We start from the raw sequence: 123,057 nt of genomic DNA, 5'->3' as shown, positions 1-123,057 counted from the left end.
TCAGACTCGGATTTCAGCGGCTTAAGCGATTCAACAGATTACGCATGTATTGAAACGGATGGTTGTAGTGTGGAGGCAGGTAGCGAAAACGAAATTGAAGAAGAAACTGAAGCTATTGAGCCATATCGGTTTGAACCGTATGCAAGCGAAACCGACAAACGACACGACAGCCAGTGACACGGGAGAAAGCGAGGACGAATTCGGCGCTCGCCTTCTAACCAACGATTGGTATGTGTTTGTTTGGCATTAAAGGAAACTAACAACTATGAACTAGGTTTACAGCATATGAAATACATTTGGCAACAACATGCACTTTGAGAGTGCAGACAGCCCAATTTTCATCAATTAATATATTCTGTAGACATACCCTCATCCGCGCTCTTTTCCTGAAAGCTGTTCTGTCCAGTTTTGGACTTGATGTCAGCATTCCAGGGAAGCTAGGGTCGATATTCTTCTCTTGATCATCTTCGGTGGCATAAGGGACGGTGTGAGCCAAGACATCCAGGGGGTTTAGCTCGCTTGTCTGCGGGAACAAACTGCCGCCATTGCTTGCCGTGCTACCGAGGTCCTTTGTCCCTGAATTGCTCACACACTCCGGCAGATTCAATGGGGGTCTGGCGGCTGATTTCTTTGACTTTATCGTTGGAAATGCATCTGCTTTGAGTGTCGCAGGATATCCACACATTCTTGCCATCTCTGTCGTAGCATAGCTTTCGTCGGTAAAGTGTGCGGAACAAACGTCCAATTTCTTGCCACTTTCGCATCTTTGGGCCACTGGTGCAACTTGAAACCGTCCCTGTTCGTGTTGTTACACCCTCCGACGAGGCATGATGTCTCCAAGGTACGGAAAACAGTCGAAAAAACGGAAAATAACAGCTGATTTGACTCTGTGTTTGAGAAAATGGCGGATTACTTCCCGATGTGACGTCACATTGTGACGTCATCGCTCCGAGAGCGAATAATAGAAAGGCGTTTAATTCGCCAAAATTCACCCATTTAGAGTTCGGAAATCGGTTAAAAAAATATATGGTCTTTTTTCTGCAACATCAAGGTATATATTGACGCTTACATAGGTCTGGTGATAATGTTCCCCTTTAAGCCTACATGAACTCCATGGTGTTCAGGGATGAATAGTATCTCCTATTGCTATTGTACCATTTTTTCAGCTATAGTTACATTACCGGTAATTATTAGTAATGCAGCAGCCTAGTTTTGAATGGCAGGGTCCCTGCTATCACATGTTGATAAAAATATAACATTTACATAATAAATCAACTACAGGCTTCCCAAATGCTGTAATAAATTAAGCATGATGAGTTGACTTGAAACTGTAATGTTGCACTTTTTATATGTAAAAGAAAAGTTTTGTCATTTTATTTAATCAGAGCAACAACCTGAGGCAGTTTAATGTTGATTAACGTGGGCAGAATTATTATAGTGTTCCAAATGTTAAAAGGATAAAGCCATTGTTTACAAATTTGGTAAATAAATAACCAAAAAACTTATATTTTGTTGTTTTCTTACTGTACCGAAAATGAACCGAACCGTAACCTCTAAACCGAGGTACGTACCGAACCGAAATTTTAGTGTACCGTTACACCTCTAATATATACAATTTGCTTCCGTCAGCAGCTACATGTTTGTTTGTTTTTAACATTTTAATAATATTTGCAACATTTAAAGAAAACCCTTTGCACGTTGTCATGGGGTATTGTCTGTAGAATTTTCAGGACAACATAAATTTCTTCCATTTTGGAATAAGGCTGTAACATAACATGTGAAGTGAAGTGAATTATATTTATATAGCGCTTTTCTCTAGTGACTCAAAGCGCTTTACATAGTAAACCCCAATATCTAAGTTACATTTAAACCAGTGTGGGGGTGGCACTGGGAGCAGGTGGGTAAAGTGTCTTGCCCAAGGACACAACGGCAGTAACTAGGATGGCTGATGCGGGGATCGAACCTGCAACCCTCAAGTTGCTGGCACAGCCGCTCTACCAACCGAACTATACCGCCCTTCAATGTGCAAACAGTGAAGGCATTATTTGGCACACATGCCTTACCTGTTCCATGTAGAGCCAGAGGGTGATGAAAATGGCCACGCAGGACAGCTGCTGCGCCACCAGGCCGGCCTCTCTCACCACGGCCCAGTATCGGTACTGACGGATGCCCTCGTTCCTTCGCAACTCCTCCAGGAACCTCCGATCCACGTAGTTGTCCGGGTAGGGCTGGCGCTCCCACAGCACCTTCCGCCAGGGCGCGGCCGGACTCTGGACGCTGTCTGGCCCCATCACCCTAAACCCCCCACACAAAGTTAGAATAATAGCGAAATACATTTTGCATGAAGAACATGTTGGAGCTTTGACTGTTATTATTCGCCATTTTAACCTACTGCTCACAGTGGTGATACATACACGACAATCACAGCCACTATCAAGTTTGACTCCCGGTTGAACAGATTTGACACGTTTTTCTGTCCATGTTAATATTTCATAAGCATAAGATAAATATTAATCGACTGACTAAACAATTTAAAAAAATCGTCTTACCGAAGGAGACCATTGATGTGCTTTTCAAAACACGGTAGCGACCCGGAAAAGAACCTCGTCGGTCGGTTTAGCTCACAGCGCCCTCTGGCGGTTGGCGTGCAGACAAACGCCAACTGCTGTATCCATAGACATATTATAAGTAGACGCAGCATGGAGCGCTACTGCCTACTGGCGCTGACGAGACGCGGGGTCGCCATCTTGGAGTGGTGATCCGCTCCACTCAGTGCAATTCATTTGGCAGGAGCAATGAACTGTCAGCGCATTTAGTTCATCTAACCTCACTGAATACCACTGATTTTCACGCGGTTTTTCGTCATACGTGTAGCTATGATAAAGGACACGTGTTTTGGCGTGTTTTATTATTCATAGTTTGCTTAACAGTAATATAATATTCTTATATGCCATAAATGACCAGACGTCCAACATCAAAACTGGGAATATAATCCCAGAGAAGGGGGGAAAAAATGGTCAGCTATTTTTAAGTTGAAGAAACAATATGATTAGGTTATATATACATTCGTATATCCTACATAAACAATGTATGAATACATTAGATATCTATATATCTTAGGTACCTACAGACTGTGTATCTCTGTTGCTGCAGCAGAGAGTTTATTCTGTCTGTTATTAATATTTCTGGTTCCTACATTATATATCAATATAGATCGATCAATACAGTCTGCAGGGATACAGTCCGTAAGCACGCGTTTTTATGACAAAAAAATTAAAAAAAATTAAAAACATGATTGTATTTCTTTATATATATATATATAAAAAGCACCCCCCCCCCTTTCTGTTATTAATATTTCTGGTTCCTACATTATATATCAATATAGATCGATCAATACAGTCTGCAGGGATACAGTCCGTAAGCACGCGTTTTTATGACAAAAAAATTAAAAACATGATTGTATTTCTTTATAAAAAATAAAAAATAAAAATTTTTTCAAGCGTTGACCGGTCCGCAGCTACAAAAAGGTTGGGGACCACTGCCTTAAATGATAATGTTTACAGTGATTGGGTGGATGGATGGATGGATGGGTTTTATATGTATTTTTTATGTATGCCCCCTGGCGGTTGGGGTGCAGACAAACGCCAACTACTGTATCATGGCAACGATGAGATTATTTAGAAAATCTCCTGTTAACTCTTGCACAATTAAACATTTCCTAAAAAAAATATTAGTAAACACACGTTTTTATATAATTTCACGCCTTCTCGTTTCTGATGGAGAGATAGACAAATGTAAATATTTGTCGGTCGGTTTAGCTCGCAGCGCCCCCCGGCGGTTGGCGTGCAGACAAACGCCAACTACTGTATCATGGCAACAATGAGATTATTTAGAAAATCTCATGTTAACTCTTGCACAATTAAAAAAAAAAACAGTCAATTTACCATATATGGCAGGATAGTAGTCCTGCACTGTACTTGACGTGTCACAGCAATCAATGGCCAGTGATGTGGATAACTGATGGTAAGGCATTGACTTTAAATGTACTTTTGTTTTGAATTATTGTGCCCTAGTTATTGTTTATACATGGATACAGGATAACAAGAAAAATATAATAACTCACTTTCGGTAAAATGTTTTAAAATGGTGGTCTTAACCTTAAACTGTCCTTTATTTCCCTTAGTTTCAGGAGTCCTCTTTGTAGAAAGATGCCCGCAACAAGGACCTGCCAGCTTTACGGTGAGCCAGAGTAGTGTGTTTAGCAAGAATTATTACATTACACAAAAGAAGTAACTTACAGAAAAGTGCTTGGACTGCACAAAGTCATGACGTGTAATAAATGTTTTTTCCCCATTCAGACAGTGGTGCTCTGCTGGCCTAACATAACCAGAAATCATGATCATAATTAAAGATACAATTATTTTTTTTATTTACTTTCCCTAAATATCTAAAAATATTCATATTCTCTTCATGTGTTATTATGCGATTTCCTGTGCTGTTGTTTTTAGGTTAGAGTTTGTATCCAATCAGAATTCAGCTAGCAAATATTGCCATGCTGTACCAAATCTGCCCGGGGCCTTTAGAATCAACAATGCAGGCGTTTGTGCACATACAGTTGATAGACAATTGCGATAGCCAATCCGATCACGAGTTTGTCAGTAAGGCCTTCTAGCTGGCCTTACGCTGTGATTGGATACTCACTTGGGAGTCCCAAGTGAGTATCCAATCACAAGTTGCGAAAACAAGAAGTGGCACTGTAGCCATACGAGCCACAGAAAACTCACCGGTACTCACAAAGAAGGAGAGCAACATGTTGATTAGATGGCAGACATATATTTGCAAGGCCATTTTCAAGAAGGATACTTAAGAGAAACTCCATCTTGTGAGACGAGGTCGGCGATGAAATGGGGAAACGCCCGCCATTTCCACTTGAATCAACAGACTACGAGGGGCTATACGGCGTCGAATAGATGCTACAAATATGTTATTTCTTTTTTTTTTTTTTCAAGTTGGGGAGGAGACCTTGCCCCAAGTGGAGGAGTTCAAGTACCTCGGAGTCTTGTTCACGAGTGAGGGAAGAGTGGATCGTGAGATTGACAGGCGGATCGGTGCGGCGTCTTCAGTAATGGGGACGCTGTATCGATCCGTTGTGGTGAAGAAGGAGCTGAGCCGGAAGGCAAAGCTCTCAACCCTGACACTCCTTCTCAACTGTCTATGCGACGTCAAGGCTTGGTTAGCCCAGAATTTTTTAATAATGAATGAGGGAAAAACGGAAATTTTAGTGTTTGGTCCGGCCCTCACTGACTTGGGACCATTGCAAAATTATGTGCGTCCCAAAGTCACCAGCCTTGGCGTCACTATAGACAGCGATTTTAAACTTGACAAACAAGTCAATGGCGTTTTAAAATCGTGTTTTTATCATCTTCGTCTTTTAGCAAAGGTAAAACCGTTTTTATCTTTTAACCTTTTTGAACAAGTCGTGCATGCTTTTATTTCAAGTCGCCTGGACTACTGCAATGCACTTTATGCTGGCATTAGCCAAAAAGCTCTCTCCCGGTTGCAGTTAGTCCAGAATGCGGCAGCACGACTTTTAACAGGGGCCAGGAGACGCCAGCATATAACCCCAATCCTTGAGAGTTTGCACTGGCTCCCTGTTCATTTTAGAATTGATTTTAAAACCTTGCTGTTTGTTTTTAAAGCTTTACATGGACTGGCACCTCAGTATATCTCGGACCTCATCCAAACTTACAATCCTGCGCGCGCTCTGAGGTCCGAGAGCCAGCTCCAGCTCGTGGTGTCCAAGACGAGACTTAAAACCAGGGGAGACAGGGCCTTCTCTGTGGTCGGCCCTAAGCTCTGGAACACTCTGCCCCTCCATGTTCGAACTGCTCCCACAGTGGAGTGTTTTAAGTCTCGTCTTAAGACCCACTTTTATTCTCTGGCTTTTAACACTACGTGAGTTGTGTGGTCCTCTGTTGTCCTCTGTGTTTTTAAAATTTTGCTTTTGCTTTCTATTTACTGTTTTAATTGGTTTTACCCTTTGAAATTGTTTTTAATCACATTTATTTTATATTGTTTTTAATTGTGTTTAATATTGTTGTGCAGCACTTTGGAAACATTTTGTTGTTTAAATGTGCTATATAAATAAAGTGGATTGGATTGGATTGGATTCAATTTACGTTCCCATCCTCACCTATGGTCATGAGCTTTGGGTTATGGCCGAAAGGACAAGATCACGGGTACAAGCGGCCGAAATGAGTTTCCTGCGCCGGGTGGCGGGGCTCTCCCTTAGAGATAGGGTGAGAAGCTCTGTCATCCGGTGGGAGCTCAAAGTAAAGCCGCTGCTCCTCCACATGGAGAGGAGCCAGATGAGGTGGTTCGGGCATCTGGTCAGGATGCCACCCGAACACCTCCCTAGGGAGGTGTTTAGGGAATCCGACCGGTAGGAGGCCACGGGGAAGACCCAGGACACGTTGGGAAGACTACGTCTCCCGGCTGGCCTGGGAACGCCTCGGGATCCCCCGGGAAGAGCTGGACGAAGTGCCTGGGGAGAGGGAAGTCTGGGCTTCTCTGCTTAGGCTACTGCCCCCGCGGCCCGACCTCAGATAAGCGGAAGAAAATGGATGGATGGATGGATATTTTTTCACGTTTAATGTGTTTTTTGCAATTTTAATTTTGACAAGATATGTTTTAATTGGGGCAGCACGGTGGAACAGGGGTTAGTGCATGTGCCTCACAATACGAAGGTCCTGAGTAGTCCTGAGTTCAATCCCGGGCTCAGGATCTTTCTGTGTGGAGTTTGCATGTTCTCCCTGTGACTGCGTGGGGATAGGTTGATTGGCAACACTAAATTGGCCCTCGTGTGTGAATATGAGTGTGAATGTTGTCTGTCTATCTGTGTTGGCCCTGCGATGAGGTGGTGACTTGTCCAGGGTGTAGCCCGCCTTCCGCCCGATTGTAGCCGAGACAGGCTCCAGCACCCCCCGCGACCCCAAAATGGACAAGCGGTAGAAAATGGATGGATGGATGGATGTTTTAATTGCTGATGCGGGTTTATTGATTTTTAAACGCGCCAGAAAATAATCCGTTTTGTACACTGTTGTAGCGCATAAATGTGTTCCTGTATAGTATTTCTCCAGCAATGGTCATGTAGGGACATAAATGATGGTATTTTGAGAGGTAATCATTGAAGTCGGACATCACTGAAGGCCGAGGTGGGAAACGCACTGCATCCAGAGAAGGCTCTGCGACTCACCCCCCCCCCCCCCCCCCCCTTTATTCAATCGGGAAATGTGCAAATTCAGAAGTGTTTACTCAAATAAAAGTAACAATTGGAATCATACATCAAATAACTTTATTGGACACATTTTCATTTTTGAGGTCCAAGTCACTGCATGACAGTAATAAGAATGACGGTTCCAACCATTAAGGTCAAAAACATTTTCTTTTAATTTACACATTTACAAGTAAAGGAATAAATATCTCAGTCACAGGTTTTTCTTTGCGGTTGTTCAGTAACGCAGGTGTAATCTTTGTTTCTGTGTCAGTCGACTTTACAAAATGAGGACGTACAGTGCTTTAGAACGGCGTCAGTCAGCTTCATGTTATACACTAAAGTGTTGACAGTGTAACAAATTCTAGTCTAAGACATGTTAAGGGTCTTATAAAAACGTTGTGTCCCATGATTGAAAAGACAAATCCAGTGCTTTGAAGACCTGAAAATGCTGTTTGTTGTGTTAATGTAAATATATATATATAAGCTCTGCGGAAATAAGTAAATATTCCCTTTTCTACCCACCAGGCCTCCCTGGGAGACGCTACGTGCGAATCTTCTTCTTGTCCTCGAAAAGCGAGCGCACCAAGTAGACCTGGACGCCCGACACCAGCATCATCACCACCAGGTTGACCACCGACCAGAAGTTGACCCTGTCGCAGTTGCTCTCCTGGATGTTCCTGTCGCGGGCCTCGAAAGCGCGCAGCACCGTCTGGATCTGGACGCTCTTGCCCAGGCGGGCCTTCACGCTGTTGATGGTGTCCTGGAGGGGGAGCAGCCAGACAAGATGACATGAGTAAAAAGGTACGCAAATTACAAAAACATCATTTGACCTCAACCCTTTTTCAACATCCAAATTTCTCCAATTTATTTTTATTTTTTTGAAAGACAACGGGAAAACACTCAAGGCAATACATGTCGATTTTGGAAATGAAACTGTCCTCATTTTTAACAAGAGTCCACCTTTGAGGACCAATAATAATATTAGCTGTAGAAGTGTGATTACATGATGTCACAATTTACTGGATGAATCCATAAAAATCCCCAAAATTGCATATTTTTGTAAACAAGTTCCTCTCAAAAAGTGGAGCGTGTGACCCCAGTGAACATGCTTTATCAGTATCATGCGGTATCATGCTTCCAACTCCCCTTTGAAAAGCTGTGCACTACAAAATGCTCACTGTGGCCATTAATTCCGACTTCCTGATTTTTATTGAACCTCTAAAGGCTCAGTGGCCACATGCGTGGACAGCACCTTTTAGCTCTTATTTCCAAAATTGTGTACACGACTGAATTGGGGTCTTATGGCCGCTTATGTGGACACTTATACTGCCATCTGGTGGTGTCAGAAGAGTATAATATACAATGGAATTTGGGGAAAAAAGTGTAAAAATAAGAATTAGCATGTCACTAAACATGAAGTACACGTTTGTGTACTTATGGACTAAGTACATCATATCGAAAGATGATTCTTAGTTTTTATTCTAATTAGGGTCCAATAAGCCAGCAAAGAGAAATAAAAAAAAGTATGTAAACAAACAGCTTGGGCCTTAAGAGGTTAAATCAGCACAAATGATTTTATCAAATTTTGTTGTGTTTTGTAGGTTTAAGTGTTTTATGTACAGTACAGGCCAAAAGTTTGGACACACCTTCTCATTCAATGCGTTTTCATTACCGGTATTTTCATGACTATTACATTGTAGATTGTCACTGAAGGCACCAAAACTATGAATGAACACATGTGGAGTTATGTACTTAACAAAAAAAAAAGACGAAATAACTGAAAACATGTTTTATATTCTAGTTTCTTCAAAATAGCCACCATTTGCTCTGATTACTGCTTTGCCCACTCTTGGCGTTCTCTCCATGAGCTTCAAGAGGTAGTCACCTGAAAGGGTTTTCACTTCACAGGTGTGCTTGAAGCTCATCAAGAGAATGCCAAGAGTGTGCAAAGCCGTAATCAGAGCAAAGGGGGGCTATTTTGAAGAAACTAGAATATAAAACATGTTTTCAGTTATTTCACCTGTGTTTTGTTAAGTACATAACTCCACATGTGTTCATTCAACGTGTTGATGCCTTCAGTGACAATCTACAATGTAAAGTCATGAAAATAAGGAAAACACATTGAATGAGAAGGTGTGTCCAAACGTTTGGCCTGTACTGCATATATATATATATATATATATATATATATATATATATATATATATATATATATAAATAACGGGGGGTGCTTACAAACATCAGTTGTCTACCAATCTAAGGTAACACGCAAGGACATTAACACATCCGACACATATGTAGGATTAACCGAGGGAGAGTTCAAAACCAGATGGAACAATCACAAGGCTTCTTTCAGGAACCAAAACCTGCGGAATACCACAGAACTCAGCAAACACATTTGGGACCTCAAAGACAATAATGTTGAATATTCAATAACATGGCAAATTCTTGCATCCAGAACACCTTACAATAGTGGTAATAAAAGATGCAACCTATGCTTGAAAGAGAAACTGTTTATTATTTACCGTCCAGACCTGTCATCCCTCAACAAGCGCAGCGAAATTGTAACAGCATGCCGCCACAGACGGAAACACCTCCTAGGTAACACATGAGCCAATCACCACGCCCCTACGCCAGCCTGTACCCACCCACTCTGTGCCCTATATAAACCATGGTATGTGAATGCTCCCATTAAAATCTCCTGATGATTGAGGGAACCCCCCTCATGAAACAGGCCTGTAGAGATGAAATAGTCTTGTGATTTTTTTTCCCACACATATATATATATATATATATGAAGATGGGGGTCAGCACCTCAACTTGGTCATTTGAAAAGTGCTGAAAAAGTGTGGGCACCCCTGCTCTAGTGTACGGTATGTGATTAGTGTATACATACTGTGTATATACACATACATTTATGTAAATGAAAGCTTTTTAGAGTAGCTGTAGCACACATTAGACGCTCACGTTATACTGCATTGGGTTGGAAATGTTGTAAACAAAAGCCATCTGTAAGATACCTTCCCTGCCTCTTCCTGTCTGTCATAGCAACGCCTGTCTGCCTTTAGACACACTTCCAGGGGTGGCGGCGTCTCCTGTGTCGCAAGCTACAACAATTGTGTTGGCCTCTTTTCAGCTAATAGGCGAGAGTTCATAACACGTCATGCTGTGCATGGCTGGGTCACTTTGCACCTAATGAGGCAAACAGTAGATGGACAAAGTCTATAACCTCTTGTATTGGCTGTTGCTACACCTTTTTCGCTGGCTTGCCCACTCACCATGATGTCCTCCAGCTTCATGTCCAACATGTCCGTCCCGTGCACGTACTCCTTCCAGTCGTCGGGCTCCTCGTCGGCATCCATGTTGTCCAGGATGAGCTCAAAAAAGATGAGCTTCTCCGAGAGGGCGCTGAACGTGTTGTCGAAGCAGAACATGTAGTCCCCGTCCTCGGTCTCAATGCTGGACGAGACGCAGAAGTTTTTTTTTTGTTTTTCTTTTACAGGTGATGTTTCCCGGCCACGGATGTTTGGGGATTCAACTTACGTGTGCATCCCGTCCGACTTGTGTTGGTCATTGTACAGAATCTGGCCAGAGGGAGACGAGATGTAGAAATCCACGTCCAGGCCTGCACCATCTAATACCTGTGAATGATAATCTCAGGGTTTCTACAGATATTAGCAAATCTAATTAATCGGGATTGACCGATTATCAGCCAGTTATGGGTTTTCTTTCATCGGTAGCGGACGATATTTTTTATTTTTTTACAACCACAATAAGAAAACATCAGCAGATACAATTCATACACATTTGATACAAGTATGTAGTATAAAAAAATTTGATAAGTAGAGACTAAGTTAGTAGTACTAATTAGTGCCCCTTTCTGCTGAGCGGCGGTGCTCAGAAAATCCCATATTTTTACAAATTTTTAGAAGTTTTCCCATTTTTTGACATGCAAATATTGATGCTCCTCTTGGACACATGTAATACGGGTGTTTGTGATATCCCCTGATGTATTTTCTTGCTAAATTAACCACAATATTGACGCCGCATAAAACATTATGTCGCACGTTTCATTAAAAACTAATGTTAAAAAAACAACTTAACATATACAATTCATGTTTCAATAACTTTTACTGCCAATGAAAGTTGCCTGCAAATTTCGGTTATCGGCCTCCTTGACCTTGACTACTACTACTAATCAGTATCGACCCGGGCTATACATATGTATGTATGTATGTATATATATATATATATATATATATATACACACACATATACATATATATATATACACACACACGTTAGGTCAGGAAAAAAACAAAGAGGCTATTTCATCCCTACAAGCCTGTTTCGCGGTTTATAAATATATATATATATATAGACAATATAATTTTCCTGAGCGGCTAGGAGACACCGAGAGTAACAAGCGGTAGAAAAAGATTTAAAAAAAAAAAAATAATTAAATAAAAAAAATATATATATATATATATTTTTTTTTACTTGGGACTTGCCGCGGGCTGGATTTTGTACGCTGACGGGCCATATCCGGCCCGTAGTTTGGGGACCCCCGGTCTAAAACATACGATTGTTGAGATCGGTAGGTTGTGAGTTCAAACCCCGGCCGAGTCATACCAAAGACTATAAAAAATGGGACCCATTACCTCCCTGCTTGGCACTCAGCATCAAGGGTTGGAATTGGGGGTTAAATCACCAAAAATGATTCCCGGGCGCGGCACCGCTGCTGCCCACTGCTCCCCTCACCTCCCAGGGGGTGATCAAGGGGATGGGTCAAATGCAGAGGACAAATTTCACCACACCTAGTGTGTGTGTGACAATCATTGGGACTTTAACTTTAATACACACATATGTAAGCGTTTGACAATAATAATGTTGAATAGTTGAAAAGAAACTGTGAAAAGTAATTGTGGCCAAATTAAGCACTGACGTAATCATAACTTATAACAATAGAAATGCAAGCAACCCTTTCAAACGCAATCAATGTATTTTCATTAATGTAGTATTTTGTACTATTGTAATTAGAATGTGAATAATTTAACTATCCTAAATAGGTAAATAAACATCAAAATAAAAGGGACTTTCAATATTTGCGAGCAAAAACTGCACTTCAGTAAATATTGCAATTGTATAGAATGTGGTTAATGCCTCTGGACATCGTATTTAATACTTTCTAATGCCAGTTAATGCTTTAAATTGAGCAAAATCAATTTACCCGGTACTGATTTTGGTATCACTCTAACTGTACGTATACAACTGTAGACATATCGATACCAGCGCATTGAGAGTGATGATTAACAATCCAGTTTATTTGCCTGAAATAATGATCCTGTGTTCTATTCTGATAATCATTATCGATACTATTAACATGTTTAAGTAAAACAGATTGGTATCAGCAATACTACAGTGGTATTTACTTTTGATCGATACTACGTTTCGCAGTATCGTTCACCCTATACAGAGGATTAAATCAAGGAAATCAAGACTCGTTATCACTTGGAACGATAGGTGTGCCATTCAGAACACATTTAACTTAACTCTGATGAATTATACTTGATTTCCAAGCCCTATAAGCAGAGTTTGTGACCTGATATTCTATTTCCAGTGAGGCGTCTTTCTTCATAGTCTGGTAGAAACATTCCTTGCGACCAGCGGGCAGAGTGAACGTGAAGTCGCTGTCCAGAGACTGGGAGAAGGAGGCCAGCGCCAAAAACTTCTCCGAAACTACGATAAACACGACAAGGACAGGCAAAAATGTCCGGACAGTGTCCATAGTCGCGCCTGGGACTATTTAAAAACACAAGAAGAAAAAGAGAGCGTTGGAGTATTCAGTCACTGATAAGTCGCCCTGAAAACTTTACCACAGTTAGCACGCTCTAAAGCTCAGGACCCCGCCTGATTTAAAATTGGCATATTGAATTTTAAACACAACTTAATACAGTCATAAATATTTATTTTAGTTCAAAACATACATTATTGTGTTTTTAAACGATAAATTCGACATTTCGCAAAAAACAGTTAATGTCCCGGACATTTGTCGCCCTGCTTTCGCACCAAAATATGGTCTTATATGTTATAAAAAAATTAATTTGTTTCATTAGGTTGAAAAGACAATTAGCAACACAAATACAACCAAAGTAAATCTAATGTTTTAGACACTCGCCGAACTGCTGTTCTGAGCGGTACAAAACAAAAATATAAAGTAATATTGACACGTAGGACTTATGGCAAATAATATTTCCGTAACACCTTATTGGGATTCAAAACCCTTGCGTTGAAGACCATTTGTACAAAACAGGCATTATTTCGTGCACATATTTGAGTTGCATTCTGGGAAATGTGGTTTTCACTAGAGGAATGGGAGCTTTAAGGGCTAATTTCCGGATGTTTACATTTTGGAGATGATAGAAACGGATTTTTGAGGTAAGTACAACGTTAAATAATTCAATAGTTGGATAATTTAATGTGCGTACATAATTTAAAAATGTTATACACCTACAGACTAGCTGTGTTTCACTTCATATACTCTTTACTTACATTTAAAAAAGTGTACTTAATTCCAGAGGGCGCGAATTTCGACATGTTTATATTGATTTTTAAACACAACTTAATACAATCATAAATATGTATTTCAGTTCAAAACATACTGTAGTGTGTTTTTAAACGACAAATTCGACATTTCGCAAAAAACAGGTAATGTCCCGAACACTCCTCGCCCTGCTTTCGCACCAAAATATGGTCTTATATTTTATAAAAATTAATTTGTTTCACCAGGTTGAAAAGACAATTAGCAACACAAATACAACCAAAGTAAATCTAATGTTTTAGACACTCGCCGAACTGCTGTTCTGAGCGGTACAAAACAAAAATATAAAGTAATATTGACACGTAGGATTTATAATCTTAATGGGATTCAAAAAGTTTGCGTTGAAGATGAGTATGTTGGACCATTGATACAAAACAGGCATTATTTCGTGCACATATTTGAGTTGCATTCTGGGAAATGTGGTTTTCACTAGAGGAATAGGAGCTTTTAGGGCTAATTTCCGGACGTTTACATTTTGGAGATGATAGAAACGTATTTTTGAGGTAAGTACAACGTTAAATAATTCAATAGTTGGATAATTTAATGTGTGTACATAATTTAAAAATATTATACACCTACAGACTGGCTGTGTTTCACTTCCTATACTTTAACTACATTTAAAAAAGTGTACCACGTGAACACTGCTTACTTAATTCCATAGGGCGCGAATTTGTACATGTGTTTTTTGATTTTGAAACACAACTTAATACAATCATAACTATTTATTTTAGTTCAAAACATACAGTAGTGTGTTTTTAAACGATAAATTCAACATTTCGCAAAAAACAGGTAATGTCCCGGACATTCGTCGCCCTGCTTTCGCACCAAAATATGGTCTTATATTTTATCAAAATTAATTTGTTTCATCAGGTTGAAAAGACAATTAGCAACACAAATACAACCAAAGTAAATCTAATGTTTTAGACACTCGCCGAACTGCTGTTCTGAGCGGTACAAAAGAAAAATATAAAGTAATATTGACACGTAGGAATTTATAATAAGTTTGCGTTGAAGATGAGTATGTTGGACCATTGATACAAAACAGGCATTATTTTGTGCACATATTTGAATGGCATTCTGGGAAATGTGGTTTTCAATAGAGGAATAGGAGCTTTAAGGGCTAATTTCCTGATGTTTACATTTTGGAGATGATAGAAACGGATTTTTGAGGTAAGTACAACGTTGAATCATTCAATAGTTAGATAATTTAATGTGTGTACATAATTTAAAAATGTTATACAGCTACAGACTGGCTGTGTTTCACTTCCTATACTCTTTACTTACATTTAAAAAAGTGTACCACGTGAACACTGCTTACTTAATTCCTGTGGGCGCGAATTTCGACATGTGTATATTGATTTTTAAACACAACTTAATACAATAATAAATATTTATTTTAGTTCAAAACATACAGTAGTGTGTTTTTAAACGATAAATTCGACATTTTGCAAAAAAACAGGTAATGTCCCGGACATTCGTCGCCCTGCTTTCGCGCCAAAATATGGTCTTATATTTTATGGAAATTAATTTGTTTCATCAGGTTGAAAAGACAATTAGCAACACAAACACAACCAAAGTAAATCTAATGTTTTAGACACTTGCCGAACTGCTGTTCTGAGCGGTACAAAACAAAAATATAAAGTAATATTGACACGTAGGGATTTATAATTTTAATGGGATTCAAAAAGTTTGCGTTGAAGATGAGTATGTTGGACCATTGACACAAAACAGGCATTATTTCGTGCACATATTTGAGTTGCATTCTGGGAAATGTGGTTTTCACTAGAGGAATAGGAGCTTTTAGGGCTAATTTCCGGACGTTTACATTTTGGAGATGATAGAAACGGATTTTTGAGGTAAGTACAACGTTAAATAATTCAATAGTTGGATAATTTAATGTGCGTACATAATTTAAAAATGTTATACACCTACAGACTGGCTGTGTTTCACTTCCTATACTCTTTACTTACATTGAAAAAAGTGTACCACGTGAACACTGCTTACTTAATTCCAGAGGGCGCGAATTTCGACATGTGTATATTAATTTTTAAACACAATTTAATGCAATCATTAATATTTATTTTAGTTAATAACATACAGTAGTGTGTTTTTAAACGATAAATTCGACATTTCGCAAAAAACAAGTAATGTCCCGAACACTCGTTGCCCTGCTTTCGCACCAAAATATGGTCTTATATTTTATGAAAATTAATTTGTTTCATCAGGTTGAAAAGACAATTAGCAACACAAATACAACCAAAGTAAATCTAATGTTTTAGACACTCGCCGAACTGCTGTTCTGAGCGGTACAAAACAAAAATATAAAGTAATATTGACACGTAGGGATTTATAATCTTAATGGGATTCAAAAAGTTTGCGTTGAAGATGAGTATGTTGGACCATTGATACAAAACAGGCATTATTTCGTGCACATATTTGAGTTGCATTCTGGGAAATGTGGTTTTCACTAGAGGAATAGGAGCTTTTAGGGCTAATTTCCGGACGTTTACATTTTGGAGATGATAGAAACGTATTTTTGAGGTAAGTACAACGTTAAATAATTCAATAGTTGGATAATTTAATGTGCGTACATAATTTAAAAATATTATACACCTACAGACTGGCTGTGTTTCACTTCCTATACTCTTTACTTACATTTAAAAAAGTGTACCACGTGAACACTGCTTACTTAAATTCCAGAGGGTGCGAATTTCGACATGTGTATATTGATTTTTAAACACAACTTAATACAATCATTAATATTTATTTTAGTTAAAAACATACAGTAGTGTGTTTTTAAACGATAAATTCGACATTTCGCAAAAAAACAGGTAATGTCCCGGACATTCGTCGCCCTGCTTTCGCACCAAAATATGGTCTTATATTTTATGAAAATTAATTTGTTTCATTAGGTTGAAAAGACAATTAACAACACAAATACAACCAAAGTAAATCTAATGTTTTAGACACTCGCCGAACTGCTGTTCTGAGCGGTACAAAACAAAAATATAAAGTAATATTGACACGTAGGGATTTATAATCTTAATGGGATTCAAAAAGTTTGCGTAGAAGATGAGTATGTTGGACCATTGATACAAAACAAGCATTATTTCGTACACATATTTGAGTTGCATTCTGGGAAATGTCGTTTTTACTAGAGAAATAGGAGCTTTAAGGGCTAATTTCCGGATGTTTGCATTTTGGAGATGATAGAAACGGATTTTTGAGGTAAGTACAACGTTAACTAATTCAATAGTTGGATAATTTAATGTGCGTACATAATTTAAAAATATTATACACCTACAGACTGGCTGTGTTTCACTTCCTATACTCTTTACTTACATTTAAAAAAGTGTACTTAATTCCAGAGGGCGCGAATTTCGACATGTGTTTATTGATTTTTAAACACAACTTAATACAATCATAAATATGTATTTCAGTTCAAAACATACAGTAGTGTGTTTTTAAACGATAAATTCGACATTTTGCAAAAAACAGGTAACGTCCCGAACACTCGTCGCCCTGCTTTCGCACCAAAATATGGTCTTATATGTTATAAAAAATCATTTGTTTCATTAGGTTGAAAAGACAATTAGCAACACAAACACAACCAAAGTAAATCTAATGTTTTAGACACTCGCCGAACTGCTGTTCTGAGCGGTACAAAACAAAAATATAAAGTAATATTGACACGTAGGACTTATAATCTTAATAGGATTCAAAAAGTTTGCGTTGAAGATGAGTATGTTGGACCATTGATACAAAACAGGCATTATTTCGTGCACATATTGGAGTTGCATTCTGGGAAATGTGGTTTTCACTAGAGAAGTAGGCGCTTTAAGGGCTAATTTCCGGATGTTTACATTTTGGAGAGGATAGAAACGGATTTTTGAGGTAAGTACAACGTTAAATCATTCAATAGTTGGATAATTTAATGTGCGTACATAATTTAAAAATATTATACACCTACAGACTGGCTGTGTTTCACTTCCTATACTCTTTACTTACATTTAAACAAGTGTACCACGTGAACACTGCTTACTTAATTCTAGAGGGCGCGAATTTCGACATGTTTATATTGATTTTTAAACACAAATTAATACAATAATAAATATGTATTTTAGTTCAAAACATACAGTAGTGTGTTTTTAAACGATAAATTCGACATTTCGCAAAAAAAACGGTAATGACCCGGACATTCGTCGCCCTACTTTCGCACCAAAATATGGTCTTATATTTTATGAAAATGCATTTGTTTCATTAGGTTGAAAAGACAATTAGCAACACAAATACAACCAAAGTAAATCTAATGTTTTAGACACTCGCCGAACTGCTGTTCTGAGCGGTACAAAACAAAAATATAAAGTAATATTGACACGTAGGGATTTATAATCTTAATGGGATTCAAAAGGTTAGCGTTGAAGATGAGTATGTTGGACCATTGATACAAAACAGGCATTATTTTGTGCACATATTTGAGTTGCATTCTGGGAAATGTGGTTTTTACTAGAGAAGTAGGAGCTTTAAGGGCTAATTTCCGGATTTTTATATTTTGGAGAGGATAGAACCGGGCTTTTGAGGTAAGTACAACGTTAAATAATTCAATAGTTGGATAATTTAATGTGCGTACATAATTTAAAAATGTTATACACTTACAGATTGGCTGTATTTCACTTCCTATACTTTTTACTTACATTTTAAAAAGTGTACCACGTGAACACTGCTTACTTAATTCCCGTGGGCGCGAATTTCGACATGTGTTTATTGATTTTTAAACAACTTAATACAATCATTAATATTTATTTTAGTTCAAAACATACAGTAGTGTGTTTTTAAACGATAAATTCGACATTTTGCAAAAAACAGGTAATGTCCCGAACAGTCGTCGTCCTGCTTTCGCACCAAAATATGGTCTTATATTTTATAAAAAATAATTTGTTTCATTAGGTTGAAAAGACAATTAGCAACACAAACACAACCAAAGTAAATCTAATGTTTTAGACACTCGCCGAACTGCTGTTCTGAGCGGTACAAAACAAAAATATAAAGTAATATTGACATGTAGGACTTATAATCTTATTGGGATTCAAAAAGTTTGCGTTGAAGATGAGTATGTTGGACCATTGATACAAAACAGGCATTATTTTGTGCACATATTTGAGTTGCATTCTGGGAAATGTGGTTTTCACTAAAGTAATAGGAGCTTTAAGGGATAATTTCCGGATTTTTACATTTTGGAGAGGATAGAAACGTATTTTTGAGGTAAATGCAACGTTTAATAATTCAATAGTTGGATAATTTAATGTGCGTACATAATTTAAAAATGTTATACACCTACAGACTGGCTGTGTTTCACTTCGTATACTCTTTACTTACATTTAAAAAAGTGTACCACGTGAACACTGCTTACTTAATTCCAGAGGGCGCGAATTTCGACATGTGTTTATTGATTTTTAAACACAACTTAATACAATCATTAATATTTATTTTAGTTAAAAACATACAGTAGTGTGTTTTTAAACGATAAATTCGACATTTCGCAAAACACAGGTAATGTCCCGGACATTCGTCGCCCTGCTTTCGCACCAATATATGGTCTTATATTTTATAAAAATTAATTTGTTTCATCAGGTTGAAAAGACAATTAGCAACACAAACACAACCAAAGTAAATCTAATGTTTTAGACACTCGCCGAACTGCTGTTCTGAGCGGTACAAAACATAAATATGAAGTAATATTGACACGTAGGGATTTATAATCTTAATGGGATTCAAAAAGTTAGCGTTGAAGATGAGTATGTTGGACCATTGATACAAAACAGGCATTATTTCGTGCACATATTTGAGTTGCATTCTGGGAAATGTGGTTTTCACTAGAGAAGTAGGAGCTTTAAGGGCTAATTTCCGGATTTTTACATTTTGGAGAGGATAGAAACGGGCTTTTGAGGTAAGTACAACGTTAAATAATTCAATAGTTGGATAATTTAATGTGCGTACATAATTTAAAAATGTTATACACTTACAGATTGGCTGTATTTCACTTCCTATACTTTTTACTTACATTTAAAAAAGTGTACCATGTGAACACTGCTTACTTAATTCCCGTGGGCGCGAATTTCGACATGTTTATATTGATTTTTAAACACAACTTAATACAATCATTAATATTTATTTTAGTTCAAAACATACAGTAGTGTGTTTTTAAACGACAAATTCGACATTTCGCAAAAAACAGGTAATGTCCCGGACATTCGTCGCCCTGCTTTCGCGCCAAAATATGGTCTTATATTTTATAAAAAATAATTTGTTTCATTAGGTTGAAAAGACAATTAGCAACACAAACACGACCAAAGTAAATCAAATGTTTTAGACACTCGCCGAACTGCTGTTCTGAGCGGTACAAAACAAACATATAAAGTAATATTGACACGCAGGGATTTATAATCTTAATGGGATTCAAAAAGTTTGCGTTGAAGATGAGTATGTTGGACCATTGATACAAAACAGGCATTATTTCGTACACATATTTGAGTTGCATTCTGGGAAATGTGGTTTCCACTACAGAAGTAGGAGCTTTAAGGGCTATTTTCTGGATTTTTACATTTTGGAGATGATAGAAACGGATTTCTGAGGTAAGTACAACGTAAATCATTCAATAGTTGGATAATTTCATGTTCGTACATAATTTAAAAAAAATTATACCCCTACAGACTGGCTGTGTTTCACTTCCTATACTCTTTACTTACATTTAAAAAAGTGTACCACGTGAACACTGCTTACTTAATTCCAGAGGGCGCGAATTTCGACATGTTTATATTGATTTTTAAACACAACTTAATACAATCATTAATATTTATTTTAGTTAAAAACATACAGTAGTGTGTTTTTATACGATAAATTCGACATTTCGCAAAAAACAGGTAATGTCCCGGACATTCTTCGCCCTGCTTTCACACCAAAATATGGTCTTATATTTTATGAAAATTAATTTGTTTCATTAGGTTGAAAAGACAATTAGCAACACAAATACAACCAAAGTAAATCTAATGTTTTAGACACTCGCCGAACTGCTGTTCTGAGCGGTACAAAACAAAAATATAAAGTAATATTGACACGTAGGGATTTATAATATTAATGGGATTCAAAAAGTTTGCGTTGAAGATGAGTATGTTGGACCTTTGATACAAAACAGGCATTATTTCGTGCACATATTTGAGTTGCATTCTGGGAAATGTGGTTTTCACTAGAGAAGTAGGAGCTTTAAGGGCTCATTTCCGGATTTTTACATTTTGGAGAGGATAGAAACGGACTTTTGAGGTAAGTACAACGTTAAATAATTCAACAGTTGGATAACTTAATGTGCGTACATAATTTAAAAATGTTATACACCTACAGACTGTCTGTGTTTCACTTCCTATACTCTTTACTTACATTTTAAAAAGTGTACCACGTGAACACTGCTTACTTAATTCCAGAGGGCGCGAATTTCGACATGTTTATATTGATTTTTAAACACAACTTAATACAATAATAAATATTTATTTTAGTTCAAAACATACAGTAGTGTGTTTTTAAACGATAAATTTGACATTTTGCAAAAAAACAGGTAATGTCCCGAACACTCGTCACCCTGCTTTCACACCAAAATATGGTCTTATATTTTATAAAAATTAATTTGTTTCATCAGGTTGAAAAGACAATTAGCAACACAAATACAACCGAAGTAAATCTAATGTTTTAGACACTCGCCGAACTGCTGTTCTGAGCGGTACAAAACAAAAATATAAAGTAATATTGACACGTAGGGATTTATAATCTTAATGGGATTCAAAAAGTTTGCGTTGAAGATGAGTATGTTGGACCATTTATACAAAACAGGCATTATTTCGTACACATATTTGAGTTGCATTCTGGGAAATGTGGTTTCCACTACAGAAGTAGGAGCTTTAAGGGCTATTTTCCGGATTTTTACATTTTGGAGATGATAGAAACGGATTTCTGAGGTAAGTACAACGTAAATCATTCAATAGTTGAATAATTTCATGTTCGTACATAATTAAAAAAAAAAAATACACCTACAGACTGGCTGTGTTTAAATTCCTACACGTCTTACTTACATTTTAAAAAGTGTTCCAGTGAACACTGCTTACTGAATTCCTGTGGGCGAGAATTTCGACATTGATTGATTGATTGAAACTTTGATTACTAGATTGCACAGTACAGTACATATTCCGTACAATTGACCACTAATGGTAACACCCGAATAAATTTTTCAACTTGTTTAAGTCGGGGTGTCCACGTTAATCAATTCATGGACAGTGTAGTTCTGTCCCAAATTGATGACTTGTTGCGCACTTAACCGGAAATGACGATGGCATTTCTCACCCGCTGTCTCTACTTCTCTCCTTTTTGATGGAATGTTATCTTTGCAACCTCATTATACTATTGGCTAAGTTTTTTATTCATAAATGTAAGTTTCCCAATACCCGACCTGTTTTTTGTGCCTTTTAAAAAATAATTAGAAATTTACTTTAAAACGCTTTCTACCTCTAACAACCAAAAAGCTGTGAAAACTATGAAGATGTGCTCCAAATTTGGATTATTTACAGAACTTGTGTGAGCCTATGGCTTTACACATATATATTTATTTTGCATTCTTCTTTAGTTGCTTTATTGAGTTTACAACCCATATGAACATATGAAATACAGTACAACTACATGGAGCCATGAAGGTGTGGCCATATAAAATACAGTATGAATATATTTTCTTCTGATCTTTAATCACGTCATGAAAAGTAAACAGTATTTTTGTCTTCTGCCTTTTTTAAACCTGTCGTATTTTTTTTCTTTACTTTTGGTCGGTCTCCATGGTAACCGAAACCGACCTGGATGAAATTGCAATCTCCACATGATTAAGTTAGGCAACTTTTACACAATTTCATCTTGTTTGTGTGCCTCAAATCCAAGCATGTAGTTTGAACAACAACATTATCTACAGTAGTGCCCCCAAAAGCCTCCAGTCCATCCTCTCTGCACCTCACACTAATTCAAGTACAGTCACATGATATCGTGGCTGGGAGTGCCCCCTGGTGGACGGGAGGGGAAGACAGTGGTACAAATGTTACTATGGAAAGAGTTATTTTATTATTCTATGACTAATACGTTGTGACCTGTGGAGTATCTTCCAATAAACCCCCCTGGCGCTGTTTTGTACTGTTTCTGTACTTGTTTTGGTCATTATTTAGTTTAGTTTAGTTTATTATTTTCTTTGGTCAGTGGTCAACAAAATAAACAGTTTTGGCGTGGCGAAGTTGGTAGAGTGGCCCTGCCAGCAATCGGAGTGTTGCTGGTTACTGGGGTTCAATCCCCACCTTGTACCATCCTAGTCATGTCCGTTGTGTCTAGGGCTGAAACGACGCGTCGACGTAGTCGACGTCATCGGTTACGTAAATACGTCGACGCCGTTTTTGTGCTTCGACGCGTCGCATATTTACGTCACACTACCGTCATGGCGAAGCGCAAAGCAGACGATGCGAGCGGTGCGAGCGAGGGGAAAAAAGCACGTCAAAAGTGTGGGAGTATTTCAATAAACGGCCTAAGAAGAAACGCTACTTTTACTCCGCTACTTTTATCTACATTCAGCTCGCTACTCGCTACTAATTTTTATCGATCTGTTAATGCACGCTTTGTTTGTTTTGGTCTGTCAGACAGACCTTCAAAGTGCCTGCCTTACTGGTGACGTTTCACTCCGTTCCACCAATCAGATGCAGTCACTGGTGACGTTGGACCAATCAAACAGAGCCAGGCGGTCACATGACCTGACTTAAACAAGTTGAAAAACGTATTGGGGTGTTGCCATTTAGTGGTCAATTGTACGGAATATGTACTGTATTGTGCAATCTACTAATAAAAGTTTCAATGAATCAATCAAAAGTGTGAAGGAAAAAAGACTACTTTTTATTTCAACCGTACATCCCGTCAAAAGCCTAAAGACTGACTGCACAGTTCCTGTCTTCACAATAAAAGTGCCGCTCCATCGCGCCGCGCTTTCAAAATAAGAGTCTCCGAAAGCCAGCGCAAACAAGTTAGCAAGCTACGGAGTTTGCCGCCAATTTATTTCTTGTAAAGTGTATAAAAACGAATATGGAAGATGGACAAATAAGATACCAAAAACCAACCACTTTCATGTGGTATTAGACAGGAAGGAGGAACTTTTTTTCTCCTCCATTTGAAAACGTGGACGTTATAAGCAATACTGTCTGTTTACAATCAATGCAAGTCATCAGAATCAGGTAATACACCAACTTATATTCTTGCCTTCATGAAAGAAAGGAATCTATATGTTAAACATGCATGTATATTCATTAAAACACCTTTAACATGTAAACAAAAACGGCAAAATAAATAAATATAAATTATATACTGTATATATCAATGTATGTATATATATGTGTATATATATATATATATATATGTGTGTGTGTGTGTATATATATATATATATATATATATATATATATATATATATATATATATATATATATATATATATATGTGTGTGTGTGTGTGTGTGTGTGTGTGTGTATATATATATATATATATATATATATATATATATGTGTGTGTGTGTATGTTACTCATCAGTTACTCAGTACTTGAGTAGTTTTTTCACAACATACTTTTTACTTTTACTCAAGTAAATATTTGGGTGACTACTCCTTACTTTTACTTGAGTAATAAATCTCTAAAGTAACAGTACTCTTACTTGAGTACAATTTCTGGCTACTCTACCCACCTCTGCTAATAATGTTGTTGTATGCACAACGGCTATAAATGAACATTTGAAAAGAAAACACCCGACACCGTTCTTGCCATCACCATCAACTAGTCAATCGTCCGCGTGAGTATACGTTGTCATCATTACACAAAAACATGAATGTGTCATTTGTATCTGCGTTGTAAATTCATAAACTAAAACACTGTTTCGCTCTGAGAGGCGCGTTTGGCGTGCCTGTTCAGTGTTTACAAAGATGCGCTCCTCTTTAACGCTAACGTTAATTAGTTGTGCAAATACCTTTTACAACATTAACAGTTACATATACTATGTACAAACCAACAATTAACTTTCACTTTAATCATACTATCATTGTTGTGTTATTAAGCAAAATAAGCAACACTTTTACTTTTGTTGAAATGTTTACACTGTTACAGAAAATTTTGTTTTGCACTTTTTTGTATTGGATGTTTATCTTTATTTTTGCACATTTTAGCAAATAAGCAATACTTTTACTTTTGAAATGCTTATACTATTGCAGAATATTAAGATTGCACTGGATGTTTACTTTTATATTTGCACATTAAAAAGCAAATAAGCTACTTTTAATTTTGTTAAATGTTAAAAGTTTTAAATATTTACATTGTTACAGAATATTTTGTCATGTTGTTGTCAATGCTGACTGAGTGGCCATACTTTTTTTTTTTTGTAAATAAAAGCCATGCCTTTTGAAAAAACTGGCCTACATATATTTTTTCATCTTCATTTTAAATAAAAAAATAATCGGTAAAAGGAAAAATAATCTATGGATTAATCGAAAAAATAATCTATAGATTAACCGATTAATCGATAAAAAAATAATAATCGATAGAAAAATAATCGTTAGCTGCAGCCTTAGTTGTGTCCTTGGGCAAGACACTTCACCCCTTGCTCCTGATGGCTGCTGGTTAGCGCCTTGCATGGCAGCTCCCGCCATCAGTGTGTGAATGTGTGTGTGAATGGGTGAATGTGGTAATACTGTCAAAGCGTTTTGAGTACCTTGAAGGTAGAAAAGCGCTATACAAGTATAACCCATTATCATTTATATACACAAACAGTTATACATTTATAAATTGACAACGTTACAGACCGAAAGGGTTTAGGCTAAAGTTGAGCACTTATTGCGCCTAACCCTATAAACAATCTCAAATGCAAGATGAGCTTCCTAAAAATATTAAATTTCCTTTACACAACATAAACACTTTTCAATTATATACACAGTAAAGACATGTATCCCTGTATCCCTGTACACGTGTTAGTTATACATTTGTACCGCTAATATACTATATACAAACAATCATACTTCCATTATTATTTATATCCCACATTTAGTTTTGTAATTAACATTGATCACAGTATTAATTACTGTGTTGATTCAAGAGTGATATATTTTTCCAAGACATTTAGTCTTAAAGTGTTTTTTAAATGTGTGAATGGAACATTTTAAAGAATCATCCAAGCTGTTCCACAGATGAAGCCCCTGACAGAAACACATCTACTTTTTAAGCTCGTTCTTATGTTTGCTTTCTGAAAGACAGATAAACCTCTGAGGTCATAGGGACTCGGGGTCGCGGGGGTTGCTGTAGCCTATCTCAGCTGCATTCGGGCAGAAGGCGGGGTACACCCTGGACAAGCCGCCACCCTTTCTATCTCCATATCATCAATTCTTATGTGACACTGTTATGTTATTTTTCCTATTTCCCAAAATTATATATTTTGTTTTATTATTATTATTTATTTGATTGTATATAAATGTTGATTGTTATAAATAAAGGTTTTGGGGAAAAAAGAAAAATATATAAACCGGAAAAAAAACAAAAAACAAAAAACTTCTCTACTTTTGATTGCAACCATCCATCCATTTTTCTACCGCTTGGCCCTAGTGTGTGAATGTGAGTGTGAATGTTGTCTGTCTATCTGTGTTGGCCCTGCGATGAGGTGGCGACTTGTCCAGGGTGTACTCCGCCTTCTGCCTGAATGCAGCTGAGATAGGCTCCAGCACCCCCCGCGACCCCAAAAGGGACAAGCGGTAGGAAATGGATGGATGGATAGATTCCCCAAAATTTTGTTGAATACACCCTTTCTATCTCCATCCATCCATCCATTTTCTACCGCTTGTCCCTTTCGGGGTCGCGGGGGGTGCTGGAGCCTATCTCAGCTGCATTCGGGCAGAAGGCGGGGTACACCTTGGACAAGCCGCCACCCTTTCTATCTCCATATCATCAATTCTTATGTGACACTGTATGTTGTTTTTCCTATTTCTCAAAATTATATATTTTGTTTTATTATTATTAAAAATAAAATATATAAACCGAAAAAAAAACCAAAAAAAAACCGTCTCTACTTTTGATTGCAACCATCCATCCATTTTTCTATCGCTTGTCCCTTTCGGATTGATTGGCAACACTAAATTGGCCCTAGTGTGTGAATGTGAGTGTGAATGTTGTCTGTCTATCTGTGTTGGCCCTGTGATGAGGTGGCGACTTGTCCAGGGTGTACCCCGCCCTCTGCCCGAATGCAGCTGAGATAGGCTCCAGCGACCCCCCGCAACCCCAAAAGGGACAAGTGGTAGAAAATGGATGGATTGATTCCCCAAAATGTTGTTGAATACACTCTTTCTATCTCCATATCATCAATTCTTATGTGACACTGTATGTTATTTTTCCTATTTCCCAAAATGTTATATTTTGTTTCATTATTATTATTATTATTAATATTATTATTTATTTGATTGTATGTAAGGGTGGAGTGCCATCTCCGGGTAGGGGAGGAGACCCTGCCACATGTGGAGGAGTTCAAGTATCTCAGAGTCTTGTTCATGAGTGGGGAAAGAGTGGATTGTGAGATCGACAGAGATCGGTGCGGCGTCTTCAGTAATGCGGACGCTGTATCGATCCGTTGTGGTGAAGAAGCAACTGAGCCGGAAGGCAAAGCTCTCAATTTACCGGTCGATCTACGTTCCCATCCTCACCTATGGTCATGAGCTTTGGGTTATGACCGAAAGGACAAGATCACGGGTACAAGCGGCCGAAATGAGTTTCCTCTGCCGGGTGGCGGGTCTCTCCCTTAGAGATTGGGTGAGAAGCTCTGTCATCCGGGAGGAGCTCAAAGTAAAGCCGCTGCTCCTCCACATGGAGAGGAGCCAGATGAGGTGGTTTGGGCATCTGGTCAGGATGCCACCCGAACGCCTCCCTAGGGAGGTGTTTAGGGCACGTCTGACCAGTAGGAGGCCACAGGGAAGACCCAGGACACGTTGGAAAGACTATGTCTCCCGGCTGGCCTGGGAACGCCTTGGGATCCCCTGGGAAGAGCTGGACGAAGTGGCTGGGGAGAGGGAAGTCTGGGCTTCTCTGCTTAGGCTGCTGCCCCCGCGACCCGACCTCAGATAAGCGGAAGAAGATGGATGAATGTATGTAAATGTTGAATATTATAAATAAAGGTTTTAAGGAAAAACAAAAACAAAACTAAACTACAAACCGGAAAAACTAAATAAAAAAACGTATCTCCTTTTGATTGCAACCATCCATCCATTTTTCTACCGCTTGTCCCTTTCGAGGTCGCGGGGGGTGCTAACCACTCAATTCGCAATAGATGTCATTGGTTACGGGTGGTTGAGCGTCATCGCTGTCAGTTTTTTTTTCTTTTAGGGCGTGTTGAGCACAACACCCAGCGACTGGCGACGTACTGCACTACCTTTATTGTGCTTCTCAAACGCCAACGCACTTATGCGCTCACAATGCACATTTTAAGTGTGGAAGTGCGCGAATTCAACCATCAACGTATTGCGTTGACTTTTTGTCAACGTATTGCGTTGACAAAAAGTCCACACTGTAAAAAAAAAAAAAGTAACGTCAGCCTGTTGCAATCTTTGTTACAACACGATCAATTTGTTATCAAGGTGGGGAAGATGACGCGTCCTGCTGCGTCCACCGTGGCCACCTCCAACTCACTCCAGTGGGCGGAGCTGTCGAAACAGTTGTTTTGCTTGGTCAACTCTGATAGGCTGGCGAATACACTTCTCGGCACCTGATTGGTCCTTTCGCCCAACGAGGAGGCGTTGAATCGACCACAGAGCCAACAGCTAGCCCGCAGCAGCAGTCTTCTTGCTAGCTAAAAGGGAACGGGGTCCTCACAATGGGAGCTAGCACACCTTAAATGACATTACTCCTTTTATACTCATGTAAACATTTATTCCATTTAATCGTGTTTTCGTGACGCCTTAGGAAGAAGCCCACAAAGAGCGAGGATGTTGGTCCCCGCGGGAAGATAATGAAGAGGTTGCGTGTTCTGTTGGTGTGCCTGATTGTAGCTCTCCTGTGCCGGTAAGTCACTGCTCATTTCCTTCTATATTCTTCCTTCATCGCACATTACTGACTCTTCAAACCATTAAAACACTGAAAAAACACCACTTCAACACCGCCAGGCGTTCTCTTGTGTCGTCAATGTTGGTTACAGCTAACGTTGTCGGCGACTTACATTAAAGTCAAATCAAATGTTTTTAGACTTATGTTTTTCAAGGACCATGTGAGCTGATAGAGAGGGTATTTTATTCCCAAGTTTAGTTTGATACCAGCCAAGGGTGCTAATATCACCGATAATGTAAATTTTTTTGAATCAGTAAATATAATTAACAAGCGCAACCTTTGACAAGTTGACTTCATGTCCGTCGCTGCCCATTAGGACGTTTCAAAGTGTAAACTACAATACTCCTTGAAAGCAGGAGTGTTTTATTTTGAAAGTAAACCGGATAATGATTTTTTGTTTGTGAATACACAAGCATCCATCCATTTCCTACCGCTTGTTCCTTTCGGGGTTGCGGAGGGTGCTGGAGCCTATCTCAGCTGCATTCGGGCGGAAGGCGGGGTACACCCTGAACAAGTCGCCACCTGCACACTCACATTCACGCAAGCATATTGTAGCTTAATTGAACAGATTTGTTGCGGCGACTGGCAAATATAAAAGGTATGTTTAGCATCGACATCCGCAGTGGTGGAAACTGAACACATTGACTTGAATATAAACGAAAAGAGTCCGCCGCCTTGGCGGCGCCGTTTGCTGCCATTACGTTTCCCGTGTATATCCGGAGTCAGCATCATGTTGACTTTGAGTTTATTTGGAACATGCATGCATACAACATGATACATCACAATTTCCAGTTTCTCTATTCAACATGTTTGAAAAGGAGTAGGAAGAAGCAGAGCTTATTTAATCCTATTGCTTAAACTTTTGTTCACTTCCTGTTCTCAATTTATTCACAATAAACTCCATAAGTAATCACAATAAAAATAGATAAATAATACTTGGGGAAGTAAGTTATATTTTATATGGTGAGATGAGTAAGATTATCTTGAAAATGAAAGGATGGATGAGATAAATTCAGAATGTTTATCATGGTTCTTCTTCTTTGGACTTTGTAAACACTTTAAGTTTGACGAGTTTCTTGAAGTGTACCATATTAGTACATTGTTCTGATTTCTTTGCTTAATCCATTCCATAATTTAATTCAGTATTCAGTATGTAGCAATATTGCTAAGTGCTAACCAAGAAATACAAATTACAAACATAATAAAACAATCACTTGCTGTACAATGTCTGCTCTCACTAGGATGTCGACTGATGGGATGTTTATATCTTTCAGCACAAGACTTGTGTTCCCCGTTTTTAGATGATGAATTCATGGGGGGGGGGGGGGATTGGGTGTAAACAAGTGCCTTTTCGTATCTTTGTTGCTATGTCTTCGGCTCTAAGTTGAATTTCACAGTTGACCCATCTCTTGGTCATGGCCACAACTTTCTATCATATAAGTGAGAGGTATGATTTAAAATCTAAAGTCAAATAAAATGTTTTTGACTTATGTTTTTCCAGTCGACAGAGGACCACGTGAGCTGATAGAGAGGGTATTTTATTCCCAAGTTTAGCTTGATACCAGCCAAGGGTGCTAATATCACCGATAGTGTACATTTTTGAATCAACAAATATAATTAACAAGCGCAACCTTTGACAAGTTGACTTCATGTCCGTCGCTGCCCATTAGGACGTTTCAAAGTGTAAACTACAATACTCCTTGAAAACGGGAGTGTTTTAGTTTGAAAGTAAACCGGATAATACACTTTTTGTTTGTGCATACACAAATGGTAAATGGTAAATGGTTTGTACTTGTATAGCGCTTTTCTACCTTTTTTAAGGAACTCCACATTCACCCATTCACACACACATTCACACACTGATGGCGGGAGCTGCCATGCACGGCGCTAACCAGGCCCATCAGGAGCAAGGGTGAAGTGTCTTGCTCAAGGACACAACAGACATGACTAGGATGGTAAAAGGTGGGGATTGAACCCGTAACCCTCAGATTGCTGGCACGGCCACTCTCCCAACTTCGCCACGCCGTCCCCAGCAAGCATATTGTAGCTAAATTGAACAGATTTTTTGTGACGACTGGCAAATATAAAAGGTATGTTTAGCATCGACATTTGCAGTGGTGGAAACTGAACACATTGACTTGAACAAAAGGGTTAGGGTTAACCCAACCCTAACCCCCCTAAGGGGTAGCGGGGGGGGGGGGGGGTATATTGTAGCGTCCCGGAAGAGTTAGCGCTGCAAGGGGTTCTGGGTATTTGTTCTGTTGTGTTTATGTTGTGTTACGGTGCGGATGTTCTCCCGAAATGTGTTTGTCATTCTTGTTTGGTGTGGGTTCACAGTGTGGCGCATATTTGTAACAGTGTTAAAGTTGTTTATACGGCCACCCTCAGTGTGACCTGTATGGCTGTTGATGCATTCACTTGTGTGTGTGTGTGTGTGTGTGAAAAGCCGTAGATATTATGTGACTGGGCCGGCACGCAAAGCCTTCAAGGTTTATTGGCGCTCTGTACTTCTTCCTACGTCTGTGTACACGGCGGCATTTTAAAAACTCATAAATTTTACTTTTTGAAACCGATACCGATAATTTTGAAACCGATACGATAATTTCCGATGTTACATTTTAAAGCATTTATTGGCCGATAATATCGGCAGTCCGATATTATCGGACATCCCTACTACAAACATGATAAAACAATGACTTGCTGTACAATGTCTGCTCTCACTAGGATGTCGACTGGTGGGATGTTTATATCTTTCAGCACAAGACTTGTGTTCCCCGTTTTAGATGATGAATTCATGGGGGGGGGGGGGGGGGGGAGTGGGTGTAAACAAGTGCATTTTTGTATCTTTGTTGCTATGTCTTCGGCTCTAAGTTAAATTTCACAGTTGACCCATCTCTTGGTCATGGCCACAACCTTCTATCATTTCAGTGAGAGGTATGATTTCAAATCTAAAGTCAAACAAATGTTTTTGACTTATGTTTTTCAAGTCGACAGAGGACCACGTGAGCTGATAGAGAGGGTATTTTATTCCCAAGTTTAGCTTGATACCAGCCAAGTGTGCTAATATCACCGATAATGTACATTTTTTGATTCAGCAAATATAATTAACAAGCGCAACCTTTGACAAGTTGACTTCATGTCCGTCGCTGCCCATTAGGACGTTTCAAAGTGTAAAATACAATACTCCTTGAAATGGGAGTGTTTTATTTTGAAGGTAAACCGGATAATGATTTTTTTGTTTGTGCATACACAAGCATCCATCCATCCTTCCATTTTCTACCGCGTGTTCCTTTTGGGGTTGCGGGGGGTGCTGGAGCCTATCTCAGCAGCATTCGGGCGGAAGGCGGGGTACACCCTGGACAAGTCGCCACCTGCACACTCACATTCACGCAAGCATATTGTAGCTTAATTGAACAGATTTGTTGCGGCGACTGGCAAATATAAAAGGTATCTTTAGCATCGCCATCCGCAGTGGTGGAAACTGAACACATTGACTTGAATAAAAACGAAAAGAGTCGGCCGCCATGGCGGCGCCGTTTTGCTGCCATTACGTTTCCCGTGTATATTCGGAGTCAGCATCATGTTGAGTTTGAGTTTATTTGGAACATGCATGCATACAACATGATACATCACAATTTCCAGTTTCTCTATTCAACATGTTTGAAAAGGAGTAGGAAGAAGCAGAGCTTATTTAATCCTATTGCTTAAACTTTTGTTCACTTCCTGTTCTCAATTTATTCACAATAAACTCCATAAGTAATCACAATAAAAATAGATAAATAATACTTGGGGAAGTAAGTTATATTTTGTATGGTGAGATGAGTAAGATTATCTTGAAAATGAAAAGATGGATGAGATAAATTCAGAATGTTTATCATGGTTCTTCTTCTTTGGACTTTGTAAACACTTTAAGTTTGACGAGTTTCTTTAAGTGGATCATATTAGTACATTGTTTGATTTCTTTCTTAGTAATAAAACAATGACTTGCTGTACAATGTCTGCTCTCACTAGGATGTCGACTGGTGGGATGTTTATATCTTTCAGCACAAGATTTGTGTTCCCCGTTTTAGATGATTAATTCATGGGGGGGGGGGGGGGGGGGGTGGGGGGGGTGTAAACAAGTACCTTTTCGTGTCTTTGTTGCTATGTCTTCCGCTCTAAGTTCTCTAGCATATTTTATTGGAGGCGATGCAGCAGCTCAATATGTCAATATAGCTGCAGTAGTTAGTTACCTCTCTGTGATGACTGTGTCGCTAAACATAGTTCCTGTGTTAGGACTCATAGTAACAATATTGTTAATACTTGGGTAAGATGCAGGTCATGGCATGTAAATGGAGTATTGTTGGAGGGTTTTAGAATGATTTTTTTAGAGAGCTTTATGGGCGCAATATAGTAGATGACTTCCATTAGCTGCATTTTTATTTATTTTTTTAAATTTATTTTAATTTTGCCTTTTATTTAACCAGGTAAAATCCCATTGAGATCAAAGATCTCTTTTCCAAGGGAGACCTGGCCAAGAGGGCAGCAGCAAGGTTACATTAAAAACAGTAAACAACACATTAAACATCAAATTTACAACATTAAAACTTGCTCACATAACACATGTGCATACAGACAAGGTAGACTGCAATCCTCAATCACAGAAGCTTTAAACTCATTTAATGTAACAAGGGTTTGAAGTTGAAGATTCGATTGTAGGTTATTCCAAGCCTTTGGTGCTGAAAACCTAAATGGTTTCTTGCCCAGTTCAGTTCTTACTTTGGGGACGACAAATTGCAGAACATTCATTGAACGAAGATTGTGACTTCCTTGTTTCATTGTTAAAAGACAAGATAGATAAGATGGGATAAAACCCAGAATGGTTTTCTAGATGAACACATGCCAATGATTGAGGCGTCGAGCACATAAAGATGTCCAGTTAACCATTGAGTATAACACACAATGGTGAGTAAGGGGAGCGCAGTTGGTGATTGCATTGTTAGCCATGTAGTAAAGGGCTGTCTAACTCGTTTTCATTGAGGGCCACATCACAGTTATGACTGCTTTCAGAGGGCCACTTGTAACAGTGACTGAATATTCATGGAAATGTATAATCCCCTCATTATATTATTTACACATTTGATTATTAAATCATTTTACCCTGCAAAATCATGGATAACTTGCTTTAAAATCATAAGTCAGGATGACAAGCATTAATTAGATTTTTTTACAAAAATAATTGACAGTAATACTGTATTATTAACTAGATCCACTCGACATCCATTGGGTTGAGTTTTTTCTTGCCCTGATGTGGGATCTGAGATGTCGGTGTGGCTTGTGCAGCCTTTTGAGACGTTTGTTTAAGGGCTATATAAAACTTTGATTGATTTATTTAGTATACTATTTGTAATGATAGGTGGTGGTCGGAGGGGCCGTTGGCGCAAATTGCAGCCACGCTTCCGTCAGTCTACCCCAGGGCAGCTGTGGCTATGAAAGTAGCTTACCACCACCAAGTGTGAATGAATGATGGGTTCTACATGTAAAGCGACTTTGGGTACTTAGAAAAGCGCTATATAAATCCCAGGTATTATTATTATTATTATTACTGTGATCAGTCAATATTAAAGTTTAAAAGTTTATTTTCATGTAGTAAATATTTTTTTCTATCAAAATTTAAAGAAGAAATATATAAAGTTCTTTATTATCGCACATTATTTCCAGGCTGTCGCGGTTCAATATGTGGCCCCCGGGCCTAGAGTTTGACACGTGGTGTAATACAAAGCACATTTTACAATTAAAACTGCACAAAAAAGAGAAAGTAATGTTTGCAGTCTCTCTTTAAGACAAACAGTTAGTCGGTTTGCTTATTTACAAACTCTGCCTTCACCTCCAGGGTATTTTTATCCCTATATGCTTTTTCTAAGATTGGAATGTTCTTGAAGTACCAGATAAGACTCCAAGGATAAGATGTACAGTACGCAGGCAAAGGTTTATGAGTGTTAAGATGCTCACCTTGACAGTTAGATCAATAACCAATCAGCCTCCGGTGCATGCAAACCACCACATGTGTGTTTCATTTCTGCTTACGTATTTTCCACTTTCACACAAGCAAGCGAATGAGCATGCAGTGAAACACACACTTCATTACCAATGCAGAACTGTTTATTTAAATTGTTTTACCTTCCCTGTGCTAACTTTCACACATCCCAGTGGTTTGAATGATTAATCAAAGTGCCTGTTGGATGGCATCTTTCTCTAGTATGTTGTCAGGATCCTGCTTCATTAAAGTGCATGCCTAATAACGCGTACGACTGCAAGAATTTTGCTGCTCCAATGCACTAATTTATGAGTTCACTATGCAAGATCAGGTTATGCACTGCCCTTTTTTTTATGGGCCTGTATATAAAAATAGAACCACAAAATACGACAAAAGTACTTAAAGAGCGCAGACCTTTGCCAGGGCCTTATCTTCCAATAGCAAAAACCATCCTTTTACAAGAGGTTGTGAATCCAGACGGAGATCTGGATCACCCCCCAAAATTTAATCGCTTGTTTCTTAACCCATTTTTGATCAGTCCTGAAAGTTTCATCAAAATTCCCTCATGGCATTTTTGAGCTAACTAACAAAGTCCACAAATTTATAAGATAATTACTTTAAGGAAAAATTACTAGCCATACCAGTTGTGTTAGTTTTGTTTATGTCGCTTCAAAACAGGCTGCAAGAAGGTTCCATCTTTGCATCGGCCTCAGCACCTGTACCAGAATGAAATTAACAGAGTGAACCCTCTTGTTGTTCATCCTCCATTTCTTTAGCCTGTTCCTAATGTAACGGCAATGTAAGGTAATGTTGTAGAAAAGATCCGGCTCACCCCCAAAATCTAATAGGGTAGGATAGGACTTTATTGTCATTGCACAAGTACCGTATTTTTCGGAGTATAAGTCGCTCCGGAGTATAAGTCGCACCGGCCGGAAATGTATAACAAAGAAGGAAAAAAAACATATAAGTCGCACTGGAGTATAAGTCGCATTTTTGGGGGAAATTTATTTGATTAAAGCCAACACCAAGAATAGACATTTGAAAGGCAATTTAAAATAAATAAAGAATAGTGAACAACAGGCTGAATAAGTGTACGTTATATGAGGCATAAATAACCAACTGGTATGTTAACGTAACATATTATGGTAAGAGTCATTCAAATAACTATAACATATAGAACATGCTATACGTTTACCAAACAATCTGTCACTCCTAATCGCTAAATCCCATGAAATCTTATATGTCTAGTCTCTTACGTGAATGAGATAAACAATATTATTTGATATTTTACGGTAATGTGTTAATAATTTCACACATAAGTCGCTCCTGAGTATAAGTCGCACCCCCGGCCAAACTATGAAAAAAAACCTGTGACTTATAGTCCGAAAAAATACGGTACAACGAAACTGTTTTCAGCACAAACCCGTTCAAGATTAGACAAACAAACAGTGTACAGGGTTACAGAACAGGAACGCTGATGGGTCGCCCTAGGCGCCCCGTAAAAGGTGGGAAAAAGGTAAAACGCTGGGGAAGAAGATGAGTAAAAAAAATACTTAGGAGCCTAGTCTGGAGTCGGAAAAAAAAACCTCCATGCCATGCACACAAACATGTTGCATATAATCATGACAACTAATCACTTGTTCCTTATCACATTTCTAACACATTCTGAAAGTTTGATTAGTATCCGCTAGGGTTGTGCGGTATACCGGTACTAGTATAGTATCGCGGTACTAACGAATCAAATACAATAATATACTCTGTTTGAAAAGTACCGGTTTGCAATTAAAAAAAAATTTTTTTAAAGGGCACGTCGTGTCATTGCTGGTTTTACGAGCAGAGAGGAGCATGTTCGGCAGCGCACAATCACGGAGTACTTACAAGCAGACACAGTGTGTAGACAGAAAAGGGAGAATGGACGCATTTTGGCTTAAAAACTGGCGATAAAGGTGAAGTTATAACACTGAAACGCCCTCAGGAAGAAGTGCTTTAGACATGGCCAGCTAGCTAGCGGCTAACGTCCTTCTGCAGTCTGCAGTGTTTTAGCTACTTCTAAATCATTAATCTTCGCCTTCATGGCGACAAATAAAGTATGTTTCTTGCAAGTATTATCCCTGCAGGACGGAGGAATAGCTAAACCTGCTTCACTACACACCGTAGCTCACCGGCGTCACCGCTAATGACGTCTATTACATCTACCGTATTTTTCGGAGTGTAAGTTGCACCGGCCGAAAATGGATAATAAAGAAGGGAAAAAACATATATAAGTCACACTGGAGTATAAGTCGCATTTTTGGGGGAAATGTATTTGATAAAAGCCAACACCAAGAATAGACATTTGAAAGGCAATTTAAAATTAAAAAAAAGAATAGTGAACAACAGGCTGAATAAGTGTACGTTATATGAGGCATAAATAACCAACTGGTATGTTAACGTAACATATTATGGTAAGAGTCATTCAAATAACTATAACATATAGAACATGCTATACGTTTACCAAACAATCTGTCACTCCTAATCGCTAAATCCTAAGAAATCTTATACGTCTAGTCTCTTACGTGAATGAGCTAAATAATATTATTTGATATTTTACGGTAATGTGTTAATAATTTCACACATAAGTCGCTCCTGAGTACAAGTCGCACCCCGGCCAAACTATGAAAAAAACTGCGACTTATAGTCCGAAAAATACGGTATATTTTTTATCGTCACAAAATCTATTTTCCTTTTTTAAAAATTCACGTTTATAAACTCAGGAAATACGTCCCTGGACACGAGAACTTTGAATATGACCAATGTGTGCACTTCCAACACTTCCATATTTAAGACAACAGAACATTACTTCACAAGATGTGATTATTTCTTTCGCATTTTAAGTGTAAAAGAAGGGTGCTGCATCTCCTAAACCGCCAGGATCGCTTCAGGAACTTTTATGAGCATATGTTATTTCTTGCTGTCGACAGATGAAGCCTCAAAGCAATGGCAGCGGGCTCGTTAAAAGAACTTTGCCTTCGGTCAACGTCGTAAAAACGCTCACTACTCGAGGAGGAAGCGGTTACGTAAGAAGCTGTCTTGCACCTGTGGCACTGACAGCGCTCTGTCACCTTTTCATTAGACAGCGGAAAGTGAATGGCAGTGAAACGGGAGACTCGGCTTACTCAGTGCTATCTGCTTACAACTGTGAGGTATGGCAATAATAATAACAAAGACCGCTTTAAGTAAGTTTTTTACCTTAGTGTAAGGATTTTGAACAATTTACATGTTTGCAAGACTTTTGGCAAATGAGCGAATGTTTCACTTTTGGACTTTTTGTGAAAATAAATGGTAGTTGTCTTGAAGCTAGATCGAGGAAAAGCCTGGATTAGCCTGTTGATACGTGCATCTTCTAATTTATAAACATTGTTAAAGTCACATACATACAGTATACTGTATATATGTACATATGCCTTGGTCCAATGCTAGTAAGTACATATTGCTTGGAGTAAATAAAAGTTAACAAAGTAAGAAGCTTCACTATGGTCCACGTCTGTTCTTTTTAATTAGCCCCATTGAGCCCAGTAAGTACCACTAGAACGATAGTGTATAATTTATACAGAATAGGATATAGATATAGTAGGTTATAAATGGCATATCTGTGTTAATTTGGCATACAAACCCATGTCAGAACAAGTTACAGGTGACTATACTCACCATTGGCTTGTTTAAAAAAAATATATATATATATATATTTATATATATATTTATTTATTTATTTATTTTTCCATTCATTTGATAGGGAAATCATAATACAGGTACTGAGAAAACAGACACTTTTTTTTGTTTTGTTACTGAATAAAAACAAAGAAAAAAGAGTTGAGGTAAGTGAAAAGGTTCATTGTCGACAGTGAGAGTCACAGTTATCCTACAGTGTCTTTAATTTAGCTATGTAACTAATTATGCAGGCGTGGGCCTGTTTGAGATGGTGACGTTATGTTAAGGGAAAATATCCTGAAATCACAGCTCAGTGTTAATTACAGCCCTAAAATATGTTATTTTGCAAAGTTCTTTTGAAAAGAAGAGCTTTAAAAGCTTGTAAAGGATGTAATTGAACATAGTGAAAAATATGTATTTTTAAAACAAATAACAAAAAATAAACTGATTTTTTTATTTCTAAATAAATAATAGGGAAATGCATTAGTCTCTTGTATTCATGTTAGCATTTAAGCTAGCGAGCCAGCCATTAGCGTGCGAGTAGGGATGTAATGATTTGAACATTTTATATCATGGTTATTGTCACCAAAACTATCATGCTATTATTATCACGGTATTGTTGAATGTGCTCAAAAAGTACTTATACACACTTCTAACCAAGTTTTACTTAAAAAAAATGTAATACAATAAATACATAGTGTGTGTGTGTGTGTGTATATATATATATACACACACATGTATACTGTATATATGTGTGTGTGTGTATATGTGAATGTATGTAAGTTTGTGTATACATGCGTATGTATACTATATGTATGTATGTATGTATGTATGTATGTATGTATGTATATATATATATATATATACAATCTCCCCAAAACCAGTGAAGTTGATACGTTGTGTGAATAAAAACAGAATACAATGATTTGCTAACCCTTTTCAGTCTATATTCAATTGAATAGACTGCAACGACAAAATACTTAATGTTCCAACTGGTAAACTTTATTTTTTGCAAATATTTGCTCATTTGTAATTTGATGCCTGCAACATGTTTCAAAACAGCTGGCACAAGTGCAAGAAAGACTGAGAAAGTTGATGAATGCTCATCAAACACTTATTTAGAACATCCCACAGGTGAACAGGCTAATTGGGAACAGGTGCGTGCAATCAGTGAGTTTATCATTATCAATCATGGTTTGTTTGGGACGGCGTGGCGCAGTGGAAGAGTGGCCGTGCGCAACCCGAGGGTCCCTGGTTCAATCCCCAACTAGTACCAACCTCGTCATGTCCGTTGTGTCCTGAGCAAGACACGTCACCCTTGCTCCTAATGGGTGCTGGTTAGCGCCTTGCATGGCAGCTCCCGCCATCATTGTGTGAATGTGTGTGTGAATGGGTAAATGTGGAAGTAGTGTCAAAGCGCTTTGAGTACCTTGAAGGTAGAAAAGCGCTATACAAGTACAACCCATTTATCATTTATTTATCATATGGTTTTACGATCATTTCGATTTAAAACAGTGTTTACCATTATACCGTTTATCGTTACATCCCTATGTGCGAGCTTCCTTTTCCAACACATGAGCAGTATCCCTGTCTATCAAAGTGCTGTAATCATGATGGTTTTATATTTTTTATCAAAAACAATATTACTAACTTTCAGGAGTTTTACTGCGGTATATCAATAACGCTGTTAATCATTACATCCCAAGGTGATAGACTAACAACCTCTTATTGTAGGCCAAATTCACATTGTGTATCATTTAAATTTGCACAATCGTACGACACCACATGTCTACATAAACCATCCATTTTCTACTGCTTGATCCTCTCCGGGTCGTGGGGGTGCTGGAGCCTATCCCAGCTTCACTCGGGCGGAAGGCTAGTTATACCCTGGACAAGTCGCCAATCAAATATAATTAGTTTAAAGTGATACTTTGTTTGTGGTGATTAACCAACTGCATTTATCACATTCTACAAGTTAGATTGTAATTACTACATAGCTGAGATAGGCTCCAGCGCCCCCCGCGACCCCAAAGGGAATAAGCAGTAGAAAATGGATGGATGGATGGATGGACATCCGTCTATTTTGGCTTTTTGCTGCACTTGTTTTCCCCCCTTTCTATAAGTTGCTAGCAAGACCAGAATGATCCAGTTCTGTATGTTGTGGCACCGGAGCTGGACTGGCACTCAATTGTTCCTGCCCACTGGCCATGGAGACTACTGAGCACATTGAGCTCTGCAGACTGTCCCTGTATTCCTCTTACTGTCCGCTACATAGCAAATAAAGCTGCGTACTTCTTTTCATTTCCTTACATACCTGACTCTTCAAGTTTGTAAAAACGATTTACTGTTCCCAGGGCGTCAACAAATTGTCTCACGTTGGTTTTATTGTATTTGCTTTTTAGCCTGTAAACAAACTCCTTAATAAGCGCTTGCTGCGTCCCTGACGCACAATTATCTAAAAGACTTAACTCTCCTTGCATCACAGAGACACTCCTTAATGATCCCATGAAAAACAATATACCGTATTTTCCGCACTATAAGGCGCACCGGATTATTAGCCGCACCTTCTATGAATTACATATTTCATAATTTTGTCCACCAATAAGCCGCCCCGGACTAAAAGCCGCGCCTACGCTGCGCTAAAGTGAATGTCAAAAAAACGCTGCGCTAAAGTGAATGTCAAAAAAACAGTCAGATAGTTCAGTCAAACTTTAATAATATATTGAAAACCAGCGTTCTAACAACTCTGTCCCAAAATGTACGCAAATGTGCAATCACAAACATAGTAAAATTCAAAATGGTGTAGAGCAATAGTAACATAATGTTGCTCGAACGTTAATGTCACAACACACAAAATAAACATAGCGCTCACCTTCTGAAGTTATTCTTCATTCGTAAATCCTTCGAATTCTTCGTCTTCGGTGTCCGAATTGAAAAGTTGCGCAAGCGTGGGATCCAAAATGGCCGGTTCCGTCTCGTAGAAGTCATCGGGAGTCAGTGTCGCTGTTGTTCTGTGAATCCTGCCTTCCGGAAAGCTCGGACCACAGTTGTGACCGAAATATCTGCCCAAGCATTTACGATCCACTGGCAAATGTTGGCGTATGTCGTCCGAGGCTGTCTGCCCGTCTTAGTGAAGGTGTGTTCGCCTTCGGAGCTGTGTGAAAAAAGCCACCCGGCCTCTTCGCGTAAACTTCCCTTAACCACTCGCTCATCTTTTCTTCATCCATCCATCCCTTCGAGTTAGCTTTTATGATGACGCCGGCTGGAAAGGTCTCTTTTGGCAAGGTCTTCCTTTTGAATATCACCATGAGTGGAAGTTAGCATGGCAAGCTAGAACCACAGTGAAGGATGACTTCTCATTCCCTGTGGAGCGAATATTCACCGTACGTGCTCCCGTTCCACAGTGCGGTTCAGTTGCTGTGAAATACGGTAGTAATCCGTGTGCGGATGGAGAGATTGCGTCTTTTTATGAACCGGATCGTTTAGTAGGAGCCATTTTGTGGTCTTTACAGATGTAAACAGGAAATGAAACGTACGGTGATATCCGCGCGTTTTTTCTTCTTCTTCCGGGGGCGGGTGAAGCGCTTCCTGTTCTATGGGGGCGGGTGAAGCGCTTCCTGTTCTATGGGGGCGGGTGCTTTCCTTGGCGGTTGCTTGCGTAGAAGAAGAAGCGCTTCCTGTTCTACCGGGAAAAAAGATGGCGGCTGTTTACCGAAGTTGCGAGACCGAAACTTTATGAAAATGAATCGTAATAAAGCGCACCGGGTTATTAGGCGCACTGTCAGCTTTTGAGAAAAATTGTGGTTTTTAGGTGCGCCTTATAGTGCGGAAAATACGGTACTGTATTTTCCTGACCATAGGGCGCACCGGATTATAAGGCGCACTGCCGATGAATGGTCTATTTTCCATCTTTTTTCATATGTAAGGTGCATTAAAGGAGTCATATTATTATATATTGTTTTCTAAATGTAAAACACTATCTTGTGGTCTACATAACATGTAATGGTGGTTCTTTGGTCAAAATGTTGCACAGATTGTTTTACAGATCATCTTCAAGCCGCTTTCTGACAGTTGCTTCAGGATGCGCCGTTTTGTGGGCGGTCTTATTTATGTGGCTCACCTTAGGCAGCGTCTTCTCCCCGTCATCTTTGTTGTAGCGGTGTAGCGTGCAAGGACGGGGGTGGAAGAAGTGTCAAAAGATGGAGCTAACTGTTTTAATGACATTCACACTTTACTTCAATCAATAACGGAGCAGCATCTCCTCATCCGGAAACAACCACACTGGAAATGTGCCCTGTGAAAAACCGTCCGACCGGAACTCTCTAATAACTAAAGTTCCTTGGGTGAATAATGTAAACTCACTACACCGGTATGTTTTAGTGCTTTAATGGCGAGTTTACTGACAGATATAAGTTAGAACTTTACACTACTTTATATTAGAAATGCTAACAGCGGAGGATGAATGTCCCGTAACAAGAAGATGGAGATAAAGCTTATCAACTACGGAGTCGGCGCGGACACGTGCTATTTTTCAGGATTTATGCAGATGTATATCAGCAGGTACCAGAAGGCAAGCAAAGTTGCTTTTGCATAATATTACGAAACAAAACGGCAGATAATATGTCTTACCTTACACACACACACACACACACACACACACACACACACACACACACACACACACACCATAATATAACTTGTGTAATGTTTTATATTTTCAATGGAACATTTTAAAATGTTGGTGTTTACTTGAGACCCATCGTAGTGCAGGCTACACTTATCTCTTATGTTTGACTGCCATCTACTGGTCACTTATCATTACACCATGTACCAAATAAAATAGCTTCGAGGTGGGTGAGCTCAACCAAACGTATTCCTTACATTAGGCGCACCGGGTTTTGATGTGCGCCTTTTATAGTCCGGAAAATACGGTAACTACCTCTGGCAGATGAAGAGTTGTCTCCTCACTCGCGCTTCAAGTAAGTGATTATTTAGGTACCGTATTTTTCGGACTATAAGTCGCAGTTTTTTTCATAGTTTGGCCGGGCTCCAGTGCGACTTATATATGTTTTTTTCCTTTTTTACTATGCATTTTCGGCAGGTGCAACTTATACTACGGTGCGACTTATACTCCGAAAAATACGGTATATAGGTATCGGTATCATTTTTGATGCGGCAGCAGCATAAATCGATTAGTTTTTTTTTTTGATAAAGCGGCTCATTTTGACAGAACACTGAATCCTGTAAAGGAAGTCGCTATTACGCGAGAAAAAATGGACGCCACAAATCAACGTGTTAGTGGGTTAGTGCTGTGGCTGTTATGTAGAGGAAGTAGTCAGATAACGGAAAACGACTGCAGGAGGAAGAGAAATAGAATTGCAAAAAGGAGAGTGATCGTGCTGCGCACAGAAATGACGTAGCTTGCCCAAAGATGATGTAAAAGTCCCATTCAGGTCACATTGCTGTTTGGACACATTTGAAAAGATCCGGTTCAGACTACCTCCTGATGCGGCTCAAATCTGATGCGAAAAGATCAGATTTGAAGCGCTTTGGAGCGTTTACACTGGCAAAACTTGAGGGCAAAAATATCAGATTTATTGTGCAACTTTCTAAACACATCATCATGTAATGTTCTTTTTTTGATGAAGCTTGTCTTGAACTGGGATGTAGAGTCCAACTTACTGTTGTTGCGTTTGAAGCAATTATCACTGTTAATTTTTGTATGTGTTGCAGTCACTGGGTTCTTTGTTTAAAAAAAAAATATATATATATATATATATACATTGCCATTTTGCAGAATTCCTGTCGCAAAAGTGGCAAAAGTCAATGATTTCTTCATTTTCTTTCTGCAGAACATGTTCTCCCCATCCCCCCTCGCTCGCTCTTCAGTGTTTACCTTTCTCTGCGAGCACTCTCTTACTTTGGGTCCTGCGTGAGTGTGCAAGCGTCTTCCCGCACCCCCAGCTGAGGGTCATTATCACAAAGCAACCCAGTCTATACTGCTGGAAGGGAACATTGTGTTCCAAAGCTGGCTAGGGTTTGACGGGCGTTTCCAACTCAAGACGTATAGGACTAAATTTACATGTGATGCAATGGAAGGCTGCCCTGTTGTCTTAGGTTTCAAAGTACAAGAAATATGTTTGTAATTAAAGTAAATTCAGTGTCCTGTATAAATGTTAATCAGAATATATTTTACCTTGAAACATATACCGTACATTCAGTACTCTGCAGCACATCATACAGTAGTAGTTAGGGATGTGAATCTTTGGGCACCTTATGATTAGATCCGATTCCTGGGGTGACTATTTGATTCAAAACTGATTCTCGCAATGTATTATTTGGTATAATAATTTTTAAAAACAGGTTAGAAAAGCTCCTTCTGGAGGCACAGAGTTGGCCGAAAAAACATTTTTTAAATGTATTCTTACACTAAAAACAAATAAAATATGCATATACAGTCGTGGTCAAAAGTTTACATACACTTGTAAATAACATGTCATGGCTGTCTTGAGTTTCCAATAATTTCTACAATTCTTATTTTTTGTGATAGAGTGATTGGAGCACATACTTGTTGGTCACAAAAAACATTCATGAAGTTTGGTTCTTTTATGAATTTATTATGGATCTACTGAAAATGTGACCAAATCTGCTGGGTCAAAAGTATACATACAGCAATGTTAATATTTGATTACATGTCCCTTGGCAAGTTTCACTGCAATAAGGTGCTTTTGGTAGCCATCCACAATCTTCTGGCAAGCTTCTGGTTGAATCTTTGACCACTCCTCTTGACAAAATTGGTGCAGTTCAGCTAAATTTGTTGGTTTTCTGACATTGACTTGTCTCTTCAGCGTTGTCGACACTTTTAAGTCAGGACGTTGGGAAGGCCATTCTAAAACCCTAATTCTAACCTGAATTCTAGCATATTTGGTCACATTTTCAGTAGACCCATAATAAATTCATAAAAGAACCAAATGTCATGAATGTTTTTTTGTGACCAACAAGTATGTGCTCCAATCTATCACAAAAAAAAATAAGAGTTGTAGAAATTATTGGAAACTCAAGACATACATGACATTATCTTTACAAGTGTATGTAAACCTTTGACCGCCACTGTATATTTTTAAATCGGGATGCATAAGATGGCGATAGAAATGGGAATCGATCTTTTTGTGCACCCCTAGTAGTAGTAAATATTGTACAGAGAGGATGTTTTAACTAGGTTATTTTTTTTACCCCCACTGTGCCTAAGAAAGCGCACAGACATTGTGTCCACACCCACCCCGCTGGCAAAGTGGCTCTTCCTATCAAATTGCATTAAACCACATGACTGCCTCCTTGATTCCCTATTCCGACGCACTGATCCTGATGCAACCGATGTCACTCTGGCAAGCCTCTTTGATCCCTATGGGATTGGGAGGACCAGGCCATCATTGGCGTCCCACCACCATGTGACTGACGGTCTTTATGACACTCAGTCGGGTGTGTTTTTTGCATTTGATATTTGTCAGCTGACTCCTGAACTGTTCACATATTGATGAAAATGTTTCAAAACATGGAACCTTACTGTGTTGGCTGTGTTATTGTTTTTCTGATGAATTTGACCTCATAAATCGGATTAACTTGTACTTTCTCAGATCAGTGTACAAAACAACCACTGTAACTTCAGGGTGTTTAGCAAAATCCTCACCCAATTTGGTCCATAACCAACATGCATGTGTGTGTAAAATTTGAGCAAGATTAAAACATGGCCGCCATCAAGCATACAGGTAAAAGCCAGTAAATTAGAATATTTTGAAAAACTTGATTTATTTCAGTAATTGCATTCAAAAGGTGTAACTTGTACATTATATTTATTCATTGCACACAGACTGATGCATTCAAATGTTTATTTCATTTAATTTTGATGATTTGAAGTGGCAACAAATGAAAATCCAAAATTCCGTGTGTCACAAAATTAGAATATTGTGTAAGGCTAATACAAAAAAGGGATTTTTAGAAATGTTGGCCAACTGAAAAGTATGAAAATGAAAAATATGAGCATGTACAATACTCAATACTTGGTTGGAGCTCCTTTTGCCTCAATTACTGCGTTAATGCGGCGTGGCATGGAGTCGATGAGTTTCTGGCACTGCTCAGGTGTTATGAGAGCCCAGGTTGCTCTGATAGTGGCCTTCAACTCTTCTGCGTTTTTGGGTCTGGCATTCTGCATCTTCCTTTTCACAATACCCCACAGATTTTCTATGGGGCTAAGGTCAGGGGAGTTGGCGGGCCAATTTAGAACAGAAATACCATGGTCCGTAAACCAGGCACGGGTAGATTTTGCGCTGTGTGCAGGCGCCAAGTCCTGTTGGAACTTGAAATCTCCATCTCTATAGAGCAGGTCAGCAGCAGGAAGCATGAAGTGCTCTAAAACTTGCTGGTAGACTGCTGCGTTGACCCTGGATCTCAGGAAACAGAGTGGACCGACACCAGCAGATGACATGGCACCCCAAACCATCACCCAACCATGCAAATTTTGCATTTCCTTTGGAAATCGAGGTCCCAGAGTCTGGAGGAAGACAGGAGAGGCACAGGATCCACGTTGCCTGAAGTCTAGTGTAAAGTTTCCACCATCAGTGATGGTTTGGGGTGCCATGTCATCTGCTGGTGTCGGTCCACTCTGTTTCCTGAGATCCAGGGTCAACGCAGCCGTCTACCAGCAAGTTTTAGAGCACTTCATGCTTCCTGCTGCTGACCTGCTCTATGGAGATGGAGATTTCAAGTTCCAACAGGACTTGGCGCCTGCACACAGCGCAAAATCTACCCGTGCCTGGTTTACGGACCATGGTATTTCTGTTCTAAATTGGCCCGCCAACTCCCCTGACCTTAGCCCCATAGAAAATCTGTGGGGTATTGTGAAAAGGAAGATGCAAAATGCCAGACCCAAAAACGCAGAAGAGTTGAAGGCCACTATCAGAGCAACCTGGGCTCTCATAACACCTGAGCAGTGCCAGAAACTCATCGACTCCATGCCACGCCGCATTAACGCAGTAATTGAGGCAAAAGGAGCTCCAACCAAGTATTGAGTATTGTACATGCTCATATTTTTCATTTTCATACTTTTCAGTTGGCCAACATTTCTAAAAATCCCTTTTTTGTATTAGCCTTAAGTAATATTCTAATTTTGTGACACACGGAATTTTGGATTTTCATTTGTTGCCACTTCAAATCATCAAAATTAAATGAAATAAACATTTGAATGCATCAGTCTGTGTGCAATGAATAAATATAATGTACAAGTTACACCTTTTGAATGCAATTACTGAAATAAATCAAGTTTTTCAAAATATTCTAATTTACTGGCTTTTACCTGTATTGTCTCAGCAGGGACACGGAGAGGACTTGGTGTCTAATTGTCCATAAGTCATTGACCATTTGTCTAATGATTATGAGAGGATATCAGTCTTACATGTAGAACTGCATGATTATGGCCAAACTATTAGTCACAATTATTTTTATCAGTCTTAAATAGGGTTGTACGGTATACGTACCACGATACTAATGAATCATTTTTGGTACAATACCGCCTCTGAAAAGTACCAGTATTTTTTTGGCATCACATCTTCTTTCGTTTTTTATTCATTTGTTTTTAAACTCAGGAAATATGACCCCAGACAAATGAGGACTTTCAATATGACCAATGTATGATCCTGTAACTACTTGGTATCGATTGATACCCAAATTCGTGGTATCATCCGAAACTAATGTAAAGTATCAAACAACAGAAGAATAAGTGGTTATTACATTTTAACAGAAGTGTAGATAGAACATGTTAAAAGAGAAATTAAGCAGATATTAACAGTAAATGAACAAGTAGATTAATAATCCATTTTCTACCACTTGTCCTTAATAATTTTGACAAAATAATAGAACTGCATACGTCAGTGTCAGAGTTTGTAGGTGCCGAACCCCAAGATGCAGAGAAGGCGGAAGGCATTGTGCGAGAAAACATGATTTAATTAAACACTATGGCAAAAAAACAAACAAAAGGGTAACAACAAAAGGCGCGCACAAGGCGGAGAACAAACTTGGCTATGAACTAAAATAGCACAGAGGCTGACTGTGGACAAGAAACAAAAACACTTACTGTGACACGAAGGAACTAGGACATGAGCAGAGTGAAACAAAAGTAGACAGAGCTACAACGACAAGTATTAAGACAGGTAGTAATGACAATGACAATAATCCAGCAGAGACTGGAGGGTAGGGCAGGTATAAATAGCAGCTGGCTGATTGACACCAGGTGTGGCCAGGTGCCAATCAGCCACAGCTGAGGGGACACAGCACTCAGGGAGACAAACAGGAAACAGAACCAAAACAAGAGCGCTGACAGGAAATACTACACACACGCATGAAAAATTAAAACACAACCAAACTGACAGTCAGCAGCTAAATTACCGGTAAGAGCCTTTGTTTGCCTACTTACTAATAAAAGACAAGTTGTCTTGTATGTTCACTATTTTATTTAAGGACAAACTTGCAATAAGAAACATGTTTAATGTACCGTAATATTTTGTGTTTAAAAAAAGCCAATAATGCAAATTTTTTGTGGTCCACTTTATTTAGAAAAGTACCGAAAAGTATCGAAATAATTTTGGTACCGGTACCAAAGTATTAGTATCGGGACAACACTAGTCTTAAACGTGATTATTAATCACAATTATTCATTATGCCAGGTAAAAGGTAGTGTTTCTCACAGGTCGGCCATCTGTGTAAACATGACGTCATCATGTAATTTGTAATGAAATAGTCTAATAAAAAGGCTAAACAAACACTTTACATATAATCAGCATTAAAAGTTCAGTTTTTCACATTACATGACGCCTTTAGCATTATTCGTAAATTTTTGGTAGGTTTTTTCGGGACTGTAGAAAGAACAGCCGTGTTCTGCGGGACAATTAGAGGTCAAAACCAACTTTTCTTACCAGTTTGCACCTGTGTTTGTGTATGTTGGATCTCCATAACTGCTAAAAATGTTAATTCCAACCATGGTTGCCTGACGGCGATAATTATAAAACACTTTTTTGCCTTTTGTACTTTAAGGCTTTAGTGACGTATTTTGCCTCAGTTACGTCAGCGGCTATCTCCATACAGTATGCGGTAGAGGTTTACTAAAAAAGCTTTGCCTGAGTCCGCCATTTTTATTCAGTTGTAGTCTCCAAAACAAAATCTATGTACAATTTGGACCAGAGCGTCACCATTACATGTCATGTAGACCACACGGAAGTGTTTTAAATTTAGTAAAAAAAAACTTAATTTGGTGGCTTTTTTTCAGACTCTAAGGCGCACTTAAAATCCTTTCATTTTCTCAAAAATCGACAGTGCGTCTTATAACACGGTGCACCTACACGGAATAATTCTGGTTGTGCTTACTGACCTCGAAGCAAATTTTTTTTGTACATGACTTAACAAGTGTGACCGGTAGATGGTAGTCACACATAAGAGATAAGTGTAGATTGCAATGTGATGCCAGTAAACAACACCAAAACTTTAAATGTTCCTGCCGTTACAGGCTGTAAAGGTGCTTGATTTACTATGCAGCAAATCCTCCTTTTTCAATGTTAATAACTTTTATAACAAATTTTACTTTACAATAAATTCACCTACAAAGTATTGCCAATAAAATATATTATTGTCAACACTTTTTGAGACCAAATCAACCACTGATGTGTAGAGATGTCCGATAGTATCGGACTGCCGATGTTATCAGCCGATAAATGCGTTAAAATGTAATATCGGAAATGATCGGTATCAGTTTCAAAAAGTGAAATGTATGATTTTTTTTTAAACGCCGCTGTATGTATGTTGTACACGGACGTAGGGAGAAGTACAGAGCACTTGCGTCTCCCAGTCATACTTGCCAACCCTCCCGATTTTCCTGGGAGACTCCCGAATTTCAGTGCCCCTCCCGACAATCTCCCGGGGCAACCATTCTCCCGAATTTCTCCCGATTTCCACCCAGACAACAATATTAGGGGCGTGCCTTTAAAGGCACTGCCTTTGCGTGCCGGCCCAATCACATAATATCTACGGCTTTTCACACACACAAGTGAATGAAATTCATACTTGGTCAACAGCCATACAGGTCACACTGAGGGTGGCCGTATAAACAACTTTAACACTGTTCCAAATATGCGCCACACTGTGAACCCACACCAAACAAGAATGACAAACACATTACAGGAGAACATCCGCACCGTAACACAACATAAACACAACAGAACAAATACCCAGAACCCCTTGCAGCACGGACTCTTCCGGGACGCTACAATATACACCCCCGCTACCCCCTCCCCCCAACCCCGCCCACCTCAACCTCCTCATGCCCTCTCAGGGAGAGCATGTCCCAAATTCCAAGCTGCTGTTTTGAGGCATGTTAAAAAAAAGAATGCACTTTGTGACTTCAATAATAAATATGGCAGTGCCATGTTGGCATTTTTTTCCATAACTTGAGTTGATTTATTTTGGAAAACCTTGTTACATTGTTTAATGCATCCAGTGGGGCATCACGACAAAATTAGGCATAATAATGTGTTAATTCCACAACTGTATATATCGGTATCGGTTGATATCGGAATCGGTAATTAAGAGTTGGACAATATCGAAATATTGGATATCGGCAAAAAAGCCATTATCGGACATCTCTACTGATGTCACTTCCTGTTTATGTGACGTCACGCGAGTTCACTTACTGTTGTTACTATTGTCAATAATTTTGTGAGACCAAATTAATCATTGTTGTCACTTTCGTTTTATGTGACGTTTACTTCCTGTTGAATGGACGAGTTTTGTCTGTTTTAACTCGACACTGTGGATTTTGGTGTATATTGTAGCGTCCCGGAAGAGTTAGTGCTGCAAGGGGTTCTGGGTATTTGTTCTGTTGTGTTTATGTTGTGTTACGGTGCAGATGTTCTCCCGAAATGTGTTCGTCATTCTTGTTTGGTGTGGGTTCACAGTGTGGCGCAAATTTGTAACAGTGTTAAAGATGTTTATACGGCCACCCTCAGTGTGACCTGTATGGCTGTTGACCAAGTATGGCTTGCATTCACTTGTGTGTGTGAAAAGCCGTAGATATTATGTGACTGGGCCGCAAAGGCAGTGCCTTTAAAGTTTATTGGCGCTCTGTACTTCTCCCTACGTCCGTGTACACAGCGGCATTTTAAAAAGTCATACATTTTACTTTTTGAAACCGATACCGATAATTTCCGATATTACATTTTAAAGCATTTATCGGCCTGCCGAGTTAATAACGTTAAAGATTCACTTTTTTTAATGGTGGCAGCCAAAATTGTAATCGTGATGAAAATGTAATTTTGTAAAGCATTTTGACCACAACCCATAGGTGGGACCACCAATGCTGTTTACATTTAGCACATGGCTGTAATCTACTTAACATGCTGGAATTTATGGTCTGCTCTTTGTCATTAATTATCAATTATCATGCTTAAATGTGAAATGTGTGCATGATGTTTTATATTCTAATAACATGTTTTTCAAAAAGTTTTGGTCGAATTCAAACTTCTATGGAAAATCCGACCCAGAATGTTGGCACATAGAGCCACAGTGTGCGCTCCTATGCATTCTGTGCCCCGGGAAAAAGACGCCTGTGTATTTTTTTTTTATGCAAGCGAGGGCCGTGCGTCACAGGACTGGCGTGGTCATGTTAGGATCCTTGTAAATGTGTGCCCGGTAGGTTTATTAGCTTGTGTGGAAGTCATTGCAATGATTATCGTCTTATCAAAATCGGGTTCTGTTGCCAAAATCATATAACTTGATAAGCAAAATATTTTTTGCTAATAATAAAACGCTACTGTTTGCTGATATAATATTAGATGTTTGTGTTATCATGCCTGAAATGCATCTGATGGGTTATGGATTTGAAGATTTTGACAGTTATGCGTGACAACACTGACAACATTTACAAGTCGACTCTGCAAAACAAGTTTTTATTGCTCATTAAATGGGGCTGTTGAAAGAGTGCAAATGCCTTTTTAATTTGAGGTTTTCTGCACCAGGAAGGCATGCAAAGGACTGGTTTTAAGGAGATCAGGCCCTTGGGTCAGTGAAATGTTTGAATGCAAATTTACAACATACTAAAATGGAAAGACATGGATTCTGAAGCTTCACTTCATGCCAAAATAGGCTTAATGGTGTAGATGCAAGCCTGTTTATCCCTCTGTACGTCATTGTGAGATTGAGCGTTAACATGCTTTGTGTCTCATGCGATACAGCAAGTCAGCACACAACGTTTCAAGCTCTCACGGGAATGAAAGAGAAATTAGAAAGGCATGCAAAGGCAAACCTTGTCATTAAAGCTCAGGTGTGATTTTTAAGGGAAAGGACATTAAAGTTAGCAACATTAGCATAGCTATATGGGCTACACTTTTTTTTAAAGTTACATTTTAACAACATAATGCTTGGTTAGCCTGTCCGTTGAAGAAAATGATCAAGCCTACAGCTTCCACGTCTTTATTTTACAGTGTGTAGCAAAGCCTGCTTTTTTACAACACTGTCTCTGTGAAGGTTTGTTAGATCTCTAATCCATGAGGAAGGATGTTTTTTCTTCATGATGCTATGAAAAGCAGTAGCTTTAAAAGCGAGCATTTTATATTTTGTTTACGCTAGGGTTGTACGGTATACCGGTATTAGTATAGTACCGCGATACTAATGAATCATATACGGTACTATACCGCCTCTGAAAAGTACCGGTCTGCCACCACTTGTCCTTAATAATTATGACAAAATAAGAGAATGGAAAATGACACAATATATTACTGCATATGTCAGCAGCTAAATTAGCAGCCTTTGTTTGCTTACTTACTACTAAAAAACAAGTTGTCTTGTGTGTTCACTATTTTATTGAAGGACAAACTTGCAATAAAAACATTTTGTTTAAATAAAGCCAATAATGCAATTTTTTGTGGTCCCCTTTATTTAGAAAAGTACCGAAAAGTATCAAAATAATTTTAGTACCGGTACCAAAATGTTGGTATCAGGACAACACTAGTTTACGCTCATAAACAGACTTTAGTGACCAGGGGTGTGGGAAAAAATCAATTTGAATTCGAATCGTGAGTCAGAATCAATTCTCATTTTTTTAAAAATCGATTTATTAAAAAAAACAAAAAACTATTTTTTTTTAATTATTTTTATTATTATATTTTTTTTTTTAATTAATCAATCCAACAAAACAATACACAGCAATACCCTAACAATGCAATCCAATTCCAAAACCATACCCGACCCAGCAACACTCAGAACTGCAATAAACAGAGCAATTGAGAGGAGACACAAACACGACACAGAACAAACCAAAAGTAGTGAAACAAAAATGAATATTATCAACAACAGTATCAATATTAGTTACAATTTCAACATAGCAGTGATTAAAAATCCCTCTGACATTATCATTAGACAGTTATAAAAAAAATAATTAAAAAAAGAACAATAGTGTCACAGTGGCTTACGCTTGCATCGCATCTCATAAGCTTGACAACACACTGTGTCCAATATTTTCACAAAGATAAAATAAATCATATTTTTGGTTCATTTAATAGTTAAAACAAATTTACATTATTGCAATCGGTTGATAAAACATTGTCCTTTACAATTATAAAAGCTTTTTACAAAAGTCTACTACTCTGCTTGCATGTCAGCAGACTGGGGTAGATCCTGCTGAAATCCTATGTATTGAATGAATAGAGAATCCTTTTGAATTGGGAAAAAAATTTGTTTTTGAATCGAGAATCGTGTTGAATTGAAAAAAAAATCGATTTTGAATCAAATCGTGACCCCAAGAATCGATATTGAATCGAATCGTGGGACACCGAAAGATTCACAGCCCTACTAGTGACACATTGCTGTTATTGCACATTATTGAACTCCATTAGGACATTTTAAAACAACTATAACTTTGGGAGCCTGCAACCATCTCTCTGGAGATGCAATGACTATGGACATTTTAAAGCCCCACTAAGAATTGACAGTTTTGGTTGATTTTGGTAGTGTTTTGCCAGAAGACCACATTTCCCATGAGGACTAGCGCATATAGCGTCAAACTGACATGATGTCCACTGTAATATTGGCACAAATATTGGTTCTCTAATGTCTACGTTGATGTTAAACAGCAGACACTATCAAGAAATGATCCTGGATTGTGCTACAAACATGACGCTACTACCAAGAATGTATTGAAGGGAGAGTTTTTTTCCAAAGGAAGTAGTGTGGAACTATCACGCAGGTGGCTATTAATTGTTACCACGCACATTTCCGACAGCTTTCATTAGCATTGTCATTTTGATTTGAGCATTGAAACTCACTCACTAGTTTAGAAGGAACAGAGTCAAGGCAGCATTGGTCTGAAATTCCTCGTCTTTGAGCTCACGCTAGCAAGTAAAAGCCGGGGCAATTTCAATCCTGATTGTCCTTTTGTCTTTTTATTTCTCCTCAGACAAAACTTTTTGTTTCTTTGGTTGTATTGGAGCTTCGACCATTATGGCAGTAATTGCACGTAAGCGTTTTTCTTCTTCTTTTAGTTTTCTGGTGGCACGTAGTTGTTCGCATTTACTTCCGTCTTTTTAACGAATGGGGAAAGTGAGTATGCCATATGCCGTAAAGCAAGTCAACACATTTGTAGTTTTTTGTGTGGCACGGTTCCTGACACCCTCCTCAAAGTTGCTATGTGCCAGTGAAAGTGATACAAACCCCCTCAGGCCATGACAGAGGTGTCTTTTAACGAGTTGTAAGTCCATGTATCTTCCCAAAAGTTCCGAAAATATTTTATGAAAGTTGAAAAGTTACTTAGTGCTGCTTTAATGATGATGTTGCTACATGTCCTCCCAAAGTCCCAATGATGTAGTTTTTGGATTCAGACACTCATGTCCTGTTAAAGGGGGGGGGGGGCTTTATCTTGAACGATATCCATTCCATCAGATGTTTAGACTTAGACTTAGACAAACTTTAATGATCCACAAGGGAAATTGTTCAACACAGTAGCTCAGTTACAATGATGGAACGTGTAAGGATGGAAAGGACAATGCAGGTATAAATAGACTAATATAGCGATAAAAAATTTAACGTATATACTAATATATACATAATATGTGTACAGAATAATATATATATACAGATATATTATATTATGTCTATAACATATATATATACTGCCATTTGTCACAAGTCTGCCTCCGCTCAGTAACACCTGTGCGTCCTGACTGTCCTGAGGATACAACAGTGGACTTGTGGATTATTCAGGAGATAATCTGCTGTTTCTCTCTCATATTTGAGGGAAAATGTTAAACATGTGTGCAAACTCTCAAACCCACATTCTCTTGTTTCTCTGGCAGATGTGACTGGCCTACTTTTTTTTGCTTTAACAATTCTTGGCACACATCCTTGGCCCACAATGTGCTTGTGCTGAAGTTGATAGTGGACTTTTGAACTCTCTAACCTCCTTCCTTTTCTTCTGTCTGGGCTTCTCATATTAAATTTGACCGTTTAAGAAACGGAAAATGATGAAAAACTATTTTGCTCATCTTATTTATTGGACTGGACTACTTTCAGTAACTGTTCCACATCAAAAACTATAGCTGTCCAATCACAAAGCTCAGAGTCAGCTGGGTGTCTTATTTAGTATCTGAGTATGAGTTGTAACGGTACATTTAAGCTACTTTCACACTGCAGGGTCGGATGTCTAAGTAGGATTTCTTTCATCAAATCCGTTCTATTTAGAAGCCGTTCACATCCCCCCAAAAAATATGATTTCTAATATGAATGCAATCGGACCTGCATGCTGACATGACGTCATGACGTGGCATGCACTGCAGTGATTAAGGAAGTAAACATGGCTTCCACACTAGTCTGTCTCAGTACAGGCACATTTGTGGCAGTTTCAAGGATTTTGTGCAATCAAACTAACATTTTCGGAACCGAATTATTGTGCATAAAGATTAAGAAGAATTATTATTATTAATTAATTAATTAATTAATTAATTAATTAATTATATATATATATATATATATATATATATATATATATATATTACATATATATATATATATATATATATATATATATATAATAATTAATTAATTAATTAATTATTATTATTAAGAAGAATTATTGTGCGTAAAGATTAAGAAGGAAGTGGACAAGTGTTTTTGCTCTGGCAGTTTCACGGGATATTTTGCTTCAATGTCGGCTTGAAGAGCGTGTCTGTGGGCGAGCAGTCAGAGACGAAAGTGGTGGAACTTTCCTGTGAAACCCCTAAAACATATTTTAACCTGTTTTTTGTTTAATTCCCAACTACCGTATTTTTCGGATTATAAGTCGCAGTTTTTTTCATAGTTTGTCCGGGGGTGTGATTTATACTCCGGAGCGATTTATGTGTGAAATTATTAACACATTACCGTAAAATATCAAATAATAATATTTATCTCATTCCTGTAAGAGACTAGGCGAATGTCAGCAATCGTCACACACACGTCAACCAATAAAAATTTGGCGGGGGCAGGTCATGGCAGAAGTGCATTGAAGGTCATAGGATGCTACCTGCTACTACATCCGTAGCTATAAAAATGGATCATTTCAACATTGGCGGTAACTTATAAAAACTGAGAAGGGCTGAACAAAAATGGCACCGAAAAGGAAATCATATACTGCCGATTACAAGCTGGACATAGTGAAATATGCAGCAGAAAACGGCAAGAGGAAGCGGCGCATACCTTTTGGAGTTGGCAGAGTTGTTTAGAAGCGACACCGAGGAAGAAGATTTCATGGGATTTAGCGATTAGGAGTGACAGATTGTTTGGTAAACGTATAGCATGTTCTATATGTTATAGTTATTTGAATGACTCTTACCATAATATGTTACATTAACATACCAGTTGGTTATCTATGCCTCATATAACGTACACTTATTCAGCCTGTTGTTCACTATTCTTTATTTATTTTAAATTGCCTTTCAAATGTCTATTCTTGGTGTTGGCTTTTATCAAATAAATTTCCCCCAAAAATGCGACTTATACTCCAGTGTGACTTATATATGTTTTTTTCCCCTTCTTTATTATGCATTTTCGGCCGGTGCGACGTAGATTCCGGAGCGACTTATACTCCGAAAAATACGGTATTCATTTCTTAACAGTCTATTTTGGCGCTTATCGCTTTTTGGTGATGTTCTGGTCGGATGAATGGGACCTGAGTGCGTGAGCATTCACATTGAGGACACAACGCGCATATATTTGATTTATATCCACTTACAAAAGAGGCCTGGGTCGGATATGGGACGGCGTGGCGCAGTGGAAGAATGGCTGTGCGCGACCCGAGGGTCCCTGGTTCAATCCCCACCTAGTACCAACCTTGTCATGTCCGTTGTGTCCTGAGCAAGACACTTCACCCTTGCTCCTGATGGGTGCTGGTTAGCGCCTTGCATGGCATCTCCCTCCATCAGTGTGTGAATGTGTGTGTGAATGGGTAAATGTGGAAGTAGTGTCAAAGCGCTTTGAGTACCTTGAAGGTAGAAAAGCGCGATACAAGTGCAACCCATTTATCATTTATTTATTCATATGAAAAATTTGGGATTGCACAGGTCGTGTATGGGCAAAAAAATCTGAATGAACCTGCAGTGCGAACAAGGCTTTAGCACCCAAAGGGTGTGTTTCATTTCATATAGATTATTACTAATTGTAGAAATGAGAAATGGGAGTAGTGCTGTTGGTTGCAACCCTTCAAGCAGGATCTGTTTTTATTACTACTTATTTCTGGCTGACTGGCTAATACAGCTGTTAAATAACTTGAACCAATCATAACACTACCAAACTGAAGTAGGACTAGTGTTCATTCACTCAGGTTTATGAAATCCTGTACAAAACCCAAAACCAGTGAAGTTGGCACGTTGTGTAATTCGTAAATACAATGATTTGCAAATCATTTTCTACTTATATTCAATTGAATAGACTGCAAAGACAATATATTTAATGTTCACACTGAGAAACTTTTTTTTTTTTTTTTTTTTTTTTTTTTTGCAAATAATCATTAACTGAGAATTTAAATGCAGCAACACATTGCAAAAAAGTTGTCACAGGGGCATTTTTACCACTGTTACATGGCCTTTCCTTTTAACAACACTCAGTAAATGTTTGGGAACTGAGGAGACACATCTTTCCCATTCTTGCTTGATGTACAGCTTAAGTTGTTCAATAGATTGGGGTCTCTGTTGTATTTTAGGCTTCATATTGCACCTCACATTTTCAATGGGAGACAGGTCTGGACTACAGGCAGGCCAGTCTAGTACCCGCACTCTGTTACTACGAAGCCACACTGTTGTAACACGTGGCTTGGCATTGTCTTGCTGAAATAAGCAGGGGCGTCCATCATAACGTTGCTTGGATGGCAAGATATGTTGCTCCAAAACCTGTATGTACCTTTTCAGCAATAATTTTGCCTTCACAGATGTGTAAGTTACCCATGCCTTGGGCACTAATACACCCCCATACCATCACAGATGCTGGCTTTTGAACTTTATGCCTATAACAATCCGGATGGTTCTTTTCCTCTTTGGTCCGGAGGACACGACTTCCACAGTTTCCAAAAACAATTTGAAATGTGGACTCGTCAGACCACAGAACACTTTCCCACTTTGTATTAATCCATCTTAGATGAGCTCGGGCCCAGCGAAACCGGCGGCGTTTCTGGGTGTTGTTGATGAATGGCTTTCGCTTTGCATAGTAGAGTTTTAACGTGCACTTACAGATGTAGCGACGAAATGTAGTTACTGACAGTGGTTTTCTAAAGTGTTCCTGAGCACATATGGTGATATTCTTTACACACTGATGTCGGTTTTTGATGCAGTACCGCCTGAGGGATCGAAGGTCACGTTGGTTTTCGTACTTGCTGCTTACGTGCAGTGATTTCTCCAGATTATCTGAACCCTTTGATGATATTACGGACAGTAGATGGTGAAATCCCTAAATTCCTTGCAATAGCTCATTGAGAAATGTTGTTGTTTGACAATTTGCTCGCACGTTTGTTGACAAAGTGGTGACCCTCGCCCCATCCTTGTTTGTGAATGACTGAGCATTTCATGGAAGCTGCTTTTATACCCGAGCATGGCACCCACCTTTTCCCAATTAGCCTGTTCACCTGTGGGATGTTCCAAATACGTGTTTGATGAGCATTCCTTAACTTTCTCAGTCTTTTTTGCCACTTTTGCCATCTTTTTTCAAACATGTTGCATGCATCAAATTCCAAATGAGCTCATATTTGCAAAAACTAACTACGTTTTCCAGTTCGAACATTAAGTGTCTTGTGTTTGCAGTCTATTCAGTTGAACATATGTTGAAAAGGATTTGCAAATCATTGTATTCTGTTTTTATTTACCATGTACACAACGTGCCGTGGTTTTAGTTTTTTAGACTGTTTTTAAGGGGGGACACACAGTTCCATATCTTCATGTTATTGATCAGTATTATTGTTTCACTCTATATTCTTGCTAATGTAACCCGCCCAGTTCAGTTCATGCTATTTTGCGGGACTCAAACCGTGATTGTCCGGCATGTGTTACAAGCACATGCAGGCACTGCTCTTGAGGTTGTCAGGGTGTGTGGTTTATCAATGTACACATGGCCCAGCCAAACTGTCTGGCCTCACTTACACTAGTATGGAAACACTAACAAAGATTCTTTGAAGTATTCTGTTCAAGATAAAAAAAAATGGCTGAAGATCTGAAGAGTAAGTCAAGTTGATGCAGGTTAGGTTACTCAGTTTCACAGTGTAACAATGTGAGATCAGTGTGTGCACGTCACAGTTAGCTTCGGTAGCGGCAGCGTGCCAGAGGGTTTAATGAGCAGCTGATCTGAGATCGGGTGGGGGCAGGTGGTGGGGGTGCTCGCAGATCCGCTAGCATTCTTTTGTCTGACCGAGCAGCAGCTCCAGCGTCATCTTCTGACTCAGCCAAGCTCATTTCCTTTGAGGCCAGAGGCAACCGTGTCCTGATTCAGCATTTGTGTGACTGTACAGAAGGAATTTCAAAAAAGAGCGAGGACGGAAGGTCCAAACACACTCACGTGTGCTGTCATGCCCGACACCTTGGGACACTTGTAATCACCTCGCAGAACATCCCAGCCATGAAGGGATCAAGGCCTTGATGGCATGCCATGCAGCTGCTGATACCATTTGAATCGGCAGATAGACCTATCTTAAGCCGGTTGTTCTTTTTTTTTACTGCTGTCATCAGTCAGGGACTGAAGATTTAATGAACATACCTGTTAATTGGAACTGGTCCCAACACCAACAGGTAATATCCAAGCAGGAAGATGTGTTTGTTAGAATTACTAGAAACCCAGAACCCTCCCATTAACCCAGATTATGTGTAATCAACAACTCATTGTAAAGCTCCGAAAGCCAAGACAACTGCACTTCCCAGAATAGGGCGAAGGTGACGTTGTCCTGTCAATATTCTGCCCGCAGAAGTAATATTGGAGTCGTAACTGAGGAAGGAAATGCCCGTCCTTTTGTGTTGAAAGCATTGCCGGTATCAGCTTCTGCTAACTTTGTCAGGTGTGTCGCATTTGCGCTAATGTCTGTGAGAACCCAGCTTTTTGCAGGATCTCTGCGTAAAGGATGCTGATATAGTGTAGCAACAAATTGCTTACTTCTGTTTTAAATGGGCAAATCAGGTAACCATAGAAAACACGTTATGTACAGTTTCATACTGGCTCAATAGGTATATCATTTTTTTCATCAGTATTGTTACAATAATGTTACCAAAAAATTAAGATTGTATATTATCTAAACAATTACCGTATTTTAGGACTATAAGGCGCACTTAAAATCCTTTAATTTTCTCAAAAATCGACATTGCGCCTTATAACCCGGTGCGCCTAATGTACGGAATAATTCTGGCTGTACTTACCGACCTCGAAGCAATTTTATTTGGTACATGGTGTAATGATAAGTGTGACCAGTAGATGGTAGTCACACCAGAGATGCGTGTAGACCAGGGAGAAGTTTGTATTTACATGATGAGTCGGGTGTGTTTTGACCTCCGCCGAACCCCTGAGGCCGACTCACCGAACCCCTAGGGTTCGATCGAACCCAGGTTAGGAACCACTGGTGTAGACTGACGACACCAAAACTTTAAATGTTCCATTGAAATAATGGAACATTACACACGGCACTCAAAAATCTGTCAAAATGTTTTAGTATGACTTTGAAGCCGCACTGCTTGATGGATTATCGGCCCATTACGGCTACCGTAGTCAGAGATACGAGTATTACTATGGTGTGTGTGTATAAGGACCGCACAATGGCACCCATTAGCAGACATATTTATTATCTGGCGTTTTGTTTCACAATATTATGCAAAACCAACTTTTCTTACCTTCTGGTACCTGCTGATGTGTTATTGAGATCTGCATAAATCCTGAAAATTTGCGCACGTCCGCCACTGTAGTCCGTGGCGATGCCGTAGTCGATAAGCTTCATCTTTTTCTCTTTTTCTCTATCTTCTTGTTATGGAGCATTCATCCTCTGATGTTGCCATTTCTAGTATAAAGTAGCGTCAAGTTCTAACTTATATCTCTCTATGGAAGGGCTAAAAACGACCGGTGTAGTGGGTTTACATTATCCACCCAAGAAACTTTAGTTATAAGAGGGTTCCGGTCGGACGTTTTTTCACGGGACACATTTCCGGCGTTGTAGTTGAACTAGTGAGTCACGGATGAGGAGATGCTGCTCCGTTATTGATTGAAGTAAAGTGTGAATGTCATTAAAACAGTTAGCTCCATCTTTTGACACTTCTTCCACTCTCTAACTTGCACGCTACACCGCTACAACAAAGATGACGGGGAGAAGACGCTGCCGTAGGTGAGCCACGTAAATAAGACCGCCCACAAAACGGCGCATGTCAGAAAGTGACTTGAAAATGTAAAATATAATCGATGCAACATTTTGACCAAAGAACCACCATTACATGTTATGTAGACCAGGGGTTCCCGACCTTTTTTGCACCAGGGACCTGTTTAATGTAGGCATTATTTTCACGGACCGGCCTTCTACGTGTGGCAGATAGATATAGCAAATAAGTGCATGAAAAATGAATACATGAATAAACTCACCATAACGTTCAGTTAGTGGGAGCCCTTGGCTTTTTCCCTTTGCAAAAAAACTCTCCTTAGACTTTTGTTTTTTGCTCATCTTTGCTAGTAGTAGGCTTTGTTTTGACTTTAGTATCTGATGGGTCATAGGTGGTAAATCACATTTAAGGACAAGAGCATGGATTTACAGTATAAGAAAGCTATAAATACTTGACATTAGTTCCAATAGATTTCTAAAAGTGATGTATTCATATTTTGTGCAATATTTCATACATAAATACATTAATGTAAGGTTTTTTGGTCCAATTTTACATGTGCAAATACATCCGTTATTGCTAACTACTTATGTAATAGGACGATGTGCAATAATACCAGCACTTTAACTTACTAGGCCAAAGGAGATGGGTATTTATTTCCTTCAGCACAATTGTTATATGCAACAATTTAGCACTTCTCCATCTGCCTTATGCACTAACTACTATGGTCACTTTGTTCCTGATCTGCCCTGATTTTAAAAGTAGTAGCGATTTTATCACAGTTTTGCTTCTTTATGTACCAATTAGTCTCAAAACTGCTCATTTGAAGTAGGTCAGTCAGAGGAGTATATTTGCAGTTGAGGACTGGTTCGTCTTGCCTGAGGCGCTTCCTCCTTTAGCTCACCCTCACATGGCGATTGCTATTCAGTCTGCATGCTGCCCTTAAGCACCATTCCGCTATGGTGCCTACTGCCTATAGACTGCTATCCATTTGTAGAGCAGGACTTCTTCCTCCCGCTGTTGCATAACATCCTAAAGTAGGTCACACCACGCCCCCATAGCAGGAGCTCTTTCCCCCCCTTTCACGTTTAGGCTGTTTTCTTTTCATTTACAAAGAATGCTTTAATCCTTCATGGCCATGATGCTGAATGGTCGCAGACAGTACCTTTCCCCCTATTAGTCTGGGTCAGGTTTAGCTGCAGAAAATACTCTTCTTCACTTGATTTAATTCCATTGTAAATATGTGTTTTATGAACAGCTGCTTTTATTGGCCCAGTGAGTTATTTTCCAGTAGCACTCTCGGAAGTTTGTACAGCGTTGTTTACCCTGGGATGTACTCTCAAAAAGAACTGGTGTGGTGTGATGCAATGTACGACACTTAAGTAATCAAACAAGCAATGAGTGACTCTCTCTTTTTTGGAAAAAAAATAACGTCATTGCTAAGTTAAGTAGTCGGCTTTGTGGCGACTGGCAAAACAATCATGAATCAGTTTTCAACATGCTTATTTTTAAAGGTCCCCAATTCTACGAAAGTGATTTTTCTAATGGTTGGGTTACTTTCCCACTTCCCAGTCCCTGGGAATCGATACCTGTACTCAAGGGTACCTTTTTCCGGTACTTTAATGGGTTCATGTGGTAATAAATCTTAATTTGTAAAAGAAAAAAACTATTTTTTTATTCACACTGAGCTGATAATTATAACTATGCTGTCCAGTTGTTGCATCCTGCTTTCCGACACTTCTGAGTCTCATTTGCATTATGCATTAATTTCAGTTTGTCCTTGCCGTATTCAGGAAGTGTTTATACCCATCGATCCATCCATTTTTCTACCGCTTGTCCCTTTCGTACCGTATAGCAAAAAAAAAGAAAATGTTCTAAGACAAGTATTGCACTTATTACTACAGCAACTGTCTGATTGTAATGTGCATTTTAATTGTAGCTTTGATTAGCTAATTTTTAGGTGTTCAAATGGTCACGTAAAATCGCTAAAGCTAATTGGTTGCATGTATAAGGCATATCCAATGTAAATTAGTATTTTGAAAGGTAATGCTTGCTTTGTTGGCTTAGAATATTGCAACATTACCTAGAGCAGGGGTCAGCAACCCGCGGCTCTTTAGTGCCGCCCTAGTGGCACTAAAAGATGGGGACTAAAAAGATGGGGGGAAAGTAATTTTTTTGTTTTAGTATGTTTTTTGTTTGAGGACAAGCATGACACAAACCTTCCCAATTGTTAGAAAGCCCACTGTTTAATATGTTTGTGTGTATGATGCACTAATGAGAGTATTTGGTAAACATCGTTTTGTTCGACTAATTTTGGCGGTTCTTGAACTCACCATAGTGTGGACTGCGACGCAACAGTTTGTGTACCGTATTTTTCGGAGTATAAGTCGCTCTGCAGTGTAAGCCGCACCGGCCGAAAATGCATAACAAAGAAGGGAAAAAACATATATAAGTCGCACTGGAGTATAAGTCGCATTTTTTGGGGAAATTTATTTGATAAAAGCCAACACCAAGAATAGACATTTGAAAGGCAATTTAAAATTAAAAAAGAATAGTGAACAACAGGCTGAATAAGTGTACGTTATATGAGGCATAAATAACCAACTGGTATGTTAACGTAACATATTATGGTAAGAGTCATTCAAATAACTATAACATATAGAACATGCTATACGTTTACCAAACAATCTGTCACTCCTAATCGCTAAATCCCATGAAATCTTATACATCTAGTCTCTTACGTGAATGAGATAAATAATATTATTTGATATTTTACGCTAATGTGTTAATAATTTCACACATAAGTCGCTCCTGAGTATAAGTCGCACCCCCGGCCAAACTATGAAAAAAAACTGTGACTTATAGTCCGAAAAATAGGGTATATTTATTATCGTCACAAAATCTTTTTTACTTTTTAAAAAATTCATATTATGTGACAAAAAATATAGAGCCGCAAAAAATGAAAAGCAGTATCAAAGTCTTATAATGAAGGCAACACATGATGTAAGTGTCTATATTAGCTATAATAGCCTACTATCAAAATGACTGTCGCAGGCTGAAGCAAATCTTTGTTGACAGAAATGTTGAAATGTAATATTTATTCGACACATTTTTACAACATTAGTATATCAGAGGCTACTCAGAAGGTGAGATAACTCCTGGAAATTACCGGATTTTAATGGCCAAAGGTATAGTTGTGTTTGTCCAAGTTAAAGGAAGCGGCAGGCTGTCACATTGAGCAATAACGCGATAATAATAACCGTGATAATTTTGGTCAATTTTCATATCGTAACATCCCTACTGAGAACCTACATATTCGTCCCTTCAGCCTGTTTATAAAAAAACAAAAAACCTATGAGTGCCATCCTTGGATAATTTATTCTTGCAAGTTGAATTTAGAGCTGTTAAGTATACAAGTATAAGTATACAAAGTTGATACGCAGTGACGTTCCTAAAATATTTGAATGAAAAATATGAGGCTCACGGCTGAAAACAGGACAATAACTACCTGAAGTTTAGGTCTTTTTTTAACGTGATGTCATTATCCTTTTGTGGGCTTTAAGCCCACAAAGGTTGCATACGCCAAGTGTCATGGTCCGTGACATGCTGTACGTGCAAAGAAGCCACCACCGTGCATCTTTAATTCCTGGAGCGGTCGAGAAGGACATAGAAAACATTCATGCAACACAAGCGGTGGACCTAAATTTAACCCGGTGCTTATATTATCTTGTGGTTACCATTCAGGCTATACTTTAAGCTCCTACATTGGCTTTTGTGGTTTTCTATGGACCTCAGGATAGCGTACTTTTAGACCATATACTGGTTCTTTTGAATAGTCTAGGTCGGATGAAAACCTTATTGGAGATTAATCACAATTTCTTTCTTGGTCTTGCAATTTGGTGATTTACGGAGTGTTGCTTTAACCTTTACTGTGTTGCACTTCAGCTTCAAATGACATGTATGTATGTCAGTCATAAATAGCCCTGCTCTCCAAACACCCCCAACATGTATCGCCTTGACTATAGAACAAGACTATAAAACCGGTCAATTGTGAATGGACGCTCGTTTTGCAGAGTGAGTGACGGCACACAAGCTCTCAGAGATAGTTGTCTGTGGGATGTAGTGTGTACACATTGCTCATCTTCTTGATTGACTGATCGCTGACAAGACACTAACATGACTGAGCTTTTTACACTCAAGGATGCTCAAGCTTGTTGGCCTCCTGCAATCATACAAAGTTGAATGCCCATATTGTCTTACACATGGGAATATAACCACAGTTTAGCCTCTGAAGCAGAGGTCTTTGACTGGGGTTGGTGACCTATGGGGGGTCGACAGAGGTACTGCAGAGAGTTCTGGAAATTTCTGGCTTAGATTTTTTTACATATCTTGTTGTATATTCAGTAGGGGTGTGACTCTTTGGGCAGCTAACAATTCGATCTGATTCCGATTCCTGGGGTGACGATTTAAAGGGGAACATTATCACAATTTCAGAATTGTTAAAACCATTAAAAATCAGTTCCCACTGGCTTAATATATTTTTCGAAGTTTTTTTCAAAATTTTACCCATCACGCAATATCCCTAAAAAAAAAGCTTCAAAGTGCCTGATTTTAACCACCCGTCCATTTTCCTGTGATGTCACATAGTGAAGCCAACACAAACATGGCGGAAAGAACAGCAAGCTATAGCGACATTAGCTCGGATTCAGACTCGGATTTCAGCGGCTTAAGCGATTCAACAGATTACGAATGTATTGAAACGGATGGTTGTAGTGTGGAGGCAGGTAGCGAAAACGAAATTGAAAAAGAAACTGAAGCTATTGAGCCATATCGGTTTGAACCGTATGCAAGCGAAACCGACGAAAACGACACGACAGCCAGCGACACGGGAGAAAGCGAGGACGAATTCGGCGATCGCCTTCTAACCAACGATTGGTATGTGTTTGTTTGGCATTAAAGGAAACTAACAACTATGAACTAGGTTTACAGCATATGAAATACATTTGGCAACAACATGCACTTTGAGAGTGCAGACAGCCCAATTTTCATCAATTAATATATTCTGTAGACATACCCTCATGTCAGCAGGCCAGGGAAGCTAGGGTCGATATTCTTCTCTGGATCATCTTCGGGACGGTGTGAGCTAAGACATCCAGGGGGTTTAGCTCGCTCGTCTGCGGGAACAAACTGCCGCCATTGCTTGCCGTGCTACCGAGGTCCTTTGTCCCTGAATTGCTCACACACTCCGGCAGATTCAATGGGGGTCTGGCGGCAGATTTCTTTGACTTTATCGTTGGAAATGCATCTGCTTTGAGTGTCGCAGGATATCCACACATTCTTGCCATCTCTGTCGTAGCATAGCTTTCGTCGGTAAAGTGTGCGGAACAAACGTCCAAATTCTTGCCACTTTCGCATCTTTTGGCCACTGGTGCAACTTGAATCCGTCCCTGTTCGTGTTGTTACACCCTCCGACAACACACCGACGAGGCATGATGTCTCCAAGGTACAGAAAACAGTCGAAAAAACGGAAAATAACAGAGCTGATTTGACTCAGTGTTTGAGAAAATGGCGGATTGCTTCCCGATGCGACGTCACATTGTGACGTCATCGCTCCGAGAGCGAATATTAGAAAGGCGTTTAATTCGCCAAAATTCACCCATTTAGAGTTCGGAAATCGGTTAAAAAAATATATGGTCTTTTTTCTGCAACATCAAGGTATATATTGACGCTTACATAGGTCTGGTGATAATGTTCCCCTTTAATTCTGAATCCATTCTCGACTCAACACGATTCTCGATTTAAACCGATTCACGCAATGTAATATTTGGGATAATATTCATTATGAACATTTTTCAAAACAGGTTACAGGTTAGAAAAGAGAGCCTGAAAATGTTTTTATTTGAACTTTTTTTTTTTATGGATTTCTATAAAAAAAATATCCATCGATTTTCTACCGCTTGTCCCTTTCGGGGTGACGGGGGTGCTGGAGCCTATCTCGGCTGCAATCGGGTGGAAGGCGCGGTACACCCTAAACAAGTCGCCCAAAATATGTATTTTTTTTTTTTTTAAATACATTTTTGAAATTTATGAATCAATTTAGAATTGGGATGAATAAGAATTCGATTCGGATGTGAATCGATTTTATTTTAATTTTATTTTTTGTCCACCAGCCCAAATATGTAATTTTTCCACAAATCTTAATGTCTTTTAAATACCATGAATTGATTAACATGGACCCTGCCTGACTTAAACAGGTTGAAAAACTTATTCGGGCGTTACCATTTAGTGGTCAATTGTACGGAATATGTACTGTACTGTGCAATCTACTAATAAAAGTTTCAATCAATCAATACACATTAATATTGTGTAATCAAACACACTGTAATGTAGTTTATAAATGGCAGTGTTTGAAATAAAAACATGAATAGCTACTAAAATATTAATGTTAGCATTCAAGATAGGTAGCGATTAGTGTGCTCGTTGGCAGCTTGCTATTAGCGACACTATACTGTATAACTTGAATATCTTGGTATTGTACAACAAGGTACATTTAGGGCCAGTCTAAGTGAAAACACAATTTTATACAATATAAATTAGTAGGTAGTTGCTCCATCTCTCCATCAATTTGGGGGTCCCTGGAAAACGTTGAAGATCCCTGCTCTAAAGTCATGCAAAACACCAGCATATATAGTTTTACACTTAAACAAAAATATTTTACGTACTTCAACTAAAATAAGGGCATGGGTCCTCTTGCAATCTAAAAAAAACCCTCCAATGCAGTAGGTACGTGAATCGCCTTTTTGTTTTTTTAATTAATAGTAATGAACTTAGTTTTACACTTGTTAACATGTTAAACATGTCAAAATATTACTTTAAATACTGTCTACATGGTTAATAAAGTTTCTATGAAGAAACGCTATTATTTCAACTAAGCTAACTCCTACCCCTGAACATTTGCCAAAGCATGCAGCCCTACTGTGTCGCCTGTGCTATTATTTTTCTGACAAAAACACCACATGATGGCGCTGTTATTGAACGCTCATTAGTCGTATTTGAAATTTCTCACACAGCTGAAATACATTCTAAGAAAACACCCCCTGTAACTTAAAGGTGTTTAGCCCAAACACCTTTAAATGGACTGACAAGCACAAGTGTGTACACTTTGAGCAAGATAGGTTGGAAAAACATGGCAGTCCCCTAGCAAAAAGGTATTGACCAGGGCACAGGTGGGACTGGGCAACTAATTGTCCATAAGTCATTGACTATTTGTCTAATTGTTATAAAATTTAAGGATTTGATTTGAGGAAAGAATATTTGTTTCTCAGCCGTACTTGGTTGTAATACACCTTTCCACCACTTGTGGCAGTCATGGTAGTCTCGAGCTAAAATCCTGAAGTTTAAGCGCAAAAATGATGACTAAAGTGGTGAGGCTGTTTTTTCAATTGCACTATAATTATATCAGCAGTTAAGTTATGAAACATAATGTTTAAAATCTCGTGTATTTTTTTTATCTTTATTTTTTTATGCATAACATAATTGTATGACAATTTATTTTTCGGCAGTTATTTATGAACAGTATATTTTGGTTAGTACTTGTTTTTCTAATCAGCCTGACCTAAGCCTAGGGTTTGTGTTTAAATAAATAATCCTTGTGATTAACACATGGTTTCATGTCATTTGACAAGGTTGTAAATAGAGATGTCCGATAATGTTTTTTTTGCCGATATTCCGATATTGTCCAACTATTAATTACCGATTCTGATATCAACCGATACCGATATATACAGTGGTGGAATGAACACATTATTATGCCTAATTTTGTTGTGATGCCCCGCTGGATGCATTAAACAATGTAACAAGGTTTTCCAAAATAAATTAACTCAAGTTATGGAAAAAAATGCCAACATGGCACTGCCATATTTATTATTGAAGTCACAAAGTGCATTATTTTTTTTAACATGCCTCAAAACAGCAGCTTGGAATTTGGGACATGCTCTCCCTGAGAGAGCATGAGGAGGTTGAGGTGGGCGGGGTTGAGGTGGGGGGTTGGGGGGCGGGTAGCGGGGGTTGTATATTGTAGCGTCCCGGAAGAGTTAGTGCTGCAAGGGGTTCTGGGTATTTGTTCAGTTGTGTTTATGTTGTGTTACGGTGCATATGTTCTCCCGAAATGTGTTTGGCATTCTTGTTTGGTGTGGGTTCACAGTGTGGCGCATATTTGTAACAGTGTTAAAGTTGTTTATACGGCCACCCTCAGTGTGACCTGTATGGCTGTTGACCACTTGACACACACACACACTTGTGTGTGTGTGTGTGTGTGTGTGAAAAGCCGTAGGCATTATGTGATTGGGCCAACACGCAAAGGCAGTGCCTTTTAAGGTTTATTGGTGCTCTGTACTTCTCCCTACGTCCGTGTACACAGCGACGTTTTAAAAAGTCATACATTTATCTTTTTGAAACCGATACCGATAATTTGGAAACCGATGCCGATAATTTCCGATATTACATTTTAAAGCATTTATTTAAAATCAAGAGTGAGACTATTAGTTCAGTGTTAATATTTGAGTGGGCCTCAGGCCCCTTTTTGTAGTGGAAAAAAAGTTGGGCTGCGATGTCAAAAAGGTTAAGATCTACTGTGCTCGTGTGTCTTCCAAACCATTTACTGGATAATCCATTGGGGGCGCCACAGGCGTAATTTATCGTCATGTGAACAGAATTAGGACAAATACAATTGAGAACAAATAGACGTCAGGCGTTCCACTGTGTTCAAACACATACTAAGCTTTAGGGTGTGATCTATTATTATTATTATTATTATTAACAATGGTGAAACCAACATAGGGATTTCCCAATCAGTCTTCACTTGCCTCATCCTCATACAATTATATCAACCAAACCGGTTTATTCTCAGTACGAGACTCAAGTATTCCTGTGCTCAAAAGTGCTACCATGCATCGTACATTTATTTTTGTCACAACGATAATGAGCTTGTGCCATCATGTGAGTGCAGTTTGCCTTGTGGAGCTGCAGACTCACAGCAACTATTGAAGAAGCCTTTTTTCTATGCAAGTACACATTTATCATGCAATTCTCCACTTGTGTGTGTTGCAGGTACCCTAGTCATCATGCCTATTGTTCGGAGCACAGCTTGTCTGGCCCAGGTGAGCCTGCTGAGGACAGGGACAACATCCCTGATGACCGAACACAGGAACAGGACTCCGCAGAACCTCAGGTCTGTCTTCATTTTCTGTAGAATTTAGAATGATTATTTTTGCGCCGACACATGCTGCTTCACCTTGTCTGTGCGGGAGAGGTACTATTAGACTTGAGAACAACCCAGATGGCCGGTGGAGTGAGCGGGGTCAAGCCCTTATTGACCTCGTAAGAGAAGGAGGTGGATCCTGGATAGGGTTCAGGATTATGGAGGCCTGTGCATGTTAAAGAAGTCCTCTGCAGTAACAGTTTCCAGAATCGCAGATCTGACATATTTTAACTTATTATGGTTAGTTTACGAGCTGATTATCTCACTGAAAGCCTGGAACCATGCATCAAAAGCTCCATAAAAAGAAGCCTAGTTCCACGTTGTCAGAAACTTATCTGACTAATGAGTCATAGAACATGGGGGTGGGTGGGAGCTAGGGATAGGTATTGGCGGGGACTGTGATATGGCGATATATTGCAATATTCTACATAGTTCACTGATACATTTAGAATGCAGCTCCAAGTAAAAGTTATACATATGTACACTAGATGACTATAGTTAATTGGATAAACTAAGTCAAAAAATAGTAGGAACTCAACTTACAAGCTTAATTGGTTATGTGACCGAGCTCTTAACTCAAAACACTCGTATCTCGAATGAATGATGCTCATTTAAATAATTGAAATCAATTTAATTGGTGCTTCCCCCCCCCCAGCTTTGAGCCGGACCCCTTGTCCCTATTGCAAGTCTCAAGTTTTTTTTTAATGTTGTAATATGTGCTCAAATGTGCTTATTGTTATGTTTGCTAAGGTTTTTTTTTCTCGTCCCAAACTAACCTTCCTCAGAAGGGCAGTTTGGGATTGGCCTTTTTTCCTCTCCATTCTCCTTCCTCTTGTTCTCCCCTTCTTACCTTTTTATGTGGCGCCGCTCCCGTGGCGACCCAACCAGCCTCCTGTCTTGTCCAACCCTGTCGTATTTAGATTTATTTTTGGACGGGATTACTGTTGCATTTCATTGCACTCTTTTAGTGCAATGATGGATAAGAAGCATCTTGTGTCTAGAAAAGGGCAACATTTTAACAAACATTTAGATAAGAAATATTGTATATAAAACCGTACAATAGAATGTACCACTAACAACTACAGTGGTTTTATGAAGTCATGTTGGACTTATACCGTGTCTCATTCAGCTGCTTTTCTGTCAAACACACAATCATCAGCTTTTCCATATTTTCTTGGATACCTGTCCGTTGTCATATTATTTTCACCAAGTTGACAACACACGGTTGTTTTTTTTGTTTTCTTTCTTAAATTCAATGAATTGCTTCTCAGTACTGTGCTGCACTTTCACTTTCTTCCTTCCCATGGTTGGAATATCAAAGTTATGTCGATCTCTAGCTATAAGCTATTAATAGCAGTAAGACCAGATATTTTGGGCGGATCTTATGGGGTTCAACGTGACATTTGCTATGCAAACTATTGGCGGGAATGATACTAGTTAGAATAGGACCTGTTTTGCGGGGTTTTAAGTACGCCTTTAGCACACATGCTTGCGCTCAGCAAACTTTAGCCTTGCGGTTGGATAACAATGGGGAGTTATTTATCTTGTTAGGTTTGCGGTCCCACTAAAGGCTACTAATACACACCACAATGACGTCAGTTTACTTGAAATGTTTGTCCAACCTCTCCTTCCCTTACAGCTAATGGGGCTGTTTTGTCTTGGTGTACTCTGTCACGTATGTGCGCAGAAGATGATCAATGTGTTGAAGCGACTGGCCTGACAAGGCAGTTTTGCAGGCCTCATAGAACACACACACACACACACACACACACACACACACACACACACACACACACACACACACACACACACACACACACACACACACACACACCTCTAACCCACTGAAACACTTTCGAATTTGCTTTAATTCAAACTGTAATAAATGATTGTTTAAATCAAGTGAAGACTCAATTTTAATCTACAAAATGATTAAAAAAGTAACAAAACTCAAGGACCAAGAGGGGGAAAATGATAATTGCAATAAGGTTTACGCGAGTCATTAAAAAGCATTAAAAGTAATTAAATGGGTTTTGCAAAAATGAAGGCCTTAAGTGGCATTAAAAGGCATTAAATTCAATGTCCAGAGTCATTAAAAAATGTAATGCGTTAAAATCACACATGCATTTGGCAATTAAAGGCATGCAGCAGTTATTTATTTGGTGTGACCAACAGAGCAACTGCTGCTGACGCCACCACAACTAGCAGCTGCTGCTACTACCACAGCAAAATAAATACAATAAAACAAATTCACAGATTAAACCGTCTTGTGAGCCAATTGTAATTTACTAGCGGGTAAAAGTTAATGTAAACTTTTCAATTATTCAAGATTATCATTGTCAAATGCTGACAATTTTGTCTATACAGACAGCTCTGTATAGACAAATGTTCTACTGTGGTAGGACATTTGGCGTTAAATTTATTTTGAGTAAGTGGCCTTGTGGTAGATCGGTAGATCATGAGTTCAAACCCCGGCCGAGTCATACCAAAGACTATAAAAATGGGACCCATTAACTCCCTGCTTGGCACTCAGCATCAAAGGTTGGAATTGGGGGTTAAATCATCAAAATGATTCCCGAGCGCAGTCACCGCTGCTGCTAATTTCACCACACCCAGTGTGTGTGTGTGGCAATCATTGGTACTTTAACTTTTAACTTTAATTAAATTAGTTTCACTGAAACCCTGTGGAATTATCTATAGGTTAGTAGCAAACTGCTCAGTCAGCATTATTACACTGATAAGTTAATTGTAAACAACATTTTAAAGCGTATGCAGAGCTAGATAAAGCTGTTGGCTGCTAAATATTTGTGATGCTTCAAATACAGACACTAGCATCTTGTGTTCATAAGAATAATTTCGGGGTTTCCTACAGCCACAACTGTTATTTTTTTCCGCCCCAATTGGACTTATTATCTTTGGTAGACCAAGCAGCCAGCGTCTACAGAAGACCGAGAGGATAATTGAATACAGATGTTAATTGCAGCATTTTTTAAGTCACTTTTTGTAGTTTTAAGATGGTTTAAATGTTACTTAAAACCTTAACTTTGTGGTTGATTCATATGTGTCTCCATAGGAGGTGGAAGACCGGACAACACACACCTCCTACACTGTGGGACAAGAGGCTGAGAGAGCAGCACACAACGTGCATCAAGAACAGGTAAAATCCTGTATTGTTTTTAGTGTTTTTTTGCTTATGCAAACCTGTCACACGTTTGTTTTCTTTATGTCTATGCAGACTGTGATTCCACATGGAGCAGAGGAAGAAACCAACTCGGAGTCCGATACTGTACCAGTCGCCAATGAGACAGAACCCTCAGCAGACCATGTTGTTGATTCAGACCCGCAGACAAAAACCCGTGTCCAATACCAGGACCGTGACCAGGAAGCTCCGGTTTCCTCCACATTAGAGCTAGTTTCAGCATCCGAAGATGCCCCGCGCCCCGACAAGCTCCTTGACGCTGACTCCGCCACTGCTGCTGCCGACTCGGACCCTGTTGCAATTCCGCATGAAGCCGACAACACACCTACCTCAGAGAGTGCTGCTCCGACTCACACGGGGTAAGAGTTTCATTTGATAGTTTAATCACAAACTGCAGCGTCAAAGTAGACCAAGGGCCTCATGTGTTAAGCTTGCGTGCGCACAAAATTCTGGCGTTCGCCCCTTTTTCATGGCAAAGATCCGATGTATCAAGAGCGAAATGAGCGTGGAACGGTGCGCTGCCTCATGCCAACATAATACTTCACATGCACACATTTCTACAGGCTGCGGATACTTTGCCGACATACAGAGGTTGTCGTTAGGGCTTTGCCAATATTTGATTTCAACAACTGAGGCATTTAATGCTTCATTTCATATTCATATAATTATTCACAAGGACGTCTATTTATCTTGGCGATCTTTTTTTTACCACCTATTGCTGTCACAATGTGTTTTTGACCCCAGCAAACGTGCTTGGCCAGTCGTGCTGACAGCAGCAGCTGGGGGTTGCAGAACACAGGCACCGGGGACGGTGGAGGAATGGGCTGACATTGTGTCACGTACGGCTGCTACCGCAAGTAGCTCTCCTGGGTTGTAATAATAAATTGAGTAATCAAACAAGAGTCTGTTTTTCGTATCCTTTTTGATAAGCTGGCATGTTTAAATTTAATAGATAGCAAGCCAAATATTACAAAATGTTTACATGAAACTCTAATCTGGCTGTGAACACTTGTTATAAATTACACATATTATATTTATCTTGGGGGTAATTAGAGTCACCTCCCTTTGTAGCTCTCTACAAGTTTTTACGTATTAATGCAGTGGCTATCTTTTTAAACGGGATGCAGTACTACTTTATCTCCGGTACACTCGCCTGTTTTGGGCTTGCACATCAATCCTCTTTCTCACCTTCTTCGTTATGTCGTACCACTTATTTTCTATTGGTTCTTGTTTGCAGTTCTCTTGACTCCACAGCATTGACAGGCTCACGATCTCAACCCTCTTTTGTTTGCTGGAAACACGAGAAAGAAGCACCTCCTTCTGACTCCTATTGAATTCTGATTGAACATTGTGTGCAGATTTCAGGCACATGCGCTATTTTTAATAAGATTTGCGTATTTGTAAGGGGGTGTGGCCTGGGCATGCCTATGCACGCAGACATCTGGGATCAATTCCACATTGAGATGTACAGAAACGTGCTTGGATTAATATGTGCGCACACTTTAACACTTAGGTGTCAAAATCAAGGCACGTGGGCGAGATCCGGCCCGTGAATGAATTATCTATGGCCCCCGGGATGATATTTGAGTAATATTAGAACCGGCCCACAGGCCACAGCCACCTGCTGCTGTTTTGCATGCACCAATACTCCATCAGTGTTGGCGCTAGGAATTTTCAGAATGGGGTCCCAGGGACCCCATCAAGTCATAAAAATGGGGTCCGACAGTAAATTTTTTGGGGTCCCACTTTTTTGTAACCGTTTTGAAAACAAAGTATAAATGTATTCATTATACTGTTACGTATAGCTCACATTCTATATTGTGATTTGGAAAAAGGTTGTCATAAAAAAAAAAAATACAAAAGAAAACACATTTGTATGCATATGTAAATGTATTCAGTTATAAACATTCATTCACTTTCTTCTTTCCTTCATGGATCTAAACTTTACTGCTGCCGGTATTTTTTTGTAAATTTTTATTGTAATATTTTCAGAATGTGTTTGTTCTATTTTTGGCCAAAGTAAGACAAAGAATGAATCTGAACTTTATTTTAAAATTTTTAATGCCATGATTTTAATAGTCCGGCCCGCGGGTGCACAGATTTTCCTCCATGCGGCCCATGAGCTAAAATGAGTTTTACACCCCTGCAGTTTAACACATCTGAATTTTATCTTGTGCATGCTGTTTTTTGTATTTAAACATGCCATTTTTTTAGTAAGAAATCCACACAACTCTTAATCCATGAGGCCCCTGGTCCTTCCTATATGAAGTCATTTTCCAAAAACGTGTTGCATAGTGTGTTGTAAACTCCTCACTCACTAATGGACATTCCTAATGGACATGGTGGACTTAAGAGATGATGAAAGGCATCTTCTGGGTGGCACCTTCAAGAAGGACGGCTGCCTTTCTCACGGAGGGCCATTACATTTCCACCTCCACTTCCCTTGTGTGCATCAGTTTGTCTGCCTCTTCCCCACATCTTGAGGAGATGTGGTAAACGCCATGTCCTTTCTTTCCCCCGTAGTGCAGTGCGGGTTGTCAGTTCAGGAGATGAGCCCCCAGCAGACAGCTTTGTCTTTGCTGAGCACTCTGACTCGCAATGCGGGGTCATTCCCGCCAAACTGGCAACCTGTGAAAACTCCCCTTTCGGCAGCCCTCTCTCCAGGTGAGTTTGCAAGCCCCCTCTTACGGCAGCGTAAATCCAAGCGCAAGTCGAGACTGGTATAATCAAGTCCGCTTTGCCTCCATCGACCGCTGACCTTCTTGTCCTTTCCCGTTTCACTTTTAATCAAGCCGCCATCTGCTTACTCATCACCGCAATGAATCTAACCTAATTGTTGCTACGTCATGGCACCATTACTCACGTGTGTCCTCCACCCTCCTGCCCTCACTTTCTGATGTAGAGAAGACAAGGCTGACACAGAGGACCAGCAGTCGGACCAGAACCAGGATTCGGGTCCAGAAGCAGTGGCTGAATCCACTGCAGGCCGTGAGGAACAGGAGCGGGAGGAGGAACAGGCTGACACGGAACCGGAGAACAACCTCCCAGCCTCGCAGCACCAAGAGCAGCAGGTCAGTCTGGTTTGAAAAATTAAAACAATTAAAATGTCAACAGCAGGCCTCAAATTTTTACTTTTTAATGTCAGGTCAAGTGTTGCCTTTATTTATTTATATATATATATATATATATATATATATATATATATATATATATATATATATATATATATATATATATATATACCTGGGGATAGGTTGATTGGCAACACTAAATTGGCCCTAGTGTGTGAATGTGAGTGTGAATGTTGTCTGTCTATCTGTGTTGGCCCTGCGATGAGGGGGCGACTTGTCCAGGGTGTACCCCGCCTTCCGCCCGATTGTAGCTGAGATAGGCTCCAGCGCCCCCCGTGACCCCGAAGGAAATAAGCGGTAGAAAATGGATGGATGGATATATATATATATATATATATATATATATATATATATATATATATATATATATATATATATATATATATGGCCTTAAGAGGTAACTGCACTTTTTGTCCATATGGATAAAAATAGTGTTCATGTATAAGATCTAGGGCTGCCAATTATGGCCAAAGTAATAATTAAAATTATTGTTATCAATATTGAAATCATGATTACTGATTTGTTGGGGTGTGAACGCATTACCATTAGAGATGTCCGATAATATTGGACTGCCGATATTATCGGCCGATAAATGCTTTAAAATGTAATATCGGAAATTATCGGTATCGGTTTCAAAAAGTAAAATGTATGACTTTTTTAAATGCCGCTGTGTACACGGACGTAGGGAGAAGTACAGAGCGCCATAAACCTTAAAGGCACTGCCTTTGCGTGCCGGTCCAATCACATAATATCTACGGCTTTTCACACACACAAGTGAATGCGGGCATACTTGGTCAACAGTTATACAGGTCACACTGAGGGTGGCCTTATAAACAACTTTAACACTGTTACAAATATGCGCCACACTGTGAACCCACACCAAACAAGAATGACATAAACATTTCGGGAGAACATCCGCACCGTAACACAACATAAACACCACAGAACAAATACCCAGAACCCCTTGCAGCACTAACTCTTCCAGGACGCTACAATATACACCCCCTGCTAGCCCCCCCCACCTCAACCCCGCGCCCCCAACCTCGCCCACCTCAACCTCCTCATGCTCTCTCAGGGAGAGCGTGTCCCAAATTCCAAGCTGCTGTTTTGAGGCATGTTAAAAAAAAAGCACTTTGTGACTTCAATAATAAATATGGCAGTGCCATGTTGGCATTTTTTTTCCATTGAGTTGATTTATTTTGGAAAACCTTGTTACATTGTTTAATGCATCCAGAGGGCATCACAACAAAATTAGGCATAATAATGTGTTAATTCCACGACTGTATATATCGGTATCGGTTGATATCGGAATCGGTAAATAAGAGTTGGATAATATCGGAATATTGGATATCGGCAAAAAAGCCATAATCGGACATCTCCAATTACCATCATGTCATTTGTAATGTCTGATAAAAAGGCTATAGATAAACATCAGACGTGCACACTGTGGCCATACCAGCAGCACATCCGTCTCAAACCTGACATAACAATTTAAATGTCTTACTAACTGTATAATCAAATGATAGCAGCCATTTCCTTTACAATATTTTCTAATATAAGTGATTTGGCCCTAAGTACAATGAAAATAACAAAAAATATGTTTTTTTATGAGCTATGTACTATTATTGTATGTCTGGGTGGTGGTCATATCGTCAGTTGCAAGCGAGAACAGTACTCTCGTATTATGTCATCACAGAAGTCTAATTACAATGAAAATAACAAAAAAATTGCAAGATTAGAGCGACCATATTTTGTAGCAGAACTCCAATCAACCGATTCATGACTTTCCAACCGGACATCGACCGATCCATACTAGATCCAGAGGCTCGCCAAACAAGGTATTCAAATCGGTTTTTGATTTGTGACGATTAAATTTTACACCCCTAGTCGTAGGCCTAAGTATTCGTTAAAAACAAGGCAGAGGTTTTATTTAACAAGTATATTTAATATTTTTGGCTACTGTAACAATGTATACACAGTTTAAACAGCAACACTGTTTGGATATAGGGAAATAAAACACTGTACTTTAATCAAGTGATTGTTTGGCATACCACTACATGGAGCCTGCGTACCAGTTTGAGAATCACTGATTTACACTTTAAAAATATGTTTTTAGCAACATATATGTCACTGCATGTCGCACATTGGTGGTGTTGTGTGCATGCCAATATTATATAAATTATGTAAATAATACTTTATCCTACATTGTTTTTGTGTGTTTCCTCACAGCCTGAAGCTGGCTGAATGCTTTACTAAATATCCAAATAACGACATTACAGTCCAAACGTTTGGACACACCTTCTCATTCAATGCGTTTTCTTTATTTTCATGACTATTTACATTGTAGATTGTCACTGAAGGCATCAAAACTATGAATGAACACATGTGGAGTTATGTACTTAACAAAAAAAAGTTGAAATAACTGAAAACATGTTTTATATTCTAGTTTCTTCAAAATAGCCACCCTTTGCTCTGATTACTGCTTTGCACACTCTTGGCATTCTCTCCATGAGCTTCAAGAGGTAGTCACCTGAAATGGTTTTCACTTCACATGTGTGCTTGAAGCTCATCTAGAGAATGCCAAGAGTGTGCATTGAATGAGGAAAAGGTGTGTCCAAACTTTTGGCCTGTACTGTACGTCTACCTCACTGTGACGTCACCAAGTAGCTAGACTGCAGAGCCAACCAAAAGTTTGTGCAAACAAATGCCAAAATGCGCAAACCTTGTGATGTAATGCTTTGATCTTGTTAACACTACAACCATTTATAACATTTATAGGACAGAAAAGATGAAAATCATTATAGGTCCACTTTAAATAAGGGACCTGTAATGCAGGACTGATTGTCTATGCATAAGTTCCAGTGCACATCTCTTCTTTCCAGTATGACATGAGAAGAGACGGGACAAATGCTGCTCTGTCGCAATGGAAAATGTGAGTGTCCTGGTCGACGTGAGCAGGTTGTGGAAAAGCGATGTTGTCGGCTTCCTGACCGCTGCACCGTGTGCTCTGAAGCTAATGTGTAGCAATAGGTTGCAAGACCCCTCGTGCAGCCACACGTGCTGGCTCTACAAATAATGCATCCTCCTCCTATTTGCTGCTGAATATCTAATGTGCCACGCTACGCTAACAGCGGGAAGTCCATGAATTTTGCACAAGGTTACGTGACCTGCTTTTTCCTAAAAAAAAGAGCCTTGATTATACCAATGTGGTTACATTTTTAGGCAAAAAGTCAGATTTATAAAGATGTAGGAGTCTGGACTATGGGTTATTAGAAGCCTCTGAGATCCGAACATCGAATTATGTAATAGATCTGAAGGATTTTTCACAGCTAAACGCACCTGAGTGTTGTGGTAGCTTCCTGGCAACTGAGCATGACCATCTAAGTGCACCCAGTTCACATTGCAGAGCAGTCAAATCCATAACAATGTTTGATTTGGAATATACATTATGCGTGTTTCAGGCAAGGCAGGCTGCTACTGGCAGAGAGTCGGATCCCTCGGTCCCCAGCAAAGACGACATCCCGACATTTGACGAGTGGAAAAAGCAAGTCATGGAGGTGGAGAAGGAGAAAAGTAAGATTATGCCTATGATGTTTTATTTTCTGGTCATTTACTGTTTGCAGGGGTGTAACGGTACATGTGTTTGTATTGAACCGTTTCGGTACGGGGGTTTCGGTTCGGTTCGGAGGTGTACCGAACGAGTTTCCACACGAACATATTAAGTAGCCGCCTCTGCTTCCTTCTGCCTCTGTCAGTACTCTACACAGCACCCAGCACTGTCCTACCCACACAACCATATGATTGGTTACAAACAGAGCGGTAACAGCCAATCAGCAGTGCGTATTCAGAGCGCATGTAGTCAGTGCTTAGCGTTTAGCAGGTAAGCATCAGGCAGCGGACTCTCCCCAAATTATAATAAACACCTCCCAGTCAACTACTACGGTAGTAACATCACTATGAGCCCGTTGACCTTCTAGAAATATAAAAGGCAGCTCAGCTCGCTCGCAGTCCTGGCTTAGCTTTTAGCGTAACGTTAGCTCATTTTGGTGTGTGTGTGTGTGTGTGTGTGTGTGTGTGTGTGTGTGTGTGTGTGTGTGTGTGTGTGTGTGTGTGTGTGTGTGTGTGTGTGTGTGTGTGTGTGTGTGTGTGTGTGTGTGTGTGTGTGTGTGTGTGTGTGTGTGTGTGTGTGTGTGTGTGTGTGTGTGTGTGTGTGTGTGTGTGTGTGTGTGTGTGTGTGTGTGTGTGTGTGTGTGTGTGTGTGTGTGTGTGAGATTTCACTTTACCTTTCTCTGTGTTGATTGAGCTGTGTTGAAGCAGCAAAAAAGGACATTATGTTAAATGAAGAGTTTCTGTCTCTGATAGTTGATATAATAATGTAACTGCGTCATTAAGCCTACATGAACTCCATGGTGTTCAGGGATGAATAGTCTCTCCTATTGCTATTGTACCATTTTTTCAGCTATAGTTACATTAGTAATGTAGCAGCCTAGTTTTGAATGGCATGGTCCCTGCTATCACATGTCGATAAAGATGTAACATTTACATAATAAAAATCAACTACAGGCTTCCCAAATGCTGTTTCAATTGACTTGAAACTGTTTAATGTTGCTGTTTCAATTGACTTGAAACTGTTTAATGTTGCGGGCAGCACGGTGGAAGAGGGGTTAGTGTGTCTGCCTCACATTACGAAGGTCCTGAGTAGTCGTGAGTTCAATCCCGGCCTCGGGATCTTTCTGTGTGGAGTTTGCATGTTCTCCCCGTGACTGCGTGAGTTCCCTCCGGGTACTCCGGCTTCCTCCCACCTCCAAAGACATGCACCTGGGGATAAGTTGATTGGCAACACTAAATGGTCCCTAGTGTGTGAATTTGAGTGTGAATCTTGTCTGTCTATCTGTGTTGGCCCTGCGATAAGGTGGCGACTTGTCCAGGGTGTACCCCGCCTTCCGCCCGATTGTAGCTCCAGCGCCCCCCGCGACCCCGAAGGGAATAAGCGGTAGAAAATGGATGGATGGATGTTTAATGTTGCACTTTTTATATGTAGAAGAAAAGTTTTGTCATTTTGTTTAATCTGAGCAACAACTTGAGGCAGTTTAATGTTGATTAACGTGGGCAGAATTATTATAGTGTTCCCAATGTTAAAAGGATAAAGTCATTGTTTACAAATTTGGTAAATAAATAACCAAAAAAAGGATATTTTGTTGTACCGAAAATGAACCGAACCGTGACCTTTAAACCGAGGTATGTACCGAACCGAAATGTTTGTGTACCGTTACACCCCCAACTGTTTGTTTTTTTTAGGTTGCATGTGTCTTTCTGCCCCTCTGCGCGCAATGTGCAGCAGTCAGCGACGCATGCCTTTTTAAAAGTGTTGCATAACAATAATGTCCTTTCCTGCCTTGCAGGTCAGAGTCTCCATACGGCCACCAGCGGCAGCACCCAGTCAGTGAAGAAGGTCCAGAAAAACTTCAAGAATAATTACGCCTCGGTGGAGTGCGGCGCTAAGATACTGTCTGCAAACAACGAGGCCAAGGTTGGTAACTGCTGGCACACAATTGAATTTGCTCATATTAGTGCGGATTTGGCTTTGGTGACTATTAACTGCTTATCTGATACCAACATGGACAAAATAACATACTTACCCGTGGTACTATAAAACATGTTTTTGTATAAAAATGTATGTACAGAGGATTTGGATTTACGAACCTAATTGATTCTTGAACAGTGTTTGTAAATAGAAATGTTCAAATATTTAAGTAAAGTTCTTCATAAGAAACAAAGTAAACATTAATAATGGGTTCTAGCCTCGACAAAAGTCTGTATTTTAGTAAAAGTTTGTACACTTTGAACATAATATAAAGCTCTATAAAGTCCTGCATATCAAACAAACATAAGCGGATTAAGGATCAACTTTCTATTTAATAACAAGTTCAAAACAACTACTACTATCTGAATTGTCCATCTTCCTGTGGGCATGCACACTGTTATTAGCCCGGTGGTGCACCACAGTTTGAAATCACAAAACTCCTTACCTTTAAAGGGGAACTGCACTTTTTTGGGGAATTTTGCCTGTAGATCACAATCCTTATGAGACAAGACAAAATGTTTTGGGGTTTTTTGCATTCTAATTTGTAACAATCGGCTCATTCGAGGTGGCTAGCAATGCGGCTAATGGGAGCAATCCATTCTGCCCCTTAATCACATTGAAAATACATCGAAAAACTGCCAACAATACTTCATTTATGTTCCGTAACCTGTATAATAACCAGGCTGTAGCGACATTGTTATTGTAAGACTGAACACTGAGGAGACATTTTTTTCCGGTTTAGTTGGGTGAGCACTACATTTATGTCTGCATAGCTTGCCTCCAAGTTCCACATTTGGAGCGTCAAAACACACCGACCTCAGCTTCCGTCTGCTCCAACGTCTCAGCCTCTGTTTGTGCTCGTTTCTATAAGCAGCAGTTCATCCTCCGTATATTCAGCTTCAAAAAGATAAGGTTGTGAATCCTCATTTGTCCAAAAATAGTCTTCTTCATTGTCTGTTACCAAGTCTGTCATGATTAGAACACACACATGCGTTTGTTTCCGGAAGTAGGAACACATTTGTTGCCGGAAGTTGGAAGTGCGCTGCTATGGAAATGGAAATAAATGCACTGAGAAAAAAAGTTAAAGTAGTGCATAAAATGACCAAAATACGGTAAACATTGAACATACCGTATTTTTCGGAGTGTAAGTCGCACTGGAGTATAAGTCGCATTTTTTGGGGACATTTATTTGATAAAACCCGACACCAAGAATAGACATTTGAAAGGCAATTTAAAATAAATAAAGAATAGTGAACAACAGGCTGAATAAGTGTATGTTATATGAGGCATAAATAACCAACTGGTATGTTAACGTAACATATTATGGTAAGAGTCATTCAAATAACTATAACATATAGAACACGCTATACGTTTACCAAACAATCTGTCACTTCTAATCGCTAAATCCCATGAAATCTTATACGTCTAGTCCCTTACGTGAATGAGCTAAATAATATTATTTGATATTTTACGGTAATGTGTTAATAATTTCACACATAAGTCGCTCCTGAGTATAAGTCGCACCCCCGGCCAAACTATGAAAAAAAACTGCGACTTATAGTCCGAAAAATACGGTATTACATATTGTTATGAACGTGTCTTACTACATTATGTATATATACTTGCGGTGTGTATATGGAACATTGATTGAGGGTTTTAAATTTGTTTTAGAGGGCTTTGAAAGCTACAATGGTGACTACCATTAGCCGCATCTCTCAAGCGTTTATTGTCTATAGAATCCTAAAAAAAAAAAAAAAAGACATGTTCTTGTCTCTCATAATGATTGTGAACAGCAGGCAAAATTCCCAAAAAAGTGCCATTCCCCTTTCACAGCCAAGTTGCTACAATGATTAGGGATAATAAAACTAAGATCCACTTTACCTTTTTGGTTAATCTTCTTGGTGTATAGCTGAAAGGTGGGAGATGGTGCGGGCATTGTCGACAACGCTGTGGATACTACTATATTTTTTAAACCACACATCACTTGTCCACTGCTTTTGCTTTACTCATATTGAGGTAGAAAAACTGGAAAAATGCTATAAAAAGGTAGAACGTTTGTACACCGAGACAAGGTTCGTACAACAAAGTAAATTTTATTCGGTCCGTGGTCTGTAAATTGAAACATTTTTATAATCAGGGTTTTGTAAATTGAGGTTCTACTATACTGCCATTAGTAGAACAAGTACGATTTTAGGTTAGGCTTCATTATAGTTGCTGGATGCGTGGTCTAAACCATTAGCATTAACGTCCTAATGATGTTTTAGTTTTTTTTAAGTAGTAGCTGTATTTGAAGTATGTTGAGTGGTCACCATATAGCTCATTTTTCCAGCTCTGCGTGCGCTTTAAAATGTCCGCTGCGCTACTCAGTTGTTATTGTTAGATTTTCTTTTTTATATCACCATTAATTCTGACTCAGCAGATTGCTCCTTACCGCTATTGCAGCATTGATTCTGTTTCTGCTGTGTTGTGCAATATGCTTGATCAGAAATGACGGTGTGGTCAAAGAGCGCTACGTTTAGCTTTCTACTTTCTCATGAAATCCAAATCATTATAAATCTATTATTGTCTGCCTCCAAAGCCTCCTGTCCTCTTTGCGACTTTAATTAGAGCATTTACTGTAACTCTGCGTTTGTTTTTGGTGGTCTTCCTACAGAGCACTTCCGCTATTCTCATGGAGAACATGGATCTTTACATGCTGAATCCCTGCAGCAACAAAATCTGGTGAGTGACCGTGCAAAAGGGTTTCTTCCGTGTGATGAGTTTGCCCTTGAAATGTACGTCTGTGCATCTCTGTGCAGGTTTGTGATCGAGCTCTGTGAGCGCATACAAGTCAAACAGCTGGACATTGCAAACTTTGAGCTCTTCTCATCCACGCCTAAGGACTTTGTTGTTTCCCTCAGTGACAGGTCCACTACACAATTATTTCACTTTGAATATGACAATGTTGGTGTTGTTGCTAAAAGTGCACTTTGTTTTCCGTGACTGGTACATGACGTCTGCATGTAATTAATGTATTGTGCTTCTTTATTTCAATGTTTTATGCCGTTAATCATAGAATATGTAAAAGCCCACTATAATAAAATTGAGAGCTTCAGATTTTTTTCCAGTACTTCATATATTGCACACTGTGGCATGTAAGGACCGCCCTTTAGTCACACCTAGCACTGTGTGGCATTTAGCACCTGTGCTTAGCACGCGACTGACCCCACTCTGCCACTCGCTGTATTCGCAGGTATCCCACCAACAAGTGGGTGAAGCTGGGGACTTTCCATGCCCGCGACGAGCGCATCATCCAGAGTTTTCCACTGGATGAGCAGCTTTATGCTAAATATGTGAAGGTACGCCCTGTTTGTCTTATGTAAAAGTACACTCGTGCGAGCTACCATTTAGCCATTCTGGGCTGTAGTTGCTGGAACTAAACACACACTTGCATTCATAGGCTGGCTTTAAAGCTCAGGAGACCCTCTTATGACTGCATGGTAATTGAACGCTTTGTGTAAATCAACCCTGTGATCGACTGAATGAAGAAATGTCTTTGTTAAGGATTGTTATACTGTCTTTCCCTTCCTGACATTTTATGTATCAGCTAAAAGGTCAGATATTCCCTTAAAACGCTTACTTTCCTTTAACAGGATTAGGGCTGCAGCTAACGATTATTTTTCTATCGATTAATCTATAGATTATTTTTTTCGATTAATCGGTTAATCTATAGATTATTTTTTTCGATTAATCTATAGATTATTTTTCCTTTTACCGATTTTTTTTTTAATTTAAAATGAAGAGGAAAAAATAAATGTAGGCCAGTTTTTTCAAAAGGCATGGCTTTTATTTACAAAAAAAAAAGTATGGCCACTCAGTCAACATTGACAACAACATGACAAAATATTCTGTAACAATGTAAACATTTAAAACTTTTAACATTTAACAAAATTAAAAGTAGCTTATTTGCTTTTTAATGTGCAAATATAAAAGTAAACATCCAGTGCAAATCTTAATATTCTGGAATAGTATAAGCATTTCAAAAGTAAAAGTATTGCTTATTTTGCTTTAAAATGTGCAAAAATAAAGATAAACATCCAATACAAAAAAGTGCAAAACGGAAATATTCTGTAACAAGTGTAAACATTTCAACAAAAGTAAAAGTATTGCTTATTTGCTAAAATGTGCAAAAATAAAGCTAAACATCCAATACAAAAAAGTGTACAGTGTAAACATTTCAACAAAAGTAAAAGTATTGCTTATTTTGCTTAATAACACAACAATGATAGTATGATTAAAGTGAAAGTTAATTGTTGGTTTGTACATAGTATATGTAACTGTTAATGTTGTAAAAGGTATTTGCACAACTAATTAACGTTAGCGTTTGTGACACGTCTTGTGCCGTGGGGTTCTTTCAGGACCGACAGACTGAACGCCAGACGGCTTTGCCAGGTTTACAATCTTTTAATTTTACACAGTCTTTTCTCTTCCAACTGCGCGGATCGCGCACCTGGGCACGATTGCGGCGTCGCTCCCGGCGCGCCTCGCCTCGCCGCTCGCTCGCCGCCGCCGCCTCTCCACAGCGTTAAAGAGGAGCGCGTCTTTGTAAACACTGAACAGGCACGCCAAACGCGCCTCTCAGAGCGAAACGGTGCTTTAGTTTATGAATTTACAACGCAGATACAAATGACACATTCATGTTTTTGTGTAATAATGACAACGTATACGCACGCGGACGATTGACTTGTTGATGGTGATGGCAAGAACGCTGTCGGGGGTTTTCTTTTCAAATGTTCGTTCATAGCCGTTGTGCTGCTATGATAGGCCATTTCCGCTCGACACAGTGTGCATACAACAACGTTATTAGGCCGTTTATTGAAATACTCCCACACTTTTGACGACTTTTGGCATGCTTTTTTCCCCTCGCTCGCATCGTCTGCTTTGCGCTCCGCCATGACAGTAGTGTGACGTAAATATGCGACGCGACGACGCACAAAAACGGCGTCGACGTATTTACGTAACCGATGACGTCGACTACGTCGACGCGTCGTTTCAGCCTTAAACAGGATTAGACATGCCAGAACACAATGCAAATAAAGCACATCATTCATTTAGTTCTTTTTTCATAATTTATCATTTTTCCAACTGAATCATAGTGAGTGCAGATTAATTGTTCAATATAATCCAGGGGTGTCAAATGTACGGATACGGCCCGCAAGAGCAGTTTGCTGAATATAATAATGAGCTGCATTTTTTAAATGAAAAAAAGCTGTTCTAAAGGTGTCCATTGGATGTGGCAATAGCAATTCAAGTGTTACCCATGTCACACATGATAGTGTTTCAAGATGAACTGTCAGCTGACTTTAAGTGCTATCTGAATTGGCTGCCGCTACTCCAATCGGTGCAGGCAATTAGCTGCTCCTGTTTTGGCGACAGTATCGACGCTCAATAGCTTCTTTCATTATAAATGATCAACTCAACCGATAGAATAACAAAAAGGTAAGATCCAAAGACTTAAGTCAACTTGACAATCATCTTATTAGTTAGCGTGCATGCAGTGCTTGCAATTGGTTGAATGCACAATGAGCACCCTGAACTCCATTGTAAAAATGTGTGTTTCTACATTTGTTGTTTGTTTATTTTATTTAATACTAAAAGTGGGGTTTAACTTCACCTCCGCATGGCAGCATGCGGATGAAAACAATAAGTACCGGTATCTTTTTTAAATTCATTATCATGGTACTGAATTACTACCGGCATACCGTACAACCCTAGTCTATGCCAAACCTTTCAGACTGAGAAGATGCTTCAAGCTCGATGCTTGACACTTATTTTGTTAAATTCTTCATCTGATTTTCTTTCTCCCTCCTTTTGTCCTGCTGTCTTGCTCTCTTTGCCTCAGATGTTCATCAAGTACATAAAGGTTAGCATTCTTCTCTGTGTGTCACAAGACTGTGTCGTTATCTAACACTTCAACAGGGGAGGACATGTCATAAATGCATGTGAAGGATATCTTAATAAGCTGAAACATATTTAACATATGATTGTTGGATTTTCATTATTTCATTCTGTGTTTGCTGGTTTGACGTGTTTAAATGGGGCATACACTCACCCATTTATTCTAACTCAGATCTAATATGTTCAACTTTTTGTTTGTGCTTGCAGGTTGAGCTGCTTTCCCACTATGGGTCGGAACACTTCTGTCCCCTGAGTCTTTTCAGGTAAGACAGCAGAGCATGCTAGCAATATTGCTTTACTGGAATTTGCAGAGCCCTTTATGGTTCCATCGACACCCCCCATAGTTTGTTTTGAAGGACAGGCTTAATCACTGCATTTACCTATAAGCCTTCCCCGAGGCACCCTTGTTGCCAAGTTGTTGCCTCCCTTGTGTTTTAATCTAAAAACTATTCCAACCCCCGTTAGATTTTTGTCAAACGACAAAACATTGTTTTAAAGTAAAACTGCTTTTTTTTGAGGAATTTTGCACATCATTCATTATCCCTATGTGATACAAGAACACGTCTTTCTCTTTTGCGAGCGTTAAAATGGTAAAAACCACTCGCAATAGGCGACTAACAAACGCTCCCTTTACTTGTATATTAACCAAGCTATAGCAACAATGGTATTATGACAGCTAACGCAGCGGAACTACTTTTAGTAACACAGCGCCTTGCTCACAGAGAGGCAGGCTTGCTTCTGTATCGTCTCTTGAGTTTGAAAAAGTTCATGCAAAATGATAAATCATGTCTCACATCTGTATAGTGGAAGGTTGTGGTCATTAGCCGAGATGTCAGTCAACTTCGAAATTCAACTTGGACCCAAATACATCGCTAGGAAGATGCTGCAAGGTTCTGGATCCTTATTTGTCGGAAAGTACTCGGATACTTCTCTTTGGCTTTCACAAAGTCTGCTATGATTAGTGGTAGTTGTTTTTTGATGGAAGTAGTATATGTTGCTGTGCGCCCAGGAAGGAAGTTCCAGTAATGCTTAATAGGCTCAAAAAACTGTCAACATTACATGTTTTAATGAGTGTTACATTACATGCATACTAGGCTGCACCATCAATCCACATACCGGTATATGTTTTTACTGCAATTATCAATCGCAAGAGGCTGAGGTTTTTTTGATTTTGGTGGACAGTGGAAGCAAACATAGGTGTTGTATACGTGAACCCAAATGTCTTAAAAGTACATTATTGCATATTGTTATGTATGGCAACTTGAGACAAGAATATGTTGATTGGCAGCTTAAAAGTATCATGACTTCCTTCACTCATTATTTACAGTTAACAGTTTTATGCATTCAAATTAATTAAATCTAAATATCGCCATTTTTGGCCAAAAAAATTACAATTAGGATTCTTCCTAAAATTGTGCAGCCTAATACATACTTACAGCATTTATTGAAAATGTTGAATGTTTTTTTAGGGCTAGGTCGGCAATATCGGTCAATCCCTATTAACTGTATTGTTAGATGCCTCTTGCTATCAGTTTTTCCACTATTTAGAATGCACTACAAAGGTTGTAAATGATAGGCAAAAGCAAAAGTCCCTCAAATTGTTCCCCTTGTTGACTTACCGTGTAGAAGATGCTATTTCCATTTTATTTGTATTTTTCACATGTTTTGTGTTCAGTATTCAGTCCATTCTTGTCCAGGGTTGAAATGTTAAATAAAATGACCTAAGCTGGAAAAAAAAAATTCAGTAACATATAAGTACAACTTATGTTCTGTCTTTTGTGTTTTTTCCAGTCAAAATGTTCAGACAAAATCCTTTTAACTCAAAATGTTGCCAATTTTTGTATGTTAAGTGATCGACCTCCAACATACTGTATGTGATCAATGGCAGAGTGATACTTTGTATTGACGTTCCCCCAAAGGATTTCCTCATTTACGCATGTGTTGTAACAACGACCCTTCACCTCTTTCCTCTGTCGGCACTCTTGTGGACATCAACAAGCATGTGTGTATTTTGTGTAGGGTGTTTGGAACCAGTATGGAGGAGGAATATGATGAGGCAGACTCCCAGGACCCGTCTGAAAGGCTGGAGTACTTAGTAGATGAAGACTATGGTAAGATGATCATCCAAGCCCATGAGAAGCAATACATCAAGCATTTTATTTTATATTGTCAAGGCACAATACTAGAAGGTAATAAACTCGCTTCGAGAGCATTATAGATTTACTATCCAATGAAAATGATTCAAGACAGTCTTTATTGTGTAAATTGCTGGCAACACAAGTGAGTATCAAGATAATTGTTGCCTAAAGTTAGGTGGTGGTAGTGGGGGTGCAGTTCAATGAAGTGAAACAGGAACTCCAACATGCCGAAAATGCATGATCCCTTCTAGTGCAGTTTTGCAACATGATGAAGTTCAAACACACCTCAAAAATGGCAGCTGCCTTGCTGAGGAAGCTGAAGGTGATGAGTGGGCCTGTGAGGCATCCTTATGGAAAGACGAAGCAGAAGGAATGAGTGCAAGAAAGGAAGGAAAGAGTGCAAGTAAGGATGGAAGGAAGGAAAGTGCAAAGATGCCGCACAAGGAAAGGAAAGCTGGGGTGGAAGAAAAAAGCACAAAGGAGCAAGCGTGAGGAAGGGAGGATCCGCGAAGGAGTGAGCGCGAGGAAGGCTCGAAGGAGCGAGCACAAGGAAGGAAGGATGGATGGTGTGCAAGGAAGTAATGACGGCGCAGAATAAGGAAGCCACGAAGGAGCGAGCGCGAGGAAAGGAGCTCTTGTGAGGGAGGAAGACACGAAAGAGCGAGCGCGAGAAATGCATAAAGAAACGAGCGCGATGAAAGAAGAGCTTGTGTGAGGAAGGAAGGTACGTAGGAGCGAGCATGAGAAAGGCATGAAGGGGTGAGCATGAGAAAGGAGCGAGCGCGAGTAAGGCCCGATGAGCGAGCGCGAGTAAGGCCCGAAGGAGCGAGCGCGAGTAAGGCCCGAAGGAGCGAGCGCGAGTAAGGCCCGAAGGAGCGAGCGCGAGTAAGGCCCGAAGGAGCGAGCGCGAGTAAGGCCCGAAGGAGCGAGCGCGAGTAAGGCCCGAAGGAGCGAGCGCGAGTAAGGCCCGAAGGAGCGAGCGCGAGTAGGGCCCGAAGGAGCGAGCGCGAGTAGGGCCCGAAGGAGCGAGCTCGAGTAGGGCCCGAAGGAGCGAGCTCGAGTAGGGCCCGAAGGAGCGAGCTCGAGTAGGGCCCGAAGGAGCGAGCTCGAGTAGGGCCCGAAGGAGCGAGCTCGAGTAGGGCCCGAAGGAGCGAGCTCGAGTAGGGCCCGAAGGAGCGAGCTCGAGTAGGGCCCGAAGGAGCGAGCGCGAGTAGGGCCCGAAGGAGCGAGCGCGAGTAGGGCCCGAAGGAGCGAGCTCGAGTAGGGCCCGAAGGAGCGAGCGCGAGTAGGGCCCGAAGGAGCGAGCGCGAGTAGGGCCCGAAGGAGCGAGCGCGAGTAGGGCCCGAAGGAGCGAGCGCGAGTAGGGCCCGAAGGAGCGAGCGCGAGTAGGGCCCGAAGGAGCGAGCGCGAGTAGGGCCCGAAGGAGCGAGCGCGAGTAAGGCCCGAAGGAGCGAGCGCGAGTAAGGCCCGAAGGAGCGAGCGCGAGTAAGGCCCGAAGGAGCGAGCGCGAGTACGGCCCGAAGGAGCGAGCTCGAGTACGGCCCGAAGGAGCGAGCTCGAGTAGGGCCCGAAGGAGCGAGCTCGAGTAGGGCCCGAAGGAGCGAGCTCGAGTAGGGCCCGAAGGAGCGAGCTCGAGTAGGGCCCGAAGGAGCGAGCTCGAGTAGGGCCCGAAGGAGCGAGCTCGAGTAGGGCCCGAAGGAGCGAGCTCGAGTAGGGCCCGAAGGAGCGAGCGCGAGTAGGGCCCGAAGGAGCGAGCGCGAGTAGGGCCCGAAGGAGCGAGCTCGAGTACGGCCCGAAGGAGCGAGCTCGAGTACGGCCCGAAGGAGCGAGCTCGAGTAGGGCCCGAAGGAGCGAGCTCGAGTAGGGCCCGAAGGAGCGAGCTCGAGTAGGGCCCGAAGGAGCGAGCTCGAGTAGGGCCCGAAAGAGCGAGCTCGAGTAGGGCCCGAAGGAGCGAGCTCGAGTAGGGCCCGAAGGAGCGAGCTCGAGTAGGGCCCGAAGGAGCGAGCTCGAGTAGGGCCCGAAGGAGCGAGCGCGAGTAGGGCCCGAAGGAGCGAGCTCGAGTAGGGCCCGAAGGAGCGAGCTCGAGTAGGGCCCGAAGGAGCGAGCTCGAGTAGGGCCCGAAGGAGCGAGCTCGAGTAGGGCCCGAAGGAGCGAGCTCGAGTAGGGCCCGAAGGAGCGAGCGCGAGTAGGGCCCGAAGGAGCGAGCGCGAGTAGGGCCCGAAGGAGCGAGCGCGAGTAGGGCCCGAAGGAGCGAGCGCGAGTAGGGCCCGAAGGAGCGAGCGCGAGTAGGGCCCGAAGGAGCGAGCTCGAGTAGGGCCCGAAGGAGCGAGCGCGAGTAGGGCCCGAAGGAGCGAGCGCGAGTAAGGCTGGAAAGAAAAGAAAGCTGGCGTGGAAGGAAAAATCACGAAGGAGTGAGCATGAGGAAGGCACGAGCCACGAAGGTGCGAGCACAAGGAAGGAAGGATGGATGGTGAGCAAGGAAGAATAAGGAAGCCACAAAAGAGCGAGCACGATGAAAGAAGAGCTTGTGTGAGGAAGGAAGGTACATAGGAGCGAGCATGAGAAAGGAGCGCGCGCGGGTAAGGCTGGAAGGCGCGAACGCGAGAAATGCATTAAGGAGCGAGCGCGAGGAAAGAAGGAGCTTGTGTGAGGCAGAAGGGTGTGAATTTGAGGAAGTAAGGAGGGAGTGCATTGAGGAAGTAAGGAGGGAGTGCATTAAGGAAGCCACAAAGGAGCAAGTGCAAGGATGACACCAAGGTGCGAGTGCGAGGAAGGAAAGAAGGCATGAGCACTAGGAAGGAAGGAGCTTGTGTGGGGAAGGAAGGCGCGAGGAAGTAAGGACGAAGTGCATTAAGGAAGCCACGAAGGAGCGAGTGCGAGAATGGCACGAAGGAGCAAGCGCATTAAGGAAGACACAAAGGTGCAAGCGTAAGGAAGGAAGGTGTGAGCGCAAGGAAGAAAGGAAGAATCGCAAGGTGTCTACCATCCTCCAGCTGCACCACAGTCATGTCCTGGTTAAAGAATGGAAGATAAATCCAAAACTGACATGTGCAGCTCTGCTCAATTTCACAGTAAATATTCCCATCAGGAGACAATTTGGACCTGCTCAGTGTACTTACTTGTGTTGCCATATATTGAGACAATAATGGCTGCGTTTTCAACTGTACGCTGACTACTTCGAAGCATGTTAAGGTGTAGCAAGTAGCCAAAAACAAATACTTAAAATACTGTACTGTTTTTAACCCCTTAGACTATCCACCAGGCTACCAGCCATCAGAAGATAAGGCTTCGAAAAACCTGCTTGGCTCCGCGACAAGTGAGTAGCCACCCAACTAAAAGCGTTAAGAAAGTCAGTGGGGGTTCCACAAGCAAACATCAGCATTTTTACACGCTCCATAGATAGTCATGTCCTTCAGGCTCAGGGTTGAATGTTTCCACTGTGCTTTCACCTTCTTGGCTTTGCTGATAGTGTACACATTTACTGGGGGGGTGGGATATACCCATTTTAGCAGCAGTTCACAAAAAGCAGAGGAATGTTTATTGTGTAAAAAAAAAATTCACGCTGTTTGTTTTTAGATGCCATCCTCAACATGGTGAACAACATTGCTGCTAATGTGCTGGGTGGTAAACCTGAACTGCAGGAAGAGGGAGCAGAGGCTGAAGGTACGTACTTGTTATTGCTTTACATCCTGTCTCTATAGGACCTCAGTTTCCTCTCGTTAATAACCGCTGACTTCCAACTTTAAAGCCGTTCAGGGTATAAATAAAAAGTATCATAGTGGGCTCCACAAATCTAAAATAAAAACGGATCATTTTTGACTTAACTAGCTGTCATTTCACAATGGGACTTCCCATCCTATGAATTGACTTTTTTCTGACTTGTGCTTTATTACAAGCTTGACTGTACTTCAGAGTCAGCGATCATGCCACGTTTTAGACTTTTTGATGGCTTATTTTATCTTTCTGTTCGTTTCTATTAAATTGTTCTTCAAATCTAGTCTTGATAGAACGTCTTAGAAAAGTAGCTCATACCGGATGTTGCTTCGGTGTTATTACTATAACCCGAGGTAATAAATTATTCTTAGGATGCCTCAATGTGTGCATAGTTTTAAAGCAAACTACATACTTTATATTTATCAATGCAAACAAGGGTTTGTACAAACTTTCAGCTCCTTCTGCCTCTGTAGCTGTTGGCTCTGTTAACTGCTCAGGGTGAGGTGGCTTCGAACTGGATCAGACTGGTTTTCAGTATCTCCCGGGCTTGTGAGCCAGGAACTGCCAGAAAGAGGGTCTCTGTTCTCCACTCTGCTACCTCCTCTTTCCCATATTCCTGGAGCTAATACACTGCCCCTTTTTAAAAAAAACTTTATTTCGATTTAGTTTTGTTGACTTTGTGTTTTTGCTTCAATCTCAGGTAACGTGACAGCAGAGGTGGCGACAGACCCAGAGGGGAGCTTAAAGGTTACGCTGATGCCAGCTGAAATCCCCGGAGACTCTTCCACGTAAGTCCCCTTTACGCACTGTGAAGCATTCTAAATATTGTGTATTTATACTTTCCACCAAGCATTGCTGTCCAAATAACTTAAAACCCTTCCATTAGGATAGTAACCGAACCACAGTGGCAATCAAATACTAGCTTAGACTGTTGCATTAGTCTCTCATTACTTTCTCCATGCCCTCATTCTCCTCTTGGATAAAATGTCTGCTTACCAGTTAGCTTTCAGCCAGGAGACCGTTGTTTCTTAGACACTGTTGCAGTGGAATTCTACCATGACAAACTGAACTGTAACGTACCACTTAATAGAAGATGGTCCATTTTTTACATTTTGTCAACCAACCTCTGATATGTTATGTTAGAAACATTTAAAAGCAAATGTTTGGTAACCTTACATTACACTTATTTGCCCTGTTTTTTGTTTTTGGCTGGGTTTCTAAAGATTTATTTTCCAAATATTTAAACTTTTCAAAATGGGATTAATGCAGTATTTGTACTTCTGATTTTGATTGTACTATTGACTTTATTTCCATCATATGTTGACTTAACTGTTGTAGTATTATACCTTTCCCCCCAACATAATGTTAAAAAAATGTATATATTTTTTTTAATGACTCAATTGTAGTAATTAGAGATGTCCGATAATATCGGACTGACGATATTATCGGCCGATGTATGCTTTAAAATTTAATATCGGAAATTATTGGTATCAGTTTCAAAAAGTAAAATTTATGACTTTTTAAAACGCCGCTGTACGGAGTGGTACACGGATGTAGGGAGAAGTACACAGTTGCGTCTCCCAGTCATACTTGCCAACCCTCCCGAAAATCTCCCGGGGCAACCGTTCTCCAGAATTTCTCCCGATTTTCAACCAGACGACAATATTGGGGGCGTGCCTTAAAGGCACTGCCTTTGCGTGCCGGCTCAATCACATAATATCTACGACTTTTCACACACACAAGTGAATGCAATTCATACTTGGTCAACAGCCATACAGGTCACACTGAGGGTGGCCGTATAAACAACCAACCCCGCCTACCTCAACCTCCTCATGCCCTCTCAGGGAGAGCATGTCCCAAATTCCAAGCTGCTGTTTTGAGGCATGTTAAAAAAAATTATGCACTTTGTGACTTGAATAATAAATATGGCAGTGCCATGTTGGCATTTTTTTCCATAACTTGAGTTAATTTATTTTGGAAAACCTTGTTACATTGTTTAATGCATCCAGCGGGGCATCACAACAATATTAGGCATAATAATGTGTTAATTCCACGACTGTATACATCGGTATCGGTTGATATCGGAATCGGTAATTAAGAGTTGGACAATATCGGAATATCGGCAAAAAAGCCCTTATCAGACATCTCTGGTAGTAATATAACTTTTTCCCCAACATAATGTTCCAATAATTACACCTTTTATTTTTTTCCGAAAGTGTCAAATGTAATAAAATATCTTTTTTGGGTTCTAAAATGTTTCTATGTCCTGAATAACACCAGGTAAGTTATTATATACATCCCTTGTATTTGAACCTAATTAGGGTCAATGAGAAAGGACGCAAAAGAAAAAGGCTCCTATTCTGCTACCGGAGTTTTTGTTAAATCTGAAGATTTTGACCTCTGATTTGTGATCACAGTCACAGGAGAGTCACCTGGCATCTTCGATCTGATATTGGTCAGTTGAGAGGCACAGAAACGCTGAAATAAGGCGAGTTGGAAGAGCCGTTAGCCTCAAGCCAACGGCGCCTTGCCGCAGTTCAAAGCGGTTGCCTGGCAACCAAAAGCTACGGCGAGTTTACAGCTGTTTTAAAGTGATTCCGACGTCGCAGAGTGATATAAGTTGACAGGCTGACACCCAAAATTGATCTCTGAACGGCGCAAGGTACGAAATTGTTGAAAAAACAAGTGAAAAGTACCGCAAGTTGCTAAAGAAGTAACTGCCGCTAAGACATAAGAGGCACTGACGTCATCGACTGCCGCGATGAAAAAAGGTAAAGGAAAGACTGAACAAGATTTGAGGCTGGACACAGGACATGATGGGATGCAAGAATGGATACAAAAAATACTCCATGATTTTAAAGAAGAAATGAAAGAAGAATGGAAGTACATGATGGAGGGATGGAAAGAAGAAATGAAAGAAATGAAAGAAGAACACAGACAAGATGTGAAAAGTCTGCAGCAATGTATAGAAAGTCTGCAATCTCACAAAACCATCAGAAATAATGAAGCCACTGAAATGGGCAAACAAATAAAGATGCTTCAAGAAGACAACAACATGCTGAAGAATATCATAGATGGAATGGATCAGGATAAACGGATGAATGATATCATCGTGACAGGGCACCGAATTAAACCAAGATCCTATGCGAAAGCTGTGAATAATGAAGGTGAACCAGATGAAATGGATATGGTCTCAGCAGAACAGCAAGTGGTCAACTTTCTGCAATCAAAAGAAATTGAAATTGACATTAATACCATCGAAACATGCATCCCACTGAACGGAAGAAACAACAACGCCACTCCAGTCGTGCTCGTGAAACTTGTAAACAGAAAATCTAAAATGGCATTGCTGAGACAGGGAAAGAAGCTGAAGGGAACAAATGTGTACATGAATGAGCATCTCACAAAACGTAATGCTGGAATTGCCAAGAAAGCACGCGACTTGAGAAAGCAGGGAAAAATCCAGGGAACTTGGAGCGCCAACTGTAAAATCTACATCAAGCTGAATGGAGGTCCAGAAGCAAGAGTACTTGCTGTCCAAGACATCAAGGACCTGGACAATTTTTAAAGTTTACACAGCTTCCACAACAACGATGATAATGAACTCTGACAGAAAACAAGCACCTAAATTCAGCATCAACACTACTATGTTCCAAGGAACGACTAAACAAGAGGACCTAGATTCAGGATTGCATCCACCTACACTTATAGAGATTATTGAAACAACATCAAAGATTGTTGAACAAGAAAACATGGAACTAAAAAATTTCTGCAACAAAGATCATAAAAATCAGGATTTGGAAAATGATATAGATCCAGATACAAATTTTTTCTCCCACTTCAGTAATAATTGTTTTTATTATACGGATGATCAATATAACAGCAACATTAAATGTGATAACAAATTGTCAATTATTCATTTTAATAGCAGAAGCTTGTATGCAAACTACAACAATATTAAGAACTTTTTGGAACACATCAACGAACCCTTCAAAGTGATTGCTGTCACGGAAACATGGATTGATGATAAAAAAGGAATAGATTTTGATCTGGATGGATATGAACTAAACTACATCAACAGAAACAACAAAAATGGAGGCGGAGTAGCTGTGTACGTGATGAAGAACCTGAACTACAAAGTGGTAAAACACATGTCAATTGCTATAGATAATATTTTAGAATGTATAACAATTGAAATATGTCAGGAAAAAAGCAAAAACATATTCATCAGTTGTATATATAGATCACCTAAGTCAAGTATAGAAACATTTGAAGAATGGATCAAGGCTACTTACATGGACAATGGGCAAAGAATAATTTTCCTATGTGGTGACTTTAATATTGACTTATTGAACCCTAACAAGCAAAAGTCTATTGATGACTTCATTGATACAATGTACAGCATCAGTTTATATCCTAAAATCACAAAGCCAAGCAGAATTACAGGACACTGTGCCACGCTTATTGATAATATTTTTACCAATGATTTTGATAATAACACTACAAGTGGTCTACTTATAACCGATGTTAGTGATCATCTGCCAGTTTTTACAATATATGATGGAAACTACAAGAAGAATATGGAAGACAAAAGGACATTTCGAAGACTGTGCACAGAGAAGAGGATGATTGCTTTCAAAATTGAGCTACAAAAGCAAGATTGGGACAATGTGTACAATGAAAATGAGGTTGATGAAGCATATGAACATTTCTTAAACAAGTTCATAATACTTTATAACAAACATTGTCCATGGATACAACTCAGTAATAAGCAGAGAAAGAATAATCAACCATGGATGACAAAAGGATTAAAAAATGCTTGTAAGAAGAAGAATACACTATATAGGAAATTTATAGCACAAAGAACTACAGAGGCAGAAATTAAGTACAAAAAGTATAAAAACAAGTTAACATACATACTACGATTATGTAGAAAAGAATATTACAGTGAATTATTGGACAAGAACAAAACTAATATGAGAGCAACATGGGGCATCCTCAATAGCATTATTAAAAATGGCACTAAGAGGGACTACCCTCAATACTTCTTAGACGGAAATAAAAAAAATGACAACATAAAGGAAGTAGTTGAAAGCTTCAATAATTATTTTGTAAATATTGGACCAAAATTGGAAGAAAGGATTCCAGACCCAGTTTCAATTGAGGACTATAATGATACCATAGAGCGAAATCCCAACTCCATGTTCCTCAGTAATGTGACACAGGAGGAAATAGTTACAATCGTGAAAAAATGTAAATCCAAGACTTCAACTGATTGTAATGAAATTGATATGGAAACGATAAAAAAGGTTATTGAAGAGATCTCAGGACCATTAATGTATATTAGTAACCTATCATTTCAAACAGGTACATTTCCAAACAAAATGAAAATAGCTAAAGTTGCACCAATTTACAAGACTGGCGACAAACATCAATTTACAAAATATAGACCTGTTTCCTTACTTCCACAATTTTCTAAAATCATTGAAAAACTGTTCAATAACAGATTAGAGAGTTTCATAAATAAAAATAGAATACTCGAAGAAAATCAATATGGATACAGAGCTAATGTTTCAACTTCGATGGCTTTAATTGAAATTACAGAAGAAATTACCAATGCTATAGATAATAAAAAATGTGCGGCAGCAGTTTTTATGGATCTAACTAAAGCATTTGACACAATTAATCACAATATTTTAATCAAAAAACTAGAACGATATGGCATCAGAGGGTTAGTCTTAAACTGGATAAGAAGTTATCTAATGAACAGGAAACAATACGTGAAGGTAGGCGAACACACCTCTACAACGCTAAATATATCCTGTGGTGTACCTCAGGGATCAATACTAGGACCTAAATTATTCAATCTATATATAAATGACATTTGTAAAGTTACAAAAGATTTAAAGTTAGTATTATTTGCGGATGATACAACAGCGTTTTGTTCAGGAGAGAACACACAGAAGATACTACAAATAATAACAGAAGAAATTAACAAATTAAAAAGATGGTTTGACAAAAACAGACTATCGTTGAATCTCAGTAAAACTAAAATAATGCTATTTGGTAACAGTAGAAGAGAAAGTCAAACACAAATACAAATAGACGGAATAGAAATTGAAAGAGTAAATAAAACCAAATTTCTAGGTATGATTGATGATAAATTGAACTGGAAATCTCACGTAAAAAATATACAACATAAAGTAGCAAGAAACACGTCAATAATGAATAAAGCAAAACATGTTCTAGACAAAAAATCACTTCATATTCTCTACTGCTCACTAGTGTTACCATATCTGAGTTATTGTGCAGAAATATGGGGAAATAATTACAAAAGTACACTTCATTCATTAACGGTGTTACAAAAAAGATCAGTTAGAATAATACATAATGTTGGATATAGAGAACACACAAATCCTTTATTTATTGAATCAAAGATTCTGAAATTCTACGACATAGTGAATTTGCAAACAGCTAAAATTATACACAAAGCAAACTATAACCTGCTACCCAAGAATATACAACAATTCTTCTCAAAAAAAGAGGAGAAATATAATCTTAGAGAGAAATGTAATTTAAAACATTTGTATGCACGTACAACACTTAAGACCTTCAGTATATCAGTATGTGGAATTAAATTATGGAATGGATTAAGCAAAGCAATCAAACAATGTACTAATATGATCCACTTCAAGAAACTCTTCAAACTTAAAGTGTTTACAAAGTACAAAGAAGAAGAACCATGATAAACATTCTGAATTTATTTAACTCATCCATTCTTTCATTCTTTCACTCACAAAATAATCTTACTTATCTCAACATATGAAATGTAACTTACTTCACCAATTATTATTTATTTACTTATTTTATTGTGATTACTTATGGAGTATATTGTGAATAAATTGAGAACAGGAAGTGAACAAAAGTTTTAGCAACTGTCATGTAAAAGAAAAGGGGTAGGATTAAATAAGCTTTGCTTCTTTCTACTCCTTTTCGAACATGTTGAAAAGAGAAACTGGAGATTGTGATGTATCATGTTGTATACTTGCATGTTCGAAATAAACTCAAACTCAAACTCAAATTATTGTAATATAACATTTTCCCCAACATAATGTTCCAATAATTGCAACTTAGATTTTTTTCGAAAATTGCAATTTTATTAAAACGTTTTCTTCTGGCCTCTAAAATGTTTTTTATACTGATAAACACCAGGATTAATTATATATATTCATGACTGCGTGGGTTCCCTCCGGGTACTCCGGCTTCCTCCCACCTCCAAAGACATGCACCTGGGGATAGGTTGATTGGCAACACTAAATTGGCCCTAGTGTGTGAATGTGAGTGTGAATGTTGTCTGTACCCCGCCTTCCGCCCGAATTGTAGCTGAGATAGGCTCCAGCACCCCCCGCGACCTCGAAAGGGATAAGCGGTAGAAAATGGATGGATGGATGGCATTACATTTTGACTTCATTCTTGTAATAACTTTTCCCTCAATGTATTTTTTTTTTTTTTTAATGCCAGTTTTACTTCATAAATTTACAAATTTAATCAAACGTCCTCTTTGGCTTTTAAATCATGATAACAATCCGACTTTATTCTTTACTACAAATTTTTTGTCTAATATTATGACTTAATTCTCCTAGTATTTTGACACTATTCTGGTAGAATTACAGCTTTTTTCCATGTTAGCTGTTTGTTTTAGTTTTCTTCACTAATTGTATTTTTAAAATGCTTAAGTAAGGATAAAAGTGATGCTAATTGTATTTTTTAAATGTGTAAGTCAAGATAAATGTGCTGCTAATTCTGACTTTTCCTTCTTTTTTTTAGTCAAAAACCAGAAGAACCCACCACCCACAAGGACTCGGATTCCCCCAGCGTTTCCTCTGCGTCGTCTTCCCTTCTGCCCCACACAGACAGACAGATTGTCACTCTTGTTGAAGAAGAGGAGGACGACGAAGATCCCCACCAGTCAACCGTCACCCTGATGGAAGAGGAGGGCGACGAGGAAGAGGAGAAGAAAGCAGAGGAGGCAGCAGACAGGCACCAGTGGGAGAGCCAGTTGTACTGTCCTGGCTTGCCCCTGTCCTCGCTCTCCTTGTCCTGCATGGCCACGCTGCCTGAGCTGCTCCACCGCTGGTGCTCCGCCGTGCTGGTCAGGAAGCGACTTCGCAGACTTCGCGCGCAGACACGCCCCCGTGTAAAAGGCCCCGCCCTCACGCAGTCAACTCATCAGGTACCCGACCCTGCTTCCACACCCTTACCGGAGGCCCTTCCCCTCACTGAAACGACCCCAGAGATGGAGGCGCCTCTCAAGAGCCAAAGCGAGGTCTCCCCCACGCCGCACGTCGACTCCCACACTCCGCAGCTCGACTTCCTTCTGGAGCCGAGCAGAACCTCCACCCTTCATCCTCATAGCCTCTCAGACCCCCACAGTTCCCTGACGCGACCCACACCCACACACGAGTATGTGCTGCTGCCTCCCATTAAAGACGCCGCCCTGAATCCTGTCCCCACTCCCCCACTCCAGGCTGCCGCTGTCCCAGAGACCAAGTTGAGCAGCGTCGCCACCACCTTCATCACGAGCTCAACCCAACAACTTCTAACCCAGGAGACCGCTTCTCCAGATGCTGCGCTTCTCACTGCTAAGGAGCAACCTGTGCAAGCTCTCCCCACCGCCTCGAAGCCTGAGGACCTTGTGTCCCCTCCCACGGAGCAACCGGCCGCCCCCCCACTCACGGACTCTGATGCAGTCAAGTCGGGGGAGGAGAGCAGGGACCCACGTAAATTTGCTTCTCCAGAGGAGCAGGCAGACCCGCTCCCTCAAGGCGGGGAACCCCAGGACACGGGGGATGAGGAACTGTTGCACACTAACGGGAATGTGCACCGCACCGCCACCGATTTCTATGCAGAAATGCAGAACGGAGGCGATTACAGCGGCGGGGCCGCGAATGGAGCAACGGTACACGGCTCCAGCCAGAAGGAGAGCGTCTTCATGAGGCTCAACAACAGGATCAAAGCCCTGGAGATGAACATGAGTCTGTCCAGCAGATATCTGGAGGAGCTCAGCCAGAGGTAGGACCACCTGGCAAAACCCTTTTTATTAGTGTTGGTAACCAGGGGCGTCGAAGTGGAGGGGTAGGTGGGAATGATGTAACAGGGCCCCCGAGCTTTTGTTAAGTTTGAAGATTTTTTTTCTGTCATTTAAAGATGTCAGTATATTTAAAAAAAAAGTCATAAATGTTGCCGTCAATGTTCAATAATGTTGCTTGAATCTAATTAGTACTATCTACACCACTTATTAAAAATGCCAAAAGGGTTTTTTCATTGGATCTACATGTAGCAGCATAGGGAAAAGTTATGTAAAAGTTTCACTTTTGCATCTCATTGCACATAACTGTGGTATGTTCAAGGATCCTGGATTCAAGTTAGAAACACAGGCGTCACTATTTTTTTAAAGACTTACCGGTACTAATAATATAATCATCATAATTAGGATTCGTACTACCCACAGATGATAATCCTGTATTTATCGGCTAATCTCTCTCTGAAGTAAAGGGAAATTTGACATTTAAAGTCCCAACGATTGTCACACACACACTGGGTGCGGTGAAATATGTCCTTTGCATTTGATCCATCCCCATGTTCACCCCCAGGGAAGTGAGGGGAGCAGTGAGAAGAAGCGTGCGCCACGCTCGGGAATCATTTGGTGATTTAACCCCCAATTCCAACCCTTGATGCTGAGTGCCAAGCAGGCAGGCAACGGGTCCCGTTTTTTGTAGTCTTTGTCCACACACACACACAATGGTCGTTTAAGACCCCCTGCCTCCCTTCGTCTGCCGGCACAACGCGACCTAGTACGCATGCGCGGAAAATGCGCACGTCATAGTCATCTTCAGAGTTGCTTTGTGTGCAAGTTCTTAAATTTAACTTATCTGAACAATATCCAGTCTTGTGGTATTTCAATTAACTGGAATCCAGTGTGCTGTGGGGCCCTATTGTAGGGAATCACTCCTGAGCCATCATAAATTAATAAAATCTTTAATAGACACGTGAAAGTAAACAATGTGATAAAGAACATTTTTCAACAATCAATCTACGGATCTCGATATCTGGTCAGGACACTCCTCACTCTTTTGCCTTCACCTTCATTGTCCATTCGGGTCGCATTTTTTGTAGTCTTTGGTATGACTTGGCCGGGGTTTGAACCTTCCAGTCTCAGGGTGGACACTCTAACCACAAGGCCACTGAGCTGGTAATCCTATCTAAGTGAATGACCGGTTCTGTGATTATTTACATTTATTTTCTGGCTTTTTTAAATTGAAATTGTTGGCAAAATTAACTTAAAAGTATAGATATATACAGGGGTTGGTCTATGTGTTCTAGATATGTTCAATTTCTTTATTTAACCAGGTAAAGACTCATTGAGATTAAAAACTATTTTTCAAGAGCGACCTGACAAAGAGGGCGGCACAAACAAAGTTACAGTAATAAGACAATACAACAGAACAACAGCAGTCATACCACAACAGGTCAAACATTTTTTAAAGTAATTACCGTAAGTAATGTTAAGCCCAGCTTGAAAAAGTCAAAAAACCTAATTATGTTTTTTACATGTGTTTTTAAAATGCTGGTTTCAACCTTATTCAAGCAGTACCGTATTTTTCGGACTATAAGTCGCAGTTTTTTTCATAGTTGGCCGGGCTCCAGTGCGACTTATATATGTTTTTTTCCTTCTTTATTATGCATTTTCGGCAGGTGCGACTTGTACTCCGGTGCGACTTATACTCTGAAAAATGCGGTAATTAGTTTTTTGTGTGTGAGTTTATAGGGCAGTGACGTTTAGGTAGTCTTGTGTATGGTGGCCCAGAATTTGTTGCTACGGCCCTGTTGGTAACTAACAGAATGTAACCCCTGTGTTGTTTAGATACCGTAAACAAATGGAGGAGATGCAGAGGGCGTTCAATAAGACCATCATCAAGCTGCAGAACACATCTCGCATTGCTGAGGAGCAGGTTTGTGGTCAGGAAGTCCCAATGTGGTTTGTTCCATCATCTGATGTTGCTTTTCTACATCTTTGGTTCATTGTCAGGACCAGAAGCAGCAGGACTCTATCCAGGTTCTTCAAAGTCAGCTGGAGAATGTCACTAAACTGATGCTCAATCTCACCGTTACCATCAGCCAGCTTCAGAAAGAGGTGACAGTCATTTGACTTCATATGGGCGATTCTTACTACTCTATTAATTAGAGATCGACCGATACAGTTTTTTTCCAGGGCAGATACCAATTATTAGTATTTAATGAGGCCATAACTGATATTTAGTGCCGTGATTGATTTGCAGTAAATAGTATACTTCAGTAAACAGCTGGATAAAGCTTTAAGTTGTTTTTATTAAACATCATTTTTGAGGAAACGTCGGACCAGTAGCGACTTAGGTCTGATTTACTAAATGTTTGCGTGTACTTAAACACATTCAAACTTGATAGCACACGCAAAACTAGTCTACTAAATGTGTGCAAAGTGGATTGCTCCTGTTAAGTGAGCAGAATAAGCTGTGAAATACATTTTGTCTGTCTTCATTAATATGCAGAATATATGCTGATCATCAAAATGCCCAAAATACTGGGAGGAGAAGATGCAAATATAATTATTTAGCACACCCAATGTGATTTATCAACACTCATCACCGTTTTGCAAACACTTTTTATGTGTTTTATGAAGGGTTAGATCGATAGATAGTACTTTATTGATTCCTTCAGGAGAGTTCCCTCAGGAAAATTAAAATGTTGTATGGTATACCGATAATAATAAAGTACCGCAGTACTAATGAATTACAAACGATAATATACTGCCTTTAAAAAATGGTGGTTCATTGTTTTAATCGCATGCCGCAGTGCGGCGGTGACGTACAGATCCGAGGCGCATAATGTTGAGTGTGCCAACGCGCACACACACAAAGCGCATACAAACAAAATCAGTGTGGGGAGGAAGAATGGCAAAAAACGGCAATTCTACTGTTTAATACGCAGCGCAATATGGAGGTATTTGGGCTTCAAAACTAGCGATAAAGGTGACGCTTTAGAACAAGGAGGCGCCGCAACTGCAAGTGCTGCTTTAAAACACGCCTCGCCAAAGGTGGCGATTAGTATTGCCACCTTTTCTTCAAACTAAGGTAAATACTTACATAATAAGCATTCAGATCTGCACAAGGAGTTATACAGAGTGACAGGTAATAATGTAGTTTCCTGCTGTTCGGTTCCCAGACCGTAGTCGAGGAGCACAGGAGAGACGTTCCCTCCAAGGCCGATGTTTTTGTCGCAGGTAACACCCTTCACTTTACCCGGCAATGGGCCTGCTTAGCGCCGCTTTCGGGTCAGAATGACGAGGCCGCCGAATCGTGACAATCTGATTGTTTTAACAAAAAACAAAAAAAAGATTTGTCGAGTGATCTCAAGGATTATACGTCGGTCGCGTTCCCAGACATATCGAACTATCGTGCTCCAGAGGCCATTCTACTTAACGAAACAGATGAAAACTTGGATAAGCATGGAGGTTTACAACTTCTTTATGTGTGGCTGGGTAAAGGAAATTGGTATCAAGACTCTCCCGGATAAATATGCATCAGTATTGCGGTGATGCGGTTGCATTTCATGATTTAACTTCACGTCTACAGCCATGTTTGTTGCTGTTACACGCGCCGTTTACGAGTATGCGTGTTTTCCCCGTCTTCATAAAAATATAACTATATACCGTATTTTTCTGAGTATAAGTCGCACCGGTCGAAAATGCACAATAAAGAAGGAAAAAAACACGTATAAGACACACTGGAGTATAAGTCGCATTTTTTGGGGAAATTTATTTGATAAAACCGGAAGTAGGAACACATTTGTTGCCGTAAGTTGGAAGTGCGCTGCTATGGAAATGGAAATAAATGCACTGAGAAAAAAAGTTACGGTAGTGCATAAAATGACCAAAATACGGTAAACATTGAACATACCGTATTTTTCGGAGTATAAGTCGCTCCGGAGTATAAGTTGCACCGGCCGAAAATGTATAATAAAGAAGGAAAAAAACATGTAAGTCGCACTGGAGTATAAGTCACATTTTTTGGGGACATTTATTTGATAAAAGCCAACACCAAGAATAGACATTTGAAAGGCAATTTAAAATAGATAAAGAATAGTGAACAACAGGCTGAATAAGTGTACGTTATATGAGGCATAAATAACCAACTGGTATGTTAACGTAACATATTATGGTAAGAGTCATTCAAATAACTATAACATATAGAACATGCTATACGTTTACCAAACAATCTGTCACTCCTAATCGCTAAATCCCATGAAATCTTATACGTCTAGTCTCTTACGTGAATGAGATAAATAATATTTTTTGGTATTTTACGGTAATGTGTTAATTTCACACATAAGTCGCTCCTGAGTATAAGTCGCACCCCCGGCCAAACTATGAAAAAAAACTGCGACTTATAGTCTGAAAAATACGGTATGTCAACATTGTGTATGTGCTGAAAGATTCATTCATGATTGCTGCCTTGGATAAAAACAGAACTCTTTTAGGTTTTGCTGACATTTGATTTATTTTATTTAGACACGCCGAGTTGGTGCTTTTCGAAACACTCGTAGCAAGCGTGTTTAAAAAAAATACAACTAATATCAAGACAATACTTAAATGGGAAATAATTATAGTTACAAGTATATCAAACAAACGTTTATGCAAACTCATACATTCTTCGACTCTGCTCCCTTGGACTGGAGTGTAAGCTTGATGCTTTTATCGTCGTTCTGCAAAATCTTTCACTCTTCCACCCTTTTTGATTACCCCTCAAGGAAGGCTGAAGAAACGTTTATCGCAATTCCAATGATTCGTACAGTCGACAACAACGCAAGCAGAGGGGATTTTTTTCTTCGAGAAGGGCTAAATGGCGACTAGTACCCTTTGAAAACAGAGCAAGCTTGACCCCCACACATATTTAATGGGCGGGACGTGAGCCGGACATGATGTCCGTAAAATCCAAGCAATACCCTGATGCAGTTGACCCCGCCTATGTTGACAACCCTTCCAAGTTCACTGTTTCAAATGATGACCAACAAAATAAACGGTCGATTTTTTCCTTTGCAGGTATCGGACCGTCAGAGCTACCTCGTGGTCTCACTGGTTCTGTGCGTGTCTCTGGGCCTCCTCATGTGCCTGCAGTGCTGCCGCAGCTCCAGTGCCGCTCCAAAAGACAACCCGGCTGCTCTTCCTAAGAGCAACCACTACCCCAGCCCCAAGAGGTGTGTGTCCCCTCCCAGTACTGGTGTGGAAGAACTTACATTTTAGACTTAGACTTAGACTTCCTTTTATTGTCATTCAAATTTGAACTTTACAGTACAGATAAGAACGAAATTTTGTTGCATTAGCTCATGGTAGTGCAGGATAAAAGAGCAATAAGGTGCAGATATAAATAAATAGATTACTGTACAGATAAATATATTGCACTTTTGCATATGCAGCCACGTTTATGGATGTATGTTATATTGTCTTTATATTTTATGTTTTATATGTTATATTTTCAGGTTCATAATAGAAAATAATAATGGGAGTACAATTTTGGTCTGTAAACACGGGACTGGCTGAAGAAGTAGAACAAGCACGCGCGAACCGTGACAAAATATGCTTTGTTCTCCATAATGAATGCACTCGTCAAATTTCTTTATTGCAGTCGACTGCAACCACGCCAAAACATAAGCAAACTCAACGTTCCTCACTCCACACAGGCCTCCTTCACAGGAGATTCATGAATCCTGTTATCTTCACAGCAGTCGGAAATCGCTACGCTCTTCATCGCAACTCATAACTGCGATGTTGCTATTTCTGTGGGATTATTATTCCCACAGGAATAAAAAATCCCTTGTGTTTTATTGCAGTATTGATTGTCCTTTGTTTGTTCTCAGTACATTGTGAGTGACTTAAAAGGGACCTATTATGCAAAACCAACCTTTATTGCCTGTTGGTACCTGTTTTGTCTATTTGGGATCCGCTCAAGTCCCGAAAATTTAAAATCTAGCCATGGAGGCGTACATTTATAAAACAATCTTGCCTTCATTCTTACTTTGGAATTTGAGACTTAAGTTACTCATTTGCCTTAGTTACATCTGTGGATTATCCATTTATGGTATACATTTACCCAAAGAGCTTTGCGTGAATCCGCCATTGTAGTCTGACATTGCTGTAACAAAGTTCCTTATTTTTCTCTATCCTCTCGTTGTGGGGCAAACTCTTGTGCATTCCTTTAAGTCTTCGTTTTTTGACAGTTTCACATTTTTTTCGTTACAACACATGTCTATCAGCTATATTAGCCTACTATCAAAATGACTATGTATCGCAGGCTGACTCAAATCTTTTGTTGACAGAAATGTTGAAATGTAATATTCATTCTACACATATTTACAACATTAGTAAAACAGAGGCTTCTCCGAGGGTGAGATAACTTCTGGAAATTACTGTCTTAGAATGGCCAAAGTTATAGATGTGTGTGTCCAAGTTAGTCTTCTTCTAATGGATTTATTACGATCTTTGCAAGTTGTGTAACGTTTGCTGTGGTCTATAGCGGCACACAAAGTATCAGAAATTCAGCCAATACAACATGAGACATGCAAATATAAATTTGATACACAGAGGACATAAGTAGAGGAAATTAAATAAGCTCAAATTTACCAAAAAACGAGGCATAATGATGCAACATGTACATACAGCTAGCCTAAATAGCATGTTAGCGTCTATTAGCTTGCAGCCATGCAGTGACCAAATATGCCAGGTTAGCACTCAAACAAGTCAATAACATCCACAAAGCTCACGTTGTTCATTCACGCACAGCATAAAACGTTTGGTGGACAAAATGAGAAAAAGGAGTGGCATAAAACACGTCATACTGTGGCAGCGTAGGAGAAAGTTGCACATGTAAACAAACTATGGTGAGTTTAAGGACCGCTGAAATAAGTAGGACAAAACTACTCTCCTCAGTGAAGCATGTTTAATATAAACAGTGGGATTTTTAACAATTAAGAAGGTTTGTGTGATGTTTATCCTCCTACAGAAACCATATTAAAACAAAAAATAAATTTTTCTCCTCATCTTTTTCATTTTTCGCGCATTTTCGAAAAAGCTCCAGGGAGCTTATTATTATTTTCGACCCCTGACCAAAGGGGTTTAATTTTCTGTAAAACATACATTTTGGGGTTCTGCACTGTAAGACAAATTTCTCGAGTGCGAATTAACTGGTGATCCTTTTGCCGTCAGATGCTTCTCTTCCTATGACGACATGAGCCTGAAGCGAAGAGTTACCTGTCCTCTTGTTCGATCAAAGTCCTTCCACCTATCTTCTACTGAAGGTATGACCACCTACACCATCCCACACGTTCCTTAATAGTGTGGCCTGATATTCTGTATACTTTAGAAACACCGTGTCAGTTTTGGTGTTCTTAACTTCATCATCACGCACCGACTGTGTCGACAGGACCTTCTTACTGGTTGGTGTCCAGCTGTTGCTTGTGACCTGCTGTTTATGACACCGCACGTAAATGTGTGTGTGTGTGTGTCCTTGAGGCGAAAAGCTGTCAGTGCCAGCTTGTGTCCACATGCGGGCTTAAGTAGTTTAAGAGCTTCAGGCGTTTACTTGCTCATAGTGGACATTTTTGTATGAATATATTTGTAATAATGGTTGAACTTAATGTACCGGTAGAGTGGAAAAACAAGTTGACTTTATATGTTTAATTGTGTTTCTTTGTATCCATTAAACCATACCCAATTGTATTTACAATCTGCAAAGTATGTGGAAATATTTGAATATTGCTCTCCAAACGTCTTTGGTAATTTACATAGATTGACGTCACTGGAGGAACGCTTCTGCACTCTGACCATGTTATCAGATCAGTCATACTGGAAATATGCAAACATTAAAGAGAGATGTGCTGTTTATCATTCACAATCCCTATATAAGACATGAACACATTTTTTTATTTTTTTATTTAACCTCTTAAGGCCCAAGTTGTTTGTTTACATGCTTTTTTATTTCTCTTTGCTATTTTGGCTTATTGGACCCTAATTAGAATAAAAACTAAAAATTATCTTTTGATATGATGTTCTTAGTCCATAAGTACACAAACGTGTACTTCATATGTACCGGTACTGACATGCTAATTTTTATTTTTACACTTTTTTTTTTCCAAATTCCATTGTATGTTATACTCTTCTGACACCACCAGATGGCAGTATAAGTGTCCATATGTCGGCATAAGACCCCAATTCAGTAGTGTACACAATTTTGGAAATAAGAGCTAAAAGGTGCTGTCCACACATGTGGCCACTAAGGCCTTTAGAGGTTTTAATGCATTTTTAAGTCTTAAATAAATAAACGTCCTCTAACAATGGAGTCAATGGGGTCTCTCTATTTCGCCCACAAAACACTCTAAATCAGTGGTCCCCAACCACCGGGCCGCAGCCCGGTACCGGTCCGTGCATCGATTGGTACTGGGCCACACAAGAAAGAAAAAAAAAAAGAATAAATTTTTATTTTTTTTAAATTAAATCAACATAAAAAACACAAGATACACTTACTTACAAAAAAACCTCCCTCCCCCATCCACACTCTTTTGCACAAAAGGGTTGTTTCTTTCTGTTGTTAATATTTCTGGTTCCTATATTATATATCAATATAGATCAATACAGTCTGCATGGACTGTAAGCACACATGATTGTATTTTTTTATGCGATTTATCTGGATAATAGCAGGATTTAGCCATAAATCTAGAAGTTGCTCATCTGTGACATTCAATTTATACAAGGAAGTGGAGACAAAGACCTGAAGACAGTGTCTGCAGGGAGCAACATTTTTTAACCCTTTGTGTGGATCATGATTAATTGTTCATCTAAGATATGAACATCCTATTAGTCGTCATCGCAGTGAGAGCAGAAATTGTACAGTAAGCGATCTTTTAATCATGTTTGTAGTTTCTGTTTCTTGTTTAGCACTTAGCAATACTGCTACATGATGTTTAGTGTTTCATTGAAGCTGGATCTGTTTAGCAGAGCTTCTAAAACTACCAGCTCACCCTCCTTTTATTCAGGATCAACAATAGAAGGGTCTGGATCATCATTTTTCACCAAGTAATCGTTGTTGGCTCTCTCAAAGTCTGCACGATTTGCATTGTTGTTAATGGGGAAGGGATCTGCGGTTCCTACCTCCAACCTCACGGATCACGTGTCAAGCCAGCTCATTATCTCTCAAAATGGCTCGGGAATCCCTGTGAGATTGATACTATTTTGATCTTAGCTATTTACTCACAAACTTTCTAAGTCTTTTGGTGTCATACATCATGATAATAGCTTCAACATAGAGGCAATGTGTTCTTCCACTCTACTGGTACTTTGAAATGTATCTTTCTGCTGCTTGTTACATTGTTGTTTTCTTGTTATTAAGCCCTCCTCTCGTCTCCCCAGTAGGTCCAGATGACTTGTACATTGTAGAACCTCTACGGTTTTCTCCAGAGAAAAAGGTACAGTATCGTTACCACTTGTGTGTGTGTGTGTGTGTGTGTGTGTGTGTGTGTGTGTGTGTGTGTGTGTGTGTTCTTGTATTTCAACCCTTCTTGAGACATCAACAAGGAAAAGTAGCTTCCATATGAGGACCAGTGAACAAGATAGGACCGAAATCATGGTCCCAGTACTTAAAACCATTGCATCTAATAGAGAATGTCTCATTTTCCCCCATTTATCAAAATTCGGGTGGTCCCTAAAAGGAGGGATTTTTCAAATTGACCTTGTTGGTTTTAAAAGTGCTCCCCCTCTGGTCAACATATGAAATAACATGTGTGTGTAAAAATTTTAAGTGCTCCCCCTCTGGCAAACATATGTAATAACAAGTGTGTGAAAGAAATTGAAATGCGCCCCCATTGGCAAAAAATTAAATAAATATGTTTTAGAGACATACTTTAACAACTTGAAGTAAATAATAAAGATTAAAAAACCATTACAAAAAAATAATAATAATAATTTACTAAAAGCTTATCTTTTTTATATTTGCATAGTGTGTACATATCATTAATGTTGTAAATACACATCTTTATATATCTAGAAAGGCTGGTCCTAAAGAGGGAGGCATTTTTCCGAAGTCTCAAGAAGGTAACAAATACGTGTGTGTGTGTGTGTGTGTGTGTGTGTGTGTGTGTGTGTGTGTGTGTGTGTGTGTGTGTGTGTGTGTGTGTGTGTGTGTGTGTGTGTGTGTGTGTGTGTGTGTGTGTGTGTGTGTGTGTGTGTGTGTGTGTGTGTGTGTGTGTGTGTGTGTGTGTGTGTGTGTGTGTGTGTGTGTGTGTGTGTGTGTGTGCCGAGGGCTTGGTCTAGCTGAAAGAAAATGAATTGTGTTATTGTCATTAAGTTTCATTGTTAGATCAAGCAGATTATAGAATCACTCAATTCTGAAGAGGGAATTATGGAAGTTTGTTTGTTTGTTTACAAAGCTAGCACCTGCATCAGATGAAAACGGTTCAGTCTGCAGTTAAAAAAAAGAAGTGTTCACACCTTGGAGCGCTGTTGCACCAGGTGGATTGACATGAATCATGGCTCCAGCAAAGGCTGGGCTTATCAAACATCCTCAAAAAGATCAATCATCACGTAAAGTTGCAAGAGATGTCAAGTCCATGCCTAAAAGCCTGCGGTGGTGTGGAGTGGGGTTTCTTTTGCTTTTCATAATTCCATAATTCACTTTGCTTGACTTAAAAGTGAAACTCTTACTGACGACCACAACTGTCTTGGTTTATTTTAGTTTGTCTCAAAGCCAGAAAGTCGCCATTTGAAATGACTTCAGTTTTGTGTTATCTGCTTTTTTTCTACAAACTCAAACAACTGAATCATTTTTGCCAGAATGTCGCAAGCATACAAAGACTAACTTAATATTAGGTTCAAAATGAGATTAAGATAAACGACATAATTTGTTGTCCCCTTGTGCATTGTAAATATGCATCTAAATGGATGCATGTTGGCAATGAAGAAGTGGCGTGTTGTAAAATGTTAAAGTCTGTGTCAGGTTCAAACACTGATGACATGTATTAAACAAGACAAATAGCAAAGAATCAAACAGAGACAGAATTAAATTTGGACTCAATATTGAGTAGAAACGTGGCGACTTTACTATCTGTACAGTGGTCCACCACGCTCTGACAAAAAAAGGTTTACATCTCCTCCTCTATTTGGACACTCCCTGTTTACACAACATCTGCTTCCAAAGGAATGGGGGGTATGTAAACAGCTCTTGTTTTCGGTCACATTGAAAACAAAAGAAAAAGATACCTCGGGCTTGGGCTAGTCTTGGATTCAGCTTGAGCAGGTCTTCGATGACAATAGATAACCTCCTCCCATCGTACACAATGGAATTTTCCAAGCCTTTGCTTGGTGCAACAAAAACAGCCTCTTGTCTGTTCATTGGGAACTCAGAACGGAAAGCTTTTTTGATAATTTACATACAATTTTTCTGACAGTCTGTCTCCTCTTCTCTTGCAGAAGAAACGCTGCAAATCAAAGTCTTTGGACAAAGTGGAAACTCTGAAGGCGTCGGACCCTCCGGCTCCCCTCTTCAACGGTGAAATTAAATGCAACGGTTTCCACGCATGCCTTCCACTCCCCGCCCTTCCTCAGCATCCTCCTTCCCCACCGCCACTGCCTCCTCCTCCTCCTCCTCCTCCTCCGCCGCCTCCTCCTCTGCCGGAGATGCCCTCATTGCCCCCCCGCGCCCCCTCAGAGACCAGTAGCTGCAGCTCCTCCACCCACTCAGAGGAGTCCTTCGCCACCCGCCTGCCGCCTCCCTCGCCCGTCTTCTCCTCCTCGGGCCTGTGCAATGGCCACCGGCTGCCGCCACCGCCGCCGCCCGCCAAGTCCCGCCAGGAGAGGCGCTCCACCAAACGGCGGAAGTCGCGGCAGACGGAGCTGACCTTCCCGCCCATGCCGGAGGGCCGCGTGGCGTCGCTGCCCAGCCTGCAGCAGCTGATGAAGGGCAGCCAGGGGATGGGCGTGGGCACCATCAGGGTGACCGCCGTCAGCGGACACGTCTGAGCACGCTTACACAACAACTTGGCATCCCAAAGAACCTCCTGTCGGCGTCCACTCCCTCAAAGACCTTTTAATGGTTACGTGCCTTTATGACCTTTTTTTTTTTTTAACGCTTGTGAGGACAACATGTGTGTCTGTCGTAGAAGAGCACACATGGTGTAGTTGTTCCCACCATGGCATCCACAAAGTATTCACGCATGTGAGAGGAGCGTTACAAACTTCATGACTTTGGGGACCACTTTTTTTTTCCCTCCCGCCTCTGTCAGTCTACTCCTGACCAGCTGAATGAAGAAAACACAAACCTTTTCAGCGAGGTTCCATTTTAAACATTTTAATCAAGTACAGCAGCAGCAGCAGCCTTGGAGGCCATCCTCGCTCATGTTTACTAATGCACACAAATCTGCAAGACCAGTTTTATTTATCTATTTATTTACGTCTCCAGTAATTTCCTCCCACTGGCTGGCCAGTCTCTGCATCCTGCAGCACCAACTTAAAGGAAAGCCTGCACACACTGGTACTCCTTTCAATCTTCATGCTGCTGCTGCTGCTTTCAGAAGCTCTCAGTAGTCCTTTTCCTCACTTTAACATCTTTTTTTTTTTTTTTTGCCGAGTCAGCATTAGTGCTCATTTGCCTAGTCTCTGCATTTTGTACTGTGTGCATTTTCTGAAGGGCTGAGTGTGGTTTATTCTGACCGAGGCTGGGAACTACACATCACTACTCATTACAGGGTCTACTTTCTTTTCTTTACACTAACCGGGGTCCGCTCCGGCCCACTTTTGCACGATTTTTCCCAACTGTGAAGAAGTCATTTTTAGCTTGTGGATTCTCCCGTCTTTCTGTGTGTACCCCGGTCATTGTTTGAAAAAAAAAAAAAAAAAAAAAAAAAAAAGGGAACGCAGCAAAAATGGTTGTTTGGAAACACTTATTATTCATCTTTTCTCCTATTCACTTTGTTTTAACCCTTTTTGAATGTGTATGACATGCTTGTGTGTGATCATTTGTGTCCCCCATCCTCGCCCCAGAGATAACTCCCACCCTGGAGGGGTTCTACGAGCGCCATGTGCACTTTTTGAAATGACTCCTCATGCCTTTTTTTTCTTCTCTTGTTTCTTTTCTGCCTTTTTAAATGTCAAGTGCTATATTTCGGTCTTTCTCTCGCTTTTGTTGCCTCTATTATTCTCTGAAAAGCTGCAAAGTGTTTTTTTTCTTAGCAGGAGTGAGTTACTACAACAATGTAGTGCCATCTAGAAACTGTGAATTTATAAATAAAAACTTTTGTTGTCTTTCACTTTGGTGGTCTTTTATCGCAACTTCCCACAGGATCACGTGACAATGAAACGTCCTGGTGGAGGTTTAATGATATTGAAACATTATTCAATATGTTTTTATTAGCTTACAAAAACTGTAGAAGGCACATTTGAACAAATATGCTAAATATTATAAAACTTAATTGCCTCCAACAATTATATAAAATTGGCTCTATAAAGAAACTGAAGAGTCAGTGTATGTTTTGGTCATTTATTTTATTTTCATGATTTGAAATTGAAAAACAAAACACATTGATTTGACTTTAATTATAATATGCAAAAAATAAAGTGACAAAACACCTTTTTCGTGTCGAAAAGCCATAACTACATCTAAAAAAAAAATTCATTATTCAACAGAAATAACATTTCAATCAACAGACACGGGAAAAACAGACAAAAGCATGTTTTTTTTTCTTGCCATTTCCAGCCACCGGAAGTTATTTTTATTTTTTTCTTCAAAGTAAAATTCGTGTGCCTGTGACTCTGGCTAAAATGTATTTGGAGCTCTACACCAAAATGGTTTTAGACATGGCACAACATATACAGAAATCTTCATGCACATATCAATAGAAAATGAAAAACACCAAACCGGAAGTAGCGATTTTAAAGACAAGATTTTAAAGCATATTTGAACCAATAAGCTAAAATATTATGAAACTTAATTACTCTCAGCAAGTATTTAAAATTGTCTCCATAAAGAAACTGAAGGGTTGGTTTATGTTTTGGTCATTGAATTTAATTTTCATGACTGAAAATAAAAAATAAATATTAAAAAAAACGATTGATTTGACTTTCATTTTAAAATGCAAAAAAAAAATTAAAAAACGCCTTTTTCGTGTCGGACAGCAATAACTATATCTTCAAAAAAAACATTTAAAATTCCTTTAACAGAAATTAAAATCCCTAGTAAACAGAACTGAAAAAGAGACCGATATTGATGGGTTTTTTTTTTTGTTTTTTTTTCAGACACCGGAAGTTTTGTTTTCAAAGTAAAATGGGGGACAATTACTTCGGTACCCGTGTGCCTGTGACTCTTGGCTAAAATGTATTTGGAGCCGTACACCGAAATTATTTTAGACATGACACAAGGAAGACTGACGTATACAGACATCTATATGCACATACCAACAGAAAATGAAAAACACCAAACCGGAAATAACATTTTAAAGAAATCGGACTGACGTGTAAGAAAATCTATACTATAGTTATCAAATCTATTTTCCTCCCCTTTCGTGTGATATGATCGTATGCATATATAGATATCAGTGCTCGCATAATAATTTGGGTGTAAGGCTCCAAATACATTTTAGCACACGGGTACTGTAGTGTCCTCGCTTTTATTTTGAAAAAACTTCCCGTGTTGGACTCTTTTTTCCATTTCCGTTTACTGGGGCTTTTCATTTTACTTATATCAAATTAACATTAAAACTGTTTTTTATATTTAGTTATTGCTTTTCAACACCAAAAAAGGGGATCCTTCTTGTTTTGTATTTTGAAACAAAATTAAAATAAACCAGTCATTTTTTTTGGCTTTTTAATCTCCATTTATAGAAAGAAATTTCAACCCACCGCCAAAAAAATTCAGGAAGATCGTAGCATGTATATTGTTATACTTTTACACCACAAGAGGGCGATAAAGGAGCCGCAATAGTCATGCAGTTGCGTCACACACTTCGACCCAACATCAAACATTTCAAGAAGATCGGTAGGAAGGAAGTTAATGAAATAAAATAAAATAAAAATGAAATAAAATCTATCATCAGTTTAGTTAGTATCGGTCTCTGGTCAGCTAAAGTTCAGAAATGACAGCAGTTTTCGCCGCTAGGCTCCGCCCATGAGGAGGTGGGAAGAGGTACTGACCAATCGGGCACTATAATGTTATATAATATTGTAGCGGCTGGCTACGGGGTGTTAGCCAATGACTTCAGTTGGGGGGCGGGACTTCCGGGGAGAGATAGGGAAGTGACGTCGACGGTAGGAAGTAAAGCGTTCGAGTATTGCCGGGAAAAGAGGGAGACGCCCATTGTTGTGTGGTTGAGTCGCATCTTGTGCAATAATGACAAGACAAGCTAAAGAAGTTGCATAAACCTACATTCCTGGATTATTACAATATTATGCTGGGATTAGAGTATAATGTTTATATAATATTATACTGGTATTGTAGTATAATGTTTATACAATGTTATATAATATTATACTGTAAATATAAATAGCAGACGAAAACCAAGATGCAGCATTGGCTGCTGTGACGCGAGAAATTGGGCCGCCATCTTGAAGTGGTGATGAGGAGCCGGCGAGCAGCCTAAACTGACAGTTGACAGGTAGAAAACAAAGATGCCGGGCTGGTGTTCAGCGTTTTCCTGCTCAAATGAGCGGACTGTTGAAAATGGGAATCGGGGGATTACTTTTTCACAAGTAAGATTTAACATTAACGTACTATTGGTTGTATTTTGTGAAAAGAATATTACCACAGAGTTGAGAAGGAGCAAAGATCTTTGATAGTACTGAAATCGTAGCCGCTAGCAAACAAGAGTATGACCATAGTAGAATTGCTTGTCAATGAAATTAATTACATTTAAAAATGTCATACTTGAATAACATAAAGTTGAAATAAATGATGAAGATAAAGATTGTAAAAGCCAACAGGGGTAAAAGTTATGTTTATGTTTAAGTATTTGGCAGATGCTTTTATTCAAAGCGACATACATAAAAAATACATATAAAACAATTACTGTAAACATTATAATTTAAGGGAAGAACGTAATACAAAATATCAATACAAAGTGTCAAGACAGAATAAATTCTCTGCTGCTGCAGCAACAGAGATACAGTCTATAGGTCCCTAAAATACCGGTATATAGATATCTAATGTATTCATACATTGTTTATGTAAGATGTACGCATGTATATATAACCTAATCATATTGTTTCTTCAACTTAAAAATAGCTGACCGTTTTTTTCCCCCCTTCTCTGGGATTATATTCCCAGTTTTGATCTCGGACGTCTGGTCACTTATAGCATATAAGAATATTCTATTACTGTTAAGCAAACCATGAATAAAAAAAACATGTGTCCTTTATCATAGCTACACGTATGACAAAAAAACGCGTGAAAATCAGTGGTATTCAGTGAGGTAAGATGAATTAAATGCGCTGACAGTTCATTGCTCCTGCACAAATGAATTGCACCGAGTGGAGCGGATCACCACTCCAAGATGGCGGCCCCGCGTCTCGTCAGCGCCAGTAGGCAGTAGCGCTCGATGCTGCGTACCCTTAGAAGATGTTTATGTCTCCAACCACACGATGTCGCTGTCACTTCCGGTTGTTTACTTTGTTTCTTCAAGATGGAGGACGAGTTGGAAGTTGACATCGAGGGCGACGAGTTTGATACTAATAAAAGGTAAAAGTATTTTTATTTTTTTATAATTATTATTTTGTTGGCTTGTAGTGGGTATTTTCCCTGTTCTGCTTTTATTTCCGGGCTTTTTGGTTGCTTAACTAAAGTTTAGCTGTCTCCAATGTTAGCCGCCCGGTACATTATTTAGTTACACCTCAATTGAACAAATCATTGTCACCTTCAGTTGGTGTACTAATTTATGTATCTATGATTTTAAAACGTGATTTACTTTATTTTATGTTATGTGTACCAGTGAGCACGGTGGAGCGGGTTTAGTACAGGAGCAGCTCCTGCAGTCTGCTTGGAGTAGCGACGCGGGAATTCTTGTAAGTAAAGAAAACAACAAACAACAGCAGTGTTTACGCTGTAAATCACTTTTGAATGTTTTTAGTTTGTCATCGTATTGTATTTGTTTTGTAGCCCTGGGAGTTGGACAATACCATCAGTGATGAAAACCGAGAGGCGATACAGAGGATGCTACTGGAGGAGCAGTATCCTTTTTTCCCATGACCCTTGAACTTACCACGCCTCTCTGTGTTTATACCTGGGTTGTCAAACGTAAGGTTTTATCCGGCCCGCGGGATGAGTTTGCTAAGTATAAAAATGTGCCGAAATTTTTGAATGAAAGAAACTTTCGTTCTAAATGTGTCCACTAGATGTCGCAATAGCAATTATTTGTATGTTTGTAGATCAGGGGTGCTCACACTTTTTCTGCAGGCGAGCTACTTTTCAATTGATCAAGTCGTGGGGATCTACCTCATTCATATATATAATTTATATTTACTTATTTATGAAATATATGTTTTTGTTAACAAGTTAAAGGTGTTTAATGATAATGCAAGCATGTTTAACACATATAGTTAATATTGTTAATACATTAAAGGTGTTTAATGATAATACAAGTATGTTTAATACATATAGTTAATATTGTTAACAAGTTAAAGGTGTTTAAAGATAATGCAAGCATGTTTAACACATATAGTTAATATTGTTAACAAGTTAAAGGTGGTTAAAAATGATACAAGCATGTTTAACACAAAGGTGGTTAAAGATAATACAAGCATGTTTAACACATATAGATTCCTTTCTTTCATGAAGACAAGAATATAAGTTGGTGTATTACCTGATTGTGATGACTTGCATTGATTGGAATCAGACAGTAGTGCTGATAACGTCCGCATTTTCGAATGGAGGAGAAAAAAAGTCCTCCTTTCTGTCCAATACCACATGAAAGTGGTTGGTTTTTGGCATCTTATTTGTCCAGCTTCCGTACTCCTTTGTATACACTTTACAAGAAATACATTGTCGGCAAACTCCGCAGCTTGCTAGCTTGTGTACGCCAGCTTTCTGAGACTCTTATTTTGGTAGCGCAGGCAGGATGAAGCAGAGCTTTTATTGTGCAACTGTGCAGTCGGTCTTTGGAGTTTTGACGACAGGTACGGCGCCAGAGTCTGTTGAAATAAAGTGTTTCTCGCCTTCCAGTCGGTACTTTTAATGAGCTGGCAGCAGCCAGCGTCATCTCAGAAGACCCTCGGGTGCCGTGAATGTCAATCAAGTGACGAAAGTGACGTCATAGTGAAGATTTATGATCGCTCATTTTTAGGACTGTTTTTTTAATGCCTGGCTGGTGATCGACTGACACACCCTC

At 39.6% G+C, this 123,057-nt stretch overlaps 4 protein-coding genes across 9 annotated transcripts in view; 2 read left to right on the top strand and 2 right to left on the bottom strand.

Moving 5' to 3' along the window:
* Positions 1-2,640, bottom strand: part of pigc (phosphatidylinositol glycan anchor biosynthesis, class C) — a 7,603-nt gene extending 4,963 nt beyond the window's left edge. Inside the window, exons 1-2 of one of the 2 annotated variants that reach the window (XM_061978231.2) lie at positions 2,550-2,640; positions 2,064-2,295 (exon numbers count right to left, since the gene is read on the bottom strand). In XM_061978231.2, the coding sequence (XP_061834215.1) occupies positions 2,064-2,291 (228 nt within the window). In that variant the 5' untranslated portion in view covers positions 2,292-2,295; positions 2,550-2,640. The other variant, XM_061978232.2, reaches the window with a different exon arrangement.
* Positions 2,641-7,337: 4,697 nt separating this feature from the next.
* On the bottom strand, positions 7,338-13,184 carry tmed5 (transmembrane p24 trafficking protein 5). The gene is made up of 4 exons (XM_061978220.2): positions 12,879-13,184; positions 10,820-10,917; positions 10,555-10,735; positions 7,338-8,036 (listed from the first exon to the last, which is right to left on the bottom strand). The coding sequence occupies exons 1-4, from the start codon at positions 13,062-13,064 to the stop codon at positions 7,818-7,820; spliced, it is 684 nt and encodes a 227-aa protein (XP_061834204.1). The 5' UTR covers positions 13,065-13,184; the 3' UTR covers positions 7,338-7,817.
* A 15,413-nt stretch (positions 13,185-28,597) lies between these two features.
* Positions 28,598-117,993, top strand: suco (SUN domain containing ossification factor). 4 transcript variants are annotated; one of them, XM_061978217.2, is made up of 24 exons: positions 28,598-29,012; positions 71,754-71,874; positions 74,978-75,061; positions 75,140-75,462; positions 77,627-77,767; positions 78,006-78,161; positions 81,695-81,807; positions 83,637-83,764; positions 86,472-86,539; positions 86,617-86,724; positions 87,051-87,156; positions 89,700-89,720; positions 89,963-90,018; positions 91,775-91,866; positions 95,144-95,209; positions 95,470-95,556; positions 96,308-96,395; positions 103,435-104,679; positions 106,532-106,619; positions 106,697-106,801; positions 109,745-109,899; positions 111,905-111,996; positions 114,104-114,159; positions 116,159-117,993. In XM_061978217.2, exons 1-24 carry the CDS (start codon positions 28,960-28,962, stop codon positions 116,705-116,707), a joined length of 4,101 nt encoding a protein of 1,366 aa, XP_061834201.2. In that variant the 5' UTR covers positions 28,598-28,959; the 3' UTR covers positions 116,708-117,993. The 4 variants fall into 4 exon arrangements, with proteins under 4 accessions (XP_061834201.2, XP_061834199.2, XP_061834203.2 ...); XM_061978215.2 differs by having other exon boundaries at positions 28,599-29,012; positions 78,006-78,174; positions 81,696-81,807; XM_061978219.2 differs by lacking the exon at positions 77,627-77,767 and having other exon boundaries at positions 28,600-29,012; positions 78,006-78,174; positions 81,696-81,807.
* Positions 117,994-121,325: 3,332 nt separating this feature from the next.
* The window catches only part of mysm1 (Myb-like, SWIRM and MPN domains 1), a 20,281-nt gene continuing 18,549 nt past the window's right edge, over positions 121,326-123,057 (top strand). For both annotated transcript variants that reach the window (XM_061978214.2, XM_061978212.2), the window contains exons 1-3: positions 121,326-121,412; positions 121,663-121,735; positions 121,830-121,900. In XM_061978214.2, the coding sequence (XP_061834198.2) occupies positions 121,357-121,412; positions 121,663-121,735; positions 121,830-121,900 (200 nt within the window). In that variant the 5' untranslated portion in view covers positions 121,326-121,356. The remainder of the gene's footprint in view (positions 121,413-121,662; positions 121,736-121,829; positions 121,901-123,057) is intronic.

This window comes from Nerophis lumbriciformis, linkage group LG18 (assembly GCF_033978685.3).
Source record: "Nerophis lumbriciformis linkage group LG18, RoL_Nlum_v2.1, whole genome shotgun sequence".
In the NCBI taxonomy this organism is placed as follows: Eukaryota; Metazoa; Chordata; class Actinopteri; order Syngnathiformes; family Syngnathidae; genus Nerophis; species Nerophis lumbriciformis.
The sequence above is the reverse complement of the archived record's forward strand: the minus strand, read 5'-3'. Positions and strand labels throughout refer to the sequence as shown.

Excerpts from the sequence above, each read along its gene's own strand:
- tmed5 (XM_061978220.2), bottom strand. The coding sequence starts at position 13,064 with ATGGACACTGTCCGGACATTTTTGCCTGTCCTTGTCGTGTTTATCGTA. Across the intron at positions 10,918-12,878 it reads CACTGGAAATAGAATATCAG|GTATTAGATGGTGCAGGCCT; the intron begins GTCACAAACTCT and ends TATCATTCACAG. Across the intron at positions 8,037-10,554 it reads TGAAGCTGGAGGACATCATG|GACACCATCAACAGCGTGAA; the intron begins GTGAGTGGGCAA and ends CTCCCCCTCCAG.
- suco (XM_061978215.2), top strand. The coding sequence starts at position 28,960 with ATGAAGAGGTTGCGTGTTCTGTTGGTGTGCCTGATTGTAGCTCTCCTG. Across the intron at positions 95,210-95,469 it reads CCTGCTTGGCTCCGCGACAA|ATGCCATCCTCAACATGGTG; the intron begins GTGAGTAGCCAC and ends GTTTGTTTTTAG. Across the intron at positions 114,160-116,158 it reads GGTTTTCTCCAGAGAAAAAG|AAGAAACGCTGCAAATCAAA; the intron begins GTACAGTATCGT and ends CTTCTCTTGCAG.